Here is a 141,361-nt window from a genome sequence, read left to right on the forward strand (position 1 = left end):
AAGCATAAGGGCTATCAGCTATGGCATCAACATATTTTTCTTGTTTAAAACCAGAGATAACATATTTTTTTAAAAGTCAGCCTCAAAAAGTTTGACTTTCTCAAAGTGACGAGTTGTTTTCTGTAAAAAATGCATCAAAATTTTCTCTCAAAAATAGGGTTTGATTTGGGAGGATGAATTGATGGGTTAACAAGAATGAGTTAGTGGAAATCAGGGACATCGTGTTGTGAAAGCAGGGATCTGCGAGGTAGGAAACGGAGGTTCTGCTCCAGTTACAGGTCAAGCGCTATTGTTGATTCACATTGTTTGGCTCGTGTTACTTGGTTTCCTCGGGCTGCTATGATCGATCAAGTTTCGTTGCTTACTTGATTTAGGGTTAGACTTGGTAGGATGATTTTTGTATAACATATATGTATCGTCTTCCGTATGTATGAGAGGAATATAGGCTAGATGATTTTAACTTTGTTCTTGTTTTTTGTTGGATTAATACAATTTTAGGAGATTCAGATTAAAAAAAAAGTTAATGGTAATCTTAGTTGGCAGCTTAGGTGGAAGGATCAGTCACACATGACTTGCCATGTCCTTAAAAATTTGAATTGTTAACTTTTGAGAGGTATTTATGGTCTCTAGAGATAACAGTGAGGGTATTTTAATTTTGAGCTCAAAATGTAAAGGAGGATATAAGTGGTCTATTTCGCATAGTTCGGAACAATTTTGACCCTTTTCCGTAATATTAATTATCATATTATTTTATGCTAGCTAGTGCAATTATAGTATTAGCTACTAATTTATGATTAGTAATTCACTATTGTTATTTTCTCCAATTTATATTAAACTTTATTGTTATTTTCTGCAATTTATGTTAATTTTTCATGGAATGTTAATGCTACTTGTGTTAAGTTTATTGTTATTTCTCCCTATCTTTTTAGTATGGGTATGAAATTGCTTAATAATTCATTCTATTGAACAGGCAATAACTCATAAAAATTGGGCTCTCATCATAGTGACATGTCTTTGGATGATACAAATATGTAATACTATACATATTTATACATCATAGAACTAACATCTAGTTGTATGCTAACAAATTACAATCTACATTCTACTAGATTGACATTTTTCGATAAGGTTAATTAAACTTCTAAAATCATCCACCTGAACAAAAAACTTATCATGTACGTACCCCAATCATTAGGTCTTTTAAGGTCCTGAGAGGTTTTCACCTTTACTTTTACGTCCAAAATTAGTGGAACATTACCGAGGTCTCCGTTATCTCTTTGTTAAAATTGTTTTATCCATGAGGACTATCCCAACATCAATTAACCAAACCTACTACATCTTATACCTAAAATAAATAAATGTGACTAGTCTACGACAATACAACCCATTGAATTGTGTAATTCTACCTAAAAAGTGATTACAAAATAATTGTTGCTCACATTAAAACCTTCTTTAGTATACTCATTAATTAGTCAAACATAATATAGCTTCCTTAAAAATCATCATGTCTCAAACAATGTAATTATAGTTCAAGGAATATTGGAGAACTTCAAAGGAAAAAAAATGGTGCCTTGTATCAAATATTAATTAAACTTGATGTAGAAAAATCATGATGCCTCAGCCAACGAAATCATAGTATTAAAGCTTTCGATATTAAGTGGAGTATAATTTTAATTTTCCTGATTTGTTGATTCAGAAAACATACTTAATTTCAGACAATCTTGAATAATTAGGCCATGGAACTTGAACTGTGACCATATGATCTTCGTAACTAAAATCAACAGAGACTTCATCGATTGTACACGATGACGGCTTCTCAGAGGCAAACACCCTCATATCACCACTCCATCTTTCTCCAATGCTTACTGAACTTTCTTCCTCCTCATTGCTGTTGTCGTAGACAAGAGAGTCGATTGCATCACCAGAATTGAGCATGTTCACCAATCTAATTGGGGTAAACTGCACTACAACGCAGCTATAGGTGTGACTGTTAAGATCTCATAGTCGAAAGGCTGAAAAGTAATCTCCACATTTTCGGACAATTTTAAGAGCTTTAGTTTCTTCTGTCTATACATGTACACCGCGAAAATGTTCACTCCTTCCACACTTACTGGATTTGTTCCATTGCTCCATTCAACATCTTTGGGACTAGACAAACATGTCACTGCAACTGATCAATACTCATTCACACTTTTATTTTTCTTTGAAACAGGGCACCAGAATAACACAATAAGATGAAATTTTAATCCCACAAATTATTTTAAAAAACGTGAATTGTATTTGTGAAGTTCACTGTACAAGCCATATGGCGTGAATCAGTTAGGTTGTTAGAGAAGGTTCAGCTGTACATAGTTAGTTAGTTAGTTGAATGTGTATAAGCTGAACTATAAATAATCAGCTACATGAATATAATAGTCAGCTGGGCCAATTCAATGTAACAGTAATTTTGTGGTCTCTCAAAATATCTTCTCATCCATTTCTTCTGCAAGTTAGCAATGTATTAATCTCCATTAATAGAGCTTACAAGGTATCAAAGCCCAAGATCATAGGCTCATTCCGCACTCAAATTGCGTTACTAGGTGCTCAGATCTCACCAGTGTTTAGGTGAATCGCAAGGTAGCATCAAAGATAGATTGAAGTATCTTGTCTCTTCATTCTGTTAAAACAGAAACACCAAAGAAACTGATTTGAAGAATAAAAATAGAGTGAACTTATGAAATTCCAGCTATATATTAATTTGCAGAAGATCTGAATTTATACAAGGAAAAACCTAACAATTTCCTATATCTAGTAGCCACTTACAAAGTGGATGTTAAAACTAAATAAGAACACGTGTCACTAACAGCCATAAAGCGGCCACTAACTTCAGAAAATTGAGCAACTTAAGTTGAACCGTTTGGATTGGCTTAAAAAAATAGTTTTTAAGTCAAAAATAAAAAGTTAAACTGAAATGACTTTTAAGTCAAAAAATAAAAAGTAGGGGGAGACCTACTTTTGGTTACCGACTTATTTTAAGTCATTTTTGACTTATTTTAGGTCATTTTTTACCTTATCAAACACTTCGTAACTTATTTTAAGTCATTTTAAACTTATTTTAAGTTATTTTTTATATTTGTCAAACATTTTCAAAAGTAAAAAACTGACTTAAAAGTAGGTTTGACTAATTTTTAAGTCAATCCAAACACACTCCAAGTCTAGCTAAAAAATAGAGAGCTCTAAACTGAAATAACTAAAAAAACAGTAAAAAATAATAAGCTGGAAACAATGCCAATTGTCTAACACTACTCCTTGGCATTTTTGTGGCAAACACCAATTCTTTGCCTTAGATCTTCAAACCTTTCCTTTGGCAATGACTTAGTGAAAATGTCAGCTAGCTGGTTCTCAGATGAACAATGAACAAGCAACACTTCATTAGATTGTTGGACTTCTCTAATAAAATGAAACTTGATTTTGATATGCTTAGTTCGACCATGAAACACTGGATTTTTTTAGATTGAAACTGTTGAACTGTTGTCACACATAATCTTGGTAGCTTATGTTTGTTCATGGCCCAAGTCCTTCACCATCTTCCTTAGCCAGATAGGTTGATTCACAGTAGATGCAACAACTATGTACTTAGCTTCTGTTGTTGATTGAGTTGTAGTTTCTTGTTTCCTAGAGCTCCAACTAAAACAATTTGTCCCCAAACAGAAAATATATCCAGAGGTGCTTTTGGAATCGTCAACTCCGCCACCCCAATCACTAGAAGAGTACCCGATCATGTTCATAGTTACTTTGTCAGATATTAGGAAAAAAGTTCCAAACTTGTTGGTTCCTTTAATATACCTCAACACTCTTTTAGCCGCTGTGAAATGTGTGTCTTTAGGCGAATGCATGAACCTACAGAGAAAACTTACAACAAAGAGAATGACATGTCTGCTTGCGGTTAGATATAGAAGATTGTCAATTAAGCTTCTATACATACTATTATCCACTTTTTCGGAATCCTCATCCTTGCCAAGTTTCACACTAGTAGAGATTGGAGTACTTACAGGTTTGCAATCTTGCATTTTGAACCTGCTTGGAATATCCGAAATGTATTTCTGCTGGCATATGAAAATTTCATAACTGGACTGCAACACTTCCATGCCAAGGAAGTACTTCATGACTCCAAGATCAGTCATTTCAAAGATTTTCTCCATTTCATCTTTGAACCTTTGGATTAGTTCAATTTTGCTTCCTGTCACAAACATGTCATTCACAGAAATTGAGATAATTAAGGACTCACATGCAATGACTTTCACATACAAAGTAGCTTCACTTTGACTTCTACTAAAGTCAAGTTGGATGAGAAGATTGTCCATCCTCTTATACCATTCCCTTGGGGCTTGTTTTAGGCAATACAAGGCCTTCGTTAAGAGATAAACTTGATCCTCTTTTCCAGGAATTGAGTAACCATCAGGTTGCTCTACCTAGATCTCTTCAACAAGCAAACCATTCAAAAAAGCTGATTTGACATCAAGTTGATGAATCTGCCGAACTATGAGATGCAAATGCAAGAATAAGCTTGAATCTATCATACCTTGCTACAGGAGAAAATGTTTCTTGGTAATCCACACTATATTGTTGTGCGTATCCTTTCGCCACCAATCTAGCCTTATGTTTGCAAATTGTTCCATCAGGATTGAATTTTGTCTTGAAAATCCATTTTACACCAATCACCTTGCGATTTTTAGGTTCTTCTCGATCATATCTAGTTCATCTTGCATAGCTCTCCTCCATGCCCGAGAGTCTTGTGCTTGTTGGTTACACTTGGAATACCATAAAACTAAAAAAAAAAAACAGTAAATATCCTATATGTCTAAGAATTTCATATTTAATTTGCATGGGCATATTGGATTATAGACTAGTGACTAATCCCATTAGGCAAATCCTATTAGGATAACAAAATAAAGACTCAAAGAACACCATTCTTTTTGTTCACTCTCTATTCTCCTTTTTTCAAATTTTATTTATTTCTTGTGTTAAAAAATAAATAAAAATCGATTCCTCCAAAGCAAAGAAGCAAAGCATTTATTCTTACACATCACCTGTAAGTATGCTAACTTTCCTTTGCTTACAATTAAGAACTTGCCTTCTTTTTTACCACTTTTTATTTCAAAACATTATATTAAAATTATTTTTTCAACATATCTTTCTGTGCAAATGCATGCTGAAAGTTTGGAATCTCTGTTTACTTTCACATATCAAATGTATATAGTGTCAATATCATACTTACAGTTTCATTATATATAATCTTTAATCAAATTTGGTATTTTTTGGGATTTCAATTCTTTGTATGTATTCAAATTCTTTTGAACAAAAAGTAAAGTATAAAAAAAAGAACATTCTGTAGTGTTGTGTTTTTTTCTGGACCCTTTGGGCAATTTTGTTGTGATACAATGAGTTTTCTAACAGGAGCACCAAAAAATTCATGGCAACTAGCTATGACAGTTGATACAACAACATCAAATTACTGGTTGAATTGGAGGGTTACATTGTGTTCCATTTGGATTTTTGCATCAATTCTTATAACAAAGTATGAAGGACCTCGCGGTTCGAGAAATAGGAGGAGAGAAGAGGAGAAAGACTCTCCTGGACTTTTGTACGAAGATGAAGTTTGGAAACCATGTCTTAAAACTATACATCCTGGTTGGCTTCTTGGATATGGAGTCGTTGCGTTTTTAATCCTCTTGTTATTGTTAATCATGAATGTTGTTGTTGATGGAGGAGAACTCTTTTACTATTATACACAGTAAGTATGTTTATACAAATGATTATGATTTATGAATCTTCAAAATGTGCTTATATATTGTATTGGCTACTGAACAGGTGAACATTCACATTGATCACAATTTATTTTGGGGTAAGTAATAGCAGCAACATTGAAGTTGAAGTCAATTTTTTTTTTTTTTTTTGTTCTGTATTTTTTACTCCCGATTTCTTGTTATATGAATTTAGCTTGGATCTGTGCTCTCAATGTATGGATGTTATCAGTATCACAATAAAGTTGGTAACGAGAGGCAAGATATTGAGTATAGTTCGCGAAGATTGTCTATGAATGTAGAAAGTAGCACTAGTTCAAATGCTGCAAAACAGGGAATGGGAAATGCAGAACAGAGTTCTCGCCAAATTGCTGATTTCTGGGGATATGTTTTTCAGATAATTTTCCAGGTAAAATCGACGAGTAGTCAAAAAGATTGTGTTTTATCCTATGACAATGAATGCACAAGTTTTGCATATTACTAACTTTTGTCTTCCTTTTATGTTATGAAAGATGAATGCAGGAGCAGTAACGCTTACTGACTGCGTCTTCTGGTTCATACTTGTTCCATTTCTGACCATAAGGGGTTATAATTTAAACTTTGTAAGTATTCTATGTGACTTTACTGTTATAGTGGATAAAGTTCAGAGATGTTTCGTGTTTCTAATTGATGTTACATTTATGTTGTAGTGGATAATAAACATGCATTCGATCAATGTAGTGTTTCTACTTGGTGATACAGCTCTCAACTCTTTGGTAAGTTGAACCAACTTTTCTCATTTGGTCTCAAAAATCATCTTCATAAGTTGAGTAATTCTTATAATTTTCGATGAATTTCAGCGTTTCCCTTGGTTTCGAATTGGATATTTCTTTCTGTGGACAGCAGTTTATGTTGTTTTTCAATGGGCAGTCCATGCTTGTATGTCAATATGGTAAAAAAACACTGTTCTTCCACCAGTTGTATTTAGTACATTTTAAGTATTATCTGTTTGAAACAACTAATGAATACTGGTCTTATTTTGTAAACAGGTGGCCTTATCCATTTCTTGATCTGTCATCTTCATTTTCTCCTCTGTGGTATGCATTTTGTTTAATGTCTACTGCAAATTTTGATCTATAAGAAACTTATGATTCAAGAAAATGAGCTCCTCTTCTGATTGAAATTTCAGGTATTCATCGGTGGCGGTGATGCACATACCATGCTATGGCATTTTTGTTTTGGTCATGAAGCTCAAACACCATTTGTTAAAGAAATGGTTTCCTCACTCTTATCAGTGTGCAGGATGATGCTAAACAGGAATTTTTATGCCTTAAAGGCAGCTAACTGTCAAGGGAAAATGAGAAAAGATTACAACAAATAGCAGAAAAGGCAACATGAGTTCATTTTTTGAACAATACAACATTGGTATTTGGTCCTCGTTTCCCCAGAAAAGGAAAAACGGATAACAAGTAAAGGAAACACAATAGTATTACTTTATGTAGCAAAATAGCAGTAAATATACAAAAAGAGATTAGAGGGATAGAGTTTTGTGTTTGCAAGATATATATGTAGCCTAAATATGAAAAAAAAAAACAGATATCAATAGTTCATACATATAATTTATTGTTCAATATATATATATGCAACATGTTTACACTCTCATATCAAATACAATGAACATGCCGACAATGAGAAAGCTGTATAGATAGTGAATGGTTCATTCTTCTGTTGAAGATCTCCACTTTTCTAGTGGGTAAGTAGCTATATGTTGGGAAACAAAAAGCATCTTCAGTCAAAACTGAACTGATTAAAGGTGTGGAATGTTACTAATATAACTTTTTCTATTTTATGAGAAACACCAAAAGAAAGCATCAGATAACTCTTTTTCATGCCCCACAAAAGTGAATTTAGTAAACCTGATAAATAAAGCAAGTTACAAGTATATTGATAAGTTTAATACACACTTCCAGTGTAAAGTTAAATCCTTGCTCATTTCCCTGGTTTTACTCGTGTTATCACATATATGCAGACACCAACTACTCCAACGTCAAAGCCAAAACAAAGGCATAGACAAAAGGTAGAACAAATTCCTCACTGCATAGTGCATACAGTAAAGACCATCATAAGTAGGATAAGTTGCACTCTTCAAATTCATACAAACTAAAGTTATGTCATGACGTGTTGGCAAAACCAAAGAATGCTGAGCTTCTTGAACTTCACAAAAAGTACAGTTATATCAGAAGTTTTGGCTGTTATACAAGAAAATGATCACAGAGAGAAGAAAAAATCACCCTTGTTTCTGAAACATTATTACAAAAGAATACAAGTCAAATGAAGGAAAATACAAAAGGACCAAATAAGATGGAGAGACACAAACAGGGAATGAATAAGCAATTCTTACAGGTCTTAGCTAAAGCACAAGCTTCAATTCACATGATTTTCTTGCAACGCAAAATACAAGGATGAATATATGTACAGGTATTCAGAGGTTGGCCAGAGGCAATGAGCCCATTACAATAACAGTACTCTTATCTTCAGGCCGCTGTTCTCCACCCTCACTAGACTTCAGTGATCTTACCTTCGAGAATACTCTAGAAAAAAGCCCCTTACTGAGGTCTGCCTTCTTTCCTGGCAAGGCCAAGGAGAGATTCCCCACACTGCTCTCACTGTGGTTGCCCCTACTTATATTTCCCTCTAGCTCCGGTCTAAATTGAGTACCACAAGCCCCTTACTCGTATTATGATGCAGACGCAGGTAACCAGGATCAGCACCCAACGTCTCGTTGATCCAGTTTGAGCACTCAAGGGTTTGTTGGTGAGCCTTCTTGCATTCCGGATGACTCCTTTTATTTGCTTTCTAGTCTTTCAGATGTTAGGATGATCAGGGGTCCTGTCTCGACATCCCTCTTTGTTTTAGAGGCTTCATAGACAGTTAGCAGTCAGTTGTCCTTACATTATCTTTCAGATGTTAAGACTTGAGTTGCCATTTTGACCAAGTTGAATGTTTGACTTTTAAACATTCCAAGTTATTTTATTAAGCTATTTGAGCAAGTTCATTTGATCATTGTAATAATGCTTAGAGTCTTCCGCCGAGTCAGTAAGCCAGACCAAGGGTTCGCTTGAGGCCAACAATGGTCTTCGAGTGCCAGTCCCGCCCAGGGTGTAGGCTCGGAGCGTGACAAAATCGTTCCAATCGTCTGAACCAAAGGCTATTGCCGAACCCATAACCAACTTATTTTCATCCTTGTCATTTTCTTCAAGAGAACGTTGTAACTCTCTTCCATAATAAGAATTAATGTTCTTCTCATCATTAGTGCTTCCTCAAAACATTGAGTCCTCGCCATCTGAATGCTCAAATTTTGATGATGTCACACTTTCATTAGAACATCTTACAAACTCACCTCCACCGATTTCTACACCAGATTGCATGCCTGATCCTTCCAAACTCCCTCCCATGGTTTTAACATCTCTAAACAACTCCAAATGACGAGAGAAAGTTGCTCGGATGGTAAACACTCCTCACTTCCAATCCGAATGTTGCAAATTCGAGTCACCAAGGGAGCAAAAAGGGTGGGAGCGCCTAGGGAGGGTAAAAAAAAAAAAAAACAACTCCAAACCATCATCAATCCCCATAGATCTGATTTCCAATGAACCGCCACTAATCCCAAAGCTTTCAATTTCTTTCCCAACTAGTTCACTATTCTTATTTTCTGCAGATTCACAAGAATTTGTTGATACAAATAATTTATCACAATTTTCACTCGTATTTTGCAGTTGACTAACCTATCCAATCCACTCCTCACCCATATCCATACTGTCTATAAATTCACTCTCATCCATGCTTCCATATAAATCTAATCACTTTTCAATACCCTTGTGATCCGTCTCTTCCCTGGACCACTGACCTTGCAATAACTCATCACCCAGTGGATCACAAGAAGAGGTGACCATAGAAGATAACTTCTCTGTCCCCTCTCCTATTTTCATCTGATTACAACAATTCAAGAAAACTCATAAACAAATTATACACTGAATCAAACGAAATCCCATCAAATTCAGGGGAAAACTAAACATTTTCATCCAAAATCAATACAATGAATAACGAATTTACTGGTTTCAATTCACATCTAGGGCATACAAGATACCATTTAATTTTTATTTTTATATAGCTACCGCCTGCCGGCGTTGAATTTAATTAATCTTTCCGATAAGTAGCAGTTGAAATTAAGTGATAGAGGGGGGAAAAACTGACCTTGATGATCAACTCACCTGAGCATGAAAGCGAGAGATGAAATGGAACTCTCAAGTATAAAAATGTACATCTTATTACACTTGATCAATAATCTGAAATTGCGATATAAAATTAAATTGATATGACGTTTAAATTCCTTTAGATATGTAATTTGGATAAAAGTAGTGATATGATATTAAATTGATAATTAGTTGAAATTTATTTAGATGTGTAATTTGCATTTTTAAGTTGTATTTTTTTTTGTTAACATGAAAATTTGACACACATTGTAGAATCTATCATTTTTTCTTTCAATTTTTATGCAATCTATCTATATATAATAATAAAGCTGGATATAGAAGAACTTATGTGGCACCTCTCTATGACCAGAATTAGTATTTATCTTTTGGTCAATTTTTTAGTTTTTAAAATTATTTTTCTGATTAAAATTCACTATATTCATGGTATTTGAAGAACCATAAACCGCTGCATATATTAATTTTAGTTAATTACTTATTATGAGGATTAATTTGTATGGCTGTTACATAATATTTAAGGCTATTTTACTTCAATGCTTTTGCCGTTTTTAATTTGTCATTAATTCTCTTAATTGCCTTTTCCGCCCTTTCTGTTCTATTTCCAAATGTTATGTCATTAATGAGCATTGAAAAATATATAAATATTATGTTTAGGTTTGTTTGTTCGAGTAAACATTTCAAGGTAGACATTACTGTTTTCATTTTCTTTCCTTTCAATTTCTTTAACATATACTGATTCATATTTAATTTATTTACTATTTTTGTCTTTTTGGTTCAGGTTTTTTCATTATCTCAACACTTCATCTCATTTCTATCAATTTAATTTTGTGTGTTGTTTTCTACAGAAAACGTAATAATTGCTATTGGAGTGATAGAAAAGATGATCAAGGGGAAGTTTCCGGAATTTAACAAACCTACAAGAAGAACAAATGTTTCGCAAAAGAATTTTAAGAAGGAAGAATGAGTTGCTCGGATGGTAAGCACCCCTCACTTTCAATCCAAAGGTTGTGAGTTCGAGTCACCAAGGGAGCAAAAAGGCGTGGGAGCTCCTAGGGAGGGTTAAAAAAAACATTTGATTGACGTGAAATAAGAAAATTTTTCTTCTGTACTTTTTGTTTTTAATGAAATTTTGTTCAATTAAATCAAGCAAACAAAAATAGAAAAAAGTTTACTTTGATTTTTTGTAAATAGTATTAGCATTAGAATCGTCTATACTGTAAAATTGTAAAAATTTCGTAAAGATCTCGATTAAATATAGTAGTATATAGATTATGTTATTCCTTTTTTTTTATTGTACTAAATGAAAGTTTAATTTATTAGAGGTTAGATTTGTAAATGTTGATCTTGATATAATCTCTCCAATAGGTTAAGAAAAAATTAATTTGTGATGAATAATCATAGGAGTTGAAATTGATTAAGAATACCCTTGCCATAACAAGAGCACAAAAATTCTTCTAAGACATGATCAACTGTGAGAAAAAAATGAGAAACTAAAAAAATTTCTTTTATGTTTTGTTTAACTATTGTGTATGGCAAGATTTTCTCCAACTTTCAATCATAATATATTTTTAATATGGTAATTGAAGTTTATATTTTACTTATTTAATTTTTTTATAAATAACATTAGTTGCATACGTTTATTTGTATGATATGCTCTATAATATATAGTTATAATAATAAGATGAAATTTATAAGTAGATATATTTATGAGATTAAAAAAATTGACTTTTTTCTAATGCCAATAAGAAAGAATGGTGTTTCCTCTTTGGTAGGAAAATGACCAGGTGTTGATTTGGCATCTTCATATGTATATAAGACACCTATATATAACAGCTGCAAATTTTCATAGTAATTTCTAAAAAAAAGAAGATGAAATTCACATTATGTTATTTCAATTTTACATTTCAAATGGAATTACTCTTTGAATTCTTTGTTAATAATAAAAATGTTAGTGTATGAATTGAATTCAAATGCATGACCAGTATTAAAAAAAAAAGAATTGTAAGTATCTAAATTCACAATAAGCAAGATGCTCAATAAATTTAACCGCTTTTTTTTTTCTATTGTAATTTAATAATTTTCTTTTATTAACCCAAATTAAAAGGGATCAAGAATGGTTATTATAGATGATTATGGTTATATATTAAACCTCTTTTATTTGAGCTTTAAATGTGTTGTTGCCTTAATTTTTCTTTATTAATATTCTTGATTGTTTAATATATTGAATGAGAGATTCAGAGGTATGTGTGTATATATCTTCTTTATTCATTTATTTACTTTATCAAATATTTTATTTAAATACCTAGGACGCTAGATGCATTATTAAAGAATAGGTATTATATGGTCATAATTTAAGAATTTTTTATTTTTTATTTTTGGATAAAATGAAATCCATGAATCATGAATTACACATCTAAGAGCTAAAATTTATCATCTAATTTATTTGGAATTGAAGATTAAAAAGACATCGCGCATAGCGCTGCTAAATTTATTAGTTTTATTATATGAGTAAATCATAATTCATAAATAAGATATCGAAATAATTCATAATTAAATTTTTGATAGCTTTTTATTTTATTCTTGTCGTAAAATATTCACACGATAGACTCTTATAGATTTCTTTCAGTATACTAGACATTGGAGTCTATATCAGCATGGGTACAATATATATTACGCTATACTTTATGTCTCAATTTATGTGATATAAATGAAATTTTGAAAGTCGATCTATTTTAAAAAAATATAATTTGTAAATATTTTAAGTTAATTATAGTGATTTATAGTTTTTTTACTTAATTTTCAGATAATATATGTAACTCATTCTGCTCCAATTTATGTGGCACCTATGGAATTTCAAGAATTAATCAAATATTTTATGTCTTTTAAATTTTTAAGTTATTACTTATTGTGTTTTATAGTACTTTTTAGTTATTTCAAAAATTCAAATAGTATATGTTACTTCATTTGCCCCAATTTATGTGATGCAAATAAAATTTGGAAAGACAATCAAATTCTAATTTAACCATAATTTTTTTAATTTTTTTTTTATAGAATTAATTATTGTCATTGGTACATTTTTTGCAATTTCTAAAAAGAATATAAATTATTAAAAATTGTTCTTAAACCTTCAAAATTCAAATGACTAAAATATCCATTATTGATAATGTAACTAGTAAATTATCCATACCTCGTGCAAAAATTTAATATCACAAAATTTATAAAATAATACTTGAAACCTATAAATTATTAAAACTAAAACGATATATTATCTTACATACAAGATTACGTAGTAACGAACATAATATATTTCTTATATATATAAAAATGAATCTAAGACCCGCCTATATGGCTCCCTCAAAGATCAGGATTCTTATTTAATCCTTTTTAAAAGTCACAATCTTAAGGAAAAGTCACAACATTTCATAAAAATCGTAAATCTTTAGAAATGTCAGAACTCTTCATAAAAAAACACAACTTAATCTTAGACCCGCCTATGTGACGCCCTCACAGATCAGGATCTTATTTAGCCCTTCTTAAAAGTCATAACCTTATGAAAAAGTCACCACTCTTTAGAAAAGTCAAAACTCTTCATAAAAGTCATAACTTTTCACAAATGTCACAACTTTTCACAAATGTCACAATTTTTCTCAAAAGTCATACCAAATTTTAAATTTTGTTTCCAAGACATGGTAGTATAGATCTTTAAGGAATTTTTATTGTACCTTCAACAATTTCAGTAGAGAAAACTTGTGTGAATACACAAGTAACATGTGTTATTTAATGTGTACTAACAAATATTTATAACAATAACTTTGGGGAAATGTAAACATCAAAGTTTAAAGTATGTGCTAAAAAAAATCAACTAATGACATAAGCATAAATTATTGATTGTAAAAAAACATACCAAGATTTGTAACAATAGAATAAAAAAAGAAAGGAAAAAATCGAGGTCACTGAATGCATAATGTCCCCTTAATTAACAAAATTATTTCCCTCTAGTGCCCGAGGTTTAAAGGAATAGATCCTCTCAAGATGGGCAATTTTATTCACCAATGTATTGATACAAAATAACGGTGTCAGTGAGCCATTCAACAGGAGCAAAGTTCACTAATATTTAATTGTGCAAAAGAAGAAGAAGTTTAGAATTTTTTTGTTTTAAAATGAGAGGAAATCCCTCAATTCATAGACAATAAAGGGTAGTGTGAACAAATGCTTAGTGTCTTATGGGAAATGTCACGACTCTTTAAAAAAGTTACAACCATTTAGAAAGGTCACAACCCTTTATAAAAGCCACAACTCTTCATAAAAGTTGCAACTCTTCATAAAAGTCGCAACTCTTCATAAAAGTCGCAACTCTTCATGAAAAACTAGTTTTGAAAATAAACAAATTAAAAAGAAATCCTGATTTTTGGTCCCGCCAAGTAGGCGGACAGACCTATAGTTCTCTTATTTATATATATATATATATATATATATATTTATTTATTTATATATACACATGATTCCAAGAAGCACACATGTCCTCGCCGACATGTGTGTTGTAGACTCTATATATTATATAGGAAAAAAAGATAAATATACCCCGAACTATCGTAAATGGTATGCAGATACCCTCCGTCATACTTTTGGGACATAGGTGCCCCTGTCGTTTAAAAACTAGAGCATATATGCCCTTTAAACTAACAAACATACATGTGTCATAATCTTATCCACCGACCCGACATCAGATTGATGAATAAGATTGCGCCACGTGTCCCTATTTAATCTTCCGTTAGAGTGAAGGGCATATACCCCCGTGGGCCAAATAAAATTAATTAGAAATTAAAAATAAAATAGAGTATTAAAAATAACAAGAATCTAAACTCAAATTCCGTTTAAAGTTTGAAAATATTACAATTTAAATATAAATTATATTTATAAAATATGTACTACATAAAATAAAAACTCCCTAAAATTTCTAGGGAATCACTACATAGGTCGTAGCCTATGGAATATTGTCATAGTTTTTGTATTTTACTATGATCATTGGAAAATATTTCTATTTAGCTATTTATGTTTTTACTTGAAATCAAACTTAATAAATATTAGAAAGATATTTTTATTTATGGATTTGATTAACAAGCAGTTACACTAATACCATGTAATATTGTCTTGTCAATATTTATGGTAATATTTTTAGATTATAATTTAATTTTAAAAAATTATAAAAAATATACTTTTAAGAAAAGAGGTGTGGGCTGGGCTGACCATTTTCTGGCCCACACCAAAAATGGACTAGCCTAGCCTGACCCGTAAAATTCCAAAGCCTGTATGGGTTAGCCCGGATGGGGTGGGCCAGCCCATATTGACAACTCTAGTCATCATAACTATAGTTTGCTATAATTACCATTCACGACTAACATTAACCATTAATTACGTGAGCTGACTTCGAGTTTGTATAATTAGCCACATTTTTATAATTCGCCACATTTGTATAATTCACAACTAACAATTCTTCGTTTGATTTGTATTTGTATACGATGGTTTGTATTTGTATATGACTATGATTTCCTTTGGTTTTTTTTTTCAGTTTTATCACCATATACATTCAATCTTTTTGTGTATAACTTTTTAAAGTTTGTATAAACATGTAGTTTTCAAATTTTGTATAATATAATTTATATAATGTAATTTGTATAACTGTTTAAAGTTCATATGTTTATGTTTGTATCAATTCATTATTTTGAGTCTTATCATATTTGTATAATTTTGGACTTTATATTACTCCATTATACAAAAACATGCAAATTATACAAACGAGATGCGAATCATACGAATTACTACTCTGTCTCGCTCGCCTCTCTCCTCCCTCTCCCAATCTCACTCGCCTCTCTCCTCCCTCTCTCAATCTCACTAGCCAGATATACAAATGCATATGTATAATAGTTACATATATACAATTGTCTAACCGATATACATATACAATTTTCACTATCTGTCCTCTCTCGCCCACCTCTCTCATCCCTCTCTCAATCTCGCTCGCCACTCTTCTTCCTATAACATAGTAGTTATGAATCGTAATTAACAAACTATAGTTATGAAACGTAATTAAACTATTTTAAATGACTATATGCGAAATTTTTCCAAAAAAAAAAAGGGGAAAATCCCAAAATTCGGTGGACAGCGTTCCAATTCAATTTAAAGTACCATTGGAATTTTACATTTGCCAACGCTTTTACTCCTATCGTCCTCCGCGTGTCGCGTGGTGTGGTGGGAGTATTATTTTTCTTTTCCAAAATTAGGCATAATTTTTTACTCTACTGGATAGTCAATTGTTGGGTTTGACGCATCATTATTACCTTATTATTCTTAAATTATTCTACTAGATTACATAAAATAGTTTAAAATAAATACGAAAAGTAGTTCCAATAAAATTTTCGAATAATGCATATATTTTGAACTGTATTTTTTATTTCTTCAAGAATTCACTAAATAGTATTAAATCAGGGGAATACTTTTTATTTTTGGGGTTAGGTGCAAATCATTTCTCGTAAGTCGTAAAAGACAAGTTATATATACATTTGATTGACAAAAAAATAGGAATTAACACACTTAACTAATCATAAAATAAATGGGAAAATAGTTTTTTTTATTAAAAGAATTATATTTACTAAATAAATAATAGTCACGAAAGGAATATATATTTTTTATGGGAGATTATTTCGCTATTGTTTTATAATTTTTATTATACTAATTTTGTCATATGTACATCAATTGATCAAATTATATAAAAGTATCATCATGTCTCTTTTAATATACTTTTCCTTTTGGTATAATTTATCACCATTCAAGATTAATTTATTTTGTTAACTTTTGCGTAACATCTTATTATTTCGATTTCAACTTTTGCATAACATCTTACTTTTCCTAATGCAAAGTAGTTGACTAAACCGAAACGCAAGTAAATTTCCTGTAGAAAAGAGATATGATCAATTGATGATTTCTTCTTTCTACGATGCCCATTAGGGCAACACAATATTAAAATCTGTATTTTCAAATTTGAGATTCTCACTATTCAATTTTGACAAAGTGAAATGTTTGTTCAAACAAATTGCTTCAAAATGATATTCAAATTTCTAACTGTTTTATTCCATTATTGTTTTCTTTCAAAGAGATTGCCGAAAATTAGAGCTGTCAATATGGGCTGACCCATCCCATCCGGGCTAATCCATATAGGCTTTGCAATTTGACGGATCAGGTCGGGCATCCCATTTTTTATATGGGCCAGAAAATGATCGGCCCATCCCACAAGTGTGTGGGCTATGGGTTTTCCCGGGTCAGCCCTCTTTTCTTAAAAATATATTTTTTATAATTTTTTAAATTAAATTATAATTTAAAAATATTATCATAAATATCGACTAGTGTTACTATTTGTTAATCAAATACACAAATAAAGTTATCTATATAATATTTATTAATTTTGATTTCAAGTAAAAACATAAATAGCTAAATAGAAATATTAACCTAATTGTTTTCCAATGATCATAATAAAACACAAAAACTATGATAATATTCCTCCATAGGCTATGGCCTATGTAGTGATCCCCTAGAAATTTTAGGAACTTTATTTTATATGGTACATATTTTATAAACATATTTTGTATTTAAATTGTAATATTTCAAACTTTAAACAGATTTTGAGTGTAGACTCCTGTTATTTTTAGTACTCTATTTTATTTTTATTTTTAATTAATTTTTATTTGGCCCACGGGCCGGCCCTATCCATATTTCTCAAGCCCCACAAATCGACAGGCTTATTTAGGCCGGGCTAAAAAACTCTTTTCTTAAATGGGCTCCAAAAATCGTAGCCCAACCCTATCAAATCATGGGTTAGGCCAGCCCAGCCCAACGGGCCTAGCCCATATTGACGGCTCTACCGAAAATTAATTATTAGAAGTTAGAACTAAACAACTATACTAGAATTAGAAAAACTCAAAAACAAAACTATATATAGATCCAAACCAAACTTAAATATATAAATTTACGTTAAAACAATATTGAAAATTGTTAAAAATAAATAAATAAATAAAACTATCTACAGTTTATCAGAAATATTTTAAAAATTTTGAATTAAGCAATTGAAATCTTCCTATTAATAAATAATATCTTTGCAACAATTAAAATCTAAGGTGATATATTGCAAACACATGGCTAAAATCTTATTAACTAAAATTAATCCTTAGTTATAAAAATAACAATATTACTATGTGAATTTAATAAATCTAAATCTAAGAACAAATCAAACCCAAAGAAAAAGTTGATAAAGGAAAATAAGATTTAGGTTTAAAACAAGACTAGATTGAAGATCATCACTCTCTCTGTACTAACAGACAAGTAAGTGTGCATCACATCTAATAAACTAGCTATGCATTAGTTATATTTCCGTTTGGTTCTTCAAGTACATTGATATTCTAAATAAGTTGTTTACGTAGGGTACAAATCTTTGAAACCGAACTTAGTTAGGGGAACATTATTATTCTATGATAAATAGCAGGGAATCATAAGGAACTCTCCAGAAGGTCCTTTATATAACACTTTAATTTCAAGGGAAACTGAACTCATTTTTTTCTTAACGAATATCTACCAAAATGCCCTTTGGTTAGAATCACAAGAGAGGCAAAAACAAAAATAGTGATACGGGGTATGGTTTCCATATATATATTCATGTGTTAGGTTTAACGATCTCACATCTGAAAAAAAAAATGCCGGAAAAAAACACCGATCTTCTTCTCTGTAAGACTCAGAAATATGTTGATCCATCGCCACCACTGGCGCTACATCCGGCGGCGCGTGATCCTCTGCTTGTCACTTTCATGGATCAATCTGATGCTCCGTCTGATACATCGACTTTATCTGATCAAAAGTTTGTGTATGAGGATCTTGATCTACGGGGGACTAATCTTTCTGTTCCGTTTGAGATGCTGCGGACTGATCCACTGATTCATGAGCCGGATCCTATGCTTGGATCGGAACCTGCACCACCCATGCTCGGATCAGAACCTTCACCACCAATGTTGACCATTGAGCCGGATCCTGCACTCTCTTCTTACCAATTTGCCCATCATCTGCATAACGGTATATCTTTTAATTACCCTTGTTACCATCGTCAGTATACCGGTGTATATTTTAATCCTCCCCATGGGATTGTGTTTCACAACCTTCATTCTCACCCGGACTTCTCCCACTATTGTGTTCTTTGTGGAACAACTTATAATACTAGTGGTGATCTTTCACTTCATGTGGCTGAGGTGCACCCCAGGCGTGACCTGAGTAATTTTTCCATGGAAACGGAATCATTACTGTCGTTTCGAGTTTTCTCTGTTGTTTGTCTTTTAGAACTGTTTGAGTTGATATTCCTTCGTTGTAATACATAGTCATTCAATGGACATTCAATGGATGCTGACTTGCTAGTAAAATTTCTCGATGTAATTTGTACGTTTGAAGATGGAATATAATGAATGAGTTTTTCGTTGATGAAAGTTAGATTTTGGGTTAATGAGAATTTATTTAGCATTAGTGGTATAATTATTGATTCTTTTGCAATCTAACATATCGATATGTTTAATAAAGAAAAAAGTTCTTAGAATCTTATAAAGATAAAAGTGTTTTCTCTTTGTTTCACGCTTTAAAAAAAAAGTACTATCATATTTTTATGTAAATATTTTTAATAAAGGGTAAAAGTAATTATTTTCTTTGTTGTGGTAGTATATAATAAAAACATAAAATGAATGATACCTTTGTAATGTGCTATTTTCATATTTATCATCTTTATCCTTATTAGTTTTTCATTCTACCATATAAGATTTTCTCAACCTATATTTAAATTTTAGATAATAATTGATATTATTGTTTTTAAAATTTTGATTAGAATTGAGTTGAAATGAATTAACATGTATATTTTCACACTTCTCTCATAATATAATGTTGATAGTGCTTATAACTTCTCAAGTTTATTACTGTTAAAATTAGTATATTAATTATTTAATTGTGGTATATTTTTTTGGTCACAATAATTCTTTTTTTTTATAAATTAATTTTGGACTTGAAGTCCTTTTATAAATGCCTTAATGGGCTAAAAGTTCAAACAAAACAAAGAAAAATAGTACATTGTTTGCCCAAAATCCGGACCAGCTCAATTATAAAATACCCTATCAAGTAGAGTTTCCTAATTTGATCCTTCTTCTCTTTCCACTTTTTCCAGTTCTCCATTTCTGCATCTCTGTCTGCCGCATGTTCCCTTGATGCTCTTCAACGATGAAGAATGCTGAAAAATTCAGCTGTCAAAGGTTTGGGTTCCATTTTTCCGGTACTTATTCCTATTATTCTTTTGATAATCTCACTCTTTCTTTTTATAGGTGTACTACCCGGTAAGAGTTCTTGTCAAGCTCCCAAAAGGGTGTGAGCCTTGCATTCAGCTTTGTAGATCTTTGTAAGTCATCTTGTACCTCCTTCATTTTCTTCTTTCTTTTCTTCTGCAAACATCTGACCCCTGTTGTTTTCCAGTTGAAGCCGAATAAGAATGAACCCAGGAGCTCCCGCGCTTCCTCACCTCGATATCTCCGCTGACTGCTTGTTTTGAATTCAACTACGGCTCCTAGACTCTCTCCTTTTGTTGGTCCATGTATCATTTTTTACTGGCTAACATAGCTTAGGAAATGTTCTTGTACAACTCTTTTGCTCCAAATAGAAAAAATCTAAATTGTACATAGCATAACTGAGGAACCTTGTGACTTCTATGTTGTATCTAAGCATGCTGACCATTGTTGTTGCTGTAAATTCTCCTTGTTTTTATCCTAACTGAAGGGACCTGTTGTTTATCAATGTTAAGAATCTTTTTACCTTTGCTTGGAAGCTGATTGAACTGTTGAAATGTTAATTTCTGTTCTAAATTGATCGCTGTATTAGCTATAAAATCTGCTAATTGATTCGTCTCTCTAAAAACATGCCAAACCTGTACATTTATTTTCTGAATGACTTGTTGGATAGCTTTCACTTTCTCAATCACCTCCCACGGTATTCTCCAACATCCTCTTATCATATTTTTTAGAGCTAAAGAATCTATTTCCAATCGAACTTGACTATATCTATTTTTCATACAATAATGTAAAGCTTTCCACACTGCCATTACCTCAGCTTCTATGTTGGTGGCCTCACCTATATTGTGTGTTTTCGCATATATAAGGTCTCCATTTCCATCCCTTATACAATACCCATAAGAACTCTTTCCCGGATTCCCTTTGCTGGCTCCATCAGTATTGCACGTAACCCAACCTTCACTTGGTGGCTTCCAACTCACCAAATGGTAGTGTAAAGTAGGTTTGAATTCTGTAACACATCTACCATCTCTGGCCACTGAAATGGCATTCTTTTAATCCATGGAAATCTTAACCTTACTAACTGATATATATTTAATTGACATTGATTATACATCCTGTTGTAAGTTACTTCCTTTCCATATCTACAAGCATTTCGACGTTTCCACAGTTCTCACATAATAATTGCTGAAATCGCTTTCAAAATGTGCTCTAACTTACTCGATGCACTCTGCTCCTACCATTTGAAAATCAGTTGTTGTAAGGTTAACTCACTTATAATGACACCTGCACATGAAGCAAACTGCTTCCATAGCTTTTGGGCTATGAGAGCTGGTAGTAAAAGATGAGACATAGTCTCAATTTCCCCAGTTTCGCAACAGTAGCATTTGGAAACTATTTGCATCATTCTCCTTTTAAGATTATCATCTGTAGCAATTATCCTTCTCCACACTCTCCAAAGAAAGAAACTAATCTTAATTGGCAAACCTTTAACCCACATGAACTTCCTCCATTCTTCTTCTACATTTTTGCATCTCACTATATGAAATGCTGATTTAACAGTGAATGTTCCATTGGTGTTGCCTCTCCACCAAGCCTTATCAATATATACCTCTGAAACCTTAGGTATGATGTTTGTAAGTACATGCTGCACCATTTCCTCTGATATAAAATTCCTCAGTTTGTTCTCATTCCATGTTACATTGGTGATAAAATCTTTCACCTCTAGCTCCTCCTCCTGTGCCCTTTCCCCTTCTGTGTAGTATAAAGCTCCCTGTCTTGTCCAATTATCAAACCAAAAGCTAGAATTTTCTACTTTGATCTGCCACCAAATTTCATGCTCTACTTCCTACCAAATTTGATCATTTCCCTCCATACCTGTGATGCACCAAAACTCGTAACCATCACAAGGTAGAGCTTTTTGCAGTACTTATTTCATATGTACTTTGCCCATAATGATGTGGACACTCGAAAGTTCCACTATAGTTTAGCAAATAAAGCATCATTGATGTCATGTAATGATCTAAAGCCCAAACCCCCTTCAGCTTTTGGAAAACATAACTCTTTCCATGTCACCCAATGCTTTCCTTTAATTCAACCCAAATTTCCCCAAAAGAATTTAGCAAAAATTTGATGTATTTGCTCCAACACCTTTTTGGGTGGGTTTAATGCGGATAACATGTACACAAGCATGGATTGTAGTACATTGTTAATAAGCACCCACTTTCCCCCAAAAGTCAAAAATCCGTTATGCCATGTAAGGACCCTCATGACAATCTTTTTAACCATGTCTGCATAATAACTGATCTTCCTTCTTCCATAAAAAATTGGGCAGCCCAAATAGGTAAAAGGAAAATTTCCTTGCCTTATTCCTGTTAATCTACACAGTCTAATGGCTACAATCAAATGAGTCTTGTCATGAAGGTAAAAGAAACTTTTCTCCTTATTGATCTTTTGACCCGAAACCATTTCATAGTCTCTTAACACCTTTATCATTTTAATAATTGAACCTCTATCTCCTGAGCCAAATAGAATAGTATCATCTGCATAAAACATGATTTATCTCCGGACTCCATTTGGGAAGGCCATAACCCTTTCACGCTATCATCCCTGTGTAAATTATTTAACCCTCTGGCTAATACCACTGCTGCAATAATAAACAGGGTTGATGATAATGGATCACTCTGCTTCAGTCCTCTCGAAGACTGGAAAAATCCATGTGCTTTGCCGTTTATTAATACTGAGTACCAATTGTTGGGAATGATTCTCCATATCATATCAATGATTGCCTCTGCAAAGCCAAATTTTCTCAGAACTTTCGTTAGAAAGATCCAAGAAACTCTGTCATATGCTTTGGCCATATCCAGCTTGACAACCACATTAATATTGTTGTTCCTCCTGTTAATGTCTCTAATTATTTCCTGAGTCAATAAGATATTCTTAGTAATGTTTCTTCCTTTAACAAAGTCTGATTGTGTTGGTGATATAAGAGTAGGTAACACCACTACCATCCTCTCATAACAACACCAAGTTTGTATGAGTTACAAACTTGGGCAGCTCTTGGCCACAAAAGAAAGCCCTCACCACCTTGGTAATATCTTCTCCAATTATCTCCCAACAGCTTTGAAAGAAATGACCAGTAAAGCCATCTGGCCCATATGCGCTGCTTCCATTTTGCCCGAAAACCATTTTTTTAACGTCATCTTGATCAGGAATCTTTGTCATTACTTCATTTTCTACATTGGTTATGCACTTAGGAATATGTTCCAGCATTGAATACTTCTCTGCTCTTCTTTCTTTAGAAAATTGATCCTTATAAAATTGAACTACTGCCTCCCCAATTTCATCATTAGTACTCAGTGCCACCCCTTGCTTTGTGATCATCTCAACCATGTGTAATTTCTTTCTTCTACCCTTAATATACGAGTGGAAAAATTTAGTATTCCTGTCTCCATCCATGAACCACTTTATTCTCGCTTTCTGTCTCCAAAAATCCTCCTCCAATTTCAATTTTTTTTAATTCTGCTTCCATCTTTCTTAGTTCAGCTCTATTAGTTGCTGAAGGTTGTATCTCCAACTGCGCCTCTTTCACCTTAATGATGTCATCAATCGTGGCAATTTATTGAAAAATATCACCAAACACCTCTTTACTCCAAATTGACAGCGCTTTCTTGACCTTTTTCAATTTTGCATAGAATTCGATAAATGGATTTCCAGCAAAATCAACCTTCCAATTCTCCTCCACTATATTCTTGAACTGTTTATGTTTACTCCAAAAGTTTAGAAATCTGAAAGGTTTGATAATATGCTCCTCTTCTGAGTTACATATCATATGGAGCGGTGCATAATCAAACCCTTATCTGACTAGATGATGGACCTCAGAAGAAGGAAAAGCATCCAGAAGAGCTTGATTCATCAATATTCTATCCAATCTTTTGAAGATGCACGCCTCCTCAATTCTTCCATTCCACCAAGTAAATTTACTGCCCAACCATCGCACTTCAAAAAGTGCACCACTACTAATAAAAGATGCAAAATCGATGGCTTCATTGGGAGAAAATTCTAAACCTCCCAGTTTTTCCTCCTCATTTAAAATGACATTAAAATCTCCCCCAATAATCCAAGGACATTGCACTCTCTCTGCTATACTCTCCAACTCCTCCCACAACTCCAGTCTCCCTAAAGCATTGCACCTTGCATACACAACCGATATAATAAACTCCTTATTGTTGTGTTTGAATTGGATAGTAACTTGTTGAATGGTGTCCAACAATAAACTGCCCATCCACTCATCTTTCCAAAAGTACCAGATTTTGCCATTACAATTTGTTGCCGCCTTGTCAAAACCTAGTTTCATTTTATATTGTTCTAGCATTGATGGATTCTGAAAAGGCTCCATCAATGCTATAAATGCATAATGATGTCTTTTGTTCAAGTCCATTAATCTCTCAAAAGACTTTTGAGTATTGACGGACCTGATATTCCTAAAAATCATTATTCAATCATTGATCACTGTTGGTGCCCCTATCCCTACTGCTCCTTGTTTGTACTTGTAATGGAATAAAAGGTCTCCCTTTTCTTGCACTATTTTTCATGTTAGTGTACCTTAGTGACAGATCTCCCGCCTTACTGATCTGCTGAATATTAAATTCTATATCCTCGTCTTCTTTAATATTTGTTCTCTGCTGCATTACTTCCTCCTCTTCATCTATTTAATCTGATCCTTTTGGAATGACTGCATCTTTACCTTGATTAACCCTTATCTCTCCTATACTTGTTTCAAACAATTTCCTTGGTGTGGTAACACTATCTCTTCTTGCCATATAACTACTCCCTTCCTCACCACTTTTCAACAATAATTCCTCATTGTGCACCTCCTGTAAATCTTCAGATTGAATCTCCACATGTTTTGTTATGCTGCCACGATCCACTCATAACTTGTGTTTGTTATGTGTTATACTTCTTCTCTCTGTATTGTCTATACCTTTGTTAGAAGTATTTTCCTCCGGTTCTTTGTTATTACTATTTTGCTTCCCAGGGTAATTTACTTTGGACTGTACAATCTTCTGTTCTGCCTCTTTTTCATTCACCCTCACTACCTGATCTTCCCATCGAACCAGGTTCCTTGAATCCAACAAGTTAAACTTATTCCCTGTTACAATTCCCACTTTGTTCCACACTTTCGCAGGTTCCTTATTTCTTCCAGCTCCCCCCCCCCCCCCCCCATTTTCTATGTTTTTGTTCCACGAATTCATCTTCTTTTCTCCCATGATGTTGTTCACTTTCCTTCCCCTTTGTGTCATTATCTTTGTTTGTATTTTTGCTGTGCTTGCCTTCCACCTTCTTGCCTTCATCGTATTCTGATTTCTCCTTATTTGGATGCAAATCAGGGTGAACAACATATCATTGTTCTTCATCATGCCCTTGGATCATACAAGTCTGACAATATTTGGGAACATAATCGTATTTGATTTTCACCCACTTTTCCACCACCTCATCAGTCTTCATCCTCATACCAATTTTAATTCTTTTTGGGAACTCTCTTAACAAGTCTACCTCCACTTTAACACGTGCACAACTTGGTCTAGTCTGATTCCTTGTTGCCATATCCACTTGTAATGGTTTGCCTACAACCGCTGCTAATGAAAAAAATTTGGTGGAAGAGAAGGAAAAGAAATCCAAGCTATCGCAATCACAATAATTCATTCTTATTTTATGAAGTTTTATTGATTTAATAAAAATCATCTTATTTTACAGAAATGAATTAGAGAGGTGTGGGTTAAAGAGATTGCAATATGCTTCGCAAATTATGTTTAAATTTTAGCTAAAAATAGAGTCATTATTTTAACATTAGGTTCAAATTTGATCTATGAATTTAAAATTTAAATAGTTAACACAAGCATCAATTTAGCATACTATTAATCTTCTTTGTATTAGGAGAAGGTGAAGTTGTTAGAATAATATTTGATGTCTTTGGAGAACATATTTTCACTGCACATAAATTAGGGTAAAATTTTATTAGCATCAAGTGTTTTTATAAAATCAAAACATTGTATATAATTAACGCATTTTCAAATTATAAAGCTAAGCTAAATGCTCCCAAGAACTCTACAATTTCAGTGTCACCACAAACATTGGTGTTCAAGAACAAAAATGAGAAGCAAAGTTATACTTTGACAATTTGCTATATAGGTGATGAGGGTCAAAGTAGAAACGTTGGTTCGATCACTTGGGTTGAAGAGAATGACAACCACTCTGTTACAAGTCCGATAGTAACATCTCCCATTATTGAGGTCTGGTAATAATTTCTGCTACTTTATGGAGTGTATTGCATAAGAATTGATTCATTAATTTTTAAGATTATAAATATGGTTCTCCTAACACTATAAGAATTGATTCCTATATATTGGTAAGGTAAAATAAAGGTTTATGTGGATAAAATATAAATAGTACAACTCACATAACATATTGTACAATTAAGTACTGTAGTGTTAGTCCTTTTTGTTGTTGACTTATATATAAGGTAATATCTATTAAGAAAACATTTTATTATGATCAAGTGATACATATTTTTAGTCTGATTCATTAATTTTTAAGATTAGTTATTCAGTAAGATATAAATACTCGATACAAATAAAAAATTTCGGAAGTGTTCTGCTCAAATCAGCCCCAAAAGGGAAAAAAAAAAAAGAATACTCCTTACATTAGGGTATATGCAGGTCTTTTGTCAAAAAGTAGCCAAAGAAGATGATGCACAAAAGACTAATTGGGGCTTTGAAATATTTCATTCACACTATAAAATTTGAATTTTAGTTGTGGAAGAAAAATATTAGGGTATTTTCCTTTTTTGAAAGAAATTTGAATTTTTGCAACTTAAGTTTTAGAAAGAGGGTTTAAAAATTAAACAACAAAATTTCTTTCAAAAAAGGAAAAAAATTGTTGCAAGTGAGATTTGAATATGCAAGCATATTCATTAAAGATGTCTAAACACACATTTAAGACATCTGAAAACACTAGACTATAACAACCTATTATGTCAAGGGTGTCCAAAATATGTTATTTAATCACTTCGTGTATTATTTTAGTTGTATATGAGATATTTTTTCTGACGAAGAATATTCAATTGGACACCCTCATATACATATGCCTACGCCCCTATAGGAGAGAATAAAAAAATGAAAATATTAGATTGGAATGTATCTTGCGAATCCACCTTTTCCTCTAAGCATACAAACTTGTTCGGATGATTCTAACGTATTATTTCATAATATATATAGTATTATATTATATTGTATTATTTTATTGTTATATAATACTCCACACATCAATATAAAAAGATAAAAAGGGCTATGATGAGACCTTGAAAGCCGTATAATTTCATGTATGAAGTATGGTGAGAGTGACACAAATCTCCTTTTTTCAAATAGGGTAACTTACTAGAAAAGTAAAGTACGAATAGTAGAGTTATTATAAAAATGTAGGGTAAATAATATAGTAGAATTGTTGAATAATGAACAAAGAAAAAAAGAGAGGAATAAAAATAACGGCATAATCATACAAAATCGATCCTTACATAAAATGAGACTTTTCATCGTTACGTAATAATAAATTTGATAATACGATACAATAAAAAAATACTATCACACAAATATTATATTTAAACTAGCAGACATAATGCAATATAATAGGTAACAACCACCCAAACAAGGTGTTAGGATTTTGCAATGAGACCTGTTGATTCTTTCTCTTTTTATGTAGATAAGAATTAGTATAATTAGTTGTTTTATCATAAACTTTCTTTTAATAACTTACCACATGATCCACTCCATAATTTTATTATTGCATTACCAATATCCTTCTTGGATTATCTACTTATCTATACTAGAAATAACCCCCGACTTGAGAATATTTTAACTTGCATTTTTATTTTCTTACTCTTAATAATGGCAAGTTTTAATAGCCATAAAATTTATATGGCATACCTAAAAACTGTAAATTTCAAAATCCTTTCTTTTTTCCTTTTTTGAAAATGAGATATCATATATATTAGTAGCTCTAAAGAATAATTTTTATAAGTTTCACTGATTAGAGTGATTTGTCTTTTGTTCCTAATAAGCTTAATTAATAATGTAACATTATAAATGACTTGTGTCTAATCAAACACTTATAGTGTTTGATTTTCTAATTAAAATATAATCCTCTCTCTAATCCCCTACTCTTTACATCTTTTGGTGGGGCTGAAATATTGAATGATTTTTCCTTTTAAATTATCAACTTAGTGTGCAATATTTTCATTTGAGATTCGATTAAACTTAAATTCAAGCATTGCAGGTTTATTTTTTCACCCCCCCCCCCAAAAAAAAGTTTGTTTTTAAAAAATATTTTTTCAATTTCAAAAATTATTTTCTACTCTAGTAAAAATAAAAGATATTTCTCAAAAACATTTTCATTCATAAATCAAACACTAAATTTCTTTTCCGAAAAATATTTTCTACTTACCAATCAAACATGAGAAAATAAGTAAAAAATGTACTTGTTTTCCAGGAAAACATTTTCCTTCATACCAAACACACCCTGAATCCTCATTATTTAGATTTATTTTACTTTACTTGATTTTTATGTATAAAAGGAAAAATACTAGTTTTATAGTGATTAGTCAGAATTGACCCTGAACTATGCAAAAAGACCATTTATACCCTCCGTTACATTTTGAGATAAAAAATACCTCCGTTGTTATTCCTAGAGACCACAAATACCTCTTGATCGTTAATAACCCAAATTGTTAATGATGTGGCAAGCCATGTGGACTGATCTCTCCACCTAACCAGCCAACTATAGGATTTCCACCAACTCATTCTTGCTAAATATCAATTCATCTTTTCAAATCAGCAATATCTGGGATGCGAAATTTCCTTTACATTATGGAAACACTACCTCCAATATTTTCTAACCCAATTTTTAATTCTCTAATATTTGTTAGATTATTGTACGAATTAAAGCAATCTAAATTTTTAGAGGTTCAAAACATATCTTTCAATTCTTCTAGGGGATGCTACTGAATCTTAAATATTAACTAAGGAAAAACCACATTTGTCAAGCATAAGGGCTATCAGCTATGGCATCAACATATTTTTCTTGTTTAAAACCAGAGATAACATATTTTTTTAAAAGTCAACCTCAAAAAGTTTGACTTTCTCAAAGTGACGAGTTGTTTTCTGTAAAAAATGCATCAAAATTTTTACTCAAAAATAGGGTTTGATTTGGGAGGATGAATTGATGGGTTAACAAGAATGAGTTAGTGGAAATCAAGGACATCGTGTTGTGAAAGCAGGGATCTGCGAGGTAGGAAACGGTGGTTCTGCTCCAGTTACAGGTCAAGCGCTATTGTTGATTCACATTGTTTGGCTCGTGTTACTTGGTTTCCTCGGGCTGCTATGATCGATCAAGTTTCGTGCTTACTTGATTTAGGGTTAGACTTGGTAGGATGATTTTTGTATAAAATATATGTATCTTCTTCCGTATGTATGAGGGGAATATAGGCTAGATGATTTTAACTTTGTTCTTGTTTTTTGTTGGATTAATACAATTTTAGGAGATTCAGATTAAAAAAAAAGTTAATGGTAATCTTAGTTGGCAGCTTAGGTGGAAGGATCAGTCACACATGACTTGTCATGTCCTTAAAAAATTGAATTGTTAACTTTTGAGAGGTATTTGTGGTCTCTAGAGATAACAGTGAGAGTATTTTTGAGCTCAAAATGTAAAGGAGGGTATAAGTGGTCTATTTTGCATAGTTCGGGGCAATTTTGACCCTTTTCCGTAATATTAATTATCATATTATTTTATGCTAGCTAGTGTAATTATAGTATTAGCTACTAGTTTTATGATTAGTATTGTTATTTTCTCCAATTTATATTAAAGTTTATTGTTATTTTCTGCAATTTATGTTAATTTTTCATGGAATGTTAATGCTACTTGTGTTAAGTTTATTGTTATTTCTCCCTATCTTTTTAGTATGGGTATGAAATTGCTTAATAATTCATTCTATTGAACAGGCAATAACTCATAAAAATTTGGCTCTCATCATAGTGACATGTCTTTGGATGATACAAATATGTAATACTATACATATTTATACATCATAGAACTTACATCTAGTTGTATGCTAACAAATTACAATCTACATTCTACTAGATTGACATTTTTCGATAAGGTTAATTAAACTTCTAAAATCATCCACCTGAACAAAAAACTTATCATGTACGTACCCCAATCATTAGGTCTTTTAAGGTCTTGAGAGGTTTTCACCTTACTTTTACGTCCAAAATTAGTGTAACATTACCGAGGTCTCCGTTATCTCTTTGTTAAAATTGTTTTATCCATGAGGACTATCCCAACATCAATTAACCAAACCTACTACATCTTATACCTAAAATAAATAAATGTGACTACTCTACGACAATACAACCCATTGAATTATGTAATTCTACCTAAAAAGTGATTACAAAATAATTGTTGCTCGCATCAAAACCTTCTTAAGTATACTCATTAATTAGTCAAACATAATATAGCTTCCTTAAAAATCATCATGTCTCAAACAATGCAATTATAGTTCAAGGAATATTGGAGAACTTCAAAGGAAAAAAAATGGTGCCTTGCATCAAATATTAATTAAACTTGATGTAGAAAAATCATGATGCCTCAGCCAACGAAATCATAGTATTAAAGCTTTCGATATTAAGTGGAGTATAATTTTAATTTTCCTGATTTGTTGATTCAGAAAACATACTTAATTTCAGACAATCTTGAAGAATTAGGCCATGGAACTTGAACTGTGACCATATGATCTTCGTAACTAAAATCAACAGAGACTTCATCGATCGTACACGATGACGGCTTCTCAGAGGCAAACACCCTCATATCACCACTCCATCTTACTCCAATGCTTACTGAACTTTCTTCCTCCTCATCGCTGTTGTCGTAGACAAGAGAGTCGATTGCATCACCAGAATTGAGCATGTTCACCAATCTAATTGGGGTAAACTGCACTGATTTTTTCGACAACACAGCTATAGGAGTGACTGTTAAGAGCTCATAGTCGAAAGGCTGAAAAGTAATCTCCACATTTTCGGACAATTTTAAGACCTTTAGTTTCTTCTGTCTATACATGGACACCGCGAAAATGTTCACTCCTTCCACACTTACTGGATTTGTTCCATTGCTCCATTCAACATCTTTGGGACTAGCCAAACATGTCACTGCCACTGAATACTCATTCACACTTTTATTTTTCCTTGAAACAGGGCACCATCCTCCTCCTTGACAGTTAAATGCTCCTAGAACTCCCGTAAACTAAAGTCATTAGTCATTACAACCAGAATAACACAATAAGATGAAATTTTGATCCCACAAATTATTTAAAAAAACGTGAATTGTATTTGTGAAGTTCACTGTACAAGCCATATGGTGTGAATCAGTTAGGTTGTTAGAGAAGGTTCAGCTGTACATAGTTAGTTAGTTAGTTGAATGTGTATAAGCTGAACTATAAGTAATCAGCTACATGGATATAATAGTCAGCTGGGCCAATTCAATGTAACAGTAATTTTGTGGTCTCTCAAAATATCTTCTAATCTCCATTAATGGAGCTTACATGGTATAGAGCACAAGATCATAGGCTCATTCCGCACTCAAATTACGTTACTAGGTGTTCAGATCTCACCAGTGTTTAGGTGATCTGAATTTGCAGCTATATATTAATTTGCAGAAGATCTGAATTTATACAAGGAAAAACCTATCAATTTCCTATATCTAGTAGCCACTTACAAAGTGGATGTTACAACTAAATAAGAACATGTGTCACTAACAGCCATAAAAGAGGTCACTAACAGCCATAAAGCGGCCACTAACTTCAGAAAATTGAGCAACTAAAGTTGAACCGTTTGGATTGGCTTAAAAAAATAGTTTTTAAGTCAAAAACAAAAAGTCAAACTGAAATAACTTTTAAGTCAAAAAATAAAAAGTAGGGGGAGACCTACTTTTGATTTCTGACTTATTTTAAGTCATTTTTTTTACTTATTTAAGTCATTTTTGACTTATTTTAGGTCATTTTTTACCTTGTCAAACACTTCGTAACTTATTTTAAGTCATTTTAAACTTATTTAAAGTTATTTTTTATATTTGTCAAACATTTTCAGAAGTAAAAAACTGACTTAAAAGTAGGTTTGACCAATTTTTAAGTCAATCCAAACACCCTCCAAGTCTAGCTAAAAAATAGAGAGCTTTAAACTGAAATAAGTAAAAAACAGTAAAAATTAATAAGCTGGAAACAATGCCAATTGTCTAACACTCCTCCTTGGCATTTTTGTGGCAAACACCAATTCTTTGCCTTAGATCTTCAAACTTTTCCTTTGGCAATGACTTAGTGAAAATGTCAGCTAGCTGGTTCTCAGATGAACAACGAATAAGCAACACTTCATTAGATTGTTGGGCTTCTCTAATAAAATGAAACTTGATTTTGATATGCTTAGTTCGACCATGAAACACTGGATTTTTTTAGATTGAAACTGTTGAACTGTTGTCACACATAATCTTGATAGCTTATGTTTGTTCATGGCCCAAGTCCTTCACCATCTTCCTTAGCCAGATAGGTTGATTCACAGTAGAGGCAACAATTATGTACTTAGCTTCTGTTGTTGATTGAGTTGTAGTTTCTTGTTTCCTAGAGCTCTAACTAAAACAGTTTGTCCCCAAACATAAAATATGTCTAGAGGTGTTTTTGGAATCGTCAACTCCGTCACCCCAATCATTATCAGAGTATCCGATCATGTTCATAGTTACTTCGTCAGATATTGGGAAAAAAATTCCAAACTTGTTGGCTCCTTTAATATACCTCAATACTCTTTTAGCCATTGTGAAATGTGTGTTTATAGGAGAATGCATGAACCTACAGAGAAAACTTACAACAAAGAGAATGGCAGGTCTGCTTGCGGCTAGATATAGAAGATTGTCAATTAAGCTTCTATACATACTATTATCCACTTTTTCGGAATCCTCATCCTTGCCAAGCTTCACACTAGTAGATATTGGAGTACTTACAGGTTTGCAATCTTGCAGTTTGAACCTGCTTGGAATATCCGAAATGTATTTCTGCTGGCAAATGAAAATTCCATAACTGGACTGCAACACTTCCATGCCAAGGAAGTACTTCATGACTCCAAGATCAGTCATTTCAAAGATTTTCTCCATTTCATCTTTGAACCTTTGGATTAGTTCAATTTTGCTTACTGTCACAAACATGTCATTCACAGAAATTGAGACAATTAAGGACTCACATGCAATGACTTTCACATACAAAGTAGCTTCACTTTGACTTCTACTAAAGTCAAGTTGGGTGAGAAGATTGTCCATCCTCTTAAACCATTCCGTTGGGGCTTGTTTTAGGCAATACAAGGCCTTCGTTAAGAGATAAACTTGATCCTCTTTTCCAGGAATTGAGTAACCATCAGGTTGCTCTACCTAGATCTCTTCAACAAGCAAACCATTCAAAAAAGCTGATTTGACATCAAGTTGATGAATCTGCCGAACTATGAACTATGAGATGCAAATGCAAGAATAAGCTTGAATCTATCATACCTTGCTACAGGAGAAAATGTTTCCTGGTAATCCACACCATATTGTTGTGCGTATCCTTTCGCCACCAATCTAGCCTTATGTTTGCAAATTGTTTCATCAGGATTGAATTTTGTCTTGAAAATCCATTTTACACCAATCGCCTTGCGGTTTTTAGGTTCTTCTCGATCATATCTAGTTCATCTTGCATAGCTCTCCTCCATGCCCGAGAGTCTTGTGCTTCAACATAGCTTGTTGGTTACACTTGGAATACCATAAAACTAGAAAGAAAAAAAAATGAAGTAAATATCCTCTATGTCTAAGAATTCCATATTTAATTTGCTTGGGCATATTGGATTATAGACTAGTGACTAATCCCATTAGGCAAATCCTATTAGGATAACAAAATAAAGACTCAAAGAACACCATTCTTTTTGCTCTCTCTCTATTCTCTTTTTTTCAAATTTTATTTATTTCTTGTGTTAAAAAATAAATAAAAATTGATTCCTCCAAAGCAAAGAAGCAAAGCATTTATTCTTACACATCACCTGTAAGTATGCTAACTTTCCTTTGCTTACAATTAAGAATTTGCCTTCCTCTTTACCACTTTTTATTTCAAAACATTATATTAAAATTATTTTTTCAACATATCTTTCTGTGCAAATGCATGCTGAAAGTTTGGAATCTCTGTTTACTTTCACATATCAAATGTATATAGTGTCAATATCATACTTACAGTTTCATTAAATATAATCTTTAATCAAATTTGGGATTTTTTGGGATTTCAATTCTTTGTATGTATTCAAATTCTTTTGAACAAAAAGTAAAGTATAAAAAAAAGAAGAACATTCTGTAGTGTTTTTTTCTGGACCCTTTGGGCAATTTTGTTGTGATACAATGAGTTTTCTAACAGGAGCACCAAAAAATTCATGGCAACTAGCTAAGACAGTTGATACAACAACATCAAATTACTGGTTGAATTGGAGGGTTACATTGTGTTCCATTTGGATTTTTGCTTCAATGGTTTTTGCATCAATTCTTATAACAAAGTATGAAGGACCTCGCGGTTCGAGAAATAGGAGGAGAGAAGAGGAGAAAGACTCTCCTGGACTTTTGTATGAAGATGAAGTTTGGAAACCATGTCTTAAAACTATACATCCTGGTTGGCTTCTTGGATATAGAGTCGTCGCGTTTTTAATCCTCTTGTTATCGTTAATCATGAATGTTGTTGTTGATGGAGGAGAACTCTTTTACTATTATACACAGTAAGTATGTTTATACAAATGATTATGATTTATGAATCTTCAAAATGTGCTTATGTATTGTATTGGCTACTGAACAGGTGCACATTCACATTGATCACAATTTATTTTGGTGTAAGTAATAGCAGCAACATTGAAGTTGAAGTCAATTTTTCTCTTTTTTCTTGTTCTGTATTTTTTACTCGCGATTTCTTGTTATATGAATTTAGCTTGGATCTGTGCTCTCAATGTATGGATGTTATCAGTATCACAATAAAGTTGGTAACGAGAGGCAAGATATTGAGTATAGTTCGCGAAGATTGTCTATGAATGTAGAAAGTAGCACTAGTTCAAATGCTGCAAAACAGGTAATGGAAAATGCAGAACAGAGTTCTCGCCAATTGCTGATTTCTGGGGATATGTTTTTCAGATAATTTTCCAGGTAAGATCGACGAGTAATCAAAAAGATTGTACAAGTTTTGCATATTACTAACTTTTGTCTTCCTATAATTTTATGAAAGATGAATGCAGGAGCAGTAACGCTTACTGACTGCGTCTTCTGGTTCATACTTGTTCCATTTCTGACCATAAGGGGTTATAATTTAAACTTTGTAAGTATTCTACGTGACTTTACTGTTATAGTGGATTAAGTTCAGAGATGTTTTGTGTTTCTAATTGATGTTACATTTATGTTGTAGTGGATAATAAACATGCATTCGATCAATGTAGTGTTTCTACTTGGTGATACAGCTCTCAATTCTTTGGTAAGTTGAACCAACTTTTCTCATTTGGTCTCAAAAATTATCTTCATAAGTTGAGTAGTTCTTATAATTTCATGAATTTCAGCGTTTCCCTTGGTTTCGAATTGGATACTTCTTTCTGTGGACAGCAGTTTATGTTGTTTTTCAATGGGCGTCCATGCTTGTATGTCAATATGGTAAAAAAAAACACTGTTCTTTTACCAGTTGCAATTACTAGTACATTTTAAGTATTATCTGTTTGGACAACTAATGAATACTGGTTTTATTTTGGAAACAGGTGGCCTTATCCATTTCTTGATCTGTCATCTTCATTTTCTCCTCTGTGGTATGCATTTTGTCTAATGTCTACTGCAAATTTTGATCTATAAGAAACTCATGATTCAAGAAAATGAACCCCTCTTCTGGTTGAAAATTTCAGGTATTCATCGGTGGCGGTGATGCACATACCATGCTATGGCATTTTTGTTTTGGTCATGAAGCTTAAACACCATTTGTTAAAGAAATGGTTTCCTCACTCTTATCAGTGTGCAGGATGATGCTAAACATGGATTTTTATGCCTTAAAGGCAGTTAACTGTAGAGGGAGAATCAGAAAAGATTACAACAAATAGCAGAAAAGGCAACATGAGTTCATTTTTTGAACAATACAACATTGGTATTTGGTCCTTGTTCCCCAGAAAAGGAAAAAAAGGGTAACAAGTAAAGGAAACACAATAGTATTACTTTATGTAGCAAAATAGCAGTAAATATACAAAAAGAGATTAGAGGGATAGAGTTTCGTGTTTGCAAGATATATATGTAGCCTAAATATGAAATGAAAAAAAAAAACAGATATCAATAGTTCATACATATAATTTATTGTTCAATATATATATATGCAACATGTTTACACTCTCATATCAAATACAATGAACATGCCGACAATGAGAAAGCTGTATAGATAGTGAATGGCCAATTCTACTGTTGAAGATCTCCACTTTTCTAGTGGGGAAGTGGCTAAATGTTGGGAAACAAAAAGCATTTTCAGTCAAAACTGAACTGATTAAAGGTGTGGAATGTTGCTAATATAACTTTTTCCATTTTATGAGAAACACCAAAAGAAAGCATCAGATAACTCTTTTTCATGCCCCATAAAAGTGAAATTAGTAAACCTAATAAATAAAGCAGGTTACAAGTATATCGATGGTGTAAAATGTAAATACACACTTCCAGTGTACCTAAGTTAAGTTCTTGCTCATTTCCCTGGTTGTACTCTGTGTTATCATGAATATGCAGACACCAACTACTCCAACGTCAAAGCCAAAACAAAAGGCATAGACAAAAGATAGAACAAATTCCTCACTGCATAGTGCATACAGTAAAGACCATCATAAGTAGGATAAGTAGCACTCTTCAAATTCATACAAACTAAAGTTATGTCGTGATGTATAGGCAAAACCAAAGAATGCTGAGTTAGCTGAGCTTCTTGAACTTCACAAAAAGTATAATTAGATCAGAAGTTTTGGCTATAATAGAAGAAAATGATCATGGAGAGAAGAAAAAATCACCCTTGTTTCTGAAAATTGTTACAAAAGAATACAAGTCAAATGAAGGAAAATACAAAAGGACCAAATAAGATGGAGAGACGCAAACAGAGAAAGAATAGGCAACTCTTACAGATCTCAGCTAAAGCACAAGCTTCAATTCACATGATTTTCTTGCAACGCAAAATACAAGGACGAATATATGTACAGATATTCAGAGGTTGGTCAGAGGCAATGGGCCCATTACAATAGCAGTACTCTTATCTTCAGGCCGCTGTTCTCCACCCTCGCTAGACTTCAGTGATCTTACCTTCGAGAATACTCTAGAAAAAAGCCCCTTACTGAGGTCTGCCTTCTTTCCTGGCAAGGCCAAGGAGAGATTCCCCACACTGCTCTCACTCTGGTTGCCCCTACTTGTATTTCCCTCTAGCTCCGGTTTAAATTGAGTACCACAAGGGCAACTTGATGTCCTCCTAAAGCAATGCTTGTGAAAAACTGATTGACAAGACTTGCATCTTTCAATTTCTTCTTCCTGTTGAAGGACAAACTACATCTTTGAAGGTCTGGCATTTCTTATGCAAGTAAATATTGGAAGTGGACAATTACATCAGTTTAAGTCACAACATTTAGGTCAATAAAATTATTCACCTTTATTAAAAAAAGTCAAACTATTAGAATTTGAGCTAAATTCTTTTGGAACATGCAGTGCATTGAATGGTTGAAAAGTCTGATTAATTAACTTCAACTTCCCAAACAGTATGTTAATAAGAAACAAATATCAGTAAATGAAACAAGATAAACCCTGCCAACCTGGAAAGGGAAAATGAGAGAAGAGGGGTCATCACAGACTTGCCGAGCATTGCAGGGTATACCCACATCACAACATATAAGGCACTGCTCAGCTATATGCTCCAGAATTTTTCTTGATATAGTCTCGACCATAACTGGTAAAGCTGCATTTGAAGTCATATAGCATAGGAACAAAACAAGTCAGTTTTCTCAATAATGTTGCCACATGGAAAACAGGTCAGAACTATTAAAGAAACATCCTTTCCCTGATTTCTCCTAATTCTCTTTTCTATGTTCTGACAAGCAGGAAGTAACATTCATATATTCATTGGAAAGCAACAGTAAATGTAAATTAGAAGGGATTAATAGTACTTTCAGGCTCTGCTATGATTTAGAGGGAGAGAGGAGTGGGGACAAAATAAAGAAAAGGGTGCAGTTTAGGAACAATTCTATGGCAACTTGAGCGATTGGAGGTTAAGCTAGTGTATAACTATAAAATATCAAATAAAATCAACCAAGAGCTAGCAATAGTGCTCACTCATAATCTTCAACAAAAATAAAATGGAAAAGAAAGATAGAAGTAAAAACAAATCACTAGCAAAGACAAGATCTTCTGGGACTTTAACAACAAAACACATGTGTCCAAGCATCATGAGTATAAATTTCGTTTTGCAGGCTAACCTGCAAAGATTCCCTTGGATAGATCTATGAGATCCCTAAGAGAAAAAAAGTCATTGCTTTCAAGAAGATATCTTCTAGATCCAACTCCCCTGTAGATGGATCTTTGGAAGGAGCAGCGAACAAATGGAAGCATAGTTCCTATCCTTTTTCTGATATTTGTGACATGCTGCAGAGCTGGGACCTTTGAGAACAGAAAAGGATTGACTGCACTGACACAAAGCATTGGCTGCAAGATCAGAAGAATGAAACATAAGTCCTACAGTTATTTCATGTTCTCATAGTGAAAAGGAGCCAGAAGTAAGAATACAGGAGGCTGCAGCCCAGGGGGGAGGCAAGAAAACGTGAGCATTTCCACAGCTGGGGCTTAATGCCAATTCTCCCAATGACGGCAGCAGGTCATATGTATTACTAACCCTGTCAAAGCGTAGTTATTTATCTTTTCCGGTGCCATTGCACACCTTGACTAATCCACCGGGTACCTACTATCTACGTATCATGTAACTTTAAAAGTTTAGGTAGATGAGCAAAATTAACCAAGTTCTTTGCTTTTTTTGTCTCTGCTAGGATTAATCCCTAGTCTCCAGGGCCTTTATCCCCACTTTCATTGACTACTTACACCCTTGGTTGCAACCTTTTGGATTGTAGAAAGATATTTGGTATGCAAGATGAGGAAACAAGACCAAGTGTCATTAAATTGCTTAATTATATATAGATATACAAAGATACATAATGCATGCCTGTTCAGTCAAAAGGAATGGTAAGAAACAGAGATTTAGTTAAATTTGATTGGAAATTTTCTCATTACCTGGTCATGGATAGAGTCCAGATAAGATTTAGCCATCTGAGAAACTGGGTATTGATTAAAGTCCCAAAGATGCAGAATCCTTGCAGGCAAGACAGCCGTATCATTTGTATGGCATGACGAGCAATACAGCTGACCACTATATTCACAGAAACGAGGTTTTCCCCACCCCATAGTCTGCGCAAGTTCCTGTATTCGAGTCTTCCCATCATCAAAATTTTTGTAGCAACCAGCACAAGAATAATGTTGTTCATCTAGTAACTGTTTATTCGATTTATAAGGCCGTTTATTAACAATGAGGGAAATAGTCTTCCCCAAGCTGGAAACATTCCCTCTGCTTCTGCTTCTTAAAGTAGACGGAGACTGAAGTGCATTTGTATCATAAGTTGGAGAATCTGGAAGATCCTTAGACAGAGATAAGAAACACACTACAACATTGAGGGCACCTGTAGGAAACCTTGACTGGGGAAGGGAATTTAAACACTCTTGAATAAGAACACTTCGATCAGCAACAACTTTTGGAGAAGCACTTCTGAAAACCTTCCGTGACTCTTGTTCAACAGAGGACCAGACAGGAGGAAGAATCCTTCCCTGATCTGCGAATAACTTTTTCAACCGCCAATAGAGAGCAGAAAATTCACGATACCTTTTTTCAACCTCCCAATTATCTTTGCCACTCCACACTCTTATCCTGTATGCAGTATATTCTCTTACTCCAACTAATCTCTCACTAAGTGAAACATCCCCTATCTTCTGTATTGTATCAATGACCTCCACCCTGTCAAATTTCAGAGGGTTTTGGATTGCAGCATAAGCATCATCAGTACCAGAAGTAGAAGCTGTAGAACCGCCATCTCTTGAAGGAAGTGGTATATATGATTGATAAATCTTGTTACCAAAACTGAATCCAAGAGATTCACCAGATTCAAGTAATATCTCTTCCATATCATGAACAAGCTCATCACATGATCCATTTAACTCAAGATTCTGTGTCTGCAGAAGGAAGAGAAAGTACAAAGCATCAAAAGAAGGAACCTTGTACGTAGAACTGGGGAAAGATTCATTAACACCAAAGTAAGTTACAAAAATTGACCAACATGAAAGCAATATGTACTGTCAGCAATAACCACCATTCAGAAAATTATGCATAAACGATATATGTCTTCTTTCGATCTGCATACCACATAAGAATAAGCCAAAGGACCCTGGCTATCCAAACAGAAGGTCCATAAGCACAACAGCAGAAGTCACTGGAAATCATTGCTGATTGCACTCGGGAAAGAATCAGTATATGTTCCAAGAGGGACAATGCTTGTGAAAATAAGTGGACCCTCGAGGAGTTCTAACATAAAGGAACTCCAACATTAATAGTAAGTCAAAGTATCAAAAGTTCTTTTTTCGACTCCACAGCATATAAATAAGCACTTTATCATTTATGACGCTAAAGTCTTCTTCTTTATCTAAACAAGCTTTTCTTTCAAGTAGCTACAATTTCACGAATCCAATCTTTATCAGTTCTTAATAATCAATACTTAAGATCTAAGACATTCAACTCACGTGTTCCATCGAACATGCAGACAGATCTTTTTCATACATTGAACAAGATTTACAAAAACATGTCGCAGTGTTTGCAGATTTGTAAATGTAGGATTACAAGAACATTTATTTATCTTCTGTATTTGGCTCCTTATACATAAGCAAAGATCGGGAAATTATATACTATCCACCATTTTCTAGTCACTGGCAAAGTTGGAGGTTTAATTGATACACCTCCTGACAAATAAACTACCCAAAACAATGTGTTAAATAAGCATCGATTTCAGATAGAGAAGTCAATTTGTTTAATCAAATAATTACTTCATGTGGTGAAAGAAGAGAGGTTGTATGTAAGGAGTCACTCTTAGAGAAACAAAATAATTTCCCATGCTTGCAAATTCACCCTTATGATTTCAGATTTTGGATTTCCAATGGAAGAACCTCAAGAAGTATTTTTCACATTTTGTGGCATGCTTCAGCCAGCTCATCGCTGAAGATAAAATCAGGTAAAAGCCCTTTACCTAGCAGATAGCTATATGTAATAAGTACAAATCAATGTAAAGCGACTATGCTTAGTTACTGTAGTAATATAGGCCACCAATTAAATTTCACAGTTCAAGGAGCTAGGAGATCAGCAAAAGCAAAACAAGCAAAAGATGCCAATTTTTATCTGTTTGACGGAAAACATGGTACATATTTGTAAACTTCACCAAGAACATCTAAAATATATAAGGTTGCGATATCCTTATATATATTTGTCAATACTTTACCTTAGATGCAAGATGATATTCAGAGCTATCAACTGAAAGGGAGGTACTTTTAGCATTTGCATTATCATTAGTCACTGATGCTAATGATGTAGATGAACTTTGGTCTGCAGATAGTTCTAACTTTACATTTTTGGAAGGTTCTGTAGATGAATGATATTCGTTTTGATCAGGATGAGATAAAGGGTCCAATAATAAGCTTCTGTGTTTTAGCTCCACTTCTCCGGAAACAAGATCATCATGGATATGAATTAATTTCTCATCATAGGCACCTTCACCGCCTTCAATTTTTAGATCCTCTTTGATAGGAACTTCATCTATTTGTGTTTGGGGACTTTTGTCCTGATTAAACAATTTGAAAGCACAAGACTGCTCAAGGAACTTTGCCGATTCATTTATCTGTTGAATTTGGGTGTTTGTAATAAGCACGGCATTCTCATCTTCAACATGATCAGGTTTGCCATGGTTCAAAAGACTCAACGGGTCCACGGAACAGGTAGTAAGGTAGTTGATTAAATTATCACCACCTTGGTCGTGATTACTTGAAAGGTCCTCTTCTTTAGGCGTTGCTAAACCTACACTAGAATACTCAATAACACCAGTTGTAGCAATATTCAAACATTCATTTTCACTTCTAGTAGTAGGCTGGTTTTCAGGCTGAAGTTCTTCAAGCACCATTGAAGAGAGAGTAAATTCTCCATTTTCCTGCATGAAATCGTTCCAATCATCCGAACCAAAGGCTATTGCCGAACCCATAACCAACTTATTTTTATCCTTGTTATTTTCTTCAAGAGAACGTTGTAACTCTCTTCCATAATAAGAATTAATGTTCTCCTCATCATTAGTGCTTCCTCCAAACATTGAGTCCTCGCCATCTGAATGCTCGTATTTTGATGACGTCTCACATTCATCGGAACATCTTACAAACTCACCTCCACCGATTTCTACACCAGATTGCAAGCCTGATCCTTCCAAACTCCCTCCCATGGTTTTAAAATCTCTAAGCAGCTCCAAACCATCATCACTTCCCATATATCTGATTTCCAATGAACCACCACTAGTCCCAAAGCTTTCAATTTCTTTCCCAACTAGTTCACTATTCTTATATTCTGCAGATTCACAAGAATTTGCTGATACAAATAATTTATCGCAAGTTTCACTCGTATTTTGCAGTTGACTAACCTTCCCAATCCACTCCCCTCCCATATCCATACTGTCTATAAATTCACTCTCATCCATGCTTCCATATAAATCTAATCCCTTTTCAATACCCTTGTGATCCGTCTCTTCCCTGGACCACTGGCCTTGCAATAACTCATCGCCCAGTGGATCACAAGGAGAGGTGACCATAGAAGATAACTTCTTCTCTGTCCCCTCTCCTATTTTCATCTGATTACAACAATTCAAGAAAACTCATAAACAAATTATACACTGAATCAAACGAAATCCCATCAAATTCAGGGGAAAACTAAACATTTTCATCCAAAATCAATACAATGAATAACGAATTTACTGGTTTCAATTCACATCTAGGGCATACAAGATACCATTTTATTTTTATTTTTATATAGCTGCCGCCTGCCGGCGTTGAATTTAATTAATCTTTCCGATAAGTAGCAGTTGAAATTAAGTGATGGAGGGAGAAAAAACTGACCTTGATGATCAACTCACCAGAGCATGAAAGAGAGAAATGAAGATGCAACTCTCAAGTCCCTCTTGGCTCCTTGTATAAAAATGTATATCTTATTACAGTTGATCAATAAAAAAGGAAATAAAATAAAAATGATGTGACAGTCAAATCTCTATATAAGGGTTATAATCTGAAATTGATATGAAGTTCAAATTTGTTTAGATATGTAATTTGGATAAAAATGGTGATATAAAATTAAATTGATATTTAGTTGAAATTTATTTAGATATATAATTTGGATTTTTAAGTTGTATTTTTTTATTATATTTTCTTTTTACTTTTTATACAATCTTATTATATGAGTAAATCATAATTCATAAACAAGATATCGAAATATTCTAAGGTACTATATTGAAAAGTCACATATTTATATTTTTCTTTTATAAATAAACTAGTAAAGAAAGTGTTACTCTCTCCGTCCCATATTAGATGAGAATCTTACTAAAAAAAAAGTTCATATTATTTGAGCACTTATTAAATTAGGATAGAATTAATTAATTTTTTTCCATTTTACCCCTACAATTAATATGACCATTCCTATATTGTATGTGTATTTTTTGTAACTCATTTCAATGTGCATTGATATAAACAAAGGGCAAAGTGGTGAAGTCTTCCAATGTATTAATGATTTCTTAATCACCGTGTAAAGTTGGAATTGCCCATCTAATATGGGACAGAAGGAGTATAGTTTATGTATTGTTATAAAATTAGTAAAGATTGTTATAATATATTTTGCTCATAAGTGAGCTAATATAGAAACTTATTTGTCATTTGTTTTTTTAATTTCAATTTTAAATAGCAAATAAATGTAGCGATAAGATTGAGGGTAGAAATGAAGCATATCTTTCTAAATTTAAGTAAAAATAAATAGAGGAGAAGTAACATTAGGGTTATCAATAGGACTATTCATTCGGTTATTTTTTAAAAAATTATACCATTCAATTTTTTGGCTATTTTATAATGTATAACGAAAATTAAAATTTTAAAATCATCCGAATCCTAATTTATGTGACACAAGCAGTACAAAAATTAGTCTTTTTTTTGTTGTCTTGTAGATATTTTAAGTTATTATTTATTGTAAATTATAGTACTTTTTATTAAAGTTTTTAATAACATATGTTACTTTTTATGTTTGAGAGTTAAACCAACTTTTTTTTATATGTCTTTTAATTTTATATGTGTTTTGTCCTTTTCTATTTTCAAAAACTAATACTCTCTCCATTTCATTTTACATGTCATTTCTTTTTATAAATATATTGATTATTCTCTCTTCTTATTGGAACACATGTTGACTTCTTATATAGTAGTTATTCTCTCTTCTTATATAGTAAAATATTTGTGATTATAAACTTTTAAATATGTCTAATTTTGTAAAAAAAATACGAGTCAATCATAATTGTAACTAATTATTCTTGAGTTTGGCGTCAAAACAATTTTTTTTTTGATACAATGTATCAAAATCGAACCTCTCTGAAAACATACATCAAAATAGATCTTTTTTTTTAAAAAAAAAATAGGCAGACCATCTCTTACGCCGTTAATATCCATTTTCTCTAAATATAAATAATAAATAAAATAATTTAAGGGTTCTCTCATTATTAGGCAAACAACAATTCTTTTTTTTTTTTGTTTTTTATGATTAATTAAAAAATGGGTGAACTATAATTAAATTTTTTGATAGCTTTTTATTTTATTCTTGTCGTAAAATATTCACATGACAGATTCTTGTAGATTTGTTTCATTATACTAGACGATGGAGCCCGGGTCAGCACGGACCCGATATATATTATTATCGCTATCATAATTTTTGTGATATAAATGAAATTTTGAGAGTTCATCTATTTTTTTTTTTAATAATTTGTAAATATTTTTAAGTTAATGATTCTGATTTATAGAATTTTTGTACTTAATTTTCAGATAATATATGTATCTCCTTTTATCCCAACTTATGTGGCACCTATAAAATTTCAAGAATTTTTCAAATATTTTATGTTTTTAAAATTTTTAAGTTGTTAATCATTGTGGTCTATAGTACTTTTAGTTATTTCAAATAATATATATTACTTCATTTATCCTAATTTATGTGACGCAAATAAAATTTGGAAAGACAATCACATTTTAATTTGACCATAATTTTTTTATGTGTATTTTTATAGAATTAATTATTGTGATTTATACTTTTTTCCCGTAATTTCTAAAAGTATAAATTATTATAGATTGTTTTTAAACATTTAAATGACCAAAATGTCCCTTAATAGTAATGTAATTCCAAGAAACACGCATGTCCTCATCTCAATTTATGTGATAAAAATGAAATTTTGAGAGTCAAATAATTTTTTTATAATTCGTAAATAGTTTAAGTTAATTAGTGTGCCCTATAGTATTTTTCTTTTACATAATTTCAGATAATATATGTAACTGCTTATGTCACATGGCACCTATAGAATTTTGAGAGCCAATAAAAATATTTTATGTCTTTTAAATATTTTTTATATGTATTTTTAAGTTGTCAATTATTGTGGTTTATAATACTTTTTAGTCATTTCAAATAATATATATTACTTCATATGCCTCAATTTATGCGACAAATAAAAAATTTGAAGGGTCAATCAAATTTAAATTTGACCATAATTTTTTTAAATTTTTTTTATAGTATTAATTATTGTGATTTGTACATTTTTCCGTAATTTCTAAAAAAATATAAATTATTAAGAGAAAGATTGTTTTTAAATATTCAAATGACTAAAATATTCCTTATTAATAATGTAATTCCAAGAAGCACACATATCCTCGTCAATTGACACACTAATTAAGAAAACAATGATTGATATAATGAGTTTACCATTTTACCCCTATTAATTATAAAGTGAATGAATTAAAATTTACGATTTTCAAAAAGTCCTACCTTTTTTAAATAATTAATTAAGGGTATAATAGGAAAAAAAATTTATCCTTTCTCGAAGATTTGTCAAAATAGACAAATAATTAAGAACAATTAAAAAAAAAAAGTGGACCAGTAATTAGGGATATAGGAAGTACCATAGTAAAATAATTTGGTTATAGTTGAAGGAGTATTAATGCTTTTAAGTCAAAGTATAGGGACGACTTTGATCCATATCCCAAACATGAAGGACTATTTTGTTTTTTCTTCTCAAAAATATATAAAGAAAACATGTTAAATAAACAAAAACCTTTCTTAAACCCTACAACCTCTAATTGTTGGGAAGAAGAACACACCATCATTCTCTTCTATGGCAACCGACGACAACGAAAATGCTGGCGGCGTTAATGCCCTCCGGCGGCTTAAATCAACTGAACCACCTCTTTATCTTTCAGCATCACCGGAACTCTCCGAAGCCGCTCGATTAGCTTGTAAGTACCTATACTCTTCTCTCAAACCCTACACTCCGAAGTCGCCCTTCGCTCAGCTCTTGACAGATGGTTTTGATGCCGAACAAATATGGCAGCAAATTGACCTTCAATCCGAGCCCTTACTTACATCCCTCGGTCGTCAAATCAGACAATTTGAGAAGAAACCGGAAGAAATTTCAAAGAGTTTTAATTTAGGTTCAGGTAACAGTGGAAAAAAGAATAATTTAGAGAGGGAGAAAGAGGAACTGGCATTGGATGGAGAAAGTGAAGACTTTAAAGATGTAGATATGAATGATTCTGATGATGATGATGATGATGAGGAGGAGGAGGAGGAGGAGGTAGATGAAGAAGAGGAGGGTGATGATGGTGAGAAGAGCGAAGACGCGGAGGAGAATGGTGGGGTAGGGGGAGTGGAAGATAAGTTTTTCAAGATAGATGAGTTGGAAGAGTATATGGAGTATGATGAAGCAAGGGAGTATGGATTGAAGGGAAAGACTAAGAAGACAAGAAGTAACAAGAAAAAGGAGGAGGAAGAGGAAGAAGATGGTGAAGAAGGCGACAAGGAGGACGAAGAGGAAGATGACGAGGTAAGAATTTACTGATTTTGAAAATGAAGGCGGACTTTGTTTAGTCGTTTGGTGGTTGAGATATTTTGCCTAAGTTAATCATGATTGCAAGTAGATTGGTGACTGCAGATTTGCGCTTCTTTAATAAAGCATACATTTTTACCAGTATCTTGTTTTTGCAGCTTGGGTTAATGGGCCTCGGAGATGATGAAGATGAAGGTACAGAAATTGCCAGGTGTGTCTTTTCTCCATGTACTTATTAATCCTTTTAGTGTTATATGACAAATAAAACATGAATTAGTTACCAAAGGTAGAGAAGAATTGGCAGTGTTGGTCTTAGCTCAATGATCTCAAGGGGATAGAAAACCAACACGTCTCAGTCCATTTGACTAAAAGACACTTTAAAATCTTCTGGTTGTTTTTCAAGACTTGAGGATTGTCCATTAGGTAGTATCGTTGATGTCAATTAGGCAGAATAGATTTGGCTGTGAAGGGTGATTGAGTGACATTTTGCATATTGCCTTAAACCGAGAAGGACTGGATAATACTATGTGATTAGGCTCTGTGGTGAAGCTCAAAAATTGTCTTTATGTAGTCAGAATTTCCTTGCAGATACCGCAGGGTGTTCTTTCTGCCTCCCCGGCAACTGTATTCTATATTATGTCATTGTGACAGTTAACTAGTACTCCCTCCGTTTCAAGAATGACCTCTTTCTTTTTTTGGTAACATTTTAATTTCAGTTTTCCACGTGGTTTGTTTCAGGCCACAAGATTAAAGGGCAATTTTGTACATTTAACATAATTTTAATTTAGGACCATAGGATTCAAAAGTCTTCTTTATTTTCTTAAACTCCGTACCAAGTCAAACTAGACCATTCTTTGTGAAACGGAGGGAGTACTAGATTAGTGATTTAACTAAGTTTTCAAAGTTTTATTTAAGTATCTCCAAGCACTAACTTTCCGAAATGGGCTGAAACCTTGCAGAATCACATTCCATATTTGTTGTTCTTAGCTTAATAGTAAGACACCTTGCACTTGTGCCATGACAGTTTCCTTTCACTATTTTTCACCCCTCACATGGAATGCCAATCACATTATACATGACAGAGGTTTTAAACTATGTTACCTGAAACATTGACACTTCTAATTTGCTCAAACTTTTCTTGATGATACACAGATATGAGGACTTTTTTGGTTCGAAAAAGGGTACTGGACAGAAGAAAACTGTTAAATCATCGGATCTATCAGATGACATGGGAACCGATGATGACATGATTGATGATAATGATGACAATCAGGTAGTATACTTTCTGTCCTTTCAGTTGTAAAGTGTATGAAGATGAATGAATAAGTGATCTATACATGTTTCCTCTGTCTAATTTATTTTCTTCTTCTGTTTTAGAAGAAGCAAAGCCTTTCTACCCATGAAAAAGAGCTTGAAAAACTCCGATCTACAATTGAGGATATGGAGAAAGCAAACTTGGAAGAGAAGTCCTGGACTATGCAAGGAGAAGTAAGATCTCTCTTTCATAATTCCCTTACTTGTTTTAAGCATTTTCTTGGAAGAAACACCCGTTCATGAATACACAAGCCCAGATCCAAGATGAAAACTGAATTTCGGTTATCCCCGTACTCTCATTATAGATGCTACTTACTATCTTCATAAATCTTTTCCTTTCTAATTGTTCCCTCTTCCTTTATGTTTCCCTATCACTCATTCATCAACATGTATTAGCTATATGTACCACATGGCGTCTTCGGTTCTATATGTTTTAATAATCTTTATTGGCAGGTAACTGCTGCAAGAAGGCCAAAGAATAGTGCATTGGAAGTTGATCTGGATTTTGAGCACAATGTGAGACCTGCCCCTGTAATCACTGAAGAGGTTACTGCAACACTTGAAGAAATAATTCAGAAACGTATCATTGAGGTGAATATTCTTCTTTTGCCGCTATGCTGCTAATATCTAAGTCTTTTTTTCTTTAGACCGTGCAAATGTTAAGAATAAGTTTGTTCCTTTGCTACTGAATTTGGGGCATTCTTCATGTGGAATGGAAGTATTCTTTTTCTTTTGATGAAGTGGAATGGAGTTATTCTTTAGAGAAGTGCTTGCTAGTAATTTCTTGGTGAATTTGGTTCACATGTAGAGATAGGCATGTGCGCTTAACTACAATGCTAGACTCTCTTTTAGAAAAATGCCCTTGAAAAGAGTGTAACATTTTGTTGAAGTGTGTGAATATCTCATCGAAAAGCTTGACTTGTTAGAGAGAACACACTTTTATGTAGTTAGTTATATTCTCAACACCCCCCCGACGTGCAGGTCTGATTCTTTTTTTGTCATGGGTTAAGCACATGGAAATTATAGAAGCTCCTTACACTTGTATGGCTTACTTTATCAAAAAGAATCTCCTTACAGATGTTATGATCATATCAGTGTTCGTTCTTTTGTTATTTCTCTATCTGTTCCTTTTCTTCTCTGCCACCCTAGCCAACATTTGAGTCGGCATGAAACAAGGTATAACCAGCAACTGACCCCAGCTTGTAATGTATAGGGCCGATTTGATGATGTTCAGAAGCGTCCTAGCTTGCCATCCAGAGCACCGCGAGAAACAAAAGAACTGGTAAATAATGGTTCTATATGTAAAAATATATACTTGTCCAATTAAATGGATTCTATCCTGATCTCAAGTGGATAGCTGTTATTAACGATGCTATGATTTGATGTTTCTTTTTTATTCTTCAATTTGCAGGATGACAATAAAAGCAAAAAGGGACTTGGCGAAATTTATGAGGTTAGTGCTCCTGTATTCATGTTACTCGAGGAGATTGATACTTTTTGGCAGCAACTACTGCTGTAAATATGTGTACTCTATATTCTTCATTCACGAACTTTCTAAAGGAAATCCGTTATCTTATTTGCCACTTTATTACATATTTTTTGCAGGAGGAATATGTCCAGAAGACTGGCCTTGTGTCAACAGCAATATCCTTCTCAGATGAGCAGAAAAAAGAGGTGTTTAATCTCTCACCTATAATCCAGCCCTCTACTTTAAAGCAGGAGTGGCTCTTATTCTTCTTAACTTTGTCATTGACCCCTTTTATTTACGTACCTGTCTTATGCATATGTCGGACTACTTGATGCATTTTTTTTTTACATGACAACTCTAGACTGGAACATGTTATTGCTGTTTGAATATTATGAGCAATCTAATAGAATGTAATTGTTGGGTAATTGCATTAACAAACTTCTAACAAATTACAGCATGTAAAGGGGAGGAAGAACTCTCTTTAACTTCAAAAGTTTAGGTAGCGTGTGGAGTAGGGAAGGAAGGGATGAACCAGGTCTTAATTGCTTTACTTGATTGCACCTTTTTTGAGTATGCTCTATTTTGAATGTCAATACAGGCCACTATGCTGTTTAAGAAACTGTGCTTGAAGTTGGATGCTCTGTCTCATTTCCACTTCACTCCAAAACCGGTATGACTATAACAATGTACATTTGGTGTGATTTTCCCATCTCTAAACGGTTCGTCTCATGTTACTTCTCCATGACTCAACTTGGTTAGGTGATAGAAGATATGTCTATACAAGCAAATGTCCCTGCACTTGCAATGGAAGAGGTGAGTTGACCTGAATAAGTAGACAATTCTTATTATCAAATCAACTTGCATAACTTCATTGTTGCTCAACCATATTTGCTCATATTGTTTGTTGTACGGTAGATTGCACCTATGGCGGTCTCTGATGCAGCTATGCTGGCTCCCGAGGAAGTATTTACTGGCAAAGGAGATGTTAAAGAAGAAACAGAGTTGACACAAGCAGAGAGAAAAAGGAGGAGGGCGAACAAGAAAAGGAAATTTAAAGGTGAGTTCTTTAGTAATGAGATATGCCCCAAGGATACTTTCCATGGTTGACTGTACAAAAACTGATGGTTGGGTAATTGTTTTTTGCAGCTGAGTCAGCAAAAAGAACAGTAAAGCCGGTTCCAGAAAATACATTAACTAATGGTGTTGAGGGTAAGTTGTTTCTTTTATTCTTACCTTTGACGTCTTCCCTTGAATTTAAACAACTGAATTATTTTGTGCCATTGTTTTACAGGTAATGATAAGTCATAATGTGTACCAAAACTGAACCGGAGTGAAGCTCTCATGCCTCCCTCACTCAAATAGCGGTAACATTTTCGGCACTGAATGGATTCTGTGTCGTTTCTCAGCCAGAGTGGCGAGCTGTTCAGGGCTACATCCACATACGAGACGATGATAATTACCATTGTGGCATCATTATTGTGCTACTTTGGCATTGCAGGAAGTAAATGTCATTACCAGGTCAATTTGGTTGAGAAAAATGAGTTGCTTCACGTGATAGGAAACTTCACTACGATGTAATGTATTTTTTTGATAGCAATTTGGTTGAGAAAAATGAGTGATATTTCACATGATAGGAGACTTCTTTACGTTGTAATGTATTCTTTTTAATTGCAATTCGGTTGTCTTGGGCATCTATAAGTTTTTACAATGTAAAATATTTAACGTTTCACACAATAAACCAACCAAAGAAATATGTGTTGGTTTGAATTGTTGGACGTCAAAAGTTCAGCATTCAAAATGATAGTGTAAAATATAAATTTGAGCATCTCGCTAGTAATGTACAGATAGTCTCGTCATACTGAGATTCTTTCTCACATATAAATCTGGAGATACACCAATAATGGCCAAAAAGAAAAGTCACCACCATGCTAAATCAACACACCTTAATTCTCGACAAAAGATACTCCACTGATTAACTATATCTACCATAATATTGACAAAGATGACGGGGCGAAGATGAAAAATAAACAAACTGTAATCCTCAACAACAAAAAATAGTCTGGTTATTAACTATTTCTGCCATGATATTGACAAGGGCGGGAGATGATCCTGATAAAGCACCACATCCTCTTCCATGTTTTTGGTTATTTTTGTAACGTCAAAATGTTGGTCCACACTCTTTTCATGTATCTATGAAGCGCACAAACTATCAAAACGATCCTATAATGTAATACATAGAGGATTCCACTCCGAACGAAAAACATGAAGGCCAAGTTAGCGAGCTTTACAGCTCCGTGACAGGAAACAGAGCAGGGGAAGGGGGAACAATATACTAGATGTCTACTTCAGACCTCTTTCTTTTTTCATCTTGCTGCCCCCAGTATTAACTTCTTTTGTTATATCACCCATCATACAGGTCAAGAAAAGATCAGATTCTGGTTCATGTGGATTTAACATCACCTTTGTTCAAGTGCCCTTCAAGTCTCTCAATTGCAGCACCTACACCACCCTTCACTTCATTGCCATCAGTTGTCCCTGTCCCTTCATTGGCTTTCTCTACAAGCTTCAAATGAAGCCACCCTAATAGAACAAATTTATTTTAGTAAAGCTGTAAGTTTATTTTTAATAAAGAAACAACACAGCCACCCACAGGTTTGTCCCTACTTCACATGATTCTTCATGCTTAAGGAATACATAAGTGCCTGAGATCCTCATGATTTGAAACCAGGCAAACTTAGCAGAGATGATAAGCTAAATCACCTACAATGAACTGACGTTTACTAATTTATAAGTTTTAGTAGCATTAACAATACTGTAAGGTTAAGAACTTTGAGCAAGTAAAGAGCAGTTTAATGGATTAATATTAGTAAGCAGGTCACATTCTATTACCAAGAGGGAAGCAAACTGCAGCACCCAAAGCAGAACCCAACATCACATTTCTCGCACGCCATTGGAGTGATCCTGGCACTGGAATCATAAACAAACAGTGAGTGGCGGAGGAGATAATCTGATAGAGGTTCTGATACCCAAACTCTGCCACTTACTAATTAGGCCAAATGTTGCAGCTGTAGCAGAACCAGCTCCAACAACATTATAAACATCATGCACACCACGCTTTTCAGCAAGCAGATTCTGCAATCCATAAAAAGCAGCAGTGAACATTCCAAGGCGTATTCCACCAACTATTGAGCCCCGAGTGACTCGTATAAATCTTTTTTCCATAGCATCTCTCATGAGCCGATACTGTTCACGCTTATCTGGTGTACTCCCAAGCTTTAACATCACCTCAGCATCCTTGCTCTGTTAAAAGAGGAGAAAGTCCCATGAATACTAGAGGAACCATCCATGCAGAAAGAAAATAATTTCACGCTCTTCCCTTTGGGAAGGGAGGACTAGGGAAATCCTATTAATTGCAGCTTTCCTCCAGACCTCCGGGAAAACACAGCAGGAAATCAACCTTATACAGGTGGATGTATGGATTCATTTAGTTCTTTTTATTCTTGCTTGAGCTGAATGATTAAAAATTATCATGTCTAGTTACCTCGGGGGATGGATCTTCTAATTAATAGATAGAGTCATGATACATTCCGAAAAAATTGTAAAGGTAACAGAATCTTTTTGTCCCCTTTTCGATGTAATTGTAGAAGAAGATCCACATATACAAGGTTAACATGGTCATAAGTTCTGGGAGATTCAAGAAAACCATGAGTTTTCTTCTGTTGTTTTTTGAAAAACAATTCAAAATTTATTTGTACTCCTAAACAGGGGCGGATCTACGTTCAACGAAGGGGGTTCATCCGAACCCCCTTCGTCGAAAAATTACACTATATATATAAGATTAAATTTTGAATATATGTGTATATATATACTATTGAACCCCCTGAAAATACACCAAAGGCGTAGCTCAGTGGCGTTGGGGGTTCAGGAATTTGCTCTACTGCACGCGAGGTCGCGTGTTCGAATCTTTGCAGAGGCATTTTGTTTTATCAGCTTATTTCAGGCGTTTTATTTTTTTAAAATAAATAATAATGCAATCAGAAAATGATGTTTAGTTCCAAAAAATTAAAACGCTGATTGGGAATTTAGGATTTATTAGTTTAATTCCTAATTATAAAGTCAAATATTAAAAAATCCGTTTCTTCTTGATTCGACCGTTTAATCCGACCTGTTTATATCCTATTCGACCCGTTTATTTGTGGATATTATTTACGTGATTAATTTATTTTGAACCCCCTTGATGAAAATCCTCCCTCCGCCACTGCTCCTAAATATGTAGTTTGATTTCCCATTTACTATTTAGACAATGTAACATTACTACTGTCCAAAGCTTCACAATTAGCATTTCCTCTCTCCAAGTTATCTTCCTAAGTAAAAATGCAACAACAGGAAATCAGTAAACACAACATAATAGTTACATAGGGAAGAAGTACTGACAACAGAAGCAGCAGCCTCCTTGCTACCTCCATAAAAAAGGCCAGCAAATACCCCAATTACAGTAGCAGTGCCCCAGTTTACAGTTCCTGCCATTTTCTGAGATCTCTGAAAAAAAAGATACATACATAGAGAGGTAAATAAAAATTTCAAACCGGTAAGTTTAGCTAAGCAAAACCAAGATGAGTCAAATAAAGTAGTCCGAACCGTTCCAACATTTTAGCTCAATTCCCAACTGATTAGCATCACATATATAGATACCTCATAGTTTAGCTAGTTATACGCTGGTGTCAAACAACATCAACACTTCCCCTTTATGGGATTTGGGATTGTTCTATACTTTGCACCCAGAGGCGTATCTAGAGGGGTTCCGTGGGTTCACGTGAACCCATGCTCCCCTCTCTAGATTATATATAATAGCGTTATATTTATTAAAAAAAATTAATATAGAGGTGTGAATCCACATTAAAAGTAACATATAATAATACGATGAACATTTGGTGCACCTCTTTAAGCAAATATAAAAATTTAAATCTAATTATATCTATCTTATTTTTATTACTAACACCCCTCCAAGTGGTTATCGGTAGCACTTTTGACGTTTTAATCAATTTTTCTTTTATTTTTTTGCTTTAATCTTTCAAAATTTCAAATGTGTAACATTGAAAATTCCTAAAAAAAATTAGCACGGTATAATTTTTATATAATTAAATCAAATGTGTATATTAAAATTTAAAACTAGTAGTATTATATATGTTGGACCTATAATTTTTAAAGTTTAAAGGTTTAGTGTTAAGAACATAAAGGTTAAACCGATCAAATTTATATCTTAAATGCATCTTTTCGTAATAATGCATCCATCCTTACGAAATCCTGAATACGCCTCTATTTGCACCCATAAGCTGAGTTACAAGGAAATAAACACTTCCGATTATAAAGAATATCAATGAAACAGCATTGGCAGGGGACAGGAATAACAAGGAAGACAATTACAACAGCTAGCTGAACCAAACAGTATCTGGAACGGCAAATCCTTCAATGAAGTAAAGATTAGAACTTAAAAACAATCATGAAAAAAATCCCAAATTCCCAATCAAATAACCAACTCTTTTTGAGTGCCCCACTGAGGAAATTGAAGTATTCCCACAGTTTCAATATGTTCATATATTTCAAAAACAATCATTTTTAGCCCGTTCAAAAAATCTTTCCTTTTTGAGTGACTGTTTAATTTTAACTTTTCACGTAGCACGTTTGAATATTTTGGTACATTCTATGTATCTTTCATGATTCAAAAGTCTTCTCTCCTTTCTTAAAATTCTGTGTCAAGTCAAAATCACACAAACAAATTGGAACCGAGGAAGTGAGTATCGGGAGTGGGGGGTTTTTCGAGTAATTTCAGATTGGAGAATCCATCAAGTAGAAGATATTAACAACAAGAACAGTAAGGAGCAGTGACCTAATAGCTAATCATTAAGTAATCATAAACGAATTCAAATATAGTGAGATAAATGGAAAAAAAAACTCACATTAGGTACCGCTTCCTCTTCAGTTATCTCTGAGGATTCCATTGATAACGGAGAAGACGCCTCTCTCTTTGTAATCGCAACTCAGACAATGGAGTAATTGATCGATGATTACAGTACTCTCGCCCTTTGCTGAAAATAGGCAGACTTGGATGTTCGATTCGGACTGAATACGTCGGGCCGGATCAGATCCGACCCTTTGATTTAGGTCAGGGAAATGGGCCTTGATCCGGACCGAGCCTAATATCTCTATGGTGGGCCGATTCAAGAGTCCGTTAATTTGGGGAAAATGTATACATAATAATAAAAAATTGAAATAATTTGTTTTATGGGCAAATTACAGAAATCACATATTTTTAAGGCAAAATTATAATTTATCCCTTAAAAGTATATAATTACAGAAATTCCTCATTTTCGCGCATCAGATTAGTGTATCAACGCTTATATTATTGTACTCGCGCATCAGATTAATGTATCAACACTTATATTATTGTATCTCACGCATTAGATTAATGTATCAGTGCTTATATTATTGTATCTCGCACATGTATCAGCACTTATATAGCTCTGATACATTAATCTGATGCGCGAGATACAATAATATAAGCGCTGATACATTAATCTGATGTGCGAAAATGAGGGATTTTGGAGATTTGTAAAATTTATAGGGGATAATGGTAATAAGTAAACTAAAAGGTGAGATTTCTGTAATTTTTCCTTGTTTTATTTGTATATTTTTATGTTAAGGATTGTGATTTTAGTTCTAGTACTAGTTGGTTAAATTTCTCTCTTATATGGATTCATTGTCATGGTAAGAATAGTCGAGTGTTTGTATTATTGTATAGCTCCCTTCTTAACTAGACAAGTGATTTAGGTAGTTAGTTAGACGAGTGAATTTACGTAAAATACGCTTATGTATATGATAGTTACGTTGAAGGAATTAGTGATTTATACGAACTTTTGAATCACTAAAGAGCATTTCCATTAAAAACAATTAATTTTTCATTCGGTGTTCAGTATCCACATTGAAGCCCGATTAATTTGAATATACACTGCATATGACTCATTAAAGGGAAGCACTCCCCCCTACCAAAGGTTTTTCCATACCCACAACTCGAAATCAATATCTTTTGTTAAGGGAGGAAAAAGTCACTAGCTAACTAGAAGCCTCTTGCTTTGCGGTTCATGGAAGTAAGAATGGTAAGTATAGCCATAGTTATAAATCCAGCCAGAAGCAGACCACTTGTAATATAGCCCCTCTCTACGGTTTCTCCTTTTTTTACATCCTTGAATTCAAAGCTCACTCCAAATCCCAAACCAACACCACTTGCCAACAAAAATGCTATTACCTGCAATATGCCAATTATAATTCATTTCATTCACCACTTCATTTGTCAAAATTATTAGAACTACATTAATAATTTAGCAAATTTTTAGGGAATAACTTATCTCCGTAGAAGTCGAACATTGGGAGAAATTTGCCTCTAATCAATCTCTTCTCTTTTACTGCATGATGCATTGCGAAAGGCAGCTGAATCAATGAGTACAAAATTCCACCATCTGCGGCACCAAGCACATACCTATAGCTCTTGATACCGCGGAATTCGGATTTGATGCTGCCACGGAGCATAGTAAGAATTATTAACGCAAGGGAAGCAGCACAGAACAAGAGAGTTAAAATCCTAAGAGCAAGAATTGTGTTGATTTATAGCCTTTGATGATGCCATTGTTATTTATTTCCCTATCTCCCAACTGCATGTTCCTTTTATACATGTATATAGACAGAAATCAGACAAGTTAATTATAAAATGATTGACAGATCGATATGGCCAAAGATTTTGTGTCCTAATATTTAATAGTTTTTAAGGTCATTGTACATAGCCGGACAAGAATGTCACAGTGAGTACAATCCTTTTCTAAGTCAAATGGCCGGCCGACACACAATACATTATAGTAATAATAGTACTATAATCTTTGAATGTAGCCTGTGTAAGAGTGACTGAATTGGTGTAGCAGGTGGTATCCCACAAGGCAAACATTCTCTCTGCCCATAACTTCTAAGTCGAGCTTGTTACTATCGAATTTGTCAAGTGCGGTTAAGATTTTCCGCAGGGTTCCAAATCCATAAAATTATCTTAAACAAAGATATAATGGTTTAATTTTAAAAAGGAAAGACAGCACTACTTGATGTTTCATACATAAATCAATTATAATGGCCCAACATGCACAAAAGCTAGCTTGGGTCAATCACCATCACTATGATCCTTATTCTAAATTAAACTTCACCATAAAGCAATCCAACACTCAAAAATAACATCATGTCCCTCAAAATTTCTTCCAGTCTGCAGTGCCTAAAAGCAAGTTAAAGCAAACAGAAAAGCTAAAAAGTTACCCAAATCTTCTTAAAGAAACCAGAATGGCCTCACCAAATAGTAGAAATCCCCTTTAACATATTCAACTCATCATGTGAATAAAGTTTGACGTAAGTCGTGATTTTCTGTAAGAGATATTAAAATAACATCTATAGATATACTCTTATATAAAATATTTTTAAACCTAGAATCCGAATGAACCCCTTACACCCAGGGGCGTATACAGGAGGGGATCACCGGGTTCACGTGAACCCATGGTCCCCTCCCGAAATCATATATAGTAGTGTTATATTTTTTAAAAATATTTAAATACAGATGCGTGAACCCAGACTCGAAGTATCATATAATGTAGTACGATGATGATTGGGTGCACCTCTCTGGGTGAGGTTAGAAATTTGAATATTTTATCTATCTTGTTTTAGTTTTCTTTCTAAGATTTTGTAACTGGTTTGGATAAATAAAAGTTAATTTTGGACCTATGATATTAAAATTTTAATGGTTTTCAGTAAAAGAATCTAACCGGTCAAATTTATGTCTTAGATCCACCTTTTTGTAATAGTGCACTCATTATCTATAAATCTTGAATACGCCTTTGCTTACACCCGTATCTCCGCCACAGGTCCCACCTCGATAAATCATTCAGTCTAACTTAGCTCTGTTAATGAAGTATCACCATTTTCTTAGCATACCAAGCAAAGTATCTATCAACTTTATCAACTTTTTCTTTTTTCTAACTAAAAAAATATATTTTTGTATCATTCAAACCACTACTCTGTTTTTCTCCTTTGAGACCCATTATACTTCTTCCATTTCTTCTTCCTCTCAGCCATGGCACATATACTCACAGTTTTTTTCTTCATTACTACATTTCAAACTCTATCAGTACTCCATGGAGTTTACAGCCATGGCAATGCACATAAATGCAGATCATACTGTGGAAACTTAACAGTAGATTACCCTTTCGCAATTCAATCCGGCTGCGGCCATTCCGGTTACAGAGATCTCCTTTTTTGCATCAACGATGTTTTAATGCTTCACATTAGCTCTGGATCCTATCGCGTATTGGACATTGATTACGCTTACGAATCCCTAACCTTAGACGATCCTCACATGTCAACTTGCTCGTCGATAGTATTCGGCCATCGCGGCAACGGCTTCGTCGTTGAGCGGTGGCGAGAGCCGTATTTAAACCCTACGGCGGATAATGTGTTTATGCTGCTAGGTTGTACGGCGGAATCGCCGCTGTTCCAAGGGTTTCCGGGGAAGCATTTGCCGTGCCGGAATGTTTCCGGGATGGGCTGTGAGGAGTATTATGGGTGTCCGGGCTGGGATATTATTGGGCCAAAAAAAGTGGGGGTAGTGTATGGATCAGGTCCACCTGATTGTTGTGCAGTTTCGTTTGAAGCTATTAAGGCTATTAATTTGACTAAACTTAGTTGTCAAGGGTATAGTAGTGCTTATAGTTTAGCTCCATTGAGAGTGGATGGACCTCATGGATGGTCTTATGGGATAAGAGTGAAGTATTCAGTTGAAGGAGATGACTCATTTTGTAAAGCTTGTGAGGCAACAGGAGGATCTTGTGGCTATGATGTTAATGATTTTAGCAGTTTGTGTATGTGTGGATCATGGAATTCTACTTCCAATTGTGATTCAGGTGATTGATCATACACATTTCCCTTCCTCTTAATCTATGTTGAATTTTTTGCTTCTCCAGAGTCAAAATATTACTCCAAGTTCTGCATCACACATGTTTAACAAAATTGAACATTTTGTGCAGTCCACTCAGCTTCGCACAGAAGAACTTGGTCGTTAATGGATGCACTAACAGGTATGGTATGCACTAACAAATGTTAAATATTTGAAAACTGATTTAGTTTGTTAACATGAATCCTGCTCTGATAATATGTAGGACTTGTTGAATGTATTGCCATCTGGAAGCTCTCCGCCACACTTGGACTGTAGGGAAAAAATCGCTTTCTAGTGTTTGATTGATCCAAAGAAGAAGACGAAGAGACGTAGTTCAAATGTGTTTACCAGAAGAACATATAAGTGCAACTTATATCAATGTTGCATCATCTCAAGTTTTGTCTGAAGAATGAAGAAATTGATTGTATGTTAGTAATTGTTATGTATGCACACATATAGAGACAACTTGATTCTTCAAGTTACTGTATAATTTAAGATTTGCAACTAAATATAAACCCGCTTATTCTTATTGCAATTTCCACCTTTGTCTCAATTTAGGCCTTTTTATTCTATAAACAATACGTATACATTGTTCACAAGTTCCAATGCATTAACTTATGCAAAATGTAAAACTTAACGTGATATGTTCTTATTAACTTAATTAAGTGGTGAGATTGACATGCCAAATTGTGTAGATTTTGAAGTTTTAATTTCTTTCGGAGTGGTAACCGACTAATAACATTGGTACATCTTTCATACAATCCAATTAGTTGTCGGTTGTCGCCTCTCTTCACTAAATTAGATATTTTATATACATATTTTCGAAGTAAACTTTCGATAGAACCCAAATTATACAACATATACTAATATTGAATCAATTGGAAAAAAGACAAGAAAGAGAAATCATGAGGATGAATGGATGATAGAAAAGAAAAAACGCCAGAAAGAATCAGTAGTAGTTCCCACATCTCCAATTATAGTAAATTCTTTTAAGTGTAACTTACTAAAAAGAAAGTAAATCTGCTAAGTCACAATCTGTTGATAATAATGAGGTAATTCTACAGGTCCTGGATTAGTCCTTGATGTCACGTCACCCCAGATAAAATTGAGAAATTCTCATTCGATCCATGTAAGTAACTTGTCAATATCAGAACCAGTTTACATTTTTTAGTAGTTTTATTCGGACAACTAGTCCGACAAGATTGTCTCTCTCTAGTGGACTTTGGCATCCCTCGCGGCACTCTTGAAAGTCTGAGAGGTGGACGTCCAGAATACAACGATGAGATGCTTAGACGTGTGCTCTCAGGAGAAAAAGGACCGATTGCTGATGCATTTGCAAGTCTTATCCTGCTATACCTAAATCTCCTTACCGTGTTGCTCTAATTGGTGTAGCTTGGTGTTGGTGTGCATACACATCTTATGAAGCAACTATTCAGCTCGTTTCAATGCTTAACGACTTTCTTTCCCAACTTCTCACACACTATGTTAAACTATTAGCAGACACTAAATGCAGCAGCAGCTTTACTGGTCAGTGGACATGTTAAAAATCTGACCGAAGGAGTGTCATTAGCTCGTGACACACTGTTTTCTGGCAAAGCTCTGAGGACACTTGATCTGTGGATACATGTGTCCAACGTAAGGATTCTTCCTCGGTGTTTATTTGAATAAAAACTAGATAAGTTTACTGTATTTGTTCTCTGTTTTGTAGAGGGTGAAGGAATTAGCTCTTCGTGTTGGTCCACTTTCTGCTTGAAAGTTGATGGAAAGTACCACATTGAACATATTACAGGTTCCAAATTTGTGGAAGATCAAGATTGAGAAACGCGTATAGTGGTTAAATATTCGAAATCAAAGCGAGAATAGAAGACACTTCAATCAACTTGAATTTTTAAAATGAACAATGGTTACATCAATAGTTCACTTTCAACTACTTGACCATGTTTTTTTTTCCTACTTTTTTCTGAGAAGCTATATCACTCATATGGAGGTCGTAATTGTTTAAAACATAGTCACAATCATGGTCAAACAAGAACATACAGCATAATAAATAGAGTAAATAAAGGAAGGTGTCTGACTCAATATAGAGTTGGTGTGACCCAAGTTGGAGGACTAATACGACTCAGGGAAACACCGTTGTAATGCGGCTGGATACTTCCATCTGCTAAGTTGAACACCCCCATGTCCAAGCCTCCTCCTTCTTCAAAGGTTTGGTATGATCCCAAATAATGATCTGTAAAATAAATATGATTTGGCTTGATTCCTGGAAATTGAGAAGCTTGGACTGAAAGAGAAGCATTATAACCCACAAAAAATGCTCTGTCCCCTAATTCCCTGGTTTCTGTCCCTTTGCCAGAAGCTAAATCAACCTGGAAAACACGAAAATCTGTTGTTCCATCTCTGAAGTACCTTAGATGGACTCCCTTGCGCGAAACTACAAATAATGATCCTAGTGATTCTAGGATGTACAATTCCCCTACAAAACCTCTGTGATGGAATGGTATCTGAGCAACCATATGACTTCTAGGGTATTGAGGGCCAGCAACATCATAAACTATGATGCGGCCCAAACAATCTACTGAATAAAAGTAGCCATTAAAATATACCAAATCACGACCACGTGCAAAACGTGGTGAGCGAGTGCCTAGACCCAAGATAATCTTGTTCCATCTCAAATCTCCTCGTTTCCAAAACTTGATATAACCTCCATCAATGACCATGAGAATGTAGTCGGATGTATGAGAAGGACTAGCTGACAGAACTGCTTTCTTAAAAAAGGTACATTGGTTGACGGTCCGGCGTCCACTGTAATCTGCGGTAGAATTTTGATGGGGCAATTCGATCTGAACACCGGAAAAGGGATGTAATAGACTAACTTCACCCTCATCTTCTCCGACTGTAATAAGCCAACCCAGAGACTCCATACATAGTTTTCTGCTAGCTTTCGGGATCCTCTTCTTCAGAATCATGCCATTATAGAGGCTGAAGAATTTTCGGCAGGAGGAACTGCCATCCTCCTCAGCCAACATCAGCCATGGAACTCTAGGCAGGTCACTGTTAAAATTGTTCTTAGTAGCTGCAGAGTGCCAGGATTTGCAGACAGTACGGAAAATGGAGTAATCTTCAATCAGATTCTAACGCCTAGCTATGAGAGCAAGCAACTCAGGTTGAAGTTCAGACCAATCAGGCATATTTTGTGCCATTGCCGGAAACTATTTCAAGTAATCAAGTTAAAGGAAGAAAACCCTAGGTAGTTAGAAAGGAAAATTTCATAAATAGATAAGAAGGTCTGAAGAGAGTGTTTCTTGTTTTGTACTATTTAAAAGATTTTATTATAGCTAAATAAAAAAAAAAATCTATCTTATTTTTAAATTTTATTTTATTTTATTTTTACATAAATAACGTCGTAATAAAAGAAAATTTCGTAGACATAATGAATCTTTCAATCTCAAAAAGAAAAGATAAATTTGAGGATAAACTTCACAAATATTATAAACATGGACGATTAATGCTCCATGGAGATGAACAAGAACGACTTTGAGTCTAGACAGAAAGATTAAATTATCTGCTTTGTTAGAATAGAATTTGATTCTAGAAAGGTATAGAAGAATGTTTTGTTTTACCATTCAACCAATTTATAATATATTTAACGTACACTAAACTCTATTTTCTTTGACATCATTATTGTGAGATTAACTATACTATTTTTTACTCATTTCTTTTCACAAATTTTAAGTTATTACTCGTATACAAGTTCAGATCATCATCTCCAAAGATATAACAAATGTTACTCGTGACATAATACACATAGGATATCACGTAAAATAAAAATTTGTGGTGTAGGATGTCACATAGGACGCGTGTATCTATTTGTTTAAATTTATATAAAGTTTAAGTGTTTACTTGAAAACACGTGTATTTATTTGTACACACCTAAAGTTAGAGGACATAAATATGAAATGAAGTCAAATTAAAAGAGTACACTGATGTATTATGTATTTTTAAAATATCAAAACACAACTGAACTTCATTTATAGAGAAAGAATTTTATATATGTGAATTAACGCAAGTCTTTTTGCATTTTACTCATCAATGCCTCACTACAAAAAAACTACTCGATCATCATGCTTGTTCATTCCTAATCTTATTGCAAGCCAAAAGAGCATATATTTTGACAATTTCATTGATATATCTTCCATAGTTCCATTCGCAATTTTGGAGTTGTTGCTGCTATTGAATTTGATAAAAAAAGAAAAGTTGAGAAAATATCACCAATTCTTAGAACAAGAGCTTTTTTTTCTTTTTCAATTAGATAATCAAAGTAGAAAAATAATGAGATAACAAAATGCCCAATATTAACAACGCCGCATAATACTTGAAAAATAAAATTTGAGATTACACACTGTTATTATTCGTTTCTGGTTAAAAAAGAATTTGCAACTGATTCATTAGTGCCTAGTTGACGTTAGGAACCTAATTACCGTACACAAGATTTTTTGTCAGCGGTATTAGGTTATGCAAATTTGAGCCTGCAACCTTAATTTTAGAAATTCAAAGATTTACCAACTGAAAATGTTTGACCAAGGCTAACACAACTGAATTGGTTGAGGAAAAGGAACCCCCAACGACCTATCAGAATTGGAACAGACCAATTATCAAATCCACCTATCATCGCCAGCATAACCATAAAAAAGATCATTAAAAAAGCATGAACCATTATCCTGTATCGATCATAGGATCACTCTATGAATAAGTCAATTCTCTGTGACCTTCCAGGCACGCAGGCCGAAGATCTCACTTGTCCTGGACAAGTACGTAGAGATCTTCGTGGGACCATGGAGGGAGCTGCATACAACTTTTACTTAAGAAGTGTCACCTTGTAGTATATATCTTTTTTATCTGTTTTTTCCTTTTAACCATATATATATATTGTAAAAAAAATCGAGGAAGCAGTATCACGTCACACCACATAATCTTTCTTAAATCTGCCCCTGCTAATCACTAGTATTTTTCCTCTTATCTATCCATTTCTTCTTACTCTAACTCAAAAATCTAATTTTAAAGCTATTCTCAATCTGATTAAAATTAAATTATTTAATGTTATAATAGATGTGTTATGTGAGAATGTTTTTTAGTGTTCAACGAATTTTGCAGCACATTAGGGATGACAACGGGGCGAGACGGGGCAGGTTAAGTCTATTCTGCTAAGGTTTTTCCCTGCCCGTTTAAGACATTGTCCTATTTAGGTTCAGCCCGACCCTATCCCATTTATCCCAGCTTTCACATATTCATTATTTTTATTATCAAAATTTCTTGTCGATCTAATCTTTTTAAGATCATCCTCAACTTCTTTCCCATAATCGTTTTGGCATTATCAAAATTTCTTCAATGATCTAATCTTTTTAAACTTTTTGTGAAATTAAAGAAGTGCTTCTTTTTAAATTCACAAGGGCTCCAAATCTTTTAAAACTTTTTTGCGAATTAAAAGATGTGCTTCTTCTGTAAATGCGGGCTTCAAATTTCAATGTTTGGAAGGATTTCATCTATAACTGTGTACCTAGCAAAAATATCATAGTTTTCTCTCTATTTATTATGCACTATATGTAATCGGAATATTCTAGTCTCTTCGTGATTATATGATCAATGCAAAATATAAGAATTTTGCTAACCATATTTAAAATTTTAATATATATATTTTTAAAATTATTTTAACTTGTATATACAGTATTATTATTTTTTTGCTTATTTTGATAGTGTTGCTTGTATAAAGAAAATCCATGTATTTTAATATACCCAAAATGTTCACAATGGACAAGATCCTACTTTGGCTCATGTGGAATGTTGTCCAATGAAAAACTAGTAACAGAATCTGGTTCTTCATCCACCAGGGCACAACCCATATATACTCAAAGTAGCATAAGTGTTATCCCTATTAATAATAATAGAATCTGGATATGTTATGCCAATTCACTTGCCCCAATTTAATATGCTCTGCCTAATCCCATCCCAAGTGTTATCCTTGTAGCACACCATAACCAAGGTAAAATATGCAATAACATTTTTAGATGTATCTGACATATGTTATGGTACACCAGTAAGTTAGTCTCATTTTGTTTTTGAATTTCTTAACTATCATACTTTTTCTCATTTTCTTAATTGTACTTTATTTGGAAAGATATAAAATGATAATTTAAAAGTTATCAATGCGGAGCATGTAACAATGTATTTTGATGGTCAATGAATCTAATGACACAGTAAATTCTCATATCATTTTATTTTTATTTTTTAAATTATATTTTATCTATGAAGTCATAAAACAAAAATTCAAGTATGAAAAAAAGTTAGTTTTGAGTTTCTTATTTTCTTAATTATATTTTATAGCCATGATATTATTATTATTATTATAAAACGTAAAATATGTAATTTCATGATGAACATTTACTAATAGTAATACTTATTTATATCCATAAGAGTTATTACAAGTTAATAAGATGCTAATTATGTGTTTGTGATATACTTGCTACCTTAGATCTTGTTATGAAAAATATTAATTACTAATATGAAATTTTGATTAATTTAATTTGTAGTTATAAAATATTAGACAAAATTAATTTGAAGTTCTAAAATATTAGACAAAGTTATATACCAAACTCAAGAAGTTAGAATGAAAAATTGGAAACTTAAAAGCTGATCTATTGCATTGGTAATTGCAACGCCAAAAATATTTGAGAGCGTTAAATCTTCTAACCGTTTAACATTGTACATTTCAATTCATATTTGTAAAACACATGTTTTGGGCACTTTCGACCTCATTATACAAATCAAAACTAGTGAATCTAGCCGCTTTGCGCGGTAGATAAAAAGTAAATTAACATGGTCAATGAAGGTTTAAAAGAAACAGTTTGCAACCTTATACAATGAAGACTATTCTGATATTACAATATTTGGAACTATCGTGACAGATTAGAGAAAGAAGCAGCTGTTGCAGCAAAATCATGATATTTAAACCCCTTTGCCAATACACTGAAATCATGATTTTTCCCTATTTGCACATTGTAATAGGCTATAATACCTATCTTCACAGTTTCTTTGCTTAAATTTTTGTTAATTGTTTTCTTTGGCGATAAGGCAGTGACTCTTAATTATAATTAATTTATTTGCTTAGTGCTCGCATTCCAACACAACATAATTGGAAGCAAGGAAGTATAACAACTAATGGGAGTATCTGTAATCAAATTATCTGAGAACATACATGATATATCACTCATCTGGAGGCTGTAATTGTTTAAAAATAGTCACTATCATGGTAAAACAAGAACATACAGCAGCATAATAAATAGAGTAAATAAAGGAAGGTGTCTAACTCAATATAGAGTTGGTGTGACCCAAGTTGGAGGACTAATACGACTCAGGGAAACACCCTTGTAATGCGGCTGGATACTTCCATCTGCTAAGTTGAACACCCCCATGTCAAACCCTCCTCCTTCTTCATAGGCTAGGTATGATCCAAAATAATGATCTGTAAAATAAATATGATTGGGCTTGATTCCTGGAAATTTAGAAGCTTGGACTGAAAGAGAAGCATTATAACCCACAAAAAAAGCTCTGTATCCTAATTCCTTGGTTTCTGTCACTTTGCCAGAAGCTAAATCAACCTGGAAAACACGAAAATCTGTTGTTCCATATGTTAGGTCTTCCTCTCCATCTTCATCTTCAAAACGTATGAAGGTAAGTGGAATCCCGTCGCAATCATCTCGGAAGTACCTTAGATGGACTCCATTGCGCAAAACTACAAATAATGATCCTAGTGATTCTAGGATGTACAATTGTTCTGCAACTTCAAGAAAATCAAATGGTATCTTAGCTACCATATGACTTCTACTGGATTGAGAGCCAGAAACATCACAAACTATGATGCGGCCCAATCGATCTGCGCCATAAAAGTAGCCATTAAAATATACCACATCAAGACCACTTGCAGCAGGGTGAATGCTTTGGTCCAAGATAATCCTGTTCCATCTCAAATCTCCTGGTTTCCAAAAACTGATATAACCTTTGCCTCCATCAATGACCATGAGGATGTAATCGGATGTATGAGAAGGACTAGCTGACAAAACTGCTCTATTAAAAAAAGTACATAGGTTGCCCGTCTGGCGTCTCGTATAATCTTCGGTCGTATTTTGATGGGGCAATTCGATCCGAACACCGAGAAGGGATGTAATAGACTAACTTCACCCTCATCTTCTCCGATTGTGATAAGCCAACCCATAGACTCCATACATTTTTGTCTGCTAGCTTTCGGGATCTTCTTCTTCAAAATCATGCCATTATAGAGGCTGAAGAACTTTCGACAGGAACTTCCATCTGTGTTGTCTTCCTCTTCAGCTAACATCAGCCATGGAACTCTAGGTAGGTCACTGCTAAAATTGTTCTTAGTAGCTGCAGAGTGCCAGGATTTGCAGACCGTTCGGAAACTTGAGTAATCTTCAATCAGATTCAAACGCCTAGCTATGAAAGCAAGCAAATCATCTTGAAGTTCCGACCAATCAGGCATCCTTCGTGCCATTGCCGAAATATATCTCAAGCTATGGAAGAAAACCCTTGATTCTCGAATCGGAGATCTATCTGAAATGTAATGGTCCAAAATGATACCTTATCTTTGGGCTTAGGTTCAAAATAATCCTTATTTTTCCAATAGAACACAATAATCTCTCATATTTGCGTTATAGGTGCAGATTTAGTCCACCCCAAACTTGTGTTTATTTTCTTTAACGTTGATTTTATCCATAATATAGAATGTTCAGTCTTCTTCTGTGTTTTAATTTTAATTTTATTTTTTTAATAGATATACCACTCTATTAGAGAAGATGAGAAAAAGACTGTTCCTTGTTTTGTACAGTCAAAAAAATTATTATGACTAAATTAAAAAAATTGTCTTTGTTTTCCAGAATATATCAATTTATTGTAGACAAATAATACCAATACTAAAAACATGGAGAATTAATGCTCCAGGTGAAAGAAGAGTAACTTGAGTCTAAGCCCAAAGATAAAATCATGTGCTTTGTTGGAATATGATTCGATTCTAAAAAGGCATAGAAGATATAATATTCAACATACACTAACCTCTCTTATCTTTGACAAAATCATTATTGTTAGATTAACTATACTAGTAATTTTTACTCATTTCTCATCACAAATTACAAGTTCTTTTATGTTTAAATGCAAGTTCAGATCATCTTCTCCATTGTGAATTAGTAAAGGAAGAAATAGACACAAGTGACAAATTTACTCTTGCCGGAAACACGCGAATCTACAATATATATTTCCCAACGGAACAGATGGCAAGTTAAAAATGGAAAATAGGTACTAAAAGGAAATGTTTAGGAGACTGAGGCAAGGGAAGAACAGAAAAAGGAACTTGAAATCCAACGTCTTATTAAACAACCCAAACTAGAGGAGAGGAGGCAGTTAAGTTACAGCACTCTCAACTTCATTTTTATTGTCAGCATAACAACTACTGTTTTCTAGACTTTGGCAGGATTGTTGGGAATAGCAGCGGCATCCTTCAGCATGGGAAGTAGCTTTCCCTGTTGATGCTTCTCTAATACGCCTACACGACAAGAAACAAATGTCACAGCTGCTGCAGGCAAGTTTTAAGGAAAATATATGAAAGATAAAGAGGATAAGTTGATGATTCTTACTGTCGCAGCCACCAACATGTTCTCCCCCAATAAACACGTTAGGCACAGTCCTCTGCCTAGTCCATTCTAGTAATGCTTGTTGTACCTCATCTCCATCACCTTCAGATCACAAAGAGAACTCTCATAACTATAATATATGCTCCAAGAAACAAGGATGGGAGGAACTAATTAAGCACAGCCTTTTTGAGCAACTGTAGGGGGGTCAGGAACTTTTTGAGCAAAGATAAACAAAGCCACAAAGTTCGAGATATATCTATTAGAAGACATGAGCAACCAAACATGTTATAGCAACACAGATCTCTCGATCAAACTAGTTCTAGTGCTTCTATGTACTTCCAGAACCAAATTCATTTTTTTGTATAATTGTGAGGTGTGGTCAGCTTGCTCGCACCTCACCACAACTATTCAGGTGCATAATTCCTACTCAATCAAGATCTGATGCCCCTCACCAACCTAGGTCTTAGGTCTGTCCACCATGATTTAGGTAGGTTCAGGCAAATGGCATTGTGCACAAACTATTAACAATGTCAAGAAGAGTTCTGAATTTTGTTATTTCTACTAAAACTGTTTACAGCGCACACCAAAATTATCTTTTGAATTTTGTGGTGTTAGACATCTATTGTTCTCTGTCATCCTTATAAGGGACTGTAATTAGGGGGGTAAATGAGAATGTTGAAATTGAAAATTTACTAAATAAAGGAAAGAGACATCTTTTTGAAATAGATCAATAAATAAGAAGGTAAGACACATTAGTTGAAATGGTGGGAGTACTTTTTTGCCTCTGTTGAAATTCGAACCTTGCTTCATAATCCCAAAAATACCTACTATAAGGAATCAGCATGCACATTCTATAAAATGTAATAGTCTTCCTTGGGCTATTGAAACTAATCACCTAATAGAAATTTTCAAGGTTTTTTTTCATTGCTGAATGTCAATCTTTCTATACAAACAAAGCAAAAGAGGATATTTTTTTGCTTCATGACAATAAAACTACATCTAGGGTAAGAAAACACATTTTTTGCAGCAAGGAGGTGGAATAAGGGTTATATAAAGCACTTGGAAGCAATTGATATGCGGAGTCACTCACTTTCCTGGTCAAGTTCAATAACTTTAAAAGTAGCACCAAGCTGGGAAAGAAGTTGCTTCACCCTCGTGCAATATCCGCAGTATGTTTTACTGCATGAAGAAAAGCAAGCATATGGCGTTAATAAGCATAAACGTCATGTCATAAATGAGAGACAGGGAGCTCATTCAAAACAATTACATGTTTTGTCAAGGTTAAAGAAATGGCTTGCAACCTTATACAAGGAAGACTTATTCTGATATTACAATACTTGGAACAACTACCATGACAGATTACCGAGAGAAGAAAATGTTACAACAATATTCTTTAACAAAACTTGACATCTATCACCCCGGTCCATCATGTTTCTATTCCCAATGGTGGCACCAGGAATTTACGGAGCTGTAACCTAAAACAACTTTTGAACCCCCTTCGCCACTACACTAGAATCCTCCCTCTCTCAAGTGAGGTAGATTCAAACAACCAAAATCAAAATTTTTGTACCCCTTTGCCACTACACTAGAATCCCCTCTGACGTAAGGGAGATTCAAACAACCAAAAACCATAATTTTTGAACCCTTTGCCACTACACTAGAATTTGAAGAACCAAAAATCAGTATTTTTGAACCCCTTTGCCACTACGCTAGAATCCCCTCTCATATGAGAAAGATCCAAACAACCAAAAATCAGTAGTTTGAATTGCCTTTGCGACTACACTAGAATCCTCCATCATGTGGGGGAGTTTCAAACAACCAAGAAAATTCGTTTTTACTATATTTGCCAGTGTAATTTTTCCACATATTGAACCCCTAGCTATACATAGCTTTGCCCCTCCCCGGATTCTTATTGGGTTACAGACAAACACATACTATCAGAGAAGCACAGTTTTAATTTTGAGTGTAGGATTGGAAGGCTCCATCTCATCTTGAATTACAAAACCAAAGCTAGACAAAATTGAAAGCTCTTGACGTCCCAAATCTTTGCAACAAATAAGAATTGACCAAATTACACGAAACCCGTTCATATTCCCCAATAAACATAAAACCCAAGTAAAAAATAATTCTCTTTTGACTACTATAAACGAATTAAAAATAAAAAAACCCAGAAAATTAGATAGAGAGAGAGAGAGAGAGAGAGAGGAATATAGACCTGAATACAACAACAGGATTAGAGGAAACGATCTGCTTGGCTTTGGTAAGAGCGATCTCCATTTGTTCTTTGGTAAACTGAGGTGAACTGAACATTGATCCCATTGCCTCCTTCCTTTATTAACACAATCAAAGATAGCCGAATAAGCTTAACAGGTGTTTGAAACTGGGTTTTGCTTCGTGTTCCAGAAATGACACTTCTGCTCTCTTGTATTGACTTTTTTATCAAGAAAACGGAGATGGCATCAATTGCGTTTATTTTATGCACTTCCACAATCCAATTGGCTAACGATTCCTCCTCCTAATATTTTTCTTCTTTGATAGTGGTGTCTGGTATAAATTTGATACCTCTTTAATTCATCACTAAATTTAATATTACACACATTCATTTTTGAGTTAATTAAATACATAATGGAAAATTTTAGACCTAAATTTATAGTTTATTATAATATTTTAAACCTTTGGCAAAAGTTTTACTTTTAATGTAATTAATCTTTGTTGAATCTTTTAGGAATATACTTACATGGACTCACTTATCTTTTTGATTGGCCAAATTTAGTTTTCATAGTGCTATATTTTCCTCTTTCCACTACTACCTGAAGAAAGGTGAAAGAAAAATAGTATATGAAGCATAGTCCCTCTTTTTATTGTTTCAAGGACAATTTATTATACAAATGAAAAATGAAAAGATTTAGTAATGACATAGACAACATGCATTTATATTTGAGAGCTATACATTATTATGGAAATATAACATGAACCTCCTAAAAACATAAGAACAGATACCAGTCAAGCAGTGGCAAATCCAATCCAAAATATAAATACATAAGCTCAGATACAACTTAAGTCAATGAGTTCAGAATAAGTGTAGTCTTATTATATGTATACATTTTCTTCTTCTTCTTTTTTTTGCATACAAATACATGGTTACATAGTTCGAACTAAAATCAAAGGGTTCAGTTGAATCCACAGAACCCGCTTCAGATCCACCTTTGTAGTCTAGTAACCAGTAAAGCCAAAATATTAGTCTCATGAACTCCATATTGTTGTATGAATAAGAGAGGTCTATGACTTGGAAGCAAAAATAGCCTCTAAATCTTTGTGCAATCCTCTTGGTTTTGACTTGAAGTCTGCTGATGAATCTTTAGATGAGCTCCCACTTCTCTTAGGGTTCCAGAATCCACTCCATCTGACACGACTTGTTGACGGATCACTTGTAGTTACATTACTATCTTTACTAAAGCTGGACTTTGCTAGTTCTCTGAATTGCCTATGCCATGGTCTATCGGTACCTGAGCTTCTACTACCAGAACTCTGAAACCTGTCACAAGATGAAGTAACATCCCTGGTTTCCTTGAGTACACGATCTAACAGTGCAGCCCCGCTTTCAAGCTTTCTGATCAATCTTTGAGGAATGAAAAACAAGAGGAATCCAATTGATGCTGCTTTCAGACCAGAGCAGAAAGACTTGTCTTCAGCACCGAGTCTCTTTGTCTGTCTGTATAATGCATACCATTCATTTCCAAGCTGAGCTAAAAATGCTATGAAGAAAAGCGCAAGCATGGTGATACCGATTGCTGTCTCATTTCTGGACGAATCTCTTCCTATGAGAACAATACAAGCAGCGAAAATACCTGTTTCGCAGGCAACTGAGATGATCTCAACCAGCTGAACCTTTTTTTTAATGAAAGGCTTCTTCAGAAGCATGAAGAATAGCTGGAAAGAACTGATGGTAAGCAGGACAACTATGGGAGATTTTGAAGATGAATTCTTCAAATAAGTACCAGCAACAATTCCAAGACAAACACGCTTCACAAATTCAAGAAATGTGAAGTATATTCTTAGAATCCCAAACACCTTTTGGATGCAAGGTGCTTCCGCATCTTCCGTCTCATCGTCTGTTGCAATGACTTTGTCAGGATGCTTGTTAGGATTTCCTACTGCAATCTGAGAGAGCATATACTTTGGTGGACCCCTTAGATCCTCAAACAGAGGCCCAAACATGACTATATGTCTAGAATCGCGCGAATTTTTCCATGTCCACTGACCTCTTTTACCAGGACCTAGGGTAACTCGGACTAATTCTTCATACCAATGGAATTTCTGCCCTACTTGGTGTACCTCCTTATACTGCAGTAGCTTCCCTAATGTTATTCCAATAGAGAGGAACAAAAGTAATGCGAACAATAGAAATGATACTAATCCCAACAGCAAAATGCCAACAGCAATTCCTGCAGATGATCCTCCTAGAAGAAAATAAGAACAAAATTTGTGATTTCGTAAACAAGATTTACAAATCATGAAATGATGCAGAAAGAAAATGTTAAGTGTGCAGATCTCCTCTATTATTGAACATTCTCATCAAAGGGTACATGCCGGTAGTAGGATTATTTAGGATCATAATAAAGCTGCTAAAGAACTATCACCCTAGATGACATTTTTTAGATACATGCAGCAACCAGGTGCCTAATTTCTAATAATTGATGAGGTTGTCCCTTTTTTAAGGAAAGAAGAAAGGCATATAACAAAATATCTGCAAATCACGAGCTTTCAGCAATGACAGTTCTAAAAGATGTAACACATGGAACCTTGTGACCCGATCAATATTCGATTAAGGGAAGTGAGGTTTAACTGTTATAGATAAATATTCTGTATTTGATTACAGCTATATCCTGTCATTTTTAGATGTGAAAACCCGGTGTTTGCACTCATTGCAATGCGAAAGCAGCATAGTGCATAAGAATTAGAAATACCTTTAACTATATTTACTGAGGCTTTGCAAATGCAAGGTATAGCCAGAATTGTAAGAAAGATCTCAAATCTTGGAAAAACCAAGGCTCCATAGCTCCACTTTTTTTCTCTGTCCTTTCTCAGTCTTAAAACAAAAAGGACCAAAGCATGCAACAATATCAAGCTGCCCCCAATAACAGCTAACCAAAACATGCTTCTGTTGAAATCCCTCCACCTGAAAACATCAGATGAATTATTCATTCACACGTGCTAAATCTCCGATCTTTTGCTTCTAAGCTTGAGATAAATATTTCAGGTACATGCTTGATCATCCTTTTTTTTTCTTACTAAACCTAAGCTCCAATAGCTGAAGCATGGTTGGTATGTCTTACTTTGTACATTTAATTGTATGCCAAAGCAGTCATGGAGAGGTCCAGCATGACAAATTGACATGTTATAAACGTTTATTTCTCTTTAAGAGGGTTGAATTGTGACAGCCAAAGTTCTGTTTTCACCTGGTTTGAAGGTAGTGTGATTTACTATCAGTAATCCTGATCTTTACTGCATGTTAGTTAAGTGTTGAAAAAGAGGAAACCAGTTGAAAGTACACCTCAGACACACAGATTTATCGCGCTGTTATCCAATGAATTGAAAAGGTAAACATCCTTTGACCACTTCAAAATATTGTGACATGAGACATCTTTCAAAACTTACCCATTAGAATATTTTGGATCCACGATATACTGAGCTTCCGGAAGAAGATCCTGGCTCTGCCATTGAGAAGAACATTCAATAACGTGATCATGGAGCAAATATTTATGTTATTATAAAGTTTATAAATTCTTACCCCGAAGATTGATCTATATTCCATAGGACTAAGTGGCAACCCATATAATGCTGCAGCTTTGTTAACATTGTATTTGCCTGGCTTCATTCCAAAATCATTGATTTTAGAGCCGTATGAATGAGGGTCTGTTGTTGAACCCGGTCCCATCATAAATTGATGGATGCTTCCCATTTCCCATGGGAGACTGAAGTAGGGAACACTCCATTGCAGGCCTCTCGCAAATTCATAGTATTCAACTGGCAAGGTAACTGGCAACCATCTCGTCAACGCAAAAAACTGGATGTGACAAGCTATTCTCTGTTTCAAGACACAAAAAGAAAGCATGTGTATTCAGAATACAATGTCATGGATCAAAGAATTTTGTAAATTTCAATTAAACTCAATGGATATAAGATACTTGAACATTTCAAAAAAATGTGTTTGCTAACCAAATGCTCATCTCATGGTTTCTTGCAAGAATACATCTCAGAAATGGATGAAATAAAAATGCACCTTGGACTTAACGCCAAAAGCCAGCGCATGAGGTAAGGATAGCCCAAGGCCATATAAGGAGACAACAAATCATTTCCTCTACCAATGTGGAACACTTAATACGCCCTCTCGCATGCCAGAATTGGACATCTGGAGCATGGACAACATGGCATGGAGACCCAACATCGGGACACACAATAGCAACAATGAATCTGACTTTGATACCGTGTTAAGAAATAGACCTTGGGCCTAACTAAACCCCAAAAGTTAGCTCACAAGGTAGGATTATCCAAAATTATATAAGGAGGGAACAACTTGTTTCCTCTGCCAAACAACTTCATGACCTTCACTAAGAGACTTAAGAGTTCTAAAATTCATATCCTGCCTCGTGTATCTAATGACCAAAGCAGTACCCACATGGAATGCAAACTGTATTGCATGACAGTCATCAAGTCTAACATAAAGTTGTTAAAGAAAGGATATTTACAAAAAGATTTCTAGCAGGATCAGATGTCATTAAAGAGCTTGGTCTTGAGTATGCACCAACAGATTGGAGGCTTGCGGTTGAAACTGTGAGGAGCCCTGCTGCAAAAGACGTAACCACGAAAGCAGAAGTTGCCAAGATGGAAAGCACTTCAGATATTACCGGTACAGTATCTGTAAAAGATTAAAAGGAGATTGATTGTATACTTGAGCAATTAAAGTATCTCTAAAGCAAGAGAAAGTCAGCTTGAGCAGAAATATAGAATATTACAGTGCTTGAGCCGGAGAATATTAGATTGTAGGTTCATGTTTCCAGCAACATCACCAGTTACATTTTCAGGGATGCTCACAGAAACAAAATCATCTCTGGCTTGTATATTGACAATGTACATGCTTCTACTCATTTCTTGAAAGCTGGAAATACATAAGAAACACGAACTCAATGAGCCATGACTAGTACACGATAGTAATGAGTTATTCTTTGTGACTTAACAGGAAAATATTTTCATCCAGGAAGATTGGCATAAGTGGAGATACTAACCTCTGCAACTGCCCTCCAGAGATGGATACATGAGAACTATTAAAGCCAAACACTGGCTTAACGAACTTTATCAGTACAGGAATTTGCTCGTCACAGGTCCTCATCCTAGATGTTGTGCTCAACCTGACAGCAGGCCGTTGCATATCTGAAGGACCGACCAATAAACAATTATATTTTGGAGAAATTAAATAACTGGCATATCATAAATCATCAGGACAATTAAATATCATCTACATGTCAATACAGCAGGTGAGCAGTGGAGACGCTCCTTTCTTAATTTAGATGTGTATTTTTTAATAAGTTTCTAACAGGCAGTCAAACATACCGTATAGAAAAGTAACAGGAGCTACAGGAGCAATGGAGGTTCCCTGCCAGCTTAATATTAAGTCTGATCTTACGCTCAATGTCACTATGGCTGTCTGTGATATACCTCTAACCTGGAAATGTGCCGAAAAGATTTAATGATATTTGTAAGTACTGCAATAGAATATAAAGTACAATAAACTTAGGAAAGAACTAACCTGAAATCCAAATCTACGTTCTCCAAAGCTATTTTCACTAATGGGAGTAAGCAATCCCTGACTTATGCTCAGGGAATTCAAAATTTCCGTAGATGAGTTGGAAATTGGTTCATTAAAGTACAAATACACCTCCATGTTTTCAGTACTATTTGTTGCTCGCACGGTTCTCGTTTCACTGTCAATTTGAAGTAGCCTTTCAGGTATATGAGTCCTTATGTCAGCGAACACTGTCCTTCTATCTATTGAATCCAGTATCAAAGAGATTGAACTTAGTTTATTTAAGTCTTGATTGTTAAACAATTATCTTTCTACGATTGGACTGGTTTCTCTAGTAAATTCCCATGAAGGTATCACATTATGAGAATTTTATTCGATTGTCACAGAAAGATAGACATGTCTTTGAATCAAATGGGAAGGCCTAAATATAACTCTGAAAACATCTAATTAGAACAGAGGATCTATTAAAGAACTGATATGAACATGACCATGGTAAGGCAACTGCTCACCAAAATGTATAAATAAACTTGAATTGTCCGTCCTTCTAAATTTGTTTCCAGCAGGGTCCGAACAGAAGTTTTTATCCATTACCAAGATCACTCTTCCATACTGATCACGTGTAGACAGACTCACGACAACAGAAAACTTTAGGTCTGGCTCAATAACATTGAGTGTGTTTGGCACGACCTGTCCAGCTCCATAAACGAGAAGCTGCATGCAAAGAGAACACAATTGATAACTATGAGCTGAAGAGATAATGAAAAGGAATTCCCAAGAACTCTAGAGCTCCTACACCACTCTCTCAATACAAGGACAATTTGAGAATGCATTGGTGAAGTTCAGCCAACAATATATCTATCTCAGACTTCACTTGGATTTGAAAGGTCAAAATCTTTGAAGGAAAGATTCTTAGACATCATATTTGGAAACATAAACATTAATTCTTCCTGAACTTCACTTATGCAGAAGGGTCAAAGCAAAAACTCAAGCCGTCATACAAAGCACTTCCCAATTAAAAAGGATAACTAAGTCCGGGATGGTGGAAAACCATCTGTTGCCAGCATTTAGCTTTTCATCTACTTACATTGCAGGAATTCGTGGAAGCACATCCGAAACCACCTTGGCTCCAACATGGCTCAGTGAAAGTTATATCCACTGAAACATTGGAAGCATTTGTAAAAGATGTTGGAGTGGTAATGTAGGCTGTAGGGGGGATAGTGTCTGCAGAAGAGAAGGCACATGAAATCAGGAAGAGAGAAACATAACTGAATTTAAACTTTACTGGTTGTTACAACTAGACTAGAGTAACCGACATGAATACATATCAAGCTTAAAAAGACCAAGTTTATTTGCAACCTGTCTATAATTTGGAAGACAACTGCAACCTAAAGGTCAAAAATATAGTAGGGTGACTAAAAAGTTTAAAATGTAACATTATCATACTTTTATTACTATATATTAAGGGGAAGGTTCCAAACCTATCTGATTAATAAGTAAGATCCAGAGCTCCCCTGATTAGGTTCTCTCCATATTTGGTGATTTCTCCATAACGTAAGTAATAGATAACTATCTTGGACAAAGAAGGCTCAGAAGCAACAAAAACAACTTAAGCCTTCAAGAGAGAACTCAGAAATACACCATAGAATAGAATGGTACTTTTGTGTGCCCACAAATGTCATCATTTAAGTATCACAAATTACTAGTGTACAACTAAGACCATGAAAGGGAAGAAAGGTTGAGTGCTACCAACAGTCCAGTTATAGTGAGCACATCCAACTCCAAGAGATCCATTGGTGCAAACTTCAAAAGTATGATTTCCATCAAGCAACCGTGTGTAAGAAACTTCTCCACCTTCACAAACTGCAGGCACATAATCATCCAACTACAATAACGGTAAATGTAGAATTAATTAGTACTGTGTAACAAAATGTAAAACTAAATGATCTGAAAAATTACCAAGAGGAGAAAATTAAAACTGAATCTCAATAAATATAGAACAATCTTCAATAGGAAAATGGATCCTAAGGCTAAGGAGTAGATATCTCTCAAAATCTGTGTTTTACTGACTGCGTACTTTCCAAATATTCTATGGATGTGATTACACAAATATTTCTTCCAAATCACAAAAAGATAAATTCTGGATGAACATAGGGAGAATGATGTTAACATTCATGTACTACAAAGATAACTTTTTTTCCAGATGAATTAGTTGGCTTTGCCTAATGCATGGTAAAATTGTAAAAGATGAGGCATGCATAATGTCAAGGGACCGAGGGACACCTTTAGCTAGCCCTTACGTTTATCATTATAAGATGGCTTTTTCGTATAATCCTTCGCTACATCACCAGGAAAATTTTATGCTTTCAGGGAAACAAGATGCCTCATTTATGGCATTGCAGAGGCTTACCATTAAATGCTATAAATTTAATTAAAGGACTGAAAGAATGGATAGATAGAAGTCTGCTGAGAAGAGGCAGCATAAATATGGTTTCTCTGAGCTGACTGATCCTCATCTTAGACACAATAATAACACTGGTTTACTGAACCCCTTCTCTTCTCTTTCTTTCTTTCTCGTCAAGCTAAGATGGTAAAGTTCATGTTCACATTGACCACGTATTTACTACACATCAAGGTATGCGACATAGATTACTGATGATGTTGAACATAAGTTTTCCTGTGCTTGTGTCTTTAAGTGAATTGTGAAAATAGTTCCAAATCCTATATAGTTAAATATTTCCAAACTTTGAATAAAATTAACCAAAATTAGTGATCTCTTGCTTTTGAGAGTGAGTGAAGTAGGAAACAAAAAGCTGATTCCTTCAGTGGAACAGATCAAACAGGATACTCTTCACTGCATTCAAATTAGCAACATGAATCTAGTAAAAAAATCCGTGATTACTTCTCCTAGACATTTAGATTTTCTGGTCACCAACCTATAAACGTGAAATTGCTCGAACCTCTTCTTTTTTTTTAAGCCATTACAGTCAGGGGTGGATCTAAGGTGGTGGGAGCAGGTTCCCGGCAGCCACTATCTTTCGCGCAAATCTTATATTTAAATTGAGAAATCTTATATTTGTTAGGAACACACTAACAAAGTATTCTCTTGGTCCAGTAGTAGAAATGGAACTTGCTGAAGCTTTCTAGCCTCCTTGATGCGGGTTCATTTCCTCTTGGGCACATATAATTAAAAAAAACAAGGTGAAATTTCAAATCCTGAATCTGCCATTATTACAGTCATTCTCACATGCCTTGATCCTAAAGCCTGAGAACATGAATACTATCAAAATGTTCATAACTCTCAACATGCAAATTCAAGGACAATCCACATTCATAACTCAATGACACGTAGACGACTGTTTAAAAGTGTTCTAAACTGACCTTACAACTAGTTGAACAATCCGCACAAATGTCACCATTACCACCGGCCAAAACTTGAAAAGCAAAATTCGCAAAATTCCGGTTTGTGAATTCACGCGGAGTAGTCAATAACTTCAAAGTAACCTCTGAGCCATCGCATCGAACTCCGTTACTCAAAACGACGAAAATACAAAAATGCAAAATCAGCCACAAAAATAATTTTTCTCGACCCATTTTATTAGAATTACATCAGACAATTTGCATGAGTACCAGCTTGAATAAGCACTTCAAAACTTTCTAACTTAAAAAAAAATAAGGAAGAAATTGTTTTTATTGCATGAAAATGTTGAAATTGAGGAGGAACAGGGGAATACAGAGAAAAATGAATATTTTTAGTAGTGGTGTTGAAGAGATATAGGACGTGAGACTGAGAGTGGAACTGAGAGAAGGAAGGATAAGAGAGAGGAAAAAGATTCCAAACGGACAGAAAATAGCGTAATAAATGAAGACAGAACTGAGAGGGACAGTAGCTGTAGCTGTGATTTGGGTAATGAATGTGAGATGAGAAAGAGAGAGACGAAGTAATAGAATTTTAATGTTAGAACTTTGAGAAAGTGATGAATCTGCTGCTATAGGACAATGTGTATGCCATCTCCAATTTTATTTGTGCAAATGTGGGCTCCCAATTAAAATACTCTCCGTTCACTTTTACTTTTACTTTGTTCAGTTTCACTTGGTTAAGCAATTTTTTTCTAAGAAATAAGTAGTATTTTTTTAATTTATTTTTACTTGTCATATTTAAATTTAATTTAACTATTAAAAAAAATTAACATAATTATTTTATCACACTATTATTATTAACTAGTGTTTATTTTAGGTGTTGAAAAATAATTTATGAAATAAGTAATAATATAGTAATTGATGTTTAAAATTAAGTATTGAAAAATGATATGACGAATACATAATTAATACTAACAATAAAACATGAGAAAAAATACCCCCTCTGTACAATAATAGTTGTCAATTATTGACTTACACACCCCTTAAGAAACTATAAATAGAAGAATAGTTTTACAATATCACTATTTGAATATAATAAATATAATATCTTGAAAAATGTAATGGGAAAATGACTATAATTAATGATAAGGGTAATTAGAAACTAAGTATAAAACTATTCATAGATTTCATAAGGTGGACAAGTATTGTTGGACATCTATTTTTAGTATAGTGGACAAGTATTATTGGACGGGGAGAGTAATTGTCATTTTTGATATGTTAAAACTGATCACTAAAAATGAAAATTATGTTAGAAGGGAAACAAATCAACATTGTTTTCTAAAATAGAATATAGAAGTTGGTAAGACTCCCTCCTTGTTTCAATCAAAATGAGTCTCGAAGCTTTGAGATATTGACGATTTTTTTTGTTTATGATTTCTTTAAAACCCCATAATAAAAAATGTAATACCTACCAAAATGAGTCTCAAAGCTTTGAGATATTGGCGAATTTTTATTTATGATTTCTTTAAAAACCTATAATGAATAAAATGTAATATCTAATATAAGAAGGTGGGAGTTTCATATAGCCATACATTAAAGAAGGAATTTCAAAAATTTACTTTCCATCTTAAATTTCATATCTTATTATGTCTTATAAATTAAAGCTAAAGGAGTAATGCGTACTATATTCATGAAGTTTCTTTAAGCTCTAATTAATAGGAAGAATATATACGCCTACCAAGAGGTACAATTTAATAAGTACACAAAGTCTCTTACATACACCAATAATAAGGGTAAGTTCAATTCTTAAAGTCTCATTCTTCAATTAAAGTATAATCAATGGAAAAAAAATTGAAAAAAAAAACTTATTTGTGAGTGTACCATGGGATAAGAAATCTTTGTGTAGATGTGGGAGATTGGTAAATATAAAATACAAAGATATGTCATTTTAAAAAAAAAATAAATTGATTTGTAAACTCAATTCTAAAAGTTAGTTTCAAGAATTTAATTTGATGAAATATGTAAGATGATCTGTCTTTTTAGAAGGTAGACACATAACATGTATGGACAATATAAATTACAAGGACACAAGTTATATATACATAATACTCATTTGTCCTAATTTATGTGGCACTTTTCATTTTTCAAAGTCAAACAGTTTAAGGTTGATCGGCAATTTACGTATGGAATCTTCAAATTTTTTGAAATTAAATTTATATATTTGTAAATTACGTAAAAAGTATTATAAATAATAATAATAATAAGATCTATGAAAAACTTACGATTAAAAATAAATTTATTTAAATTTCGAAATTCAAAAAGTGTCACGTAAAATGGAACAGAGAAGTACCAATTTAAGTGGACTATCTTGCTGTATCCTTCCTTATGTTTAAGTCCCACCAAGCCAGCTAGCTACCTTCATATAAAGTTAGCTCACATTAAAAACTTCTACTACCTTACTTATATTCATAGGACTTTTATGAGTGTCCAGGCTGCTAAGAAAATTTGGAATATGATGGGTTCAACCTTAAAAGTACTTAATAATTAACACTAAATTTATTGTACTTTTAAGTTATGAAATTTTATTTTTTTTGGTTTTTCACTTGATGTTTGGAGTCTATATTGATGCTTCGATTAAATTTGGATCGCGTACTACAGGACCCATTCGGGGGTGGCGCTCCCAACAGAATTTTCTCCATACCCAGGGCTCGTACTCGAGACTTCTGGTTAAGGGTGAAGCATTCCCACCAGTGCACCACAACCCATATTGGTTAAGTTATGAATTTAAAATCTAGTATTTTTTTTTTGAAATATCATAATACATTACATCGGTAGATATAGAACAAAAATACTATAGATAAGTTTGATTATAAGATGAGATTTACTGTTTCCTCCGTTCCTATTTATATGTCATTATTTTAGATTTTATGTTCCTTAAGAAATAATGTGAGTTTATCATTGTACCCTTATTTAGTATTGTCTTGAAGTCAAGTTTTCAATAAATGAACATAAATTAATTTATTTTGATTAATTAAACTAACCAATGAACATGAATTAATCATTTAGTTTGCCTATGTGGATCAAATCCATACTTTCAAAGTTAATAACTCTCAAGGGTAAAATAGGAAAAATAGTGTCATTTATACATTGATTTTGTAAAATGACAAATATTAAGGATCATTTATTTTTAGTAAGGGCGGCATATAAATAGAAATAAAGGGAGTATTAGTTATCTTGTTGGTCATAATTGTTATTATGTTTTAATTAAAAGGAAAAGAGCACTTGTACCCCAAAAAGGAAAACTCACAAATGGCTACCCCTTACTTTCATACCCCTCGTGTTTTTACTATAACTGTGTGTTTACAGCTTGATACCATCAGAGTATATATATACTCTAATGATATCAAAGAGGAAGAAATAGTGGTTCAGTTAATAGAACAAGGGAGCAATCGGGTAAATAATTTGGGATGTGGGTTCAATCATAATAAATATATTGGGTTTGATCCAATTTGAGTAAATATTTTACCTAATGGTCGATTTGTATAATTTTCCCATGAAACATAAAAATCCTAAATTTCATGTATAAATATAGCAGGAATAATGTAAAGTTATATATAAGTGATAATGTTTTTGAGGCCAAGGTTTGAAGGGGAATTCCACCACAAAACTAGGCTGTGTGAGCCCAATAATGTAAGAATAATTGATAAATTACCAATCGATGAACATCATTTGTCTCTTTCTCATTTTGTATCTTTGTATGTATATAAAAGTTGTATAAGAAAAAAATAATAAAGACAAACCCGAGGGGAGATTTGTAGCCCATTAGTGGGCCAATATTATGGCCATATATACCTGTTAAACTGCCCATAATTGGACTACAGTTTCTCATTCCTTTGACATTTCACTCATACTACAAGTTGCAGGATGTCCATAATTTCAACACAAATAATTAACCAAATAGTGTCCATTTTATTCCTCTACTTGTACTTCTCCTGATACTTACTGCAGCTATAATGGATCCTTGTTTATGTGAATTCACACACAAATAGTACACAATAATTGTCTGTTGTTAAATCAAGTTGTTTGGATGTCTATTCTGCAAAAGACCTCACACGATTAGGAGTATCCAATTGCTTCTTTTTTCCTTTTTTTCGACCAATGTGAAACTTTGTTTACACACGATAGTTACGTATCATGAGCCATTCAAAACAACCAGGTGCATACCATCTCGAATAATCACACAACAAGTGAAAGCGTACATTTGTCCCAACAGGGGTCAGGGAACCATTTTATATCAAAATTACCAAGTTATTTCCATTCGGCAAGCCAATTTAAGAGAATGACATTGGCATCAACATCAAAGAGGGATATACTATTGGACCAACTTTTTTGAACTTCATCGTTTGGTAGCTGGATAGAGTTATGCAGATATTAGTAATGTAAGTATTAGTTACATACGTATTAGTTATACAGGGTTTAGTTATGCAAGGTTTAATTATACATGTATTAGTTATGCAGAGATTAAGTTATGCAAGATTTAGTTATACAAGTATTAGTTATGTTGGTTTTAGTTATGCAACTTGCAAGGTTTAGTTATGTAGAGATTACAATATATACATTAGTGAGCTAATTTTTATTTCTTAATTCCAAAAAGTAATTAGTAAGCTAATATTTATTATAATCATTAAAATAACCACCTATATAAATAACACATTAAAATTAAATAAATATCAATAGCTAAAAACAATAAAGTAAATAACAAATGGTAAAAGTAATTAAGTAATTTGTATTCAATATGATAAGTAATTAAGTAATGGGTAATTTATAAAAAAAACTAAAATAATTAAAATTTATATTGGCAGCGCGTGGTAGAGAAACTATGTGAAGAAATTAATTACAATTAATACACTGCCTTACCACAAAAGAAAACAGTCAACAAAAATTTAAGCAAATAAACTGAAAGTAATTAAGCCATAGGAAGACAAAATACCCAAAACAAAAAAAATGCATAGTGGTTTTTTTACATGTATTAATTAGTTGATTTGTTGTAAATTAATATATATGTATAAAAGTAAATTGATAGGGGTAAATATGTAATTTACTATTTTAATATAGGAAAAAAAGTCTTAAATATATCCGAACTTTAATCAATATTGTTGTAACGATACCAAACTTTAGAAAAGACATTTTATCCCCTTGTACTATTTAATTGTGTATTTTAAAAGTATATACGTATTCACGTGGACATCATAAATATTGCATAATTATAAATAGTAATGTGTCCACGTGGGCACATATATACCTTTAAAATACACTATTAAATAGTGCAGGGGGTAAAAGGTCCTCGATAAAGTTTGGTATCGTAACAGCAATTTCGGCCAAAGTTGGAGTATTTTTCAGACCCTTTTCCCTTTAATATATGCATAACTAATACATTCATAACTTATTCCACCTTCTATCCCGCATAAATTATACATAGATTCCCTCATAAGTTATACAAGTATTAATTACTTGGGATTAATAAAAAATGCAACCAAATACAGTATAAAATTAATACATGAATAATTTATATACAACGTTTGAAAAGCTACCAACTAAATATTATATTAAATTAATAGATAAATAAATAACTTTTATACAATGTTCAAAAATTTACCAACTAAATATTATATTAAATTAATACGTGAATTACTTTTTACGTAAAGAGTGTAGACACATAACGTGCATGGACAATTTATATTACAGGACACAAGTTATATATGGTACCAATTTAAGTTAGAGGTTGAATTTAGAGTACAATTGACAAGTAGTAAAGTCCCTCCAAGCCAGCTAGCTACTTTTATATATTAAAAACTTCTACTACCTTGTATTCATAGGACATTTATGAGGAGTGTCCAGCCGGCTAAAAAATATTGGAATTTGATTGGTTCGATCTTTAAAGTATTTAGCGGTTAAAGTTAAATTTATTGTGCTTTTAAAATTATGAGTTTAAATTTATTCGAAATATGGTAATTCAGTACATATGTAAAAATGGAACAAAAACACCATGATTTCTATTAAACTCGTCGCTCAAAAATACCATTGGTAAGTTTGATCATGAGACGAGATTTACTTATCAGGAATACTGTGAAGTTTACCTGTGGTTACCTTATTTATTAATTAAACATAAAAATCCTGAATTTTAATATATAAGGGATAATGTTTTTGAGGCCAAACTAGGCTATGTGAGCCCAATCATGTAAGAATAATTGATTATAGGGGAATTTTCACATATATTCACTCAAAAATAGCTTAATTATGCTTTATAGATATAGTTTGCTAATTACGATTCGTAGTTACATCTTATAGAAAGGAGAGTAGTGAGCGAGATTGGGAGAGGGATGAGAGAGGCGAGCAAGAGAGGGAAGAGAATGGGAGAGAGGTGAATTGTATATGTATATCGGTTAGAAAATTGTATATATGTAACTAATATACATATGCATTTGTATACTTGGCGAGCGAGATTGGGAGATGGAGGAGAGATGAAAGCGAGATTGGGAGAGGGCAATAATTTGTATAATTAGCATCTCGTTTGTATAATTCGGGGGTATGTTTGTATAATTGAGTAATATAAAGGCTGAAATTATACAAATAAGATAAAACTCAAAATAACGAATTGATACAAACATAAACATATGAACTTTAAACAGTTATACAAATTACATTATATAAATTATATTATACAATATTTGAATTATACAAACATGACTAATTTTACAAACTCGATGTCAACCCACGTAATTAATGGTTAACGTTAGTAGCGAGTGATATTTATAGCAAACTATAGCTATTATGACTAATTAAGTAGTATACATTTGATTAACCACGTAATTTTCCCTTGATTATATTAACCATCGATGAACAACATTTGTCTCTTTATCAAAATTTGTATATAAAAGTTGTATAAGAAAAAGTAGAATAAACACAGCCCATTAGTGGGCGGCCAAATATACCTGTTACTAGAGTAGGAATCATCGGCCCAATGTCCTTTAATGGGCCATGACAATCAAGCCCATTAAACCATCACACTTACAAAAAACCCTAGAGTTTCTTGCTTCCTATTAATACAGCTGAAAATCCCATCTTCAAACATAACTCTGCTATTCTCTTCCCTTCCCTTCTCTGCCGCAACAACAAAGCTTTATTTTTTCGATTTTCCTGTGATCTTTCTCGTGATTGATGTTAATTGATGTTTGTGTTTTGTTATTTTTTTTTAAAATCACGATACGCCTAGTATTGCAATTCCTTGATCGTAAGAACATGGATAGCATTAGGCAATATGGAAACAATGCATATATATCTATGGCTTCGAATCTCTCTTGGTTTTTAGGGTTTTATGGTGACAAGTTAGATACATTTTTCTTCAAATAATTTGTTTTATTGAGTTATGGTGTGTAAGGATGATGAAGAAATCATTCGGATTCCCACTGATGTTGATCTGTGATTACTACAACCAGCTACTTCTGACTTCACATCATAATTTTTCTTTTTTCATTTTTCTCTTTGTTTAATTTATGTGTTTTTTCTTGTTTTTGTTTGCCGATTTGGAATTGAGATTTTGAAAATAAAGGGCCAGTGATGTAATTAAATATTTGCTACTCTTGATGGGAATATATTTAATTTCCATCTGATGATTCCTTATCCACCAAGATCTCTGAGGCCTTGTTCTTAAATTTTATTTTCTAAAGGTTTTCTACTTGCTGATTATTTACTTTATATGAAATTATATTGTGAAAATCAGAGATGTTTTATCCAGTGTGTATGAAAATTAGGTTCACCATTTTATTATATAAATAAAATAAAGTATTATTGTAAATTTCTGAAAGTTCATGTTGTCTGATGGTGTGCGGTTGAATTTGAAAAGAATTACATCAAACACTCGTTTATGCCCCACTAAAATTAACATTTTTATGAAAGTTGACAATTATGATACCTGGCAGGCAATTATGGATCATGAGCAGTAAATTTAAATACAAGGCGGTAACATCACGAAGATGATATTAATAATCATATTACAGTAGACGGAAACTTTTTGTAAAGGCCATTCTCGACAAGAGCATATCTTAGAACAAGAGCTAGGATTTCAAAAATGTGAACCCTGAAATTTGACCCCATGACCCAAAGAAATTTTTGATTAATAAAATGAGTAAATTAGAAGTAATCACGTAGTTAAGTGCATACCATCCAAAGAAGATTAAAGTTTGTCAACTCTGGCATAACCATTAACATCGACTTGAACAAGCCAACTAGCCAAGGATGAACATTTCTCCCAACAGGGATCAGGGAGCCATTTTACATCAATTTAAGAATGATCAACATCAAAGAGGGAAATATGCTACAGGACCAACTATCCTGAACTCCTTAAGTGTATATAGAGGCAGCTAGAATGGGTGGAAAGTTTCTCAGGCTGAGACATTTTCGAACTTTCATCAAGATAGCAACATGGCATATCCATAATTAACATACAAATAAATGATCCTACCTGTTTAACATGTTGAACTATCATAGCAGCCAATCTAAGTGCACACTCCAGCAAATGTTGAGACAGAATCTGGTTTCTCCTGTACCTTGGTGGTATTAAATTTCTTACACATTCTGGTCGAATGATGTTTTCAGTCAGTGTGACCCCATGGCAAAGGCTCTAGATTGCTAGTATTATAAGCTGCTGGAATAGCCTTAGAGTTTCTGTCAGGTGCTTTGTGGAACAGGCAAGCACATCAACATAATAGCCTAATTGACCCCCAAGTTCTACGCGGACATAGATTCCATTGATGCTCAGTGCAATGACGTACTTTTCAAGGCTGTATGTAGCTCCATATTGATATTTCAACCCCATTACTTTGTTGTGCAAATGTACCTAAACAAACATAGTGAACTATATTCTTATCCGAGATGACGAAATAAATAAATAAAAACAAAACGGATGTTGTTTCATTTGCACAGTCATGATTCTGCAATATAGAATAGATCATAAAACTAAAAGAAGGTCTTGCCTGTAAGCGGGGAAAGAATACCGGTGTTAGAAACATGTGGTTTGAATCATCACACTGAAGGTGCCTTCCTGCATAAATGCATTCACTTGAGTTTATCTGCCACTTTGGCTGTTTCCCCTTACCTTCTTCAAGAAAGCTGGGTATCAACATTAGAGAATTGGTATTCGAAGGATCTTGTTCATAGCAAAATTCAAGTTTCAGCATCATTCTCACAAGATCACTAGCATCCAAGTTCTCAACAACTCTTGAGCCCATCCCTGGAATCTGGCTATCAAAGACTGCTTCTCAGAACTTTTTCCAGCTCTTTTCTACTTATGAATCCATCCCCAGCTGAAGTCTGCTTTTTGACATCAAAATAGATCACCACGCCAATGTGATGAAGGCACGTAGCAACAGCCCTTCTCCTAGTTTCCACCTTCTCTTTATTATCGAGTCTAGAACGAACCCTGAGCAATGGAGCCTTGACTTGGCATAGATCACCAAACTCCTTCCACTGTATTGCTGGCTTATTATGGTTTTCCAATCTCCAGTCTGACAGAATTTGCATGAGATCGTTGCAAAGCTCATACACTCTAGGAACCCTTTGGAGAACCGTCTTGCTTGTGTTTTGAAAGTGATGGGCAATCTTACTTACTGATGCAGAAGATCTTCCATCAACTGTAAATATAGTTGGGTAGAATTCAACAAAGCCTTGAAATTTGTCTCGTAGCCTTCGGATTGAGTCTACAATAAGCTGTAGGTTCTGTGATAATTGATTGATTTTGTCAGTGTGTAAGCACCACAGTTACATTTGGCAGCATGCACTGCTGAAGAGCTCTTTTTGAATTTGAAACAATGAACCTCAACCAGTACTGCAGATCTTCTTCAACTTCATCGGGGGTTTTCTGTTCCCGGTTATTTGGTTTCCTGAACAAACTGGAGATGATCAGGAAAATGGAGGCACGTCCATGTCCTGGAAACATTAGATCATGGAGGGCATAAAATTCTTGCTGCCCTGCAAGATTCCAAATTGAGATCTTTGTATCTTCTCTTTGAAAGTTTTTATCTTCATACCTATAGGTCGAACAGATAGCTCAATTGGGTTTACAAGAGTTCTCACTTGATCAATATACGGCAATTTCGGAGAAGAAAAGTGTTGATGTATAAAATTGCTTAGTGTAGTTTTTCCTGCAGTAAAAAAAAAGAACATACCAAATCAATCAATGTAGCTAATCAGTGATGTAGATAAACTAACATTGTTTAAGTGGCTCACCAGCATATTCTTGCCCACAGAGGAAGACCCTACAGCTATTTGGCTCTGTCATTGGCATGTCTTTGAGCAAATCAATCTCTTGTTCGGCCTTGTCGTTCTGACCCAATCTCTGATATATCGCATCTGTTTTCCCTGCATTGTGCAATGGCGTTCTTGAAAGATCAATGTCTTCAATCCAAGGATTTACCTGTAAAATATCTATGATAGTTTGGAGGACTGCTTCACCATCCACCCCTTTACAACCTTGTAAAGATATGCATCTTAATGTAGCATTCTTCTCCAAACTCCTAAAGATTCTGATTATGTCATCCGGTTTTAAACTCTCATCATTATATATTCCGAAGCTGGTAAGACTTTCGTTACTTGTCAACATCTGCAGGATTGCTGCAAGCCCATCCCTACCAATTTTGTTTCTTTTTCCTCCAAAAGTAAGTGATTTGAGAGTGATATTTGCTGGATATTGCAGCGCAGAAAACCGGCTCAAAGGGCAAAGTAAATGTTCTACACCAACACCTCCAAACCAATTTCCTTTAAGATACAGCTTCTGCAAGCTGTAGTTCTTGAAAAGGCCAGCTGCAACATAAACAACTCCTTTTGTCTTTCAAGCAAGTGTTTGACAAATTTATCTCTTTGAGGGTCCTATTCTGTTCCAAAACCCATCAAAATTCCTTTGCCCATCGGGACTTCAACCATACTCCTGTCAGATCGAGTGTCTTCACAGTCGAATTCATCCCTAAAGCACAAGCAACTCTACAAGCACCCGAGACATTAAGGCGATATATCCAAAGGGTGCTGTTTTCAGGTACAAACTCAACCACTTTTGAAGTTTTCTCATTGTTCTCTCCATTCCAAATATGCACTTCCATCGACCTGTTCCTCACAAGAACTGCTGAAATCAAAGGTGTGGCAGTAATAGACTTGGAATCGAAAATGGTGAGTAGCCTCAATGTTGAGTTAACTTCTATCATTTTGGACAGCCCCTCTGCACCTTTTGAGCCAATGGAGTCTTCCCATATCTGCAACTCTTCTAAGCTTCCATTCACCTTAAGTGCTGAAGCAAGAACAGAAGCTCCAACCAGATCTGAAGTGACACTCACATTGATCTCATAAATATAAATATATACAAGATGAGGTACTGTTGATATTTCATATATATATCTAAATCTAGACAGCTATGTCACACACAAAAAAAGACAAATCAATATTATAAAAAGGATATTTTAGTGGGCAAGTGTTGCACCTAGAGAAGAAGCGTTGTTTAATTGGAGATACGATGAGAGGGATGTAGAGAAGAAGCCTCCAATTTTTTAATAAAATGAAAAGACAAGAGCATCCCAGTCCATTAATAATCACTTTGTAATGATTTAAAGCTGCGGTCCCCTTTGGTTCCTTCATTAGGTAGACCAAACAAAAAATGAGTCCATCTCATTATTCCTCAACTTACCTATAGGGTTGGAGGGCCCTTCAACACCCATGTGATCATCATCAACAAACATAAACATTAGATGATCACTTCAAACTCTTTTAACTTAAACATATGGTAAATGATTCTTCCATCTTTAATTAAACAACAATACATCATAACCTATTATTTCTCACCAACACAAATACTCCATCAAATATAATACTCCACTCAAATTTAACAGATGAGAAAAAATCAGCTGATATTTTGTTGCTAGTGGAATTTAAATGTAAGATTTCATAATTGTCTATCAATCACTGTGTTGCACGAACCCCCGGGAGATATTATGTCGAGTCACTCGTTAAGTTATGGCTGACGTGTAGAGGAATGGAGCAGCATGTTGAATTTACAAATTGCAAGGAGTACGTGCCACCGACAGTTTGTTAATTTCCAAACTTAAAGCAAAACAAGTGGAGTGACGGCACTTATCTTCTAACAGGAAAAAAGCCTACTTCACAAGAATGTTACCCTTCACCGACTTTATTCTATACGAGATAAAAGCTACTCTCTAGTAAATAGGATTTTCAGTCACACGAAATTGACAGCCAAGCTAAGAGACAGCAATTAATAATAATAACATCCAACAAGGAGGAACCATATCATCCACTTGTCCTAAACTTGAAAAAAAGAAACACAATTGCGCTAACATGAAGATTTTTTAAAACATGTAAAATAAAATCATTGAATAGGAATTGCAAAAAGAAGACAATAGAGAATAAAATATCTCATTGGGATAGCATAGATTACTTCTGGCTAAAGGCAATACCTCAAACTCTGGCTCATCATTAGTAAGCAATACAGTCGAAACAGATTAGTCAACCACACAAGCAGTGAGGCACGCCTGTAAAACTCTATAGGAAAGATCATGATTAGGAATCAAGTAATATAGGAGCAATAGAAATTCAGAAGCTCGAAAAGGCAAACACTGGTATGTCTCTTCATGATACTTTTTGACATATTGTAAAATCAAAACTGGTTCTTGCAACATTAATCATCCGACCAAGTTCCATATTGTGAGTGTCACTTCAGATCAAATATTAAGTGATTCTCCACTACCTTTTTTTCAACACGTCTCATAACCTGAAATTGAAACTCAGACAGGCACAAGATTTTTGACTTCTCTATCTCCTCATTAGTTGGTGTTTGAAAGCCCACTTCTACTAAGAATTTATTTTGTTGAGTCAAATGAATGATAATGCACAATTAACATTGCTAAACAAAAATATCAGATATTTATCCATTTTCCATTGGAGGTCTCATGATGACCAACAGAAAAAAGTTTCATACAATTAAAATACAAAGTGATCAATATGTACACTGTATCAGAGTAACAGAACATGAAGATAAAGACAATCAGAGTTTCTAAACAGCACATAAAAGGACAATTTCATGCTACATTTATTATTAATGTAGCAACAGCATGGAGAACATTGCAGCTTTGACCTGGCAACCCTACCAGAAAAATCTCCCATAACAGATTCAGCCAGAAAGATGTCAGTCAGCCGTCCAGCTCTGCTCAACAATCTCACGCACCTTCCTGTTGTACTCACGCTTGTTCTCACTAAACATGCGAGCTGCCTCTGAATTAGCTGGCGAGTTTGGGTTTGGATCACAGAGCAAAGACTGCATTTCAAGAAAGTCAAACATTAGGGGATGCTAAAGTTAATGCGTTCTCAGTTCAGTTTCATTTATGAATTGACTTGACTCCAGTCTCACACCAGACAGGACCAGAATTCAATTACTTGATTAAAAAAATGATATGATTCAGATGCTGTAGAAAACTCTACCGACCAAAAAATTGAACTGGACTTCTATGGAAACACAATACAAAGATGGCGGTGACAGAAGATGTTTTAAACTCCCAAGTTAGCGCCTAGATGAAACATAATGTGAAATAGACAGAATGATAAAGAAGTTAAAGTAAGAACTGCTTGAACCAAATAAATTTAACAAAACAGAAAAAAACTTGCCTCTCCAGCAAGTAGAGACATATTCAATGTTTTAAGAACCAAGGACCTGAACTGTTTGCTTTAGAGCAACAGGTCGGATAGTTCTTTGTTTAGTTACTTTATTCATTTGTTAAATTAGTTAATTTACCACTCGTAAAAAATGATATCAAACACAGTATGTGCATCTATGGAAATATTTTATCATCTCACTGAATCAAATAATGAAGTCTCCATTCCCAACTTATCTAGAATTACAGATTTCCTGTTCTCATCGGTGCACGCTATCCATGTTCAACCATAGAAATGCAAAGGGAAGCATAACTCAATAAGTGTCCACTAACAGCAACAGGAGTACAGGACAATGAGCTACTTGACCACACAGATATCATGTCTTACTAGTGGTAAACTATTAGAGCATTATATGAAATACAGAAGGACACAAAGCTACAAAGCTAGACAAGGCAGTAAAAAAAGAAAGGGGCTTAAAATTAAAAAAAACATACACAAAGAAATAAACTTTCCATGTTACATTTCTTTAAAATTCTGCAAAGCACGTGACACAATGATGCATTTAATAACAATATCAACATACCTGGATTGAAGTGAGTATAGCAGCAACATCGTATATAGGACTCCACTGATTTTGCAGTATGTCTAAGCAAATACTTCCATCGGCATAAACTGACCAATAGATAGATAAAACAGTGATATGAGAAATCAGCAAAACTAAAAATTACTCAAATTTATACTTCGCATGACAAGGGCCACAAAGTAGAATTCAAGCCTTTTTATGTGTAAAGTTGAATCGAGGCTAATATAGAAGGCAAGAAGTATCCATTTCGAATGATGTGGGAGATCTTGAATTAACTTCTGAACAAAGGCACAAATGAAAAATAAACAGAGCATAAATCTAATTGATACACACACATTAGATCAATTCTCTCAATAAGCCAATAATTAAACATAAAATGATACAATGCTCCGATTGCGTAGGTGCTGAGCTCCAATTGTTTGGACTGCCAGGTGTAAATAAAAGACAAGAAAAATAGGTGCGGCAAAACTAGGATATTTGAGGAAAAAGAGTATCATGGTTGTGGCACAAGTACATCTGCTAAAATTTCAGCTAAAAGTTCCCATGTACTTCCACTGTTCTTTATCCGAATTTATTTCATTTTGTTACAAGGCATTTTGCTCCCTATATTGATATCTCCACTATTTTATTTTATTTTTGATAAGTTTCTCCACTAAATTGATGCTTTGAAAAATGTATAAGCTTAGAGGTTACTGCTTATCAAAAAAAGTATGTGCTTAGATGTATTTAAAAAGAGATAGAATATGTAGTCATAGGGTGAGAGTACAAGAAGTGCAATGGGCCATTGCTTTTTATATTTCGCATACTTTGGACTGCATTATACAAGTAAAATGGCAAGATCAAATCTTGAGACCAATTTATTCAGTGCAAAAAAAAAAAAAAAATCAATAAAGTACCTGGCCTAATCTAGTATAAGATGGAAGAAATACTAAGCTGTAGGTCCTAACACATACACAACTTTACATTCACATGAATCACAGAGCATATTCAATAACACGCAACCCAAGGAGCTACCAGAATATGGCTAATTCTCTCTTATTCAACAACTCCCAAGAAACAAATACTCAAACAAATAACTTCAAGAAACAGAGGATTCTGTATGCAATGGTAATTACAAACATTCTTGTAACATTTCCATCAACAAAATATCATAATCATTGAAGAAAGTGTCACATCAAAAGAATCACTAGAACTGAAACGATGAAATTACCAATCACAGATATATGGGATTACCAATCAGGGTAAATTCAAGGATAAGGATTTGGGACGACCTCTGTAAAGGTTGAGTGGATGTAAGAGTTGATATGTCTTTAAAGGGAAAGGGGAATAAACTACTAAACTCATTATCTGATATAACCACATAACATATGTCCACTGTTCGGTATTGTTGGGTATTAAGATTTTCCCAGGAGGAGAATGCTATGTGAAGACAATGATGGGAGTTCAATAGAAACTGGTGGGAATAGGAGTCGATATGTTTAAGAGATAAATGAAGGGGAAAGGCACTTTGTTTACATTCTTTATTATTATATAGGCATGAGAATTAGGTCTCAGATAGACTGGCTCTGTGGTGTAACTCTGAGCAAAATAGTTCCACAAGTGTTGGCATGGTGACAGACTACATGGCACAGAATTTAGACTAGCAATAAAGGATTAGGAATAATAGAAGATTGAGGAATTTCTTCACAGATATGCAATTGGCCTATTGGTGAAGGGCAGGATAGGATGATACAGAGGGAGAGAGTGCGCTACTAGGAATTTCAAAATGGGGATTGACAGGTGATGCAGAATGTGTGGCCTATGTGGGATATTAAAAAAACTATGAAGCTGGCTTCTTTCTCAGTTCACGCAGTGTGAGACACAATACTAACACGACAACTAATTTAAGAAGGTCCCCGAGTTGATAAAACTCCTTGTCGATACTGCTAGTCTTGGCACCACAAGATAAACTGAATAAGCAACAAGCAACCTAAGCTTAAAGTTGAAAGTTCTACTTGTTCTATGGACTAGAACTATGTGAAAGTGGGAGAGAAAGATAATGCAACGTTACTTAGGCTACTTACTATTCGGATGGAACATCCTGGATACAAATCGAACCGTTGGAGGCTTGTTGGGGTAATCCTCCGAAAATTGAAGTGTCAGCTTAAACGTACCTGCATACAAATCAGAAATTTACTAGTCAAAATTGGGGTGGAAGGGCATGCTACAAATCTGAGGGTTCTTGCCCATACAAACAAGACATGCCAGCGTATCCTCGATTTTAGTGAAAGAGGAAAATCATGGATGAAAAAGAGAGAGCAAATCTTAATTATGGTGGGAGAATGGTCATGCAACACAAAACACAGATTCCTAGAAACCTTCTTCACTGGAAAAGCACAAAATATGTGCATTACTCAAGTGGCAGTGATTGTATCAACACAAGATATTCATCCACATAGACAAGTGTCTCAAAGTGCAATTTAAGCATTTAAGCAGAACACAGAAATCACAAAGTAAAGTACAAGGAGGTGTGTAACTATGCATTCAGGTTTTATATGATGGACTCAAGAGTCAAAAATATGCTTCTATTTGTATCTTAGATTTTAAAAAGATTGTAAATGAAGAAGAATTTCCTCACCTCCATCCCAAGGTGTGTCATCAGGACTGCATTCCAAGAAAAAGAAACAAGAAACGGAAGTGCACAAGTCAAAAAGAAAGAAGTACAAGAGCAATCGTAGCCGAATTCAATGATTTAATCCATAGGCATGCATACCCGAATATAACAGCATTCCAAAGCATTATATTGTTGTCATAAGGAGCACCACTGATGCCAGCAGGCGGATCCTGCTGTAACCGCTTAAAATCCCTCATTAACCTTTTCCTCGCCGGCGTCGACATCCTCACCGCCTAAATCCACAATATACAATTCAAGAACAATAAATCCCTAAAGTTTAAACACAAGAATCTAAAGTCTTCATTTAGAGAATCAGATGCTGTGAAATCGAACCAATAAATCAAGATCCCCAAAGAAATCGAAAATTAGTACTCCAAAGACATAACCATTGATTGAACATTCATATGTGAAGAATGAAGACGAATTACCTGAGTGTTAAAAGCGGCAAGAATTTCAATGAATGTAATTGGCTCAAAGTTGAGGTTCTTGTTTGCCTTGCTTATGAAAAATTTTCACTTTGTGAGTTTGGACCGCACCAATCCTTCTAGTTGAAGGAAGTATTATGTGTGTAAAATGTCACATGGACTCTATTAGCTATTAGGGGTGGGCGTTCGGTTTAATTAAATTTCAATTTGGTTCTTCGGTATTCGATTTTAGAAAAGTGTGCACCATATTTCAAATCAAACTAGATCGGTTCGATTCGGTTTAATTCGGTGTTTTAAAATCGGTTTTTCGGTGTCAACAAAAATAAAGAGAGAATATGATAAAGTAACAATTGTTATTCACTTCAAACTTCAAAGTAACAACTAACCGTCTAACAATAAAAGGTAAGAACATCAATTTGTTGTTCTCACTTCAAAGTAACAACATAAAATGATAAAAAAAATAGAAAGTAGAAACACCAAGTTGCTGCTCAAACTTGAATTAAATTGAGTTTTGTTTAGTTTAGACTTTAGGTCTTTAGGGTTTACTATTTTGTTATTAGGATTTTTGCTATTTAAGTTTAGGATCTAAATATAAAAATTGAAATGGGCCAAGTAAAGTTAAAAATTAAGTAATATAATAAATACTTTTAAATTTATTTAATAAAACTTCGGTTCTTCGGTGCACCGTAGTTTCGGGACCTTTACACCTAACTCCGAACCGAAGTTTCGGAAAAAAAAATCGATACCGAACCGAAACACCGAAGAACCGACACCGAACAACCGAATTTTTTTGGTTCGGTTCGGTTTTTCGGTATTTATGCCCACCCCTAGACGCTATACTATATGTGCACGCCAAACATATCCCACCTCCACAAAAGATGACTACGGAAAAGAGTCAAAACTATTCTTAAATTATTTGAAATAGCTTAAATATATGCTTAAACTATATTTTAGCTCAAAAATGCCCTTCACGTCTAACTATTGGACCATACTTGCCCTTCTGTTTAACAAAAACATTTATGTGTGTGCTAAAATGCCACATGAACTCCACATGTGCACGCCAAACACACCCCACCTCCACATAGACAACTTAAAGCCCGAATTTCACTCTTTTTCCACTCATTTCATCCTTTCCTTATTTCGGTATATCTATATGAATATACAATATACATTGACTCAATTCAGTTTCATTTTATTCCGATACTAATATGTTATACTTTGAAGATAACTTAAACAAAATTCAAATTAATTTTGCTATCAAATCCTTAAATCATCTATGTATCGAATATTTCTTTAATTTTCCACAAAATCTAAAACTTCCTTAACAATCATTTAGTGCATCTTCTGGATAAGGGACCACAAAAGCTCAAAACTTGAACAAAAATAGGGTAATTAATAAAAAAAAATAATTAAGAAATCTATAAAGACTTAGTAGGTCTTCGTTGATGTAGTAGCAATTGAAGGTGTCATCCCAGCCAGTCGTTCATCAAGTTTTCCTCATTAGCGAAATCGTCGGTGTTGATGTGGCGGAGCTCGGTCACCACCGCTAGGGAGGCTGTCGTAGTCGTCTTCCTTGTGCCTGAAGTTCCGGTAATAAGTATATTAGGTCTCTTATGAATGTGCTATTTTGCGCCATGGCCGTGAGTTGAATTAACAAGAAAGCTTTGCTAAGATTTGTTTAAACAAAATTAATTTATTAAGAGAAATTAAAATAATAAATTAGTGTTAATTGATTAATTAAAATGAGTGTGTTTATATTATACCTTAGACCGTTTCTTTTATAGTATTTGAAATGATCATCAAATTGCAATTTCTCTACTTCATTCGGTTACGTATACAAGTTTCCATAAATGTTTTTTCTTTTTTTGGTTCAATATATAATTTTCAAGATGAAATGAGGGAAAATGAGTGAAATTAAGGCTATAAGTCATCTATGTAAAGGTGGGGTGTGTTTGGCGTGCACATATGGAGTTCATGTGGCATTTTAGCATACACATGAATGTTTTTGTTAAACAGGAGGGCAAATGTAGTCCAATAGTTAGACGGGAAAGGCATTTTTGAGCCGAAATATAGTTTAAGAGTATATTTAAGCTATTTCAAATAGTTTAAAAGTAGTTTTGACCTTTTACTGTAGTCGTCTATGTGGAGGTGATGTCTATTTGGCGTGCACATGTGGCATCCATGTGACATTTAACATACACATGAATACTTCCGTTAACTAGAAGGGTAGGTGTGGCCCAATAGATTGACAGGAAGGGTATTTTTGAGCTGAAATATAGTTTAAGGGTATATTTAAGTTATTTCAAATAGTTTAAGGGTAGTTTTGACCCTTTTCCGTTGATTTTATAAAGTGAACAAGTATTATTGAACATCCAAAATACTATAGTGGATAACTATTGTTGGACGGACGGAACAATTATTTTTGACTATTTTTACAAAGGGATTATGTTTTTCCCCATCCAAAATAAATTAAAAATAATAATCAAGTAATTGACTAGCTTCCGCAACTGGTGCCCTCAGTCCTTCACTTCCAATTCCGTCAACTGAACCAAAATCGTATTTTGCCCAAACCCCCAAACCCTATCTCCCGGATTCCCAAAACTCCGAAATGCCTCCGGCCACCGTCGTCGCCGGCGTTCTCCTCTTCCTCCTCCTTCAACTCTTCATCACCGCCACCATCTCCGCCCCAATCCTGGGATTAGACTCCTTCCTCAACCAACAATCCCGGGTTGACCCGACTGCCACAAACGATTCATTCCTCTCTCTTCCTTCTTCTCTGAAGAAGCATCTCTCTCAACCCTCCATACATCACCCACCCATCCCTTCTTCTCTCCTCACCCTACAAGTTTCCGTCCCCATCACTGTCAAGCTTGTTGGTAGCAACTTCTCTTCTTCTGCCAAATCTCAGCTTTCTTCATTTCTCACATCGGCAATTTCTTCCGATCAGTTCCACGTCATCACCCCTTTCTCTTTTCAACCATCTCATCACCTCTCTATATCCCATTCACTTCATCTTGATGTGACTCTTTCTCCTTCCTCTCTGTCTTCACGTCTCTCTGGAATCCTCAAGACCCATCTCGCCTCTGTACCTTCCTCTTTCAGATCCGTGCTTGCTTCTGTCCCTCACTCGATAGTTGATGAAATTATCAAACAAGATTTTGAAAAAGAGAAACCCATTAGTGGGATTTACATATATATTCTCAATTTAGGCTCCCAATCGAAACCCTATGCTTATAGCTATACACCTGGCGATCCATCCCCTGCTTTCACCAAGTGTTTGGGCACTGTGTGGACGGGAAAAGAACGATATTTGTGGATTGATTTGGGGGCCGGTCCGGTTGATTATGGCCCGGCGTTGTCCGGCGATGGTGTACTTCCTCGTGGCGAGTTTCATCCATTTGCTACATTGCACGGCCGACCCAAGTCCCAAAAGGCACTGCTTTCGGATTTGGCCTCACTGGTTTGGAGTGCTTATCAGGTTCTTCTCGTGCCCTCTTTGCGAATCCCTATCCCGTTTGAGAATTCTTTGATTGTTGAGTTTATACACATATATGCTTCTTCGGATAACAAGGATAGCGTTGGGTTAGATTGGAAGTTGATAGAGAGGAATTTTATGGATGAAGTAAATGAGAATGGGTTGCTGTTTGGAGATCAATCTTTGAGATTTAAGAAGTATGAAGTGAATTTAGCAGAGTGTCCTATTTGTTCGTTTGCCATTTCAAGGGCAGCTACCTCATATACTTCTAGGTACCTGTTTGATAACTATACACTGATTGTCAGTGAATACCTGGACTCTAAGCGTTTACACCAGACATTGTCTGAATCGGCTGCTGAGTTTAGGCGGATTGCTAAGGTTCCTGAGGAGGACTTTGGTGGAAGGATACTTCCGGTTTATGTTTTTGATTTGGATGTCAGTTCTATTCTGATGCTTGATCGTTATCATCAGTCTGTGGCTTTTAAGGATATGGTTATAGCAGTCAGGACAAAGAGTACACAGACTGTGAGTGATTATAGCTGTAATGGGCGTCATGTGTTTACCCAGACTCGTGAATTAGAGAGGCCCATTGTAGGTTCCATCTTACAGAGCATGTGGGGAGTCTCACCAACACATTTAGTCTGGAGCCCAAGACACAACAGTACTCTAGTAGACTATACATGGAGTGTCGGGCAAACACCATTTGGGCCGTTTTCAGAGGTTTCTTCGTTGTCATTTGTGCAGAAGGATGCTGCTAGGAGAAATGTATTGTTGACATCGCTGAACTTCAGTATTTCTAGTGCTCTTGAAGTTCTTGAATCTATTTCTGCACATGGCGGGGAGAGAAAGCTTCTTAAGCATAATCAGCTTACTGAGTTCATGCAAAGGTGGAACTTGTTCAAGTACAAGCTAGACAAAGCAGTTTCAGCACTCTCACACTTTGACTTTGAAATGGCTTTGTATTACCTGCGGGCATCAGATCATGACATATATGCCATTCATTCTCTTGTTTATCATGCTTCTCAAGAGCTGGAAGCATCGCTAGTCTGTTTCAAGGACCCACCATTTCCCTGGGCGTCAGTTTCTATGTCTGCTGGAGTTTTTATTTTCCTTCTGTATGTTTGGACAAAGAGAGACAAGTTCTTTTCCAACAAGCGAAAACAATTTTGATATTTTCTAAAGCGTTGTTTTGTAAGAACTGAGTTGATACAACACCTGTATCTATGAGTAGCATGCTGGCTGCAAGCTCTGAAATTAGACTTCATTTGTTAAGAAACGGTACTGCAGTTTCAACTTTCAACTAGCACAGAACATCTTGATCAAGCCCTTTGGATCATATATGAGCATTTTGGTCTAACTTCCTTTGGATGTTCACTGAAGACTTTAATAGAGATTATAAGCACATCAACTAACTTTTTACCAACTTCTTCCCATGTATAATTTCTTTTCCCAGAAGTTTGTGAATTAGCTCCTTGCACAATGTGTTGGGAACACAAAAAATCTCTTAAATTGAATAAAAGAAAGAGAAGAATTTTATGCTGGATTTTAGTGATCAGTGCTTATTTTGGCTTAGAAGTAGAACATGTCTAAGTTTTACTTATTGCTCTTATCAAAAACCTGTAATGATGATTATTTTTTATCTTCCTGGTGATTTTTTTTACCAGCTTTCGGAGCAAGGCCGTGAGCCAAATTATTCATCATTTGGGAATAAAAACTAGAATTTGAAATTACTGAGCTCTATCTACTATACATACAAATATCTAACCTTGGCATTCGAAATATTTACATCATATGTTATCAATCTTGCCAAAAATGTTATATGGGAGTAGTGTGATTGTTGGAAGCTTTGAGAATTACTTTTACACACGGATTGAAAAATTTGCTTGCTAAACTTTGAGGATTTTGAACAATCTTTCTACCTCACAAACGGGTAAGATATGAGTCTCTTTTTATGTCTTATTAAATTACAATGAATATATTATCATTATTTTATAGCTTTGAGGATTTTGAGTTACTCAGACAATTATTTAACATGAAGTGCAAATATAATTGTTCTTCTGAAGGAAAAAATGATCTTCGCATTAGACGGCAAATTACATAATTTGCCCAACGTAGTTAAATGATTAACGAGACGTAGTTTAAGAGGATGCAAGTAATAGAGAGCTTCATTTAGTCATGGTTGTTATGAGAATATAGATATACTCAATAGATTAGTGAATAATAGTATTAGCTAATACAAATTTACTCATTGCTCAAAATTCACTTGAGAGTAGGTTAATTTAGAATGTTTTTTTAGATGGTTAATAGTAATGATAGAACTTGTGAAACCAAAATTTCATTTAGTATAAATTGATAATTCATTCAAATTTTTAAATGCTACAATTTGAACATACTAATTTCCACAAGCTAAAATTATTCATATGAACAAACTAAGAATAGAGGGTTGATTGTTTCAAAGAGGTCGATCAACTAATTTGATTAAAAACGTCTTTAAAAAAATTTCGATAGCAAATTTACAACAACAATAATAGTAATAATATAATTAATATAATCTCGAAAATAAATCTAAAAAAAATATTGTGCACATTACAAATAGTCGGTTTCATGTCGAAAAGTCCGAAACCGCGTAATGTGTTTCGCGCGGGAGGAAGTTGATCTACATATATAAGTGAAGTATACAACCATTTCCTCTTTTACTGCAGTGTGTGTTTTTACATACAGAGCAATGACGGACGGTCATCAGTTCAACAACATCTCTCTCGGCGGCCGTGGAGGCACCGTAAGTTCTTCTTACTATCTTCTTTAGGTGCATGCTTAAAACCCTAAATCTTGTTTACATTACAAATAGTCTTGTTTTCTTTTTGTTCTCTTCGTTACTTGATTCCGACTTTCAAATGGCCTTCCGTATGTTTTTTATTCTTCTTCTTTAGGTGCATGCTTAAAACCCTAAATCTTATTTATACTAAAATCGTTGTACCAGTTTCTTTTTAAATCCTAACTCTTTCCGTTCTCGTTGTTTTAGATGGATTCTTGATAAAAATTGATGATTTTCTTGAACATTGAACCTTAGCACTATGAATTGATGAATTTCTTGAACCCAAGCAGTATGAATTGAATTGATGAATTTCTTGAACGTGATTGAACCCTAGCAGTATGAATTAATGAATTTCTTGAACGTGACTGAACCCTAGCAGTATGAACTGATGAATTTCTTGAACGTGATTGAACCCTAGCAGTATGAATTGATGAATTTCTTGAACGTGACTGAACCCTAGCAGTATGAATTGATGAATTTCCTGAACGTGATTGAACCTCAGCACTATGAATAGATGAATTTCTTGAGCGTGATTGAACCTAGCACTATGAATTAATGAATTTCTTGAACGTGATTGAACCCTAGCAGTATGAATTGATAAATTTCTTGGACGTGATTGAATCCTAGCCTTGTGAATGGATGATTTTATTGTAATGTGATTTAAACCCTAATTTTGTGCTCTGTTTGTTTAGTGCTTTTATTAGTTTTTAACTCTAATTAAGTGTCTTTATTGGATATTTCCATCTGTTTTGGGCCCATTTGGACAAAAGAAAAGGAAAAAACAGAAGAATTTTTAAGATACACACAAAGGAGAAAGATTTTATTTTCAAGATACATGTCTTGCATATTCATATATGTTAACCATAATATTTTTTTCTAAAAATAATTTCTGAGAATGCAGAATACAGGGCAGCTCAAGGTTCAGTCTGGAGGTATATTATGGAAGAAACAAGGTGGTGGTAAGGCTGTGGAAGTTGACAAGGAAGATATAGTGGGCCTTACTTGGATGAAAGTTCCTCGAAGTAATCAGCTGGGTGTGCGGATTAAGGATGGTCTTTACTACAAATTTACTGGTTTTCGTGACCAGGTGAGTCTCTATTTTTCTTTTAGCACGTTTCAGTTTATCAGTTTCTTGAACTATTTCATTGCTGATGTAGTGGAATTGAAACAGCTCAATCAATGGATAGAGACAGACCATTAGCCGCAAAAAGTTTGGAAATTTTGTTACTAGGTTACTCAGTACATGGTAATTAGAAACTTAAGAATAGTTTAATTAAAGGAAAACCAGGGAATGGACATGGTTATCAATCTTACAGGTTGACTGGTAACTTAAATTGAATTTAGGTGTGACCAACAAGGGTGTGGTGGAGTGTTAAGTACTCCGTCATCTTTAACCAAAGGTCTCGGGTTTGAGTGATTACGGAGTTGCTTTTGTTAGGGAGTTCAATGTGGGACTTCCCAGCCCAAATCCGGGTGTAGTCGGGCCCCAATGCATGTAATGTACTGGACACTAGATGCCAAAAAAGAAGAAGAATTATGGGTGATTTGGATACCTAACACAGATCTACTTTGGAACTGGCTACTGGAAGTGAGTGCTTAGTGTCACAGTTCCACTACTGTAATTTCAGGCTGTGAGGAAAACAGAAACAAGGGGAGAGCAATGTTCTAAGTTTATTGAAGCCAAAGACAAAGTTCCGTGTTTATTGAAGCCAAAAGGCAAAGTTCTGAGTTTATTGAAGCCAAAGAAAAGTGATTTTCTTCATTAAGATACTGGTAGAAGCTGACCATCTCTAACTTCTTTGTACAAGTTTATACCTCTGAATCTGTGCAATGTATGTAATAGCTGGAGAACCTGTTGGATAGGGACACATTCATGCATCATTATCTTGTGTTATCAGTTTTTGATGTCCCTTGGTTGTGTATTTACTTATTCGCAGGATGTTGCGAGTTTGACCACCTATTTCCAGAGTTCTTGCGGGATATCTCCAGAGGAAAAGCAGCTATCAATTAGTGGAAAAAATTGGGGAGATGTTGATCTAAATGGTTGGGATATGTGTTTTCTGCTCTAGTTCACTTGCTCCCCTGATTTTCTTATGCTTTACATACATGTTTTTTCTTTTTCTATATATGAGTAGTAATTGAAATAACCTTGATTGTTACAAATAATTGGTTTTTTATGCCTTCAACTTAATTGGCTGAATGCAACTGATTTAAATTTGAATTTCACACTGCACATATTGCTTTTAATAGTTTTGCAATTGATCTTTTATGGAAGCAAGATTTAATACTGAAGAGAGCTGTTATCTTAGTATTTCTTCTGTCTACATGGGACTTGTTGATGACATTATTGGTTTTATACAATCTTCAAAGGGCTTTTTTTTTTTTAAAAAATAGACATGCGAAAGTTGCAGGTTAGGAGGAAATATTGAAAATAAAGGTTAAAAGGAGAAGAGACCCCCCAAACATCTACATGAGATTTGTTGATGACATTATTGGTTTTATACAATCTTCGAAGGGCTTTTTTTTTAAAAAAAAATCATGTGACATTTAGTTGTGGGCACAATGATACAATTTATTTGTTCCCACCTGTGTGTGCTGATATTTCTTTCTTTTTGTTTGATATTCTCTTTGCTTTTTCTTTTGGTATACACATGTGAACATGAACTTCTCTTGGAACATCTATTTTATTTGGAATGCGCACACATACATGTTTGACTCTGCTCCACTTTCTGCAGCGAATATGCTCGCATTTCTTGTTGGTAATAAGCAAGCATTTGAGATATCATTGGCAGACGTTTCTCAAACACAGCTTCAAGGAAAAAATGATGTCATGTTGGAGTTCCATGTAGATGATACAACTGGGGCTAATGAAGTTACTTACTGTCCTCAATGATTGCTGAAGAGTTCTTTTTTTTTTTTTTTTTCATTTGACATTGATGTGTTTCTGATTTTGTTGGCATGCCCAATCATTACTTGAATGACACACTTCTTGACTAATTCTTGAAAGCCACTCTATTCTCAGTAAGCCACACTTTCATTGATTTCAGAAAGACTCACTGATGGAAATCAGCTTTCATATCCCTAATTCAAACACTCAATTTGTTGGTGATGAAAACCGACCTCCTGCTCAAGTAAGCAAAAGGCGTATTAATTCAATTTCTTGAATTCATTAGGGAGATCATTAATCCCTTCCATGACACGATAACTTCTCTTGGTAAACTGAGTAATATGATTTGCACCTGTTAGGTTTTTCGTGACAAAATTATGTCAATGGCTGATGTTGGTGCCGGAGGTGAGGAAGCTGTTGTCACATTTGACGGCATTGCCATACTCACTCCAAGGTTGGTTAACTGCTTTTCATGTCACATTCATTATTATTGTTATCTGTTTTTTTGCTTCAGAGCGATTGACATGTGCCCGCCCATATGCTGCAGGGGTCGTTACAATGTGGAGCTTCATCTCTCATTCTTGCGCTTGCAAGGGCAAGCCAATGACTTTAAAATTCAGTACAGCAGCGTAGTCCGTATTTTTTTGTTGCCGAAGGTTATTTCTATGTTCCATCCCCCATTTAGCACCTACATCAATGTTTTAGTTATGCCTACCCTTTTAATTCCTTCATGCAGCTTTCTGAAATTGTCTTCGTTGAAATTTTAAGCATTGTATAATTGAAATGACTTCTCTGCTTTGCAGCATAACCAACCACACACTTTAGTAGTTATCACTCTTGATCCTCCGATTAGGAAGGGCCAAACTTTGTATCCACACATTGTATTGCAGGTATTAATTGATGCATATTAGATAATGACGTACATTCTGCTCTGGTATCAACCTGCTGCTTCTTTGTCTTACCAGTTTGAGACGGACAATGTGGTGGACCTTTCGCTGGCTTTAAGCGAAGACCTTCTGAATACAAAATACAAGGAGAGGCTGCTAGCGGGTTACAAAGTAATAGTATTTTTGTGTTTATAGTCATTTGGATTTGCAGCAACTGTGAAAATAGAAATACAAGTTCATTTTTGTCAAAAAAAAAGGAAATGCAAGTTCATTGTATTCACGTGTTTGGTGTTGTTTACTTTTTTGCATTTAATTATAATCTTACTTATGAACCAGGGTCTTATCCATGACATCTTTACTCAAATTTTACGCGGCTTGTCTGGTTCCAAAGTTACTAAACCCGGGAAGTTCCGTAGCAGTCAAGATGGGTATGCGGTAAAATCCTCATTGAAGGCTGAAGATGGACTCCTCTATCCTCTTGAGAAGAGCTTCTTCTTTTTACCTAAACCTCCAACTCTTATACTGCATGAGGAGGTAAATTCAAGTTTCTGTAAAGCTCAAAATATTGTGAGAAACATCTTCATTCTTGAAAAACTGACCTATTTCATTATGCAATTAGATTGATTATGTGGAATTTGAGAGGCACGCTGCGGGCACGGCCAACATGCATTACTTTGATCTTCTCATCAGACTGAAAACTGAACAAGAACATCTTTTCCGGAATATCCAGAGAAATGAGTACCACAATCTTTTTGATTTCATCAGGTTAGCTTTATTTTCAAGCCTTCTCTCTCAATTTGGGTTTAACAAGTCAGCTTAGTCTTTCTGACACAATCATTGAGTAATGCAGTGGAAAGGGTCTGAAAATAATGAACCTTAATGAAGCTCGGGCTACAGAAGGTGTTCCTGTTTTGTCCGATGATGACGATGATGCTGTTGATCCACATCTTGAGCGTATTAAGAATGAAGCGGGTGGGGATGACAGTGATGAAGAGGTAAACAAGCCTATTTGTAATTTCATCGTCGTCAACTCCATGGTCGTCTCTCTAAGTCATCCTCAGAGTGTCTTGTTGGATTCTAGTATCTTTGCTTACCCTTTGTGTTGTTGGAAATTCTTGAAATGCTGTCTGTCATTCCCACCTTTCCAGGACGAAGATTTTGTCCTCGATAGAGATGATGGAGGGTCTCCTACTGATGATTCTGGAGGGGATGAATCTGATGCCAGTGGTAGTGGTGGTGAGGAGGAGGTATAATTGCCCTTTCACGTTTATATATTTTCAAGTTCTTATTTACAAATTGGAAAAATATGAGCTGACATTCATGTATGGTGGCTTCAGAAACCTGCAAAGAAGAAGCCAAAAAAGGAGGGTACTGTGTCAAAGCCATCTACAAGCAGGAAAAAGGCAGATGATGATGGATCGAAGAAGAAAAAACAGAAAAAGAAGAAGGATCCAAATGCTCCAAAGAGGGCAATTAGTGCTTTCATGTACTTCTCGCAGAGTGAAAGGGAGGTAGGTATTCTGTTACATGATTTCCTTCTTAGTGAGCCAACGACTTCTCCCGTGTTCTGTGGTCTGTATCCCAATTTTTTGTGTTGAGAGTTATTGAAACATATAATGTTCATTTTGAAGGAAACAAGTCTTCATTCCCCATCAGATGAATAAAATTAGGCACCCAATGCAGCATATCTAAGTCTAGCTTTCTTCACATGAATGTATTTGGAGTCTGGGCTACTCAAAACAACTGATCCATGCATCATCGTATTATTAACAACTAGAAAATCTAGTCCATCATCAAGCTGATAAAATTGTAGTAGACTTAATAGTGCCAGGGCCCATATTCCCTTTTTTTTTTCTTTTCTTTTTGATGAAGGAGTCCATAATCCTATATTAGAATCCCTTTGTTTATAATATAAAAAATCCTGATATAATTGAGTTCCTTGAACCGGTACCTTTCATGGGCATTTCATCCAAATAGAGGCATTCTGGGTGATAGATGCATTTCCTAAATTAACAAAATTTGAGTCCTTGAGGACAATGACATGTCTAGACAGCTTTCTGTTCTACAAGTGAAAAGGGCTTATTCCTAGTGCAGGGTTGACTGAGAGAGACTTAGTAGCCTTACAGAATAGAGTGCCCGGAGGTGGGAAAGAAAATAAGGACCCACATTGGTTGGTTATTAATGAGATGGGAGGCTCCTTAGGATGGGTGTCAGTTAGGCCCAAGACCTAAATTTAACAAAGTTTATTATAATTTTCCTGGTTTGTTGGAAATTACACCCACATGCTGTTACCGTATTAGCCTGCTTCTTTTTTGCGTTGGTGTGTTTCTTGCTTTGGGATACCTTTCAAGACTCATCATGGTTGTAACGTTCCATTCACTTCCCGTTGTTTTTTTTGTAGAATGTGAAGAAAAGTAATCCTGGAATCGCCTTCACTGAAGTAGGGAGGGTTCTTGGAGAGAGATGGAATAAGCTGTCAGGTTGGTTATTTTTGTGGCATTCTGGTATTTATCTTATTTGGTTCATTATTTTATATTTAAGGGCGGTTGATACAATGCTCGTCATGTTTGTTGCAGTCTGTTTTGTGTTTTTATTTTCTTTAATTGTATTATATTTAAGGGCAGTTTATACATATATTGGCTCACTCGCTGTATTAATGATTTTGCAGCTGAGGAGAAAGAACCCTTTGAGGCCATGGCCAAGGCAGATAAGAAACGCTACAGCGAACAGATCAGTGATTACAAGAACCCTCAGCCGACTGTCGTGGATTCAGGGAATGAATCTGGGAGTTCTTAAGTGCAAAATCATTTAGATGGAGTGTGGGAGCTTAGAAAGTCGACATGCGTAATCAGCAATTGTGGTTCATAGTTGGAAGTCTTTGCTGCTAACGTTTATGTGAAGCTCAAGTTTTGGGGAAGTTGAGAAGATATGTTTGATGAGGCACTTTTAATCAACATCATAATGAAATATAATTGTTTGTGATATTCTAGATATTCCTCTATGATGTGTAGCTAGCATAATCTAGGAGCTACGTAAATTCTCCTTAACCTGCGGATATAAAAGGTAACTTTATAATTTGGTGTGTTTTTTATTAGAGATGTCTCTAGGACTATTTAAGTTATTATCAGTTGAAATCATAGCCAATATAACACTGCAGATCTGTCCATCGCCTTTACTTGATTAACACAGCCAGTAATTTGTTGTAAGCCCGAATGTGAAAGGCAGGAAGTTTGTAAAATGTCGTTCAATCTCTTCCCAAAACTGACTTCTCTCTTTTGCAGAATAATCAACCACACACTTTAGTAGTTATGATTATATTAGGAAAGGCCAAACTTTGTATCCGCACGTTAATTGTATTTGCAGGTATTGATTGATGCATATTGGATAATGACGAACATTCTATTTTTGGTATCAACCTGCTGCTTTTTTGTCTTACCAGTTTGAGGACAACGTGGTAGACCTTTTGCTGGATTTAAGTGAAGGTCTTTTAAATATGAAATACAAGGAGAGCTAGCCTGCTAACGAGTTACAAGGTAATTAGTTTTTTTTTTTTTTTTTTGCGTTTATAGTCATTTGGATTTGCATCAACTGTGAAAAAAGAAATGCAAGCTCATTGTATTCACGTGTTCAGTGTTGTTTACTTATTAGCTTTTGCAGCTGAGGAGAAAAAACCCTTTGATAAGAAGCGCTACAGCAAACAGATCAGTAATATTAACCTAAGCTGTTTGTATGGATTAAGACCAAACCTGATAAGTTTTTGAATACTTAAAGGACTAAAATCAGTAAGTTTATAATTAAGGGACAAAAATTGGTTAGTGTATAGTTAAGAGACTATTTATGTCATTTTCTCGCATAACTGATATAATTGTTCCTGACATTTGGAGTATTTCTAAATATCCCTCAGCATAATCTAAGAGCTACGTAAATGTGTTTTCACTTTTCAGGATATAAAAGGTTTAGTTTATAATTTGGGGTGCTTTTTACCAGAGGTGTATCTAGGATTTGTGTTTCGGATGAAAGGGAGAGGCTGGCTAACAACAATTGTTTAGCTGTTATAAGCCATATAACAATTAGTAAGCAATATACAATCTTTTTACAATTTTGTACCATTAGCCGGTTGATAATTGCGAATCAACAAAGTTATAGTTTTTTTCTTATCGTTACTTTACAGAAGAAAATAGTAATTGCTTTCAACTAGCTCTCACTAGAATTCCCCCTCCCTCTTAAATTACAATATGCGGAACCTTTTAGGGTCTTCCAGAGCAGTGGCGGAGCTAGGATTTTTAATAAGGGGTTCAAAATCTGAAGAACTAAACACACGAACTAACTGAAGGGGGTTCAACATCTACTATATATACATAAAAAATAATTTTAACCATATATAAATAGTAATATTTTTCGCCGCCTAATAGAAGGCTGGCTCCGCCCTTGTTAATCCAGAGCTACCTGCATCAAATTTCAATATAATATGAATCCGACAGACTTCTATCAGGAGTTTCACATCAGACGAAAACATTATTACATCACATGTTGCTATAATGCTAATCAAGTGTAAATCCCAGACGCTGAAAATAACACATCTCTTTTTACTTACCAAGAAAAAATGAGGAGATCACTATAATTTCAGTTCTTCAAAACATTATGACATTCAAGATAGCCTCTTTGCTTGTAAAGCCATAATAGAAAGATGCAGAGTTACCCAAGAAAAGCAGCACATAGCTTCCATATAATTAAGGTACACCAAAATACTTCTTACTACATGTTGTTATGTCCAATGGTGTGCGGTTGAATTTGATGTATACTCCCTCCGTCTCAAAATGTGATATTTCATTAGTTACTTTTTCACATGAGTATGAATTTAATAATTCTGTATGATAAAACAAGTATATCAAACACTCGTTTATGCCAATACATTGCCGCACCACCACTAAAATTAACAATTTTTTTCCCCTGATGGAGTTATCAATTATGATACCTGGTAAAGGCAGATCATACACATAATTATGTGTCGGGCTGCTGAGCAATGTGGAACTTTGTTTACACAATTATGGATCATGAGCTATTCAAAACAACCAGTAGATTTAGATACAAGGTGGTAACATCACGAAGATGATATTAATAAGCATATTACAATTTGGACACCATATGCCAAAGAAATTATATGAGTTATTAGCACTTGCTAAATCTCAACCAAGAAAACCAACAGTTGTTTTGAGAATTGTTAAAAGAGATCAAAAATACTGACAGCACAATCAAGTGGAATGTCTTGATAACTGAAGGAATTTTATATCCACCAGTATTTCAACACTGAATTTAAGTGTTTCTACAAAAAAAAAGTTAATCCTAAGTAAGAAACAAAATCCCATTTGGCTGTATTCCCTGAACTACAGTCATCTAACTTCTTTCTGCTTCTGGTTTAATGGTACTCACATCACACGCATTTTATCTTTAGAATGTAAGATAGGTTACTTTCATAGACCTTGTGTAATATCTTGAATCAACCCCTACTAATCACTCAACAAAAAGTACATAGGTGCATACCATCCAAAGAAGATTTAAGTTTATCAACTCTGGCATAGCCATTAGCATCAACTTGAACATGCCAAGGATGAACATTTCTCCCAACAGGGATCAGGGAACCATTTTACATCAAAACTACCAAGCTATTACCGTTCGGCTAGCCAATTTAAGAATGACATTGGCATCAACATCAAAGAGGGAAATATACTACAGGACCAACTATCATGAACTCCTTAGTGTATGTAGAGGCAGCTAGAATGGGTGGAAAGATTCTCAGGCTGAAACACCATGACATTCGAATTTTCATCAAGATAGCAACATGGCATATCCATAATTAACATACAAATAAATGATCCAACCTGTGACAACATGTTAAACTACCATAGCGGCCAATCTACGTGCACACTCCAGCTTCATCTCTCAACCTTTGCCTCTGTTTTTCTATTATTTAACCTCTATGGCTGAAGCTAAACTTCAAAGTGGGACTTCAATTATTTCACTTGCTCTTATGTGTATATGCCTCCTACAGACCCATGCAATTTGGCCACTGTCTTGGTATCTAACTCTCCATAATCCAAACTTCTCAGCAATATCTCTTCCACCAGAGCACCTTTGATCTCTCAAGAAATCAACAACCCATTGCTGTGCTGCCTTAAGATCTTGTTGGATGTCCCTTGATCCCCTATTTCTCTCCACACGTCCTGCTGCTGCAACCCCAACAACACCAGCAGCAGCAACCCCTGCTGCACTATATGCAGCGGGAGATTTGAGTAGATGTGCAACTTCTCTACTCAAATCTGGTATCATTTCTCCCATGCCTGCTGCTAAATGAGCTCCAATCTTGAGAGCAAATGTCACCAATTTCATGAACTTCGTCATGTACGGAGCCAGGCATTTTACTGCCCTGTTATCAACCTGCATTACTTCACAACCTATCTGATCTTCAACCACATGCATTTCTCCCCGATACTCGCATAACATGTGCAGCCGGAGAGCATTGATTCCTGAAATCATGGTGGTGATCAGTCTCCTCGAGTAGTTCTCTGTCCTTACAAAGTAGAACATGTTTGGCACTTTTCTTTCTTCAACTTGGACATTGTAGTTCACAAGATAGTTCACTTTGCGGTTTAGCTCCATAAGAAGCCTGTATTCGTAGTATCTGAGGCCTTGGATTTCTTGCTTTATATCCCTAAGTTCTTGCTGTATAATTGTAAGTCTCTGCAAGACTTCTTCAACACCCTTGGCTATTCCAGCAAATGTTGGTTCAATTTTTCCTTCAGTTTCTTCACTGTTAGTAGAAGCATGATTCTGTCCATCCTGGCTGTTATCCAAAGGATTTTGGAGCTCCCCAGCAAGGTTATGTAGATCATGGTACCTGCGCTGGAGAACTTCCCGAAAATCATCATCGGATAACAGATCCCGAGCATAGTCAAAACCAGCTCCAACGATAGTCCTTCCAGAATCTGCTATCAAATCCCAAGTATGCTGATAGTCATACATATTGTCTGCAGACACAGAGAGCAATGCCTGCTTTAATAGCTGTTGAGGCAGAATCTGGTTTCTCCTGTACCTTGGTGGTATTAGATTTCTTACACATTCTGGTCGAATAATGTTTTCAGTCAGTGTGACCCCATGGCAAAGGGTATGGATTGCTGGTATTATAAGCTGCTGGAATAGCCTTAGAGTTTCTGTCAGGTGCTTTGTGGAACAGGCAAGCACATCAACATAATAGCCTAATTGACCCCCAAGTTCTACGCGGACATAGATTCCATTGATGCTCAGTGCAATGACGTACTTTTCAAGGCTGTATGTCGCTCCATATTGATTTTTCAACCCCATTACTTTGTTGTGCAAATGTACCTAAACAAACATAGTGAATATATTCTTATCCGAGATGATGAAATAAATAAATAAAAACAAAAGGGATGCTGTTTAATTTGCACAGTCATATGATTCTGCAAATATAGAATAGAGCATAAAAATAAAAGAAGATCTTGCCTGTAAGCGGGGGAAGAATCCCGGTGTTAGAAACATGTGGCTTGAATCATCACACTGAAGGTGCCTTCCTGCATAAATGCATTCACTTGAGTTTATCGGCCACTTTGGCTGTTTCCCCTTACCTTCTTCAAGAAAGCTGGGTATCAACATTAGAGAATTGGTATCCGAAGGATCTTGTTCATAGCACAATTCAAGTTTCAGCATCATTCTCACAAGATCACTTGCATCCAAGTTCTCAAAAACTCTTGAGCCCATCCCTGGAATCTGGCTATCAAGACTCCTCCTCAGAACTTTTTCCAGCTCTTTTCTACTTATGAATCCATCCCCAGCTGAAGTCTGCTTTTTGACATCTAATCTCAAAAGCTGACCAAGTACTTCACCACAAAACCATTCACAATCTAGGATTAGGAAACCAAGTTCATCAAAATAGATCACCTCGCCAATGTGATGAAGGCACGTAGCAACAGCCCTTCTCCTCGTTTCCACCTTCTCTTTATTATCGAGTCTAGAACGAACCCTGAGCAATGGAGCCTTGACTTGGCATAGATCACCAAACTCCTTCCACTTTATTGCTGGCTTATTATGGTTTTCCAATCTCCAGTCTGAAAGAATTTGCATGAGATCGTTGCAAAGCTCATACACTCTAGGAACTCTTTGGAGAACCGTCTTGCTAGTCTTTTGGAGGTGATGGGCAACTTTACTTACTGATGCAGAAGATCTTGCATCAACTGTAAATACAGTTGGGTAGAATTCAACAAAGCCTTGAAATTTGTCTCGTAGCCTTTGGATTGAGTCTACAGTAAGCTGTAGGTTCTGTGATGATTGATTGATTTTGTCATAGTGTGTGAGCACCACAGTTACATTTGGCAGCATGCACTGCTGAAGAGCTCTTCTTGAATTGGAAACAATGAACCTCAACCAGTACTGCAGATCTTCTTCTACTTCATCGGGTGTTTTCTGTTCTCGGTTATTTGGTTTCCTGAACAAACTGGAGATGATCAGGAAAATTGAGGCACTTCCATGTCCTGGAAACATTAGATCATGGAGGGCATAGAATTCTTGCTGCCCTGCAAGATTCCAGATTGAGATCTTTGTATCTTCATCTTTGAAAGTTTTTATCTTCATGCCTATAGGTCTAACAGCTAGCTCAATTGGGTTTACAAGAGTTCTCACTTGATCAATATACGGCAATTTTGGAGAAGAGAAGTGCTGATGTAAAGAATTGCTTAGTGTAGTTTTTCCTGCAGTAAAAAAAAAGAACATACCAAATCAATCAATGTAGCTAATCAGTGATGTAGATAAAATAACATTGTTTAAGTGTCTCACCAGCATATTCTTGCCCACAGAGGAACACCCTACAGCTCTTTGGCTCTGTCATTGGCATGTCTTTGAGCAAATCAATCTCTGGTTCGGCCTTGTCATTCTGACCCAATCTCTGATATATCGCTTCTGTTTTCCCTGCATTGTGCAATGGAGTTCTTGAAAGATCAATGTCTTCAATCCAAGGATTTACCTGTAAAATATCCATGATAGTTTGGAGGACTGCTTCACCATCCACCCCTTTACAACCTTGTAAAGATATGCATCTTAATGTAGAATTCTTCTCCAAACTCCTCAAGATTCTGATTATGTCATCCGGTTTTAAACTCTCATCATTATATATTCCAAAGCTGGTAAGGCTTTCGTTACTTGTCAACATCTGTAGGATTGCTGCAAGCCCATCCCTACCAATTTTGTTTCTTTTTCCTCCAAAAGTAAGTGATTTGAGAGTGATATTTGCTTGATATTGCAGCGCAGAAAACCGGCTCAAAGGGCAAAGTAAATGTTCTACACCAACACCTCCAAACCAATTTCCTTTAAGATACAGCTTCTGCAAGCTGTGGTTCTTGAAAAGGCCAGCTGCAACATAAATAACTCCTTTGTCTTTCAAGCAAGTATTTGACAAATTTACCTCTTTGAGGGTCCTATTCTGTTCCAAAACCCATCGGAATTCCTTTGCCCAACGGGACTTCAACCGTACTCCTGTCAGATCGAGTGTCTTCACAGTCGAATTCATCCCTAAAGCACAAGCAACTCTACAAGCACCCGAGACATTAAGGCGATATATCCGAAGTGTGCTGTTTTCAGGTACAAATTCAACCACCTTTGAAGTTTTCTCATTGTTCTCTCCATTCCAAATATGCACTTCCATTGACCTGTTCCTCGCAAGAACTGCTGAAATCAAAGGTGTGGCAGTAATAGACTTGGAATCGAAAATGGTAAGTAGCCTCAATGTTGAGTTAACTTCTATCATTTTGGACAGCTCCTCTGCACCCTTTGAGCCAATGGAGTCTTCCCATATCTGCAACTCTTCTAAGCTTCCATTCACCTTAAGTGCTGAAGCAAGAAGAGAAGCTCCAACTGGACCAATATTTGATTCCGACAGCATAATTTCCTTGATCACTCCATTCTTCTTTAGAACTTCTGACAGCTCAGATAAGCATTCTGCAGTAAACCTGTTTCTCTTAAACACTAATTGCTTAATGCTGGAGCTACTTTCAAGCAAAACTCCAAGATTTCTCAGTTGCTGCAACTCCCATTCAACCTGGTGAAACTCCAAGTCTCTCAAGGAAGATTGAGTAATTATTGATGTTTTCAAGAGCACAAGGAGGTCAGAGAAATGCGAAAGACTCCCTTTTGATATGTTTATGTTAATGGAGTTCTCCGTTTCTTGATGACAACATGTTGTGGGCTGAGAAAGATAGAAGGAGATACTATGCAGTTCGAGACTCGAGGACTTGATCACTTGATATCCCCATTGAAGATCTCTTAGTTTCTGGCTTGCTTCCATACTCTTCACCTGAGAAACCATTTGAAATTCGCTTAGTTTCTGATGTGCTGCCATTATACCAGTAGCATGCAATTCACAAGCTCCATGAACAACATGCGATTTATATTTAACATAATCAGATACAAATATTACAAAAGCAAATATTGAAATTTCTACTCCTTTAAAAAGTACAGCATAGCATACAATATGAGTTTTATTGCTCAGCATTTGATGAAATGGGATGAATCTTCTCTATTTTTTTGCTTTTTTCCCCTTCTCTAGACCATATATTAATAAATAAAAGTGCTTACCATAACTCTTTGGACACGTTTGGCTACATGTATAAGCAAAAATAATCATTTTTTTTTGTTTTGACAACTCTTTAGTTATAATTTTTCATGTCATTTACATTTTGGAACGTTCAAAAGTCATTCTTTATCCTCTTGAACTGTGGTGTTAACTGCTAGATCAAAATCAGACAAATAAATTGAAATCGTAAAACTATCTAGGTTCCATTAAGTTGCATAGTATTTACAAACCTGAGTTGAACTTGAAGAACAACCGGCGGAGGACGAATCACCGGGAACTGGAGATTGTTGACATTCCTCGATCTCCGGTGCGTTACTGGACTCCTGATGACAAATAAGACCCCTTAAGTATTAGACTTAGCATTCACGCCCTTTAAGTAATAAATTTTGGGACACTTTTGGTCCAAAGCACAAACGCCGTTGTCTCTCCAATTGCAATGCAAATAGAGATAGAATATTTTACTCACCGGAAAAAATGGCGGCTTCTCCATTGAAACTGGAGCTCTAGAATTTTCACTACTCCCAAGGCTCAAACTCGGGTCCTGGTTCAACGATCTCTTCGAACTTAGTTGGATTCTGCTACACAATTGGCCAATAAATTTCATGCTAGCTCAAAATGCAATTCACCCAAAACCTTTTTTGGTTAAAACACTTTCTCATCCAAATTGAAGATATACAATGCATATTGCTTAAAGGAGATAATTGAAGAAGAAATGGAGGAAAAGTGATGGTTTAATGCTTGTGCTATACTCCCTCAGTCGCAATTTAATTGCGACATTCATTTTGGTACATATTGATCTTAAATTAAAGATAGATAGAATTAAAATAAATGAAATAAGATACTTATTTGAGAAAAAAAAGAATAGTAGTTTATATAAATAATAAATAGAGTAGCATGTTACTTCAAATTTATTTATAACAGTCCTCTAAAATTATATTTCATATTATGTTTGAGATAATTTTTGGTGTTAATTGTTAGTATGTCATATTATAAAGAAAACAAATAATATTGTTATTATATTACATAGAGGTTAAACTGTACATAGATGATGGGAAATGGAAAGAGTTTTTTTTGACAAATTTATGATTGGGATACGTAATAGAGGTCGCTTTTTTGACTTCTCTTTCGGCGATTTGATTAAGACAGTTAAAAGAATATTATTTACTTGTACTCATCAAAGAAGCCAAGAATTTCTATTTCTTCAACAATATTTAAAACATCTTGATACCGTACCATGCAATATTAAATGATAATTTGAAATCATGGATTGAAGTTAAAATTTTATTTGGATGTGTAATTTGAATTTTTTATGTTGTAAATTTTTTCATAAACATCAAAATTCATAAGTTGTAAAATTATTAAAATTGTCTTTTTTTTAATATATAATCTTACCAAATAAACAAAAATTTATAAAATCGTATAATACATTATCACAAACTTATATTCTTAAAAAAAATACAATATTTATTGATCAAAAGTGTAATGAAAAAATCAAAATTGAATATTGGTTGGTAAATAAATTTGATGAATATAAATAGTAAAATAGGAATTGATTTGAAGTAATAACAAATTTTATGTTGGTTAGAATAGTTGTTTATATGAAATATAAATGGTTTAAAAAGTAATTATTTGAATTACAAATTTTATTTACATATGAAATAAATGATTAGCAGATTTAAATGTTTGTCTTTTTTACAAAATATAAGCTTGTGGATCAAATCTTCTATTTGAAAATTTTCAAATCATGATTTGAAATTCTCAAATCATGCTTTTTGGAGAATTTGGAATTTCTCAGCTTGAAATCACATGTCCAAACATTGATTTCATCTCATGATTTCATATCGCGATATGAAACCGCATGTCCAAATGCCTACTTAAAATTTATGATCTAAAATAATTTTTAAATATTCGTGTGATTGTAAATTATTTTATTAAAAATAAAATAATTTTTTTAAAATTAAATTATTTCTAATAATAAGATAATATTCCTTTTGGGACAGACTAGGAATAAAATGTTTCACATAAAATAGGAGAGAAGAAATACTAACTGTTAAAAGTTGTCTTAATTTTCTTGGTTGGAAGAAAGTGGTGAAGAGTTTTTAGAAATAGTACTAGTTAATCTTTTCCTATAAATTTGTTTAGTTGATATTTGATAATTACTAACTTTTATTAAAAATTAATTATGTAATTATATATGTGTAACCAAATATATTTTTTTTGTAAGAGAATTGCAGCTAACTAGTATGTTTTGTAATCACCATGTTGTGTAATTACTGTTTTAGTGGTTATTCAACTTAATAATTACACATTTGTTTCCGTACAAGCACTAAATCTAAATCTAAACAATACAAACAAAGAAAGTATATGGGTGCAAAATATGTATTGTACAAGAGTGTACCCATATTGATAAAAATAAAATCGACTATGCAAACACAAGCAATGAATTATAAACTACAATATGGGTGCAAAATAGGTTTTGGGTGCATATTTTTTAAAATTTCTTAAAATAAAGAGAATTTCATATTATAGAAGATGTCACATTACTTTTACTCTTAACTTGTTAGTAAAATCAATCTAAAAGAGTTAGTATTACATATCAAAAGATGAGAGCAAAAATAATAAAGAAATAAAAAGAAGTAAGAGAGTAGAAATTTTCTTAATTATTTCTTTCAAATGTTTGACAATATAATTTTTTTATACCTCTAATTATAATATTATATAAAGACATAAAAATAATCATAAACATGATATAAGATCACGAAAGAGGTGATTAAAAGACATGATATTAAACATTTGATATATAAAGGAGGCAAAACATAATAATAAAAAGTAATAGAAGAATTATATATATTTGTATAGTGAACATAAATTAATATATTCATAATATAATTGACTTTATATATATATAAAGTGCTCCCACAATGGGAAACGGGGTTAGAAAAAGTGTTCCCACTATAAAATTAAAGAATGGTAAAGTTCATTTAGGAACATCAAAAGTGATGCTTAAAATCGGGGAAAGAAGCATTAAACAAAGTACCTGGAAGGAATTATTTGCAATGAAATTTAAGTGATATCGTAAATTACATATAAAATTATGATAAAATAACGATTTTATCGATGAATGTTGGTGAATACATATTTGTTTATCTCTTGATTTTTCTTTCTTAAATATTATTTATGATTTGAGAGCTGTTTATAGCATATTTCTTGAATGTAGGATGATATATATGATATATTTGAACTCTAAAGGGTGTGTTTGGTAGAGTGTATAAAAATAATGCTAAATAAAGTGTATTAGTAATGTTTACATTAACAGTGCATGTATTAGTTATGCTTGCATTAATTATACATAGATTATTTTTATGCATTGTTTGGTTTGATGGATTAAAAATATAATGCATTGCATTAAAACAATTATTTACAAAGATACCTTTCACTATTATGATGAAAAAGATATAAAAAAGGTATTGAAGGACAATTGGGTCTTTAATTGAGTTAATGCATGCATTAAAATCATTGCATTGTTAATACCTAGAAATCCATGGTATTAGCAATACACACTTTAATACACAATAGAATGTATAACTAATGCAAGCATAAGTTATACATAGGTTGAAAAAGAGTACCAATGAAATTCAAGATTTAAAATATGAAGTAATTAATATATAAATAAGTCAATGAAATTCAATATTCACTATACATACATAAAAAATAAAATAATTAAATCTATATATATATATATATATATATACACGTTTGGCGTAGTCATATATTCTAAATATGACTATGTGTATATATGGCTTAAAAATCAAACAGTCGTCACTCGTAGTCATATGTTCAAATACGTCATATAATAATATTCAATATTTGATGATTGTTTGCGTTCTGTTATTTTTTCTTAAGTGAGAAACGGAACCAATGCATAGATTAGCTATACGTTGATCATTTTTTGTTAGGCGTTTGATTAATTGCATTAAGGTTTGATATTTAAAATAATTTATTATTTATATTTCAAATCAAACAAACAATGAATATACAATTACACCCTTAATTAGATGATTCACCTTCCTAGACTTTTACGAAAAAGACGAGTAATTTTATCTTTTTGGTGTTATTTTCATGAATATATATTGTATACATTACAAATGGATAAGTTATCCTATTTTGTTTTTGATATATTAAATTATATTATACATCTTTCAAAAGACAAAGAAGAAGTAATATGATTAAATTTTATTATACCATGATATTATTTCATCCTATCCCGCAAACAAAGGAGGATTAAAATACCAGAGGAAACGTTAGAATATAGCCATTTTCCTTCACTTGCATGTACTCCATTTAATTTTCATCACTAATACTGCTTAAGCTCTCAAATTATGTCAATCAACAAGATTTTTCCTAATATATCTCAAATTATAAATGAAATATATTTTGAAGTGGTAAACTTATTTACATAATATATAGGTATTTGAAAAGTTGCATAAAAGTTTTTTTTTAATTTGAATAGAAAGATCTTTCAAGTACTCAATTAAAACATATTTTTTTAAAAAATAAATAAATAAAAACACGCTGTAGTTTGAAAGATCTAATTTATTTAATAAGATTTATGCATTGACAAGGTAAAACAAAATTACACAATCATATTACTTATTAAGTGATTAATTAAGTACTCCTAAATATCTTCATAATTAAACATCAATTGATGATATGATAATAATAATACTTAACTAACCTACTGCGTCGTGAGTCGCAATTTATGTGATATGCTTTCCTTTTTATTTTTTCTAGAAATAACTTAATTTATAGCCATACACATGTTTAAGATTTGTTTACACCACAATTTTATTTTATTTTTAAAAATATTTCTTATATTATCTCTAATCAATTAATGTGATATAAATAGAAGAGGAATAGAGTGTTTACCAATAAAATTCAATGACAGTGTAAAATATAAATATTCCATTTAGAAAAATAAATAAAGTGCCTTATTATAATTTATTTGTTTATACACAAAAGTTTTTCTCTCCCCTCTCTGTCTCAATTAATTTCTCTTTTATTTTTAGTAGGGAAAAGTTATTAATTTAGAAACCTTGTGTTATAACTTGAATTTAAAGAAAATATAGTAGGAATTAAATTATTAAGATTAATGGAGGAAATTATGTACGAATTTGGTGGTTACTCCGATGATCATGATTTTGAATGGCCGGCGGCGGAGGAGTTTTCCGATGGATCGGACGGAAACATTATGTCGTCGGAAGTATTTTCAGTAGTAGTTGATACTTGTTCTAATTTACAAGAAGAAGATCAGAAAAAGAATATTATCTCTTCTCATCTGTTGTATCCAAAGCTTCTTCTTACTTACATCGACTGTCATAAGGTAACTTAAACCTTTTTTTTTTTTTTTTCATTTCCGAAAGGACAAGAAAAATCGATAAGTTGAGGGTTCGAGTCAAGCTGAAACACCGTTGATCCTTTAGATGGGTGGGGTGGAAAGAAAAACCCTCAAAAATAATAATTTAGGTTTGATTTTAGGGTTTTGATATGCAACTTCTAGGGTTAAGGCATGGATGATAAGAAATGAAGTACTAGTATATTACTATATCCCTTCTTATTTGATAATTTTCACTGATAATTATAATTGTTAAAGTGTGTGTTTATCTGATTTCATAAATAAAAATTTAAGCGGTTAGAGAGATTTTATTTACTCAAGTATATTCTTAAACCATAATGTTTGTAGGTGGGAGCACCACCTGAGATTGTGAATATGTTGGACAATATTGCCCAAGAAAATGATCTTCATAGGAGATCAAGTAGCTGCAGCACAGCCTTAAATCAACCAATCACCGACGATTCTGAGCTAGATGATTTCATGGTAATTTTAATCCTTTTTTTCTTTTAAATTTTCTGTATGGTTATAAGGGGTTTTGGGGATATAAATGGGATCTATATATGTATATATGAGTTTACAAGATATTAATATATTTGGTGTAGTTTCATAAGTAGTTGTATGTATGCAGTTTTACCTCTACTAAAAAAACATAGAGAGATTTTTTTGGTAGATCTTCGGCTCAAGTCAAACATAACACAAATCAAGTATTTAAAGCAAACATATATAGTAATGAAGAAGTCATATTGAAAACAACGGTAAAGAGAACCATGGAAAAAATAAATAATATGATAACCAAAGTGATCAAGGAGACAACATGTAATGGTGAAATCAAAGAGTAATGTAGATGTGTTTTTTTATATCTTTTTTAGTGATTAACGTTGATGTACTGCGCAGGTAACTTATTGTGATGTGTTGGCTAAGTTGAAGTTGGATCTGGGAAGGTCTTTCAATGAAGCAACTACTTTTCTTAACGATATTCAAACTCAACTTACCAATCTCTCCACTACAACAAATATCTCAGGTATATATCTCTCTCTTTCTCTCCATACATATATATATATATATATATCGTGTCTTATCAGGACATATCCTAATACTCCAGCTGTTCTATTTATGTGATATTTTTTATTTATCGAGATTTGAACTTTGACCAACATTTTAAAATGTATTTCATTACATTGAAAACAACAACCCGTGGGGTGATACAATAGATGCAGACCTAAGTTATTTTGAAAACACCCTCGGCTCAAAAAATAGTCCAGAAAGAGAAGTACAAGAAATACTAGATAGTAACAAAAGCAACAAATATTTCACTATATTGACATGAGAAGAATATCGTGTTAAGGAAATGGAACATAACTCAATCTCAAAAAAACTTGTTCAAGATATGAAAATTGTCTGAAGACTCTATATGGAGACGAAGATTCAAAGAGTGTGTTTGGTATATTATGCACCTTTAGTTTAAGCTAAGCTAGTACATGATTAAAAAGTTCTTTTAATTCTTAAACTTTAGGTCAAATCAAATTAACTAAGACACATAAAATAATAAAATATATAGATGGAAGTAATCCAAGTATTTTGCTTTAATATGCTTATTGCTCAAAATACTTCTATATAACTGTACTTTTGTTCTCAGGCTTTCTAATAGTAGTAACGGCGATGGTGAAAAAGTGAAATGCAGAAGGTGAATCCTAGATTTACTATAGATAGAACAAACATTCTGAATATGGTATAAGAAAATATAATAAGTTGATGACCTTAGCTTGATCAATGAGATAAAATAGTAATGTCTAGAATATTTATCCACATGATGAGTTGCATATATAATAAGGTAGCTTTGTTAGATTCTTTTTAGTTCTATGAACACTTGATAGTTAATTCCTTGAACTATATGCATAAATGGGGTAAAAAAATACACAATTACTATCTCACAGGCTAGCTCTGAATGACATGACATTTCCTTGTTTGAACAAAGCAATTACCACGTTTGATTTGCAGTAGATTCGTCTGAGTTCTGACTCTTCTAAAAGTTAAAAGATTTTTTTCCCTTTAGAGCTCGTGTTGAAGACATAGGTACTGGCGAGAAAGGTTGGTCGGACGGTAATAACCCCTCACTTTCTTGTGAGTTCGAGTCAGCAAAAAAGGTGAGAGTCCATAGGCGGTGTCAAAAAAGAAAAGAAAGAAAAGCACACAAGTACTTTAAAAAATAGGGGTAATGCATAAATTTTTCTTTTAATTTGATCTTAGCTGACATGTATGTCCTCCGACTTTTGAGTGTGCATAAGTAGATTGTCAACATTGTCTCTCAAATGAGGTATCATACGCTCCATTTTCGGCAAACTTCACTTATAAAATTAGATGATATTGTTTATCTCTCATATGATTTTATCACACTCTTCCATATGATACTCAATATCAAAATTAGGAATTATAATTAGTAAGGGGATGAATTACAAGAATATCACATTTGAAATTTGAACCAACAATCTAAAGTAATTTTTGAAGACTCTTTACTAGTAAAATGGAGAGAAATTAAACCTTATAATTAATTAGTTTAGAAGGAATATTAGGTTATTAATTAAATATAGTAAGCATGTGATATGGTGGCAGAATGAAGTACAATAAAAGTTTAAGTTTCCAATACATATCTCCATGATCTTGTCAAACATCCAATAGTTTCAATCTTCGATTCATCATTGTCTCTAAATCTCAACTTTAAGCTGATTTATGGAGTAATTAAATAGTATAAAAGTTATGGCCGTATACATTATATATTCAGTTAGTACACAAATTAAAGAAGTTACGTTCCTCAATGTTTAGATACTTTTAGTTTAAATTTGCTTTTGTTGCTTAATTAATCAAAAGAAATTAAGAGAGTGGTCTTTTGGTTATTTTAAGTACTATAATCCAGTCTAGAAAAGCTGCTATTCCATGCATTAATGTTGGAGATAATTTGTAGTGACAGATTTATGACATTAAAAGCTTATTATATTAACAGATCATATGTGAAACTTATATTATTGTGATGTGATCCAGTTTCAGAAGATAGAATTTTTTTTTAAAAAATAATTACTTTGGGGTTATTTGGGGCTTGCATGCTAAGTTGTCTCAATTTATGTGAAACTTTTCATATTTCAATTAGTCAAATAAATTTATTTTTTATCATGATCTTTTTATATGTTTTGAAAAATATTGATTATTGTAACTTATGACTCTTTTTACTAAGTCCTCAAATATATAAATTTTATTATTTAAAAAACTTACCGATCATTTTATATTTGAATTCACCATTAAAATTTACAATTTGACTCTCAAAATCCAAATTACTATACCAAAATATATACTATTAGATTTTTATATTTTTCTTGCATTTGTCTATAGGAGTACTATGTATTTATTTTATTGATTTAGTCTTTTGTTTTATCTTTCAATTTTTTAGTTGCATGGTCAATGTGAAATGACTTTAAGTCTACTATTTATAACAATGCTATAAGCACAAAAATAATAATATTGTAATGAGTATTATCATTTTATAGATTGAAGTTAATAGACTCATAAAATTTAAGTTCAAACAGAGTCGATCATTTGTGAGATAAGTAGTTCGTGCAATAAAGAAAAACCAAAAGATATAGAGACTGTGTACCATACCTATTTGATTCTCTGACTCTGAAACGACATAACTAACCTACGCCTTTGTCACGAGTTATAAGTAACCTGATCTTGTCCTTTACTCTATATTTTATCCGTTTACTTTTCCTTTTATCACATTTCATTTCACCAAAGTGAATCAACTATCTTTAACGTTGAATTGAATTAGATTAGTACAATATTTTAAATTTATATGAAAAATAATACTATAAGCTGCATTCCTTTCATTTGTAATTATTATAATGAAAAATATATTTTAAAATGTTTGGTCAATGTTCATACGATTTAACTCTCAAATTGTGTTTGCTACGAACAAAACAATATATTAATGATGAAGTTTGTTGCTAATTTTAATCTAATTTAATTATTTTTGTTGGATACTTCAATTTATTTTGAAAGAAGAAGGAGCGGAGGAGGAGGGTGATACAATGGGTGGTGGGGTTAATAATGAGCAGCAGAATGATGAATTGTGTAGATCACGGAGTGAAATAAAGGATAAATTAATGGAAAAGTACAGTGGATATATAACTAGTTTAAAGCATGATTTTTGCAAGAAGAATTATAACAAGGGAAAACTACCAAAAGAAGCAACACAAATTTTGCTAAACTGGTGGACTACTCACTACAATTGGCCTTATCCTACGGTAATTAATTAATTAATTAACCATTTCATTTGTTTTGCAAATTGATCACCTTTTTTTATTTTATTTTTATTTTTATTTTGGTGAATATAATGCAGGAAGGAGAGAAAGTAAGGCTAGCAGAATCAACAGGTTTAGATCCAAAGCAGATTAACAACTGGTTCATAAATCAACGGAAACGACACTGGAAATTACCTTCACAAAACATGCAATTCCCTGTTATGGAAACCATAAATGGTCGTCATTTTTCTCAATAATTTTTTTTGTCTATATATAGGAAACTAAATCTCTTTCCACCAATAAATGTGGTTTAATTTCTAACAAAATTATTCTAATTATGAGGATTGACAAATTTTATGTTAGAATCTAATTCCCATTCATGTGAGCTTGTTTACATTGTCGGTTTTAAGTTTGGATAAAGAAGAAGACATGTCGATGATCAATTGGAAACAACATCTTTATAGGGTAGCGTATGTCTTACCTTCTCCAGACTCTACTAGTGGGTCGGAAACAATATTTTATAGGGTTTAAATATACGTCATACGTGAACTCGTGCTCTCTCAGTAAAACAAGGTATTTTATGTACATATATATTCTAAAATTAGTAGTACAATATTATTTGCTCGCATTGTGTTGCAAAAAGGCTAAATGGTGCACTTGGTTGAGCGTTTAGTTATTTACCTTAAATATCATTTCTCACATTTTTTCCTACTCTTTTTTAGTGGTGCACCCATATTCTTGAATTACACCCGTTTTTTTTACCCCTCCCTAGAAATTTCCACCTTTTTGCTTCTTGATGACTCAAACTCATAACCTTAGGTTGGAAGTGAGGATGCTTATCATTCCAACAACTCCCTCTCGACTGGAATTACACCAGTTTGTTATTATTGTTGATGAAAAATTTTATGTTTGATTGTCACCCTATCAGCTATCGCAACCCTCTCTTTCGTCCACCTAGATTGTAGACCGACAATGTAAGTAAGCTCATACTCACTATTTATTTGTAACAACGGGTGCAGGTAAGCATAAACATAAAAAATTTCTACTATAAATACGTATATAAAAATCGAGATGAAAACAACGGTCACCCTACATCTGCTGCTAAAAATGTGGATTTATCCTTAATTATAGTTTTAGCTTAATAGAAATGAACATTTTAATGATACAGATTAATAGAAAAGCATAAAATTATCCTTAAAAAAAAACATCTTAACTGATTTAATTACCATACACCATTATGACTTAAGAGCAAATAAGCTGTGATGGAACTTAAAAATTAATACTAGCCATTTATATTAATATCTCAACTCAACTCTCGAACAAAATCGAATCGAAAATCATTGACATTACTTTCAATTTTCCCCAAACGGGGTAGTCCCGTTATTTTCTTCTCTCTTCCTCTGCGAAAAAAATTAATTTTTCACAACACATTTATGCATTCTCATGTGTGTTTGCATAAAATAAAAAGAGAAAGGAAGAAGAAGAAGGAAAGGTGGAGAAAATTGAAAATAAGTCCACTTTTAGATATTTTTCCATAACATGTTTCAATCCTTTACAAATATGTTTTATTTGTTACAGAAATACCAAATTGTTCATTGTACAAATGGAAAATAGCTTAGGATCAATCTTTGTCCTGTTCGTTTTGTTTAAAAATAAAACGAAGAAAATTGAATTCTTATTTTAATTTAATGCCTTATGCACCAAGATACCTTGAACATGTTACGTTCATCTCTTTAATTATCTTCATATTTATGATTTCTCCGTCTCTTTGTGATCCTAGAACTTCTGTTGCTAATATTTCTTGCAAGTCTCGAGCAAATGTGGCGACTAATGTTGATTTAATACCAAAATTTACACAAGTTATGGAGACTCTCCATGATTTCATAATGGAAAATAAGTCTGCAACATATGAAATGAATACGAATGCACCTGATATTTATGGAATGGCGAAATGCCATAATGATCTTTCTCAGGATGATTGCAAGCTCTGTTTTGAAGAAGCTAAAATTAAGCTAACAAAATGTATTCCTGCTCCTGGTGGCTCTGTTTATCTAGACGGTTGTTTTCTCAGATATGAAGATTATAATTTTTTCGACGAGAGTATACTGAAGAATTCATCTATTTATGTTTGTGGTGCTCCCACGGATATAACGAATGATCAGTACATGAAGAGGGATTTTGCTGCAAGAGTTGATCGTGCAATTGTGAATGTTACAAGCATGTCGATAGTGAATGGTGGATTTGGGGCAACGATTGTGAAAAGTGGATTGCTTGCTATTTATGCATTAGGACAATGTTGGGATTATTTGCAACCCGAAATATGCACTATGTGTTTGAATAATGCTGGAGATATGCTAAGGAAATGTTTGCCTGCTGCAGAGGGAAAAGCTATGAATGCTGGTTGCTATTTGAGATACTCTTCTAATAAATTCTTCGATGATGGAGCTCTAGTCCTCGCTGATAAAGGTAATGTGTTTAGTCTTACCTGCATTTCTGCAAGAGCTAGGTTGTCTCCATGGCTTGTCTATTTCTAGCAAAGTATGAAGGAGATATTTGTTACTTAGTATAAATATTTTTTAGCTAACATTTGGTCCGGTGTTCAATTTTTTTTTCAGGACCAACAAAGTGTAAGAATGTATGGATAATTGCAGCGATTGTATTATCGTCTATCTTGGGAGTATTTGCTATTTTAGGAGCTTTTTTAGGCTATAGAAGATATTCTCAGGATAAAGGAGGTATACTTTCAAATCTTGAATTCCATAAATTAGTTTCTGTTTGTTCATGTTCTGATGGATCTTCTGCTTATCGCGATATATATATATAGGTACAAATAGGATTCAGAAGATTCCACTGGCTCTTGAGACGTCGAAACTAAATTTCAAGTATGAAATGCTAGAACAAGCAACAGGGGGTTTTGATCCTTTAAACAAGTTGGGCCAAGGTGGATCTGGTTCAGTATATAAAGGGATTCTTCCTGATGGCAAAAATATTGCTGTGAAAAGATTATTGTACAATACGCGTCAATGGGCAGAGGAGTTCTTCAATGAGGTCAATTTGATCAGTGGTATTCAGCACAAAAATGTTGTGAAACTCTTGGGATGTAGCATAGAAGGACCAGAGAGTCTTCTGGTTTTCGATCATGTATCTAACAGGAACCTTGATCAATTGCTTTTCGGTAACTACTCTACAAGTTCAATCTAACTAGTAGTAGTATTTTACTATACTTTTGTAGGGACGGATTCAAAAATTTGATTGCTTTTTCTTGAAGATAAGAACAAACGTCAATTTTTAAGCTGGAAGGAGCGATTTGATATTATATTGGGAATAGCAGAAGGGATAGCACATCTTCATGAAGGAAGCAAAGCAAAAATCATCCATAGAGATATTAAAAACAGTAATATTCTAGTTGATGATGAACTCGTCCCAAAAATTGCTGATTTTGGACTTGCTCGACGTTTTGCTCCCCATAAAACTCATGTCAGCACCGGAGTTGCAGGAACGTTGTAAGTTATCAATGTTTGAAATTGGTTTTTCTCCAAGAATACTTGTAGTCTATAATATGATTTAACTCTGTTGTAGGGGATATCTAGCTCCTGAATATCTTCTTCAAGGATGTTTAACAGAGAAAGCAGATGTTTATTCATTTGGAGTGGTGGCCATAGAGGTTGCATGTTGTATAAAGAGCAACGTCTTTGTGAGTGATAACGGATCAGTTCTACAATCTGTAAGTTTCAAAACTATCCTTATTCAGTAACAACTTAAGCTTTTAGACGATCAGTTGGTCATATAGTTTGTGTTTTTTTAACTCTTGTAATAGGTGTGGAGAAATTACAAGTTGAATAAGATTACGGAGTCAATTGACAGTAGGCTGATGAGTGACTTTCAAGAACAGGAGGCATCGCGTGTGCTTCAGCTAGGACTATTATGCACACAAACTAGAAGATTTTCGCGACCATCTATGTCTCAAGTGGTAACAATCCTAAGAAACGAAGAAATTGAAATTCCAACGCCAATGCAACCTCCATTCCAGAACTCAAGTTTACTAGCTCCTCCAGATACAAGCAGTTCATCCATAACTAAAGATAGTCACTGCTCAGAATGGTATTCCACAGATGGAATTTCTATTCATTCTTCTGAGTTTGCTAGCATTTCTAGCTCTCAATCAGGTGATTTTTTGACGTGTGAAAACAGTAGACTTTTGAAAATTGCTTGAGGATTTTGGTTGCTTGCCATTAGGTCTCTGAACCAAAGATGAAATGATTTGGAACTGACCCTATTTGCACATATGTAAAATTTAAAAGCAGAGTCATGACTTGTAAATCACGGCATTGCTTTCGTTGGTGTAACTGTAACTATACAATTCAAGAGGATGAAATAGATTGAATCGATAGAGCTGTTTATGGAAATGTTACATTGCCAGTACTGGAAAATGTTATACAGTTTCTTGTCCTGATAAAGTGGTCTCAGAAGTTGAGCTACTCTGAAGCAAAAGACTAATATTGACTTCATGTGACAAGAGACATAAACAAAGTTGATTGCTCATATGGCCACGCATCTAATAGTTATTATCTCAGAAAATCACTTTCACTATTAAAGGAAATTGGAATGAAGAAGACATGACTTTTTGAGATAATAACTATAAGTTGAGTGACCATCTGAGAGAAATATTAGATGGTTGTCTAACTTTTTCAATAACTATAAAATTATAGACCATGATCTAATGTTTTCTCATGCTCAAATTGGATCATTAGACCATGATTTAAAGACCCATATTTCATAAGTTGCAATATGGAGGTCATTTACTGATGAAAATTTGTGTATTAATTTGAAAACATGACAAATTACTCCATCAAAACCTTGCCTATTTGGGAAGTCTGTGTAGCCCAAATTGGTCCATTTAAAAACTTGAAAAGAACTTGACATATTGGTCTCTTATTTTTGGAATATATATGAATGCTGAATTGGTAGTGCAACATATTTCTTTAAAAGCCATAAAAAGGAAACACCAAATTTCCATAAAAAAAAGATAGAAGCAGATTCTTATTTGGCAAAAATCAAATTGAAGGTGTACTTTTTAATGGTAACTTTGAAATGTTGCAAAATATTCTCATATTTCTTAAATTTTGTGTCTAATCAAACTATGTCACATAAATTGAGACGACTTAAGAAGAAAGTGTATTATTTTATGTAAAACAATATATTAGCTAGCATCAGTCAACCTGCCCAAAATGATGATATTTTTATATTGGAGTATTTTACCCGTTGCCCTAATTCCAAGCATGTTGCTACAAAACTCTATATAAAACGCAAATATAAACCCTAGTAAAGCCTCATTTCAGTGTTCGCCTCCTCTGCTTCTTTCTCTTTTTTTTTTTTTCATTTTATAGTAATTTATATGTTTCACTTCATGTATATATCTCATACAATATAAGTATATTTTCTTTTTGCATCTTTTTAATGTAGTTTTATTTGTGATGAAATAATGTGCAAAAACTTCCATCCGCTTGTAAAGCAATAATGAGCAAAGCGGCCATATTTTTGCACAAAGGGAAATTGATGCTTTGAGGAATTAGGCACTCTTTATATGGTGTGCTTTTTTCTGAATCTAAAAGGTTCTACTTTACTTATAAGTTTGACCTTCCTAGGTTCAAAGGGCAGACATTGAAAGATTTTTCATGTCATCATTATAATCAAATATTTTCATAAGATTTTTGAGTTCAAGTTCCGAATATAAAGTAGCATTTGTTAGAGAAAACTTCACCATTCAATATGAGACTTTCCAGTACGAAACAACGGAAGGGAAACCAATTTAAAAAAAGGTAAACTTTTATGCTCACGTTTGGTAAGCCTCCAAATATAACAAGTTACGTATAATGCTCAGTATTCATAATCTTATACTGGGAATAGGGTGGTAGTTAAATAAGTTATTTAACAATCCTCCAAAAAAGGAATCAGGATACAAAGATGCCCTAACATCCTACTGACATTGCTAAGACTCAGGAGAAAGTTTAATTTAATTATTTACATAAGTACTAGTTCTAAACCAGCTAATTAATATTACAGTAGAGCTGGATATTGCTTAGCCTGCGTCCTCACTCGTTTCTTGTACTCAGTTTTATCCTGCAAAAGTGATAACCGCATTATTATTCATAATGATAATTCAGCTAAATTTGGGAACACATTTCGATTAAGAATTCTTATAGAGGACGGTTGTTATGGAGAGATCTGACTCTAACGGGCAATATGATGCATACATGATTCAAGTACAACATTGTAAGGATTATGTGTAAGAAAAGAAATCCGGAAGTGTTGAATGTCAAAAGACAAAAAATGTGTCAAAACTCAAGTACGATACCTTCTGCACATAGAGCTTATGGCACTGAAATTGTGCTGAAGAACTTGGATTTGGCTCGTCGAGTAATTCTTGGATGCCCACCAAAATTTGTTTAACTGTAATCGCCGGACTCCACCCCTAGGAAAAGGTATTTGCAACAATTTAGAGCTGTAAATACAAATCAGTAACACAGGAAATAATGCAATGTCAGCAACAAGTACTTACCAAGTCCGTGTTGAGGATAGACAAACATACATCTCCTGAAGGATAGACATTTATATGAAAGAAACCTGGAGGAAACTTGCACTTCGGGGGTTGGCTAGGATAGTCTTCACTGAAGAGCATTGTCAGTGGATAGTGACCCCCTTCCCAGTCAGTCTGTAAAATTTGAACATTATTCTTCACAATCAACTCAAGAAATAAGGTGAAAAAAAAAGGAGTTTGATTACAGTAAATAGAAGCAAAATATATGTCGTACCAGGAATATCTAACCTTAACCCAATCACTAAATTTCCAAAAAAGAAAGTAAAAGACTTGAAAGGAAGAGCAAATGATTCAATAACTCAAAAGTCAGGTTAAGAAAGCAATTCTTCACAAGCAATGGGGGACAGATTGATCGAATGGTCACGGGAAGTGCCTCGTGTAATCATTCCATCACTACATTTTTCGCGTGAACCAGTGGTTATGTTGCTCAGGCCTCGTACTAGCCAATGTGTGGGCAATTAAAAGGGATCCCAAGTATGGGAAAATCCACTTGAATTTCTACAAGAAAGAATTTTTGACCCAAGAAGGAACATAAAAACACTATCACATTTTTTCGTGTTATCTGCAGCTTGTTGCTCAGACGTCCTACTTGTTTGAGGCAAACCATAGGAACTCTGATTTGATCCGGATATTAGCGCCATTGAGATTCAAAGTCTATTTCAAGGACTTGAGTGTCTATCACAGAACAACAGCAAATTGATTCAGGCCTACAGCTGACAAAGTCATTCATATATCATCACTACATATGTGTTTACACCTCTAAGTTTGACAAAGTCATTTAGCACTATCCTCCTAATTTCTTGTTCTTTGATTTCGGTTATCACCTGTTTTTTTTCTGTGCTTCAGCTATCGCATTATTCATTGTCGTTAGTGCTCTTCATTTCGCATTATTTCGTTGTTGTTATTGCTCTCATTTCTGTATTCCCTTTTTCAAACAGTTTGGAAATGTTTTATTTAAGTCAACGGTCTACTGGAAATAGCCTTGAGGCAGGGGCAAGGTCAGCTTACACTCTATCCTCTCCATATCCCACTTGTAGGATTACACTGGATATGTTGTTGTTGTTAAAGATTGATCAGAGAGACAAATATGCTTAACAGACTTCCTGCTCTTTCTCATAGATTTCAGTCATTCAGCTGTTTCACCTGGAAACTAATGAGACTAGCTAAAACTGTTAGTAGACTCAACTCCATGAGTTCTAGCTTGAATCGAGCGGGGTACTAAACCATAAAAACGCTCAGCATACAGCAAAGAGATATATTAATTATTAAGGAAAACATTATGAGTGAATTTGTTACTTTTTCTTGAATTGCAGATATATTTCTAACTTTGTCTCCATTATGCCTTTTTTCTACTAAAGTTCACAACTTTAACTGCAGGGAGCACTATCTAAAGCTTATAGATAAAAAAATAGAGAGGACCAGCAGTGATACAGATTCTGAAGCCTAGGACAAAAACTAGCACAAGTACTCCAATTCAAGGAGCAAATCCTGAATTTAACTCACCATATTTTAAGGATAGGCCAAAGTAGATGCACCAAACAGTTGCATCTACCATGAGTAATTCTGCATCCATTGCCAATATTGGAGTGGAGTTATAACCATGTCTTTCCATAAGCTCAGGAATACATTTTGGGTTTTTTCGTTTTTCTACTTTTTATTTTCCACTCAGTGTTGAGTACCAGCATAATGATCCACATATTATAGCTCATATACGCTCGAACTCGAAACCTCATCGGACTACATTCTTTGCAAATATCTATTTTGGGCATATGACAAACATCAATACATACAAAGAAAAGATATCATAGTTAGAAAAATTCACAGAAGAAACTTACCCCAGGTTTACCCGGGATAATACAACGCCACAACATCAAATTGGCAGACCCATCAGGACCAGTCTCCGGCCTTGCCACAAAACCCTAAACATAAAAAAATTTGACATAAACAAAAATTAATTTGGTTTTACACACCAAAGTTCCACATTGAGGTAAAACATACCCACTAAACCCAATTTCTTGTCGATATTTAATTAAGAATGAAAGAATATTTATCGCGTAACCACAATCTAGATTTTTTAATTAAAGTTAAGAGTAAGATGGGAAGGAACGCACATGTGGGTGATTCTTACGCCATGCTTTCCTCTCTTCAGCGAGACGACCACGCGCGATCCCACCAGCCATGTTTTTTCTGTCAAAAACAATGGAGTAATAAACTGAAGCTAAAAGGGTTTTATTTACTTTTTTTGTGGGAAAACAAAGGGTCCTATTTTCTCGAGCACTAGAAAAAAACAAAGGCTTTTATACACTTGTTATATTTTGTAAAATCTTTATTCCCACTTGTTTGCTTGATTTTTCTATGCATACTTGTCCTTAATTATAATTCATTGATATGTGAGTTTTACGTTTCAATAGGGGTTTACATAGGTTGGTTTGATTTGTTTTTTTATTTAAAAAAATCTAAATCAATTATATCGGTTTATTAAATCTAAAAATCAAATCAAATCATGCAAAGTCGGTTTTTTCGGTTTCGGTTTTAGTCGGTTCTTTCGGATTTTTTTCCAATTTTTTACAACTATACGGTGTTTGAAAAAGAGATCAAATATATTTTTACTTACCTGTGTGATAAGATAAACATAAGAAATATTAAATGAATAGAAATTTTCGTAAAAACAGTAAAATTCACATGAGTACAAAATATTTTTTTTTGAAATATCAACGTTCACTATGTTAAATTAATAAGATTAAAGGATACAGTAATCTGAATACAAAACGAAATATTTACAAAGTAAATTGTAAACTCGAATTTGAAAATCTATAACAATATAATTGTAACTTCGGATCTTAATACAAAATAAAATATTTACAATCCCAAATTTGAAATAAAATATATAAACATTGAAAACTATAAACTAACTAAAAATATATTATTAACAAAGTAGATTATAAATAATATTTTTTTATCTATAAATAAAATAAAATTATATATATATATAAATATTATGTCGGTTTGGTTTGACTTTTTTTCTTTTAATACCAAACCAAATCAAGAGTGTCGGTTCGGTTTGACTTTACGATTTGACTTGTACATCCGTACTTTTCAAAATATAAAAAATATATTGTCCTACTAGATACTTCTGTTAGATATTAGATATACACGTATAAGTCTGGATTCAATATATATTACTTTATTTGTTTTAAGTTATGTGACACGAATTTATAAAGTTCATCAGATTTTTATATTTTTTTTAAAAAAATATTTTAAGTTGTTTATTATTGTAATTTATAGTAATTTTCAAAATAATATATTAAACTCGCTCTGTCATAATTTATTTGATACTGATAGAATTTCGAGAGTATTCAATTTTTTTATACATTCTTTAATATTTTAAGTTGTTAATTATTGTGATTTATATCACTTTTGTTACATAATGTTCAAATAATACATGTTATTCCTCATGTCTCAGTTTATATGGCAATGATAAAATTTTGAGAATTAATTCAAAAAAATTATATGATTTTTAAAATATAGTTAATTATTATGATTTATCATATTTTTTTAAAAAAATTCAAATATATAACTGACTAAATAATTCAAATAAACAAATTTAAACGGAAAAAGTACGAAATTTTTAGAAATATCATCGACTAAAAGCAAACGTAACAAACAATTGCCGTTTTCTAACCGATTCTATCAAGTCCCCTCGTGTCCTAATGCTAAACATCTAATGACATCATAAAAAATTGAACTGTAATTTAAAAGATTTTCAAGGGATATATAAATAAAAATAAATAAAATTATTTCCTTTTTAATTATGTATATAAATATTTATTTTAATTAAATAAAAATAAAAAGGCTAAATGAACACCAAAATGAGTACTATTATAACGGTCAATATGCTTGCCGACAGAGGGAACTTTAGGAATTTTGAATTGACGAAAAAATCAGTTTCTTTGCAACTCTTTTCTATGATTTGTTATGTTAGGTATAGGGTTGTGTTAGGGTCTTTTTGCTTTGAGACTAGAATTTAGAATTATTTTTATTGAAAACTCATACTATTAATCCTGAATCCTGGTATGAACTCAAAAAAAGCATTTATGTGTTGCTTGCAGGAAAAAAAAAATTACTTTTTCGTTTTAATTTAAGTGACGTATTTCTATTAGGTATAAAGTCAAAGAGGGGAAAAAATAAACTCTTAAAATTTATAATTTATAATTATTTTATTAAAGGTAAAGAATTTTTTTTAAAATTAAGTTTGTTCCTATCACAGAGAATTTTGAAGAGTAATAATTGATGTTTGACTAATTAATTAACGCCTTTTCTTTTTGGCTGTTTTTTTCTTCAAAATCTAAGAAAAATTCTATAAAAAGGAATAATAGAATATAAAACTAAATAAAATAAAATAAGATATAGCTAACTAGACAGTTTTAAATCTAAAATAAAAAAGAATAAATATTAAAAATAACTATAAAATTATTCAAAAACCCAAGCATTCTCTCTACGGATCTCCTCTTCTTCCTCGGGAGTAAAATCATTCTTGATATCAAATTCTTTACGTATTTCTTCTGGTGTTTTCCCTTTAATCCTATCGGCAACTTCTTGACACATCATATCCAATATCTCCTTATCGTTAAGAAAATTAGCAGCTAAGATAAGAGCATACAAAATCGAGTGGTGCACTTTCACAAAAGCCTTGTCAAAGTCTATCAGCATATCTTTGGAGACGCCTTCCTCTGAATGTTTCTTCCAGTATTCGATCACTTTGGTCATTGTTTTGCTATCGACATTAGGCAGGGGAATAACGTTTGAAACACAATCGTCTTCAACCATATTCTTGATAGTTTGTGACCTTACGGCTATCGCCTCGTCCAGTACAAATTTCTTATCATCGCAAGTCTTTAAAGTTAAGAATTTTGTTGAAGAAGACATGATGATAAAAATATATTTGAATAAACTCAAAAGTTCTTGAATTTTACTTCAAGTTCTCTATCGATTTTGTATATTTTCTGTATATTGAAAATAACTAACAACATCCCTATTTATAAAAGTAAGAAATCAAATTAAACTAGGACTAGGAATCACTATAACTAACAAATCCTAATTAAACATGAATAAGTATATACCATAAATAACAAATCCTAAACCCCTAAAATTCCTACTCCAACTTTGAATTATTATTTCCAACAGAAACTAAGCATTTTTGTTTTTCTAGAAAACAAGCTATACTATTACTATAGTATTTAGTAGAATAGTAGTTGAGTTATGTAGCGCGTTACTTTATTATATGATTGCCAAAACATTATTTTTTTTTTATGGAAGAATTAGTCCTAAAGCTATTAATATCTTCCTATCGGAATTCTGGCCACACATATCTGGACCTACCTCAAAACTTTTAGAAAATATAAGTAAAAAAAACAAATAACTAAAAACACGTGAGGAAAAAGATATATCAAAACATTTTCTTTTTTTGAAAATGACGTTACCCTCACATATTTGTAAATTTGAAAATTCTTGAGTCAAGTTGTCAATTAAAGCATTCATTTCGCTATTTTTCTTTAAAAATTGTATTCTAGTATTATGGAGTGGAAAATATTGACTATGTATGTGGTCTTTCATTCTGCACTTGAGATCT

The 141,361-nt window shown here is 33.8% G+C and overlaps 15 protein-coding genes, 1 long non-coding RNA gene, 2 other non-coding genes and 3 pseudogenes across 30 annotated transcripts in view; 9 read left to right on the forward strand and 12 right to left on the reverse strand.

Moving 5' to 3' along the window:
* The window catches only part of LOC125857566 (uncharacterized), a 71,262-nt gene extending 34,335 nt beyond the window's left edge, over positions 1 to 36,927 (forward strand). For 2 of the 9 annotated variants that reach the window (XM_049537178.1, XM_049537168.1), the window contains 6 exons: positions 6,118 to 6,192; positions 6,296 to 6,385; positions 6,473 to 6,538; positions 6,623 to 6,714; positions 6,812 to 6,859; positions 6,952 to 7,466. In XM_049537178.1, coding sequence (XP_049393135.1) covers positions 6,118 to 6,192; positions 6,296 to 6,385; positions 6,473 to 6,538; positions 6,623 to 6,714; positions 6,812 to 6,859; positions 6,952 to 7,069 — 489 coding nt within the window. In that variant the 3' untranslated portion in view covers positions 7,070 to 7,466. Of the gene's footprint in view, positions 1 to 6,117; positions 6,193 to 6,295; positions 6,386 to 6,472; positions 6,539 to 6,622; positions 6,715 to 6,811; positions 6,860 to 6,951; positions 7,467 to 36,266; positions 36,315 to 36,407 lie in introns of those variants that run through there. The other 7 variants (XM_049537174.1, XM_049537173.1, XM_049537172.1 and 4 more) reach the window with 7 other exon arrangements.
* Positions 8,039 to 10,103, reverse strand: LOC125857568 (uncharacterized). The gene is made up of 2 exons (XR_007445685.1): positions 10,014 to 10,103; positions 8,039 to 9,748 (listed from the first exon to the last, which is right to left on the reverse strand). It is a non-coding gene; the product is annotated as an uncharacterized LOC125857568 (long non-coding RNA).
* A 569-nt stretch (positions 36,928 to 37,496) lies between the features above and the next one.
* On the reverse strand, positions 37,497 to 43,847 carry LOC125857565 (uncharacterized). Its single transcript, XM_049537167.1, has 6 exons — positions 43,741 to 43,847; positions 42,090 to 43,475; positions 39,787 to 40,776; positions 38,982 to 39,207; positions 38,322 to 38,464; positions 37,497 to 38,043 (listed from the first exon to the last, which is right to left on the reverse strand). Exons 2-6 carry the CDS (start codon positions 43,473 to 43,475, stop codon positions 37,726 to 37,728), a joined length of 3,063 nt encoding a protein of 1,020 aa, XP_049393124.1. The 5' UTR covers positions 43,741 to 43,847; the 3' UTR covers positions 37,497 to 37,725.
* A 3,133-nt stretch (positions 43,848 to 46,980) lies between these two features.
* LOC125860436 (uncharacterized) lies at positions 46,981 to 52,137 on the forward strand. Of its 3 annotated transcripts, XR_007445854.1 has the most exons (14): positions 46,981 to 47,735; positions 47,897 to 47,949; positions 48,891 to 49,011; positions 49,116 to 49,226; positions 49,506 to 49,643; positions 50,266 to 50,334; positions 50,464 to 50,505; positions 50,658 to 50,726; positions 51,119 to 51,190; positions 51,280 to 51,333; positions 51,436 to 51,577; positions 51,667 to 51,729; positions 51,812 to 51,884; positions 51,927 to 51,948. XR_007445854.1 is itself a non-coding variant. In XM_049540396.1 (13 exons), exons 1-13 carry the CDS (start codon positions 47,028 to 47,030, stop codon positions 51,826 to 51,828), a joined length of 1,659 nt encoding a protein of 552 aa, XP_049396353.1. In that variant the 5' UTR covers positions 46,981 to 47,027; the 3' UTR covers positions 51,829 to 52,137. The 3 variants fall into 3 exon arrangements, 2 of the variants coding, with proteins under 2 accessions (XP_049396353.1, XP_049396354.1); XM_049540396.1 differs by having other exon boundaries at positions 51,812 to 52,137; XM_049540397.1 differs by having other exon boundaries at positions 49,119 to 49,226; positions 51,812 to 52,137.
* Positions 52,138 to 52,657: 520 nt separating this feature from the next.
* On the reverse strand, positions 52,658 to 56,620 carry LOC125860071 (uncharacterized). 2 transcript variants are annotated; one of them, XM_049539967.1, is made up of 5 exons: positions 56,478 to 56,620; positions 54,955 to 55,059; positions 53,565 to 53,820; positions 53,410 to 53,487; positions 52,658 to 53,100 (listed from the first exon to the last, which is right to left on the reverse strand). In XM_049539967.1, the coding sequence occupies exons 1-5, from the start codon at positions 56,517 to 56,519 to the stop codon at positions 52,961 to 52,963; spliced, it is 621 nt and encodes a 206-aa protein (XP_049395924.1). In that variant the 5' UTR covers positions 56,520 to 56,620; the 3' UTR covers positions 52,658 to 52,960. The 2 variants fall into 2 exon arrangements, with proteins under 2 accessions (XP_049395924.1, XP_049395925.1); XM_049539968.1 differs by having other exon boundaries at positions 56,487 to 56,607.
* A 2,982-nt stretch (positions 56,621 to 59,602) lies between these two features.
* LOC125860070 (uncharacterized) lies at positions 59,603 to 61,056 on the forward strand. Its single transcript, XM_049539966.1, has 3 exons — positions 59,603 to 60,500; positions 60,624 to 60,674; positions 60,756 to 61,056. Exons 1-3 carry the CDS (start codon positions 59,675 to 59,677, stop codon positions 60,806 to 60,808), a joined length of 930 nt encoding a protein of 309 aa, XP_049395923.1. The 5' UTR covers positions 59,603 to 59,674; the 3' UTR covers positions 60,809 to 61,056.
* Positions 61,057 to 62,504: 1,448 nt separating this feature from the next.
* On the reverse strand, positions 62,505 to 63,772 carry LOC125860069 (probable F-box protein At1g65740; annotated as a pseudogene).
* A 3,887-nt stretch (positions 63,773 to 67,659) lies between these two features.
* On the reverse strand, positions 67,660 to 69,247 carry LOC125860068 (probable F-box protein At1g65740; annotated as a pseudogene).
* A 552-nt stretch (positions 69,248 to 69,799) lies between these two features.
* LOC125860073 (glutaredoxin) lies at positions 69,800 to 72,793 on the reverse strand. The gene is made up of 4 exons (XM_049539970.1): positions 72,443 to 72,793; positions 71,318 to 71,406; positions 70,231 to 70,329; positions 69,800 to 70,139 (listed from the first exon to the last, which is right to left on the reverse strand). The coding sequence occupies exons 1-4, from the start codon at positions 72,544 to 72,546 to the stop codon at positions 70,054 to 70,056; spliced, it is 378 nt and encodes a 125-aa protein (XP_049395927.1). The 5' UTR covers positions 72,547 to 72,793; the 3' UTR covers positions 69,800 to 70,053.
* Positions 72,794 to 73,190: 397 nt separating this feature from the next.
* On the reverse strand, positions 73,191 to 81,637 carry LOC125860063 (uncharacterized). The gene is made up of 13 exons (XM_049539961.1): positions 81,410 to 81,637; positions 79,778 to 79,913; positions 79,116 to 79,252; positions 78,541 to 78,742; positions 78,035 to 78,273; positions 77,839 to 77,950; positions 77,514 to 77,658; positions 77,244 to 77,386; positions 76,977 to 77,146; positions 76,019 to 76,315; positions 75,886 to 75,941; positions 75,195 to 75,406; positions 73,191 to 74,687 (listed from the first exon to the last, which is right to left on the reverse strand). Exons 1-13 carry the CDS (start codon positions 81,620 to 81,622, stop codon positions 73,507 to 73,509), a joined length of 3,243 nt encoding a protein of 1,080 aa, XP_049395918.1. The 5' UTR covers positions 81,623 to 81,637; the 3' UTR covers positions 73,191 to 73,506.
* A 7,184-nt stretch (positions 81,638 to 88,821) lies between these two features.
* LOC125861040 (small nucleolar RNA R12) lies at positions 88,822 to 88,900 on the forward strand. Its single transcript, XR_007445911.1, has one exon. It is a non-coding gene; the product is annotated as a small nucleolar RNA R12 (small nucleolar RNA).
* Positions 88,901 to 88,997: 97 nt separating this feature from the next.
* LOC125861103 (small nucleolar RNA SNORD24) lies at positions 88,998 to 89,089 on the forward strand. The gene has a single exon (XR_007445964.1). It is a non-coding gene; the product is annotated as a small nucleolar RNA SNORD24 (small nucleolar RNA).
* A 979-nt stretch (positions 89,090 to 90,068) lies between these two features.
* On the reverse strand, positions 90,069 to 93,147 carry LOC125857905 (protein TORNADO 1-like; annotated as a pseudogene).
* Positions 93,148 to 94,341: 1,194 nt separating this feature from the next.
* On the reverse strand, positions 94,342 to 98,832 carry LOC125860072 (ubiquitin-conjugating enzyme E2 2-like). The gene is made up of 6 exons (XM_049539969.1): positions 98,757 to 98,832; positions 98,428 to 98,561; positions 98,293 to 98,318; positions 97,739 to 97,828; positions 95,676 to 95,764; positions 94,342 to 94,757 (listed from the first exon to the last, which is right to left on the reverse strand). The coding sequence occupies exons 2-6, from the start codon at positions 98,550 to 98,552 to the stop codon at positions 94,629 to 94,631; spliced, it is 459 nt and encodes a 152-aa protein (XP_049395926.1). The 5' UTR covers positions 98,553 to 98,561; positions 98,757 to 98,832; the 3' UTR covers positions 94,342 to 94,628.
* Positions 98,833 to 101,241: 2,409 nt separating this feature from the next.
* Positions 101,242 to 103,589, forward strand: LOC125860064 (uncharacterized). Its single transcript, XM_049539962.1, has one exon. It carries the CDS (start codon positions 101,362 to 101,364, stop codon positions 103,396 to 103,398), a length of 2,037 nt encoding a protein of 678 aa, XP_049395919.1. The 5' UTR covers positions 101,242 to 101,361; the 3' UTR covers positions 103,399 to 103,589.
* Positions 103,590 to 104,919: 1,330 nt separating this feature from the next.
* On the forward strand, positions 104,920 to 111,935 carry LOC125860067 (FACT complex subunit SSRP1-like). Its single transcript, XM_049539964.1, has 16 exons — positions 104,920 to 105,007; positions 105,945 to 106,130; positions 106,981 to 107,086; positions 107,779 to 107,915; positions 108,091 to 108,174; positions 108,290 to 108,384; positions 108,478 to 108,586; positions 108,734 to 108,820; positions 108,896 to 108,988; positions 109,154 to 109,351; positions 109,437 to 109,582; positions 109,668 to 109,812; positions 109,966 to 110,064; positions 110,155 to 110,328; positions 111,219 to 111,297; positions 111,486 to 111,935. The coding sequence occupies exons 1-16, from the start codon at positions 104,954 to 104,956 to the stop codon at positions 111,611 to 111,613; spliced, it is 1,920 nt and encodes a 639-aa protein (XP_049395921.1). The 5' UTR covers positions 104,920 to 104,953; the 3' UTR covers positions 111,614 to 111,935.
* Positions 111,936 to 113,221: 1,286 nt separating this feature from the next.
* Positions 113,222 to 120,169, reverse strand: LOC125860062 (protein TORNADO 1). 2 transcript variants are annotated; one of them, XR_007445806.1, is made up of 6 exons: positions 119,920 to 120,169; positions 119,684 to 119,776; positions 117,662 to 119,174; positions 116,336 to 117,576; positions 114,697 to 116,197; positions 113,222 to 113,263 (listed from the first exon to the last, which is right to left on the reverse strand). XR_007445806.1 is itself a non-coding variant. In XM_049539960.1 (5 exons), the coding sequence occupies exons 1-5, from the start codon at positions 120,055 to 120,057 to the stop codon at positions 114,812 to 114,814; spliced, it is 4,371 nt and encodes a 1,456-aa protein (XP_049395917.1). In that variant the 5' UTR covers positions 120,058 to 120,169; the 3' UTR covers positions 114,207 to 114,811. The 2 variants fall into 2 exon arrangements, 1 of the variants encoding a protein (XP_049395917.1); XM_049539960.1 differs by lacking the exon at positions 113,222 to 113,263 and having other exon boundaries at positions 114,207 to 116,197.
* A 4,433-nt stretch (positions 120,170 to 124,602) lies between these two features.
* Positions 124,603 to 129,391, forward strand: LOC125857906 (homeobox protein knotted-1-like 2). The gene is made up of 5 exons (XM_049537561.1): positions 124,603 to 124,833; positions 125,194 to 125,328; positions 125,740 to 125,866; positions 128,893 to 129,137; positions 129,233 to 129,391. Exons 1-5 carry the CDS (start codon positions 124,603 to 124,605, stop codon positions 129,389 to 129,391), a joined length of 897 nt encoding a protein of 298 aa, XP_049393518.1.
* Positions 129,392 to 130,788: 1,397 nt separating this feature from the next.
* Positions 130,789 to 133,370, forward strand: LOC125860065 (cysteine-rich receptor-like protein kinase 42). The gene is made up of 6 exons (XM_049539963.1): positions 130,789 to 131,600; positions 131,750 to 131,869; positions 131,959 to 132,309; positions 132,403 to 132,637; positions 132,714 to 132,858; positions 132,952 to 133,370. Exons 1-6 carry the CDS (start codon positions 130,823 to 130,825, stop codon positions 133,345 to 133,347), a joined length of 2,025 nt encoding a protein of 674 aa, XP_049395920.1. The 5' UTR covers positions 130,789 to 130,822; the 3' UTR covers positions 133,348 to 133,370.
* A 1,635-nt stretch (positions 133,371 to 135,005) lies between these two features.
* LOC125859396 (SUMO-conjugating enzyme SCE1-like) lies at positions 135,006 to 138,009 on the reverse strand. The gene is made up of 5 exons (XM_049539139.1): positions 137,844 to 138,009; positions 137,568 to 137,651; positions 135,694 to 135,846; positions 135,490 to 135,606; positions 135,006 to 135,254 (listed from the first exon to the last, which is right to left on the reverse strand). The coding sequence occupies exons 1-5, from the start codon at positions 137,910 to 137,912 to the stop codon at positions 135,192 to 135,194; spliced, it is 486 nt and encodes a 161-aa protein (XP_049395096.1). The 5' UTR covers positions 137,913 to 138,009; the 3' UTR covers positions 135,006 to 135,191.
* Positions 138,010 to 140,202: 2,193 nt separating this feature from the next.
* On the reverse strand, positions 140,203 to 140,658 carry LOC125860075 (SKP1-like protein 1B). Its single transcript, XM_049539972.1, has one exon. It carries the CDS (start codon positions 140,656 to 140,658, stop codon positions 140,203 to 140,205), a length of 456 nt encoding a protein of 151 aa, XP_049395929.1.
* Between the last annotated feature and the right edge of the window lie 703 nt (positions 140,659 to 141,361).

This window comes from Solanum stenotomum, chromosome 3 (genome assembly GCF_019186545.1).
Source record: "Solanum stenotomum isolate F172 chromosome 3, ASM1918654v1, whole genome shotgun sequence".
In the NCBI taxonomy this organism is placed as follows: domain Eukaryota; kingdom Viridiplantae; phylum Streptophyta; class Magnoliopsida; order Solanales; family Solanaceae; genus Solanum; species Solanum stenotomum.

Bases quoted from the DNA above. Each gene is read 5' to 3' on its own strand.
- LOC125857565 (XM_049537167.1), bottom strand. From the start codon at position 43,475: ATGAAAATAGGAGAGGGGACAGAGAAGAAGTTATCTTCTATGGTCACC. The intron at 40,777-42,089 runs GTAAAGTATTGA...TTCCTTCTGCAG, and splicing joins AATATCATCTTGCATCTAAG to ACACAGAATCTTGAGTTAAA. The intron at 38,465-38,981 runs GTTAGCCTGCAA...CTTCAAATGCAG, and splicing joins ATCCAAGGGAATCTTTGCAG to CTTTACCAGTTATGGTCGAG.
- LOC125860436 (XM_049540396.1), top strand. From the start codon at position 47,028: ATGGCAACCGACGACAACGAAAATGCTGGCGGCGTTAATGCCCTCCGG. The intron at 49,644-50,265 runs GTGAATATTCTT...TGTAATGTATAG, and splicing joins TTCAGAAACGTATCATTGAG to GGCCGATTTGATGATGTTCA. The intron at 51,578-51,666 runs GTGAGTTCTTTA...TGTTTTTTGCAG, and splicing joins CAAGAAAAGGAAATTTAAAG to CTGAGTCAGCAAAAAGAACA.
- LOC125860071 (XM_049539967.1), bottom strand. From the start codon at position 56,519: ATGGAATCCTCAGAGATAACTGAAGAGGAAGCGGTACCTAAT. The intron at 55,060-56,477 runs GTGAGTTTTTTT...CTTTTTTTTCAG, and splicing joins AAGAGGAAGCGGTACCTAAT to AGATCTCAGAAAATGGCAGG. The intron at 53,488-53,564 runs GTAAGTGGCAGA...TTATGATTCCAG, and splicing joins TGCAACATTTGGCCTAATTA to TGCCAGGATCACTCCAATGG.
- LOC125860070 (XM_049539966.1), top strand. From the start codon at position 59,675: ATGGCACATATACTCACAGTTTTTTTCTTCATTACTACATTTCAAACT. The intron at 60,501-60,623 runs GTGATTGATCAT...CATTTTGTGCAG, and splicing joins TACTTCCAATTGTGATTCAG to TCCACTCAGCTTCGCACAGA. The intron at 60,675-60,755 runs GTATGGTATGCA...GATAATATGTAG, and splicing joins GTTAATGGATGCACTAACAG to GACTTGTTGAATGTATTGCC.
- LOC125860073 (XM_049539970.1), bottom strand. From the start codon at position 72,546: ATGGGATCAATGTTCAGTTCACCTCAGTTTACCAAAGAACAAATGGAG. The intron at 70,330-71,317 runs GTGAGTGACTCC...TGTGATCTGAAG, and splicing joins TATTGAACTTGACCAGGAAA to GTGATGGAGATGAGGTACAA. The intron at 70,140-70,230 runs GTAAGAATCATC...CTTGTCGTGTAG, and splicing joins ACATGTTGGTGGCTGCGACA to GCGTATTAGAGAAGCATCAA.
- LOC125860063 (XM_049539961.1), bottom strand. From the start codon at position 81,622: ATGGGTCGAGAAAAATTATTTTTGTGGCTGATTTTGCATTTTTGTATT. The intron at 76,316-76,976 runs GTAAATATCCTT...GTCTTGAAACAG, and splicing joins ATCCTGCTAGAAATCTTTTT to AGAATAGCTTGTCACATCCA. The intron at 75,942-76,018 runs GTAAGAATTTAT...TCTCAATGGCAG, and splicing joins AATATAGATCAATCTTCGGG to AGCCAGGATCTTCTTCCGGA.
- LOC125860072 (XM_049539969.1), bottom strand. From the start codon at position 98,552: ATGTCGACGCCGGCGAGGAAAAGGTTAATGAGGGATTTTAAGCGGTTA. The intron at 97,829-98,292 runs GTGAGGAAATTC...ATTTGTATGCAG, and splicing joins TGACACACCTTGGGATGGAG to GTACGTTTAAGCTGACACTT. The intron at 94,758-95,675 runs GTATGTTGATAT...CTTGAAATGCAG, and splicing joins CTATACTCACTTCAATCCAG to TCTTTGCTCTGTGATCCAAA.
- LOC125860064 (XM_049539962.1), top strand. From the start codon at position 101,362: ATGCCTCCGGCCACCGTCGTCGCCGGCGTTCTCCTCTTCCTCCTCCTT.
- LOC125860067 (XM_049539964.1), top strand. From the start codon at position 104,954: ATGACGGACGGTCATCAGTTCAACAACATCTCTCTCGGCGGCCGTGGA. The intron at 108,989-109,153 runs GTAATAGTATTT...CTTATGAACCAG, and splicing joins GGCTGCTAGCGGGTTACAAA to GGTCTTATCCATGACATCTT. The intron at 109,813-109,965 runs GTAAACAAGCCT...CCACCTTTCCAG, and splicing joins GGGATGACAGTGATGAAGAG to GACGAAGATTTTGTCCTCGA.
- LOC125860062 (XM_049539960.1), bottom strand. From the start codon at position 120,057: ATGAAATTTATTGGCCAATTGTGTAGCAGAATCCAACTAAGTTCGAAG. The intron at 119,777-119,919 runs GTGAGTAAAATA...ATTTGTCATCAG, and splicing joins AGAAGCCGCCATTTTTTCCG to GAGTCCAGTAACGCACCGGA. The intron at 117,577-117,661 runs GTGAGACACTTA...TTTTTACTGCAG, and splicing joins CTGTGGGCAAGAATATGCTG to GAAAAACTACACTAAGCAAT.
- LOC125857906 (XM_049537561.1), top strand. From the start codon at position 124,603: ATGGAGGAAATTATGTACGAATTTGGTGGTTACTCCGATGATCATGAT. The intron at 124,834-125,193 runs GTAACTTAAACC...TAATGTTTGTAG, and splicing joins CTTACATCGACTGTCATAAG to GTGGGAGCACCACCTGAGAT. The intron at 125,867-128,892 runs GTATATATCTCT...TTATTTTGAAAG, and splicing joins CACTACAACAAATATCTCAG to AAGAAGGAGCGGAGGAGGAG.
- LOC125860065 (XM_049539963.1), top strand. From the start codon at position 130,823: ATGCCTTATGCACCAAGATACCTTGAACATGTTACGTTCATCTCTTTA. The intron at 131,601-131,749 runs GTAATGTGTTTA...TTTTTTTTTCAG, and splicing joins TCTAGTCCTCGCTGATAAAG to GACCAACAAAGTGTAAGAAT. The intron at 132,859-132,951 runs GTAAGTTTCAAA...CTCTTGTAATAG, and splicing joins ACGGATCAGTTCTACAATCT to GTGTGGAGAAATTACAAGTT.
- LOC125859396 (XM_049539139.1), bottom strand. From the start codon at position 137,912: ATGGCTGGTGGGATCGCGCGTGGTCGTCTCGCTGAAGAGAGGAAAGCA. The intron at 135,847-137,567 runs GTAAGTTTCTTC...CAAATTTTACAG, and splicing joins TTATCCCGGGTAAACCTGGG to ACTGACTGGGAAGGGGGTCA. The intron at 135,607-135,693 runs GTAAGTACTTGT...ACCTTTTCCTAG, and splicing joins CTATCCTCAACACGGACTTG to GGGTGGAGTCCGGCGATTAC.
- LOC125860075 (XM_049539972.1), bottom strand. From the start codon at position 140,658: ATGTCTTCTTCAACAAAATTCTTAACTTTAAAGACTTGCGATGATAAG.